The 113,876-nt window shown below is 32.4% G+C and overlaps 1 protein-coding gene and 1 non-coding gene across 2 annotated transcripts; one reads left to right on the top strand and one right to left on the bottom strand.

The window, feature by feature from the left end:
• Positions 1-7,168: 7,168 nt before the first annotated feature.
• On the bottom strand, positions 7,169-7,242 carry Trnan-guu (transfer RNA asparagine (anticodon GUU)). The gene has a single exon. It is a non-coding gene; the product is annotated as a tRNA-Asn (tRNA).
• A 2,807-nt stretch (positions 7,243-10,049) lies between these two features.
• LOC129222668 (serine/threonine-protein kinase NLK-like) lies at positions 10,050-59,654 on the top strand. Its single transcript, XM_054857203.1, is given in 11 exon segments — positions 10,050-10,482; positions 18,014-18,125; positions 18,127-18,144; positions 19,747-19,802; positions 24,242-24,348; positions 33,851-33,936; positions 37,945-38,154; positions 39,841-40,029; positions 46,814-47,012; positions 56,871-56,967; positions 59,595-59,654. Coding segments are annotated over 11 exon segments (1,302 nt in total). The 5' UTR covers positions 10,050-10,297; the 3' UTR covers positions 59,638-59,654.
• Positions 59,655-113,876: the final 54,222 nt, after the last annotated feature.

The following is a 113,876-nucleotide window of genomic DNA, read 5'->3' on the forward strand; positions in this document are numbered from 1 at the left end:
CCTGTTGGCCCGGTCCCGAGCTTAAATGGGGCCCAATATTTTTAAACCTAGGGTTGAAGATATGGGTAAACATATATGGAGGGGGGCCCAAAAAAAGCATTTGTGACAGCCCCAAAATTTTTGTGCACGCCCCTGGAGGAGGGAAGTGCACAGAAGTCAGTTCGGTAGACTTGAAAAGTCTACCGAACTGACAAAGAGCCTGCTTTAACCCTGGACTGCCCTGAATTAAAATTGGGAAAGAGAGCAGGAATTCCTAATTTTCAGGTCTAAATTTCAAGTGTGCCTTGCAGAGCTAATGAGAAACTAGAACTGCTTTTTCTGTATTTCTGCAAAATATTATAAATTTTGAATAGTAGCAAAATTAAGAATTAAAAAAAAACTTTGTTATTTTCCTGACATTAGGAATTTAAAAAAAAAAAAAAAAAAAACCTTCTGTTTTACGGTACAAAACATTTTCGGGTTTCGGAGGGGGCCCGGGCCCGTCAGCTCCCCCCCCCCTCTGGATACGGCCCTGGAGTTGACTAGCTAAATGGAAATCTGATTTACATGCATTATTAGTTTTAGTATTTCAAAGATGGGAGTGGATAAGGGGGGGGGGGGTCAGAAGATGTTTCTTATTTATTTATTTGTTTATATGCAATATTAGGATGGAGCTTAAAAGCTGTGCAAAAAAAAAATCCGCTGGGGACAGGTATAAACTTTTGGCATCTGACGATTGAGTTCAAATATATTGCTACAATAAAGAATCACAATAATTAAAACAGCTTCATAGCTGACTGAAAGCTCGATAACTGACTAACATTCCAAATTTCCTATATATTTTAATGCAAAAAAATCAGAATGATGCAGTAAAACATACAAAAAAGGGAAACCACAAAAGTAAAACCTTACTTGCTATTAGGTCTAGAGTAGACTCTACCCTCCCCCCTCCTCCCCACCAATAAGATTCTCAAACATTATGGACCATGAAGATATATTATAGCAAAATATACTTTTAGTTTGTTGATTATGATGTTTGAAATCAAGAGTGAAAGATATATAAATGTGAGACTTCAAACATCACCACTTTTATTTTGTTCACCACGAATAATTATTACCTGATAATCATTTGGTTATTGCATTCAGTTTATTCTTCAGGTTTCTTTCTCTGTGATTGAAGTTATTACTTTTATTTAAAAAAAAAAGTCTATAGTACACCGTTTCCCTCCCCCCCCCCCCTCTCTCTCTCACTCATTCAAATTGTGAAATACCATGTAATGGAAAGGGGGGGCACATGTGAACATGGCATGTTTTACTAGGATAACGGCAAGCAAAAACTCTTGCAAAATTCTCAAATAATGACAATACTGACCAAACTTTTAGAGCAAGGAGCAGTTTATATTCCTGTGGGGACAGGTTCTTTGTTTTAGCGGATGCTGATGTAATTTAATCATTCTCTTCTTCACATCAAAACGTATTTTAAGCTAACTATTAAGCTAAAATTAACTATTAGAAACCAATCTATGAACATTCACGTAAATTTATGATAATGCTTATTTTTTTAATTAAGTTAAAAAGACTTCATTTTTGAAAATTAGTTCTAAGGCAGATGACAGTGGCACTTGTGAACAAGACATTTAGGGGCACATGTGAACAGTTCCTAAATCCTCTCCGTAATATAATATTAGTATAGGGTTATTAGTAGTGTTAAAAAAAGGTTGTAAAGATTTGTAATTATTATTTTCGTACAATCAGCTTGTGAATTTATTGTTCATTTATTATCACATTGCTATTCCTAATTAATTATTTATTTCATTATTTTTTATTTTTTAAATCATTTTTGTTGCTAAATAATTGGCTAACAATTTAGTGTTATTTATATTTACTACGGAAAAAAAACATTTTCCTTAAACTAAAAACTAAAGTTTAAAATAATTTAAAAATTCGCCATCATGTTCTGTATGAAGCTTAAATGCACTACATAACAAGAATAAACTTTACATGATAAAATATTCTTAATATTTTTTAATCTTAAAAGTTTTTTTTTCTTGTCGATCCAGTGATTAGAACATGCTACCAAACTTGTTCTAATCACTGGATTTACTGGTCAGACTCTGCTAATTTAACAGTAAGCAGAGTTTTATAATTTGGAAAAAAGTATTTTCTTATTGACAGTTACTGCACAATTTAAACTGACACATTGTAGGTTACGAACCTTTCAATGTAATTGGTATACGTATATGTTTCAAATTAAAGTTTTTCGTTGAAATATGATACCCTGCATTTTTAAATCGTGCTCATATATGCCCCAGGCTTGTTCACATATGCCCTATAGAGGTGGGTACATGTGAACAATTGAAGACATACAAGAAATACACCGCCAACTCAATCATTTCCAGCCGAGGACTGCAGTTTCGTGCTAATTAGCACTCATCAGCCCAAGTATATATGACTGTTGATTCGTTCTAATATTTTTGTAAGATTGAGCTCATAAGATTTTGAGTAGCACGCATATAAACTCGTGAAAAAAACGATCTTTTATACTGAAACCATCATTTTTGAGACCGTTTTAATTAAGTAATATGATTACATCTCATGTTTTTCTGATATGAGTCTAAAACTACATCACGTAGAGCGTAATTACAGCTCTTGCTCAAAGTTATTGACTCAGGCGGTTATAAAAGTAATTGACCTAAAGCTTTGATTGTTGTTGTTTCAAATTATCAACTTTGATTACCGCGTAATTAAAAAAAAATTATTAGTTGCCGTGGATTTCTAACCTGGACCTTAAACTACACCACTCGGACTATAACTATAGCTGTGTCCCAAAGTTGTTGACCTGACGCGATCCAAGTTATTGACCTCTAAACTTGGCCGTTTTAAAAAAATCATCGACTTTGAGACCGTATAATTACTAAATCCAAGAGAAACGAAAGCTTATTTTATATTTTTCTTAGTATTATACTGTGGTGAGTAGTTAGTCATATACTTATTTCCGAGAGTTACTCTCGGCTTTAGCTGATATCCGGGCCCAAACAAAGCAAAAAATGTTTAAAAAATTGCATTTTCAATTGACTTTCTGCTCCCTCAAAGCCATGAGTGAGTCACCAAAATAATTATACTAAAATGTACCTAGTATCAAGTAGTATCCTTATTTTAAAAAATTGGCTCGGTTCACTCATTGCTTTTGAAGGCAAAGCAATCATATATTAAGCACTTTTTTTTCCTACGACCCTAAACTTCAGCCTCCACTCGAGAGCCAACAACTAAAAGTAGAGAGGAAAGAAGGCTTTACTTTTTCTTATCACAATACTAGTAAAGTATCCTGAAATTTTCAGGAAAATTGAAAGTGTCCAACTATCAGGCCTCTATTCACTTTGTCCAGCTTTAAAAAAATGACTCTTAAACAGCTCTTGGCTGGAAATGCCATTACATTTTATTGCATTTACAACCTAAAACCAACCACAAGTAGGTGGTTGCACAGTTGCACTTTGTGTTCCATCCTGCTTTTCCCAAGAGTAGTTTTGTGCAGGACTTATATATTTGCAAAGTAACTTACATTCACAATTAACTATGATTTTAAACAATTTTCTACATTTTGATCAAGATTTGAACTTGAACTTACGACTCAGTTTTGGCATTGACCTTTCCGAATAAAACTTTTAAAAATAAATCCCTCTCTTTCCGTCTGATACCTCAAACGAGTTTCTACAGATTCACTAACCACTTCCACGATCCTTTCACCTGCCCGAGTATGAAATGGAATACATACAAGCGAATGTACAATTTCTAGACTTGATAAAATACACATCATCACTGAAGTTTACTGTTATATTTCGAAGCTGCAAAAAACATAATATTGGTAGATGAAACTCTCTTACAGCTATAGAAGTGTTTCTTGATAGGTTAATCTTTTGCGTTGTATACCATACTGTAATCCAATTCCTTTATGTTTCGCCTCTTGTCCACTGCTATGATCAATAGCAATTTCTCAAAAATAGAAAAGTAAGAATTTCTTCGAATCACCAGATCCATGACGTTTAGAGTATCATCGAACACCTGACTAGTAGATTTTGTAACTTTGAATAAGTGTAAAGGTTCATGTTTCACGGACGTTTGTTCTTTTCTTTAAATTTTAATTTTATCGAAATATAGATGCATAATTTTCAAAGAAATAATTTACAAGTGTTCTCATTCCATTAGTAGTTGTTTAGTTTGCCCCAATACTCCGATAGCACTTACCAACGAATACTACTGACTGAAAGGTCTTGGTTTTGGGAGATCGAGATCAATATCACATTTTTATTAGTGAGTTGGTAGGTTGGGTATTTTGGGATGAGACGTTATATGTATAATGTATCAATGGTAAACACTTTATACTCGCAATCACCGATGCAAAAATTGAGTCACAATTGTTGAAATTGTTTAAAATCATAGTTATTGTGAATGTAAGTTACTTTACAAATATATAAGTCCTGCACAAAACTACTCTTGGGAAAAGCAGGATGGAACACAAAGTGCAACTGTGCAACCACCTACTTGTGGTTGGTTCTGGGTTGTAAATGCAATTAAATGCAATTGCATTTCCAGCCAAGAGCTGTTTAATGCACATTTAATGCAAAAAAAAAAAAAAAAAACACAACAGGGATTTAAAAGAAGAAATACTGCAATGTGCAAAATAAGCTAAAAACGTCAATTTTTGGTTAATTTCACTTAACTTTGTGGCTTATGCGCTAGCTAAAAACTGCAAAAGAACGTAAATATTTTCAAAGATATAGGAAGAAAGTATTTAAAAAAAGCATGTAAATATTATTAGAACAAAAATTTTGAACATTTGGAATTTTACTAAAATATTTGAAAATTGTCCATTTTTTACCTTTTTTCAAACTTTGCTGCCAATGCGCGATCGGAAGACATAAATATTATTTTTTTTTCATTATTTTTCCCATGTTTAGGATGGCAATACACAACTTTTTTTTTTGCTATTAGAAGTTGCTTCTCGAAAATTTCCCTTTTTCGACCCGCCCTAACACACACACACACGCACGCACACACACACAAATAGAAAATAAATTTGAGAGATTTTTTTCTAATTTGATGCTGTTCCATAGTTTATAACAAGAACGAAAACATAATTTCAAAACATAGAATTATAAATATTGCTACGAACTAAAATGATCACTAAAAAATAAATACAAAACAAATTCACCAAAAATAAACACTGATTATTCAGTATGAGCTTCAATCAACTCAGAAAATTTTTTGAAAATGGGATATTTGTGGGACAAAGGAAACTGAAAAAAAAACTTGGCTGAAATTTTCTGACACAAGGATACAGTTGAACTGATTAGAATGAAAGTGGTGTAAGTCACCATAACTACGTTTTTATAATTGAAATTTTTTTGTAACAACCAGTTAAAAAATCTAGGTGTTATATCTTGAAATGGTTTTATTGCATTTTTAATTATATAAACGCCTAATTTTTTACTGTAAATTTAACTTGGCATGAACCATTCATTCAGTCTGTATTATGTAGCTTTTGAGTGACTTACACCACTGAAATTCTGACCGTTATATAGAATTTGTGAAAGAAAGTGTCAAGTTATATTCTGTTTTTGTGTTTATTTTACAACTATTTTTGTAAAATAGCATAAAGTTTAGTTTCAAGTAGTATCTTAATGTTTTAAATATTGAAATATCAACAATATTAACTGAAAAAAGTGCATTTAAACTTTTAGCTCTCTGTTGCTATAGAAGCAAAAAAAAAAAAAAAAAGATAAGGCTGAATCATCTTTATTAATATTATATTCAGCCTCATAATAAACAGGGGGGGGGGGTCTTCATCATTATTAGTAGTCGTCAAATTACAGAAATTTCAGTGGTGGATTGGAAGGATAAAAGGTATAGCAAAGCCAGAGCCTGATTACCGCAGGGGCATGCGGGGCACAGGCACCTGCTCTTAGATTTCAGGGGACCCAAAATCTCCTAAATTTATCATGCTAATTAGAAATAAATAATGATTTCACTCAGAATCTAGAGTACAATGATGTCATTGATATTTTTGCAAAAGCAAAGAAAATCTCTTTATTTGTTGATAAAAATTCCCCTTAAAAATTGATCTCTTTTCAACTCTCTAAACCACTCCAAATTTAGTCTGTATTTACTATTAAAAGTTATGTCATAAATACGTTTGATATTTACGGTAAACTGGCAGAGTTTTAACCCCATCTTATATAATTATCGTATTCTATATCTCTTCTACTTTTTAAGCGTTTGTGATATGAGGTTACCACGAAATTTAGCATGGTTGTGTTAATACGCAAGTATCGACATATTTTATAGCTTCAGGAAATAAGCGGAAATATAGGGGGCGGAGGGGGGAGACGAAATGAATTCAGGGCCGTCGAGAGGGGGGGCAAGCCTATGCATTGCACACGGGCCCGTGAGAGATTGGGGACCCCGCGAAGCGTGCCTAAGAAAAAGATAAATCTCCCCCCCCCCCTTTTTTTTTGAAAACTTTTTAGTTTGTTGGAAGTTTTCAATTCGCGACTTCAGAGCTCGAATACGCTACCTTGCGATGATTAACAATACTAAAGAAAAAGGTAAAACATTCCGTTCCACGTGTTTTCTTTGGGGTAAATTACAGGCTACAGACAGTTTGTGGTGTAATGTAATTTCAGAAGAATAGAAGAGAAAGCTGCTCACAAACACGATGAAAAATTAAATGTTATTCAGTAAGCAGCAAGGCAAGTCACGCGTAAACAATACGATAAGCACATTTGCATATTATTTAGATGTGCATAATATTTATATATTGTAAACAATAATTTTGGTTAACTTTTTAGTTTCGAAAAGTAACGACTTGACCACAATTTCTCGATTCTCCTTCCCCCCCTCCCTTTCATTTCTTTCACTATTTGTGTGTTAAATTTATAGAACAAAAATCTTTGGAGAGTCTATGTATTTCTTTTTGGTATTAAGTTCAATGCCTTTTGTAACGGTACCGTATTTTAGAATTTTTGATTTTCCGAAAATGATTTCAGTTTCAGATTTCAAGGGAGAACATCCTTTACGTCAATTTAAAAAACGCATCAGCATATCAAAGGCTCGGTTTGTCAAACCGGGCCCAGCCGGGAAAAAACCGCCCGTGTTTTTGAACAAAAAAGCTTAAATATAAAAATGAAAAAAGCGCCCCCGGGTGGGCTCGAACCACCAACCTTTCGGTTAACAGCCGAACGCGCTAGCCGATTGCGCCACGGAGGCTACGAAGGAGAGGAAGTTATTCTTTTAGATATAACAACAGCTAAAATCTGTATTGCTCCACTGAATTTATTTTGAAGAGTGACATCTCTCTGTATGTATTGTATGTGCGTGCGTATGTATGTTCTCGGATCTCGTACACAAAAATAATTTTTGGAGGGAGCGCAGAGAGAAGTGATAAGTACCTTCTCACGCAATTTTTCAGAACAAAGTTTTCCTGAAATTCTGCTTAAGTGTTTTTTGGCTCCTTTATAATAATATGTTTATTACTGTTAAATATGCTTTGCGTTTTTTTAATAACAGTTGAAAGAATTTGATTTCTGCAGAATTTGACTTCTGAACTAACTTAAAGAATATTTAAAATGTGACAACTAAATCAATTTCATTTTCCTTTGGGAGAGCAGCGGTCCCCCTCTATCCTCACATTTTTTCATTCATTTCTCATTTTTTCAGTGAGATGGAGGGAGGAGGCGGTGTCAAAAGGCATATTTTCAATGCATATTCTACAGAAAAATAACAAATAAATAAATAAATAAATAAATAATAATAAAAACGCCCGTACGTGTCGAAATGCAGTTGACTCTCAAAAACTCGAAGATTCCTTTTATCTCGAAATTTTCATTCGGTCCCAAAATAATTAAGTGTTTTCAATAAAGTCGCCTCTTTATCTCATATGTGCTCTTTTTAAGTCGAAATTTTTACGTTAGTTTCGTTTTCATTTTATACATAAAAAAAACAACTGCCAAAATAATAAGAGAGAAAAAGAAATAAATAAAGAGTTTTTTCTCTTTTTGCTTCAGCTTGTATGGGGGATAATTTTTACAATAATATTGCTTAATGCGCACAGGCCCGCCGCGCTAACCTATCGGTTGCGCCCCACCTGTGCGCCCTCCAATGCCCTTTGTAAAACCTTCGTTTTTTTTTTTTTTTTCGTTCTCACACCCTGAGCATTTTTGGTTCTTTTGTGCCCTCGCCCCTGTGAGCCTGCTCTTTCTTTTTTTTTTTTTTCTTTGCGTCCTCGATTTTTTTTTTTTTTTTTTTTTTTTTTTTCTTATTTGTGTCCTAGGGCTGGGTCTTAGCGCCGCGAAAGTAGGAACGAGGGGAAAAGTGCCAGTGAGTGACGACACCGGTACACTCGATCTTAGACATTTGTATAGTGCTTGCTTGCGTAATTCTTCACTCTCTTTTCCGATTTTTATGTTTAAAAATTTCTTGAGGGTGTTAAGCTTCAAAAAAAAAAAAAAAAAAAAAAAAAAAAAATGAAATACAAGGGTAAATGTTTTGAGTCCCATCGACAAGTTAATAAGCGATGCTAAAAACAAAAACATAATTAAAATCTACAATAAACATAATTAAAATCTACAATACAAATTTTTAGTTTCTCTTGTGTAGTTTTGGATATTCTTTATCCAATATGCGTGTTTTAAAGGGGTAGAAAGCGGAAATTTCGCACAATAAAATTGAGCTTATAAAGAAATGAAAATAATTTACTGTGCTTGTCAAATTTCCTCTTGTGTGTACATAATTTTGTCAGTTTAGACTTTAAAAAATAATTATAATATTGTTTTTTCCAACTTGTCTCAAAGAAAATGAAAGAGATAAGATAGATATAAGGAATAACTAAAACATATTGGAATTTCGTGATACCCTATTTGAATCTAAATACTGCCGATGTTTTTTAGAGGAAGTTTTTTTTACGAAGTAACTATAACTCTGACCAAGAATCTTAACAAATGTTGTTTTTGAAAACTGAAGTAGAACCTCATTAACCTGGACTAATAGAGGATCCATGTCATCTAGATTGTTTAAAACGAATTAAGCAAAATAACCTATAAATTGAACCAATGTTCATAAGTAAAATACTTGAACACAGAAAAAATTGTATTTTGAATTCAAGAGAATGAAATATAAAGTTGCATTAGAAAAAGTTAAAAAAATAAAAATACAGCCTTACAAAAATACGTTGTTACGCTAACGCGTTCTTTATTTATAAAGCGAAGTTTAGATTACGTACTTATCTGCATGTGTGTGTGTGTGTGTAGAAGGAGGAGGGTGTCACCTGCCTTTCCTCGGCTACCCATTGGTATGAATATACGTGGAAGAATAACACAAAGATAACGCACTGGAGTAAAAGCATTTTCGTTCACATTAGATGCAAAAAACCCTTTATTTTATTTTTATTGAGCAATCACGATTGCTTATTGTTCTCACTTAACCGTCCTTGATGTTGTGGTTCCTTTTTCAGCTTGGACCAGGGGTCTCTGCAGCACCACCGCCCACCGTCCTCTGCAGGCGCGGCTCCTCTGGTCCTGAGCACTGTCCCACCGATTCCGCTTCTACTGATCGGTGGCGTCCATGTTCTACACACATGCACGCTCATATACACACGCCTTCACACACATACACACTTGGCTCTGTGCATACACACAGGTCTACGCGCACACACAATCCTACACATACACAACTATACACACGTAACTGCACAAGAGGAGGGACAGGCTTGGGGGGGGACTAGAGTCCCTATATGAAAACGTCGTTTTTAGAAACACTAACTCCAGTGAGTAGAGCCCTGTCACAACTCGTGAATGCGAAACACATAATTTGAATTCAAAATTTCAGAATCCAAATTAATTTCTTTCTTTTTTTAATTTTAATCTTCATTCTTCCCTTCACTGATGGTAAATAAACATTTAAAAAATATTAAACAAAAGGAATTTAAGGTTTACACGTGGCAGCACTATGTGGATATCTGTTAACATTACGCGTTGATCTGATTGGATGAATAGTGATCATGTGGACTGAGAATAAAATGTCGTCCTTTTGCGACATACTTGGATATGATGCTGTGTAATACATCGGTTAGAGTTCTGAACTTCAGAAAGAATGTTTGTTTACTAAGTCATTTATTTTAGAATTTTATCAGGCAACGCCTGCCGCAATACGTGCTGATGAATTTTCCTACAGAAACAATGTCCTGGCTTAGTATGGGACAGCCAGGAAAGGTTGATACATTCCACATAATTGATATGAAGTCTTAAAAAATTATTATTTCCACCCCATGGCTATGGCGGTAGTTGGAGCCAGAACAAATCGACACAACATTATGGCATTTCCAGGTATGACAGCTGCAACGTCGACACAAGCGATTATTGCAGCAACACAAACTTTCTACCATCCTCCTATTACAACGCAAGATATTCAACCCGACAGACCTATAGGATATGGAGCATTTGGAGTAGTTTGGTAAGGTTTTATCTCTTTTGAAGCCAAGAGGATTGCAATTGATCAATTTTTAAAGATTTGTATTTACAAATACTGATCGTTCAGTCTAATTGTTTCAGTTGTTTACTTTCATTGTCCTGTCACTTCCAGGAAGTACCTACATAATAGCTGTTGTAAACATGTCTTTTTACATTTCTTTTACATAGATGAAAATAATGAACATTAAAATTTGCATAAAGTTTTTTTATTTCATTTTTTTTAAAAGTGCTGTGACACTTATGGCTTTTACTCTTATTTCTTATTGGAAACTATTTTCAAGTTTTTGTTTTGTTGCATAAATTTATTCCGCTGCATCTGTTTGATTATGTATATATTTAAATCCCTTCAGTCTCAAAATGCTAATTTTCTGTTTAAACACTAACCAATTTGTAACCAACATCAAAATTGATATTATTTGTAAGGTAAAATATTCTTCATAATATTTCTATGAAGAAATCTTTGTTTCTTTTTTAACCCCAAATATAGGGATTTTTTAATTTGCTTTCATGGAGATTAAAAAAGAAAACACCTTATGAAACAAGCCAAATATATCTGGTACAAAGATGCCCATATACAAAATTTTAAAGGGGGGGGGGGGCTAAGATACTTTCCCCATGGTTTAGCAGGATATTTTTCCCATGGAACCAAATTCTGTACAGAATAGAGTTATTAAAAATTGACATCTTTAATAACTTATTCATTAATGGCTGGAAAAGAAATGTTTTAGATTTTTGCAACAGAAAAAAAACAATTCAAGGAACTTCTCCTTTCTCGGGGGGGGGGGGGGGGGGCTTGAGCCCCCACTTGCCCCCCTATATGGGCGTTTATGCTCTGGTATATGGTATTGCTAAGCAAAGACCTAAAATGAAACATTTTGGAGAAATTGAGAGTGATATATTGGTATATAGGTATATTGGTATATAGTGATATATTGGTATCAGGGTGCCCTCCCCCTATAAATAAACAGTGAAGACCCCCCTCCCCAAGAATGACATTTCCCTCCAGAAAAAGACAAAAGTATTTTAAAAAACACCACTTTGAAAAAGTTTTGTCCCCTATGGGGTCATGCCGCAATTTGTGTCATGACCCCCCACCCTCCTATACAATAGTACTATATATGTATATCAGTTTCGAAATGATTTCCTTTTCCTCAAAGTGATTTAATTTTTCACAAAAAAAAAGGACTTTGAAATTGTCCTGGACAGATCCCTAATTAGTAATATAATCTCCTTTCATAATTTCAAAAAATTCTTTATGATAAAAGGGCTAGCTACGAAAAAGGACGCTTTTAACATATTGTTTCTCTTAGTCTTTTTTAGAAGGGGTGCTGCACTCTGCCCCTTTAAAGTTGACTTTTGATGTGACCTCCTTGCCCCTCTTGAAGTTTCAAAACAACTTCATCACAAAAGCAAACTTTTTTTGAAAGGTAAAGATTCACACAAGCTTGACCTTGGAATTTAACTCAATTGTTTCACTTATTCCACTAGAATCTGATTTAAATATAAAACTGAATGTTTTTAGGATAATTTTTAAAAGTAAACATTGAAATTTTAAACATAAACAGTTCTTACTTTTCAAGAAATTAAAAATCTTTCAGTGACAATAAGCATTCATTACAAGTTGTAACTTAATTTACACTTACAGCACTTGTACTTTAAACTTTTTACCCTCCTTAATGTGAGTTTTGGATGGGGGGGGGGGGTAAATAAAAAAGGTAGCATTTTTTTACATGATGATGAAATATAAATTTTCCTATAGAGGATTTCACCAACAATTTGATCATTAAAAGAAAAGGTTTTAAAATCATATTACAGTAAAACCCCTGTAATGCGCACACTACCTAACGGGACAAATTTTTTTTGTTCTCAATAGAGGGGTGTCCGCAGGACAGGAGTTTAATAATGTCATTTGTCTTATAATCGGGGAATCAAAAACTGTCCGCACAAGAGGGGTGTCTGTGAGGAGGGGTTTTACTGTAAATTTTTGCCAACTTTTAGAAAAACAAAACAATAGTTCTTATGATTTTTATTCATTTACTTCAGTTCCACATAATAAATACATTACTGTAAAACATTTCATGCTTCAAAAGTATTTCTTTTTAATGTATAATTTTTTTTCAGGTAATTAATGTTCAAGAAATATAATCTTTAAGCTCATTCACACAATAAAATAAATGCAATTTATTTTTTTTTTGTCTAATCTAAATTTTTGAAACAAAAGGGGAAAAAAAAACAATCATGAATTTACCAATCTCATTAAACAAAAGACAAATTTACCAACCTAAATCTGTGTTCTCTTAAGTCAGTAGCAAAATACAAGTTTGCTTATGCAGGCGCAGTGCAGTTACAATAAGACTGTAATCTACGTTGGTATAAGACACATGTAGCAGAAATTAATTATTTTAATGTTAAATTAACATCAACTGACTACTTTGAAAACTTAGTGGAATTATCAATTTCTAATAAAACTTGCCCCACTCCCTTCCCCCTAATTTTAAAAAACGAATTTCTACATCTGAAACTCTGAAGTCCAACCATTATTCGCTGATATGCAAAATTATATGATGGTAAACTCTTAAGTATGTAAAAAAAGCAGTTTACAATTTTGTACTATGAAATGAGTAAAAATATGACAACGTATATAGTAGACTGTCCCAAAATTGTATTGGGGGTGGGGGGGGGGGGGTAATTTTTTTGGAAATTATCAACTCGCATACCATGTATTATTGTGACATTTGATGTAAATAACTGTCTTGCAAAATTTTAAACTATTTGAAGAGTATTAAGTGACAGTTCAATGTCCCATTAAAAGTTTCGAAAACCTAATTTAGTGAGTAATATTTTTGTTTTGCTAATTTTCATAAAATTTACGCAACAGAAAAGCATTTTTTCTAGTGCTTTTCTTTTAATAATGAGCAACAATTTTAATTTTAAAAATTATTTTTGCTTGAACTACTTAAATTTTTTTTTTTAACTGCAATTTCACCAATTTTCGGTTTGATGTTCTACAATTTGAAAAATGAGCCAACGCTGATTTCTTCTTCATTAGTAAATTGCAAATTAAAATTAATACTTGCTAATTTAAGTGCTCGATCAGCATAATTTTCATTTTCTATCTTCAATGCAGACACTACTTTGTTGGCTTGGGTTTAAGCATTTCTTTCAGCTCAGGTATGAACATCAGCTTGCAAAAAAATATAGTAATAAAATTTTATACTAAAACAGATTCCTAGTCTATTCTGTTACAATATCCATCAACGGTTCATTCTGCAAAGATTTAAAATCTTTGACTTCTAGCCTTTGAAAAACCTTTTCAGATTTTGGTCTGTGTAAAGCTTTAGCCATGATAGGCTTCCTTAGCTTGAGCTTAATCATTTTTTTCAGCCCGGGTATTAGCATCAGCTTATAAAACATAAGTATACCTAAAGTTTCATTACAGAAAGAGATTCAGAGTCTGTTCTGTAACAAAGTTTGACATTGGTTTATTTCGAAAAGATTTGATAGTTTTGACTTCTAATTAATCTTCCAAAAAGTGTTTTAGATTTTTGTCACTGTGAAGCTTCAACAATGGCAGCCCTTTCCTTCAAAGACAAAAGATCTGAAAAAAAAAAGCTAATCCAATTGAATCCTCACTTAGGTACCAAAGTTGTTTTTTAAGTGCTATAAGAGCCACTTCACTATCAGTTTCTTTATTTAGTTCTAGTATTTGTAAACAATGCTAGTCATTATATGGTGCATTGAGCCACATTTTTACATAGATTCTTGTCATGAGCAGACTTAATCTTTTTAGTGCTTGGACCTCATATGATGCTTGTAAAAAGCATAAAATCTCAAGTTTTGCCATCCATCTTGCACAGTGATAAGCACCAGGTGAACTAAACATACTATAAGGAACTTGATCAGCATTACAAAGAGCAATCAGTAACAGTTTTAAAAATTCTAAATATTCATGGCAAAGTTGGATTTCCTCATTTAGTAGTGTCAACATCATTTTCTTTATTCTATAACCACTGCTTATCATTTTCTTATAAAACATAACGAGGAGTGTGTTATCAATTGATTCATAGTTTCCCGGTTTATGAAAGGTCAAAAGTCTTTCAAGCAAAAATGGCAATTTGTGGTCTTGATAATGGAAAGAATAGTTTAAACTTTAAATGTACTAGTAGCCAGGATGTCTAGTATGTGATGCCTATGTCCCAAAAATAGGAGTTACTTTTGAAACTCATTCTGAATTAAAAAACTTAACTATAAAAAAATAAAAATAATTGAAGGTAAATCCTATTTTGAGGAGAATGTAAGCTTTAGTTTTTTTTCCCAAAATGCTAACATGCAATTTTGACTTTACAGCTACAAGTCAATTACAAAATGACAGTGTTCTGCTTCATGAGATGACGGTTAAAATTAAGAGGTTCAAAGTTTTGAAAACTTAAAAGTTATCCAGAACTGATTGCTTTTAACGTTAAAAAACATAGTGTTTTATGCTTTAGATGTACAAACTAATAAACAACAAAAATATTTTTCTGTTAAAAATTTTTTACATCACGTACTTTTTGTATTACAAAAAAAAAATAATTTGGATGTTCAATTGAGGTCTGTTAAGCTTAAAATATTTGATTAAAACTTTTACCACACCTTTAAAATGTCATTAACAACTTTAATTGTTATGCATATTGATTTTTGGAAAGAAAGAAAAAAAAAATTGTGACATTCATATAACATGTACAAATAAAAGCAATTGAAAGAAGTTTTAAAAACTGCAAATAGCTGTTTTGAGATTATATAAACTAGAGGCGTACCGAGTGCTCGGTAGCTACTCGGTACTCAGCCTACTCGGTTTGATTAGGTACTCGGCCAATACCGAGTAGTTGTAAAAAATTGAATATTGTTCAAAGCAGATTTTACAATTAATAAAAAAGTGCAAGCATATAATATACTGCAATCTTTTGCAATTCAAATTTACAAGTCAAATTTAAATTTTAAGAATAATGAAATTTGTTATGCTTCAATGGAGTAAATCTTTTATTTTAATGCCCCTAAGTTAATGAAACTTATTAAAAATGGGGCAAAAAAGGTAAGTACAGAAAATATGAAATTTTTAAATATTAAATGGGTTTTTGCCACAAACAAAATTATTTATAAGAAGCTTAAAAATACCTTTTCTTAAAAAATATAACAACCTTAAAAACACAAATGTGCAGGAACACTCTAGACACGTGTTTTGGCATTACAAGGAATGCTTTTTTTCAATGCACAAAATATGAGCTTATGGATTTAAAGACATACGACAAAAGTTGGATTTTTTTACATTCATTAGCTCACATTTTATGCACTGAAAAAGACATTCCTTGTAATGCAGAAACGTGTGTCTGCAGTGCTCCTGGGCATTTGTGCTTTTAACTTCGTTTCATTTGCTTTTAAAAATTATTTTCCTTTGGGGCACTAGAACTATATAGTGTGATATAATTTGTTTCAATTCCAACTTGATTAATCTTTCCTTTTATTTATTTGTTTATTTTTAATTTAAAAAGTAATTTATTTGTAAAATTATTGGCACAAACAAAATCTTTTAAATGATGCGCAATTAAATTTCAGCTGGAATTTTGTTTTAAAAACTATTATATGGACATGAAGATCTATACTACTATTCCAATGAGTTCCAAATTTGTCACGTATGTGTCTTTCGTTTCAGTAACTCGGTACTCGGCCAAGTAGTGAAAGGACAAGTACTCGGTACTCGCCCGAAGTGTGATTTGGTACGTCTCTAATATAAACGAACTCCTTCATCAGAAAAGAAAAGTGGTTCACAAAGTCTGAAAACGGAGAATTGAACGAGAAATACAAGATGAAAAGGGGTAAATAAGCTAAAAGTGGGCGGAACCGGAAATGTTACGTCTCTAGAAACAGCAGGGACAGCTGTACCTAGAAAAATTTAAAAGTTTTTTAAAGGAAAAATTTCCAAACAGTAAGGAAAGGTGGCGTGCTCGAAACTACTACACTAACGACAAATCAGTAACTATTACTTGTTAATACAGGGTCCATTATGAAAGTAATGAGCATTTACTGGCAAAATATATTTATTGATCGTAATTTGTACAAATGTTCAATATTCTTCAAAATATATTCCTCCTGCATCGATACACTTGCGGAGACGTGTTTGCTACGCCTGGAAAAGCACCCTGAAACTCTTCCAAGGGAATGCCTCTCAGGAATGTTGTAACATGGTGTTGGATGTTTCCCAAGGTTCCCCAGTGTTTTCCTTTCTTCTCTCTCTCTCTCTCGAGTCGCGGAAACAAAAAGAAGTCACATGAAGCTAAGTAGGGACTGTAAGGTGGTGAGGGATCTCCGGGGGGGGGGGGGGGGGACATCCATAACGAGGTTCGTCGGCGACCTCCTCCTGACTCTCTTTGAATGCCTTGTGCCACTTCCCAGACTGTGATCTTGAAATGCAATCGTCCTTGAAGGCTTCTTGCAGCATCTGGAATGTTTCAGTTGCATTTTTTCCAAACCTCACGCAAAACTTTATGGCGTATCATTGTTCAAGCGAACGCTCCATTGCGTTATGTTACAAAAGTTGAAAACATACTTCAAGCGGAGGCACTTATCTCCTCTCACACTGCTCGAAAGCAACTGACGATTGGATGCATTAAAAGGGCATATCCCGCACCACATTTCCCAGCCGGTTTTACCGTGCTGCCATCTATCGTCGCGTCACAATAACATTATGCTCATTACTTTCATAATGGACCCTGTATTAGTCGAGCATGCCCCCTTTCCCTATTGTTTTGAAATATTTCCTTTAAAAAACTTTTTTGTCCGTGGTTTTTCCTAGGTACAGCTGTCCTTGCTGTTTCTGGAGAAGTAACAATTCCGGTTCTGGTCACTTCTAGTTCATTTACTCCTTTTCGTCTTGTGTTTCTGGTTCAGTTTTCTGTTGTCGAACTTCATGAACCATTTTTCGTTTACGCACTGATGATGGGGTTTGTTTTTATAACCTCAAAACAGCTATTTGCAGTTTTTGACTCTTTTTTTTTTGTACTTGTATACTACACGCTGTGGTATTTTTACTCAATAGAAGTTGAAAACAAGTTGAAAGCTTTTTGGTAAAATTAATCACTGCCTGCTAGCAAATGACCAGGAGCTAATAGTATTTCTTGGGTTTTTACATGTAAAAACCTGGTTTTCCCCATGTTCTAGTAAAAAGCAGTTTCCCTGTAAAACTCAACCTTGTGTTTTGGTCGAGGTCAGTGGTGACCAACATGTTTGGGAAGAGTGCCCTTGGCCAGAGAAAAGAAAGAAGGAAAAAAAAAATATTTATATGCTAATTGTGTTTTTTTTTTAAACTCGAATATTATATTTTTAATACATACACTATGGCACGCAAGCCACAGGTTTTCCATCCCTAGTCTAGGGGAAACATTAATTGAAAAGCAGTGTTGGATTAAAATTCAAACTGCTTTTAAACTTTTACAGAGTTTTATTGTATTTATTATTATTATTATTTTTTAAATGTATAGGTCAGTAACAGACCCCAGAGATGGTCGAAGAGTTGCTCTTAAGAAAATGCCAAATGTCTTCCAAAACTTGGTTTCCAGTAAAAGAGTATTTAGGGAAATAAAAATGCTTTGTTTTTTTCAAGCATGAAAATGTAAGTATTTTATTTCTTCTTAACATTACTGAAAGTTAATCTGTAATTGCCTGGAATGTTGATGTTTTTATCCCTCATTCAACAAGAATATATATTCAAGTAATACATATAATATATAAGCTAATATTCAGGGAAGGATTCCCACTAAAATTTCTCAGGTCATCTCCTGAAAAATTCTCTGAGTGGGATAGTAATTTTAGTTTTATGATAATAAAACTGTTTTATGATAATAAAAATAATATAACAAAGTGACAAAAATAATTAGTGAAGTCTGTATTCATTAAATTTGTCATCTTAAGAAAATTCATTGTGTATTTTCCTCTTTCTCTTGTCTTGTTTTGGTGAAATAATAAAGTCTGGTGTAAAAAAAATTACAAAAACTAACAAACTGAGATAAAAAGCAAAAGTTTTACATGTGTATAAAACTATATTCATATTCATCAAGTGCATCCTCCATGGACTTTCTTTTTTATATCTTTCTCTTGTCTAGTCTTGTGTACCAAGTTCAATGTACATATTGGTATGACTATGCTCAGAATTTCACTGAAATCATCTTAGTATTTGTTATTTCTTCCCACACGTGTAAAATTTCCCTTTGTACTCAATATTGGCAAAGGTAGTTCAGCCGACAAGCATTAATTTGCATTATTCTCTTGAAAGCAGTCTATAAAATAGCTAGCCTGAAAACATTCCTTTGATGTTCTATCGAATATTTACACATCATGAATTTTGATAATAAAAAACATTTGTCGCCCAGTAGAATCTTTTTCCAAAATCTCAATTTGTAAGATAAATCCTCTTAAAAAATGAAGGGCACTGTTTTAGCAGTTACAGATTTCATTGTTTTCAACAGATTTGGCAGTGAATCTTGATGTAAATTCACTTATAAGAGATTGGATTTCATATGTTAATAATCTGTCATATTTGTTTAACACATTCGTTTAGCTGTCCTAAGATCCTGGTTGCAAAGGACAAATGGTAAATGTCCTCTTAGAGGAAAGTCATCAGCAATCTTGTTAAATTTCTTCAGTGTTATTTCTAGAAAAAGTCTCCTGCAGTGTTGTGCTTATTTTGACCAGTGTATATATCTCACTGAAAGCATCCAGTTTTTTTGCAGTTCCTACAGTGATGTTCATAAAACCCCTGAGAAAATGGCGAATTTCATTCTGGTTCCGTGATTTCGAATTCCCCCCTAACCCTCTGAACTGATGAACCTACCATTACCGAAATTATGCTAGATCAAAGGAGTTATTTATTTTTACTTCATTACGCCAAAAAATCTAGTTCCTCTATAATCTTGCCATTATGTTTTAATATTTCTTCCTTCGAGTTCAGTGCAGAAAGAACTAAACGAAAAATGTGACTCTTAAATAAAGTGCTTTGTTGTACAAGGATAGACTTCCCTGCTACACTAGTCGATGTCTCTACATACAAATATAGAAAACCACAGCTAACTCAATTTTGAAAAAAAAAAAAAATCACTTATACCCTTTCTGAAATAATCGGTTTTTAAATTGTGAAGATATTTTGATTAATATGCTTTCATATAAAATATTGTAAAGAAAATCTATTGTAAACAATAAATTCTGTGTTTTCTTCTAGGTTCTATCTGCATTAGATATTTTGCAGCCTCATAACATAGATTTTTTCCAAGAAATGTATCCTTTTTTTTGTTTGTCTTATTATGTTTGGCATTAAGTGGCATAACTTCTCTTGAAATTGTGTGTGTGTTTCCCATTTTTACTTTCTTTTATAAGAAAAAAGTATAGGTTTTGTGAAAATTTTTGAGTTTTGAATCCTGACGTATTTCTACGTTTTAGTTGCCATTTTTGGATAATGTCTATGTGACTGCAGGTATATGACCGTTTTTTTTTTTTTTTTTTTTGTGGTTGCTCTAGAGCAAAAACTACTGCCTACATGATATCCAGGGTTCGTACGGGTCATGGAAATCCTGGAAAGTCATGGGAAAAAAAAAAAAAAAAAAATTTCAGACCTGGAAAAGTCATGGAAAATTGAAATTTTCATACAAAGTCATGGAAATTTATTTTAGGTCATGGAAAAATGTCCTGAGAAAAGTTAAAGAAACAATAGCTAAAAGAGTATTTGAAATCTTGAGTGATTTAACAGTATTGCACATAAAAATTGTGAAAACTGAACTATCCTGAAAACAAATCTGAATTTTAAAATCTCATTGCATCCACTTCTGTTGTAGCCGCTCGTCTTTTATTTTATTATTATTATTTTTTTAAATTTTTTTTGCAATGTTATTTTAGTGCTTCGACATCACTCATTTTGAATTTACCATTATTTTCAATGCTTTTTATATTCTGTAGTAACGAACTTGCACGTTCTTGATTTCGCCCACCCAAAAAAACTCAATTCCATTGCATCAGAGTTCATTTCCATCACTCATAAAATCTTTATAATTAAATTTATCAAAGTTTATCTTTATTTGTTGAAGGTTTTAGAAAATGAAGATCTCTAGTCAGATGATAGAATACTGAAATAGGGGAATTCTAATATTCTGCCCAACATTCGGCACGTAAAACTAATCCATGCAATTCAAAGCTACTTTCAATAGTCAGGAATCAAATACTATTTTCTAGAATTTCTGAACCTATTAATTTAAACTAATGTATGTATCTGAAAATGTGCAAATAAGTAAACAAGTACATTTAAATCAGAAGATTTATTCACTACCTACTGATTTTTTTTTTTTTTTTTTTTTATTATCTGGTGTAGAAACTAGAAACATGAATTAACTAAAGAATGTGGCTTTGCTTTAAAGAATCAAAATACTGTCAAGTTATGAGGATGATAAATGCACTATTGACATTAAAGGGCAACTTTTGAAGCAAATTTATTGAAACTTTAATTACTCATTCAACCTTTGTCACAGTTATTATCATCTTGCCTCTTTATTAAAAAAAAATGCTTTTAAGCATCATTATATTCTATTCACTGCATTTTTATTTTATTTAAATTTGTATGAAGACGAATAAGAATAGTTTACATGCAATATATCAGACAGTCTGGTTATCACATCCAAAAATATTGCATGTAGCACCAACTTGGGTGGTTTTTTAGGTGTATGCTGATATTTTTTCAATCACAAGTAAGTGATTCGATGAGGTAGTGGCATTCAAGTAGAAGTTCTGCTAGTGCGCATTTCCAAAAATTTGCAAGTTTGATATTAAATAGTACTATTGTCTTCATGTAACAAGGTCATGAAAATTTTTATGAAGTCATGAAAAAGTCTTGGAAAAGTCATGGAATTTTTTCATCCAGATCGAGTATGAACTCTGCATATCGAACAAAATTTCGTTCACATACATATCCCATGTGAATTGGTGCTCATTAATTTTTGGCACTGATTCTTCATTGGGGGTAGAGCAATTGAACGTTTTCTCCATTATGCATGCCATTGTTTTTGGTAATGTTTAACTAGTTTAGCGAAAAGGTTTTAAAACTTGCCAAGTGTTTCACATTATATTAATTTTCTTTCAAAATTTTACTTTTGATGATGTTTTTAATTACCTCAAAACGTGTAAGCATATGAATATCATTTACATTTTCTATAAGTATTGCTTATTTGTTTTTGAGCATGCCAAAGTTTAAATTATCAAATGTTTTCATTATCAGGGCGATTCTCAAAAAAATTTCCCATGCGTAACGCTAAGTTTTTTATTTTATTCAAGTAACTATAGCTTGAATATGGGATTAACTTTATGCTTTGATAGTATATTAACACATGTGTTATTCCCAAGCAGCATTGTTTTTTGAAGGCTTTGGTTAGCTGGAAAAAATAAACTTAGCATTATGCATGGGACATTTTTTCAAGAACCGCCCATCAGAATTTTAAATTGATTTTCATTTGTACTCTTACAGGGGTCTGGCCAGAGGATATTTGGGTCCGTTAACGGACCTTTCACAAAATCCCGATCAAACAAAACGGACCTTTCACAAAATCCCGATCAAACAAAACGGACCCTTCACAAAATTCTGATAAACAAGATCGGATCTGTCACAAATTGTTTATTGAAAGAGCAAATCTGAAAGCAAAATATCGCATATTTCTGTGTATAAACCGATAATTTTTGGAACCTTTTTTTAAGTCAAATTAGAGGGATCAGCTTATACAAAATCGGCTAATTTTGAAAAAAAAAATAAAAAAATCGGCACTCTTGGGATGCTCCTGCAAGTGATAAATAATTGCTACTGCCAAATAAATATAATGGTTGTTTGTTTTATCACAGCTAATTAGCAGCAATGTTGTTGTAAACTTTTCTGAAAAGGCATTGGTAAGCACTTTTCTCCGCTCATGATTTAATAAACAATAATAATATATATCTGCGAAATGAACTTAGAACTGCAAAGGGATAGTAAGGGTGAGGAAAAAATATGATCGCTTCAGATAGGGTTACCAACTTCAAAATTATCACCACTTAGTGTCTGGCGTTGAACCTTTATAATGACTTGATTAGAAAATATTCTCATCATTTTGCCAGCTTGTCAATATTTTCGTTTTTATGGTGTGGGTAAGATGTTTAATTGTTATTTTGGGAGAAAATTATATGGGTTTTGATTTTTCGATGCTAACAAGGATGATTAACTTTAAATAAACTCTTTTAATTACCGTTTTTTTTTCTTTAGATGTCTACATTTTGAAAAATGCAATCTTTTAACATGCGATATGAGAATCATATTTTGTTCTTTTTCCAAGCTAACTTCGCTTTATTAGGATTCAAATAAATGAGAAGTCTCTTAATTTCTGTTAGAACTCTCATTTCAAGTTTTTAAAGCAAAATTCCATTTTCTGTTATGAGTCAAAAATTAAAATGCTGAATAGATGGTTTATTTTATTTTATTTTTTGGGTCAACTGTGTCCACAGATATTAATGATATGTTTATCATAGGACTCTAAAATGCAATTTTAAAATAATTTTATCAAAAATATTTCTTTTACAAACCCTTTTTATACTTTTGATGCCTTCACTTTGAGAATTGCGATCTCTTTGCATCCGCTATGGGAATTCGATTTTTCGAATTTTTGATGATTATTATGCTTTGTTACGAGGTAAACAATTGAAATATCTTTTTATTTTTGTTAAAATCACGGAATTTATAAGTTTTAAACGAAATTCTGTGCTTTTTAAGAGTGTCTTGGGTCAAAAAGTTGAATGCTGAACCCTATTCTGAATTTTATTTTATTTATTTATATTTTTGTTACAATTATTTTAAGTACTGTACAGAAATATATCTAGTATAATTTAACATAATGTAGAATGGTAGATAAATATTGAAACTTGAAAGAGCGATGCCCCCCCCCCCCCCCCGCGCCAAATATCAGAAAAAAATCCAGAATGATTTTCTCGACTTAGAAGAGGAAAACACTCAACTTTAAGTTTAATTGATGCATTTTGTGAAATCTCTAAAATCTAAAATTTCGTTTTAACAAATTTTTTTTTTGCAAAATTTTTTGATTTTTAACAAAATTAATTCATTTTTCACAAAATTATTTGATTTTTCACAAAATTATTTGATTTTTCACAAAAAACGGACCCTGTGAAAAATCCTGGACAGACCCCTGTCTTACTTTAACAGTTAAATAATCTGATTTTATTCTGAACTTCCAACCATTGTTTGACACTACCCATTGTTCCTGTCTATTTTCATGCTGTAACTTTTCACAGAATAAAGCAACCTGTGTACGTATGCAAAGGAAAAACGATCCTTGCACAAGAACTGAGTGGTACCAAAAATTGATACAGCAATGAATGAAGATCATCAATTTTCCAATTATCGAAACCTTCTCACTTTTGCGAGTAGCAGAATTTTGTATTTAGCGATTACATCTGCACCTCAACGCCAATTTAGCCCAATTATAAAAATTACAATTTTCCATTTATTAGTGCGTTGTATGTAGAATCCTATTCTGTATCGAGTCATATGCGTGTAATTAAAAAAAAATCCTTTGTAATAATTTACCAGTGTTAAAAGAGCGCCAGTTCAATTCTTTGTATGCATCAATGAGATGTTTTGTAATGGCCACATAATACTAGTTTTGAAAGTTATAGCAATCCTTAACTTGCATTAGTTATGTTATCACTGAATTAATGCAAACAGATCTTCATAAAATTATTGTCTCCCCCCAACCTTTGACAGCTGACCATGTTAAAGTGTTTCTGTACCAAATTTTAAGAGGTAATTTCTTTTTTCTCTTGTTGCAAAATATAAAACTAAAATAATAACATTAGATTCTAGTTTCTGTAATCTTAATTTTTTCTCTCTATTAATTGAATTTAACCTCTTAATCATTTCTAAATATGATGATCGTTATATTAACAATTTTTGCTTTGTACTTTAATAAATTATGTTTTTTTTTTACTTAGTTGAAATAGTAATTTATTTACCGAATAAAAAGGTATGTGTACGAATTTTTATAAACATACTCGATCATTTAAAACACTTGTAAACGCCATCTTAAACTCCTTTAAATCATTACTTAGCTATACAATACCGTTTTTTTACATAAAAAACTGCATTTTAAGTATGTTTAAAAAAAGTTGTTTTATTCAGCATAAAATACTGTTGCAATACACAAATCAATGATGAATGGGAGAGAGAGCCATGAAATTATGTAGCACGGTATATACAGTATGTACTAATAATAAATGCATTGTAATAAGTTCTCTACCGTAATAGTCAGTAATATTATTTTTAACTTTAAAAATGAAGATGATAATGATTTATGCAACTTGACATATTTCTAGATACAGTTGCTTCAATATTTCTTTTATAACGTTTCCATCTATGGTAGCACGCTTCTTCCTGGTCTCTTTAGTTCACAATACAAGAGTAGTTTCCATTTTCATTATGTTTGCATTTTGCTTAGACTCTGCAAACTTTTACGAAATTTCTTTTGTTGACTTTTAATTGCATATATAGAAGATTCACTCATACTTAATTGTTGAGCTACCTTGGACGCATTTTTTTTAGTTTTAAGCACATCAAGAGTAGAGGTGCGACATCGATAGAAAAACATCGATGTTTCAAAACATTGATGTTTGAAATTAAAACATCGATGGTATTGATACATCGACCAAAAAACATCGATGTTTGAAAACATCGACCTTTTTATCAATATATAGCATACATTTTTGAATATACTACATTACAAACTTACATGTATGATAATCTCCAACAAATGCTTCTTAATGGATCAGTGAATTCTTTTTGGCATAGCATCAATTCGTTAAATTATAGCTATTTTTTCAGAAATTTCTTAGTAAGTCTGTGTATATTCTCTAACCAATTACATACAACACCAAATTTTGAATGACAACAGAAAAAAAAATAAACAAGATCTGAGGAAATCTTCCTGTAGCCGTTTATGCTTATAATAGGTACATTGAAAAAAAAAAAACCTATGTTTATTTTGAATGTATTCATTTATTCCTCCGTTGATGTTATTTTCCTAGCAATGAGGATTCATTATGTGTCTGAGCCAAATCTTGAAGAAACAATTTGAGGAGCATCTGCAGTGATTTTAAAAATTATTTCAAAATTTTAAAGAACAACTCTGTATTTTGCATAAAATTCAATTAAAAATACAAGAACCACTTGTCTAAAATTGTTTTTGAACTGTTATAATCATTTTAAGCACTAGCAAAAAAATAAGAAACAGCTTTGAACACTGCCATGTTTAAAAACGCTCGGCCGGGAAATGCGGAGCAAAAAAACTTTTTGCGGAGTTGGCAACCCTTGAGGTCTAGATCGTAGCTTAAGTACGACACGTCCACCATCTTAGTGCTAAACGATGTTTTTTTCTATGTCTGCTATGGGGAAGTAACATGTTTTGGTTCTTAATTGTGGTGCTTCTTCACTGTGAATAATTATAGATACACATAAGAAACCACAATCAAGAAGCAAAATACGTTACTTCACCATAGCAGGTTTAAAAGAAAGCATCGTTTAGCCCCAAGATGGCGGTTGTGTCGCTACTTAAGTAACGATTCAGGGCTTTAAGCAACCCCAATGAGCTTATTTTGCATGGTAGCTAACAAATCTCAGCTCCTGCACTTTTCCTGTTTAGGTGATGTCGATGTTTCTGAGAGTTCATGTTTTTAAGTCAATTTATAGATACCATCATTTCTCCTTTTTTTTTTCATTTTGAAGGTCGATGTTTTGAAACATTGATGTTTTTCAATTGATGTTGCTTCTCTGTGAGAAATTTTATTATAATTTTCAGTTAAAATACAAAAGCATCAACATCCAACCCAAAACATCAATATTCCAAAACATCGACATTGATGTTGCACCCCTAATCAAGAGTCTATAGAACTTTTCCTTAACTGTCAAAAAAACTTTCTCTTTTTTTCCTCCCCATCTTCACAAACTTTAGATGAAACAGCTAGCTTAGGTGCCATTTCCCAGGGCTCCCAAATGGTCCGCTTTTCCCGCCAAAGTCCGTTTTTTAGGGTAAAGTCCGCTTTAGACTGCTTTTTAACATTTTGGTCCGTTTAGTCCGCTTTTGTATTGTTTTTACTAGAAAATCAGATTTTAAAAATTTTCATTACATTAAAAGATACTGTGTGCTGACTTATATTAAGCCTGAATACGCTGCCGCGGCGCCGCTTTTCTATTGAACTTGACTTTCTGGTATTATTTCGCTCACAGCCATCTTTTGCTTCAGATTGACGTCATTACTCCTCCTCCCACCGCTGTAACATGGAAATCTAGCAAATGGAGAAGTTTGGGGGAAGAGTTATGACGTGAAATCAAAGCATTTTGCTACGGATATGTTTCACGGGTTCGTACGCACTTGAAAAAAATCAAGAATGTTTCATCAGTGCAGTTTTCTGAACTTGTGTTCGATATGTAGCATCGCGAAAAATTACTTCCTGTGTTTGCGAGTTCAATCTTTTTGCATCTTGTTAATATTTTGATGTTTTTGACAATCAGAAGTTACTTTAACATTCATTAACTTATATTAGCTTATTTTATGTTAAATTACAATAGATAATAAACTTTTTTTTCGGAACCATGATAACATCAAACTTTCTTGGACTTCGCCGAAAATTGCTTGCTGGGTTTTGAGATTTCAATCTCTTTGCATCTTGTAAATATTTTGATATTTTTGGCAATCAGAAGTTATTTTGACACACTCCACCATAGATTAGCTTATTTTTTGTTTAATTTTAATAGATAAGATACTACTTTTTTTTCGAAACCATGGCAACATTGAACTTACTCGCACTTCGCGATCTTTTTGCATCTTGTTAATGTTATGATATTTTTGGCAATCGGAAGTTATTTTGACATAACACCTCCTTAGATTAGCTTATTTTTTGGTTAATTTTAATAGACAATTAATTTTTATATTTTTGGTGCCGTAGCAACATTGAACTTTCTCGCACTTCGCGAAAGTGCTTGTCGTGTTTGAGATTTCAATCTTTTTGCATCTTGTAAATAATTTGATATTTTTGTCAATCAGAAGTTATTTTGACACACTCCACCATAGATTAGCTTATTTTTTGTTTAATTTTAATAGATAAGAGACTACTTTTTTTTTCAAAACCATGGCAACATTGAACTTACTCGCACTTGGCGGAAAATTGCTTGTCGTGTTTGAGATTTCAATCTTTTTGCATCTTGTTAATATTTTGATATTTTTGGCAATCGGGAGTTATTTTGGCATACGCCACCTTATTTTTTGTTTAATTTTAATAGGTAATAAACCACTTTTTTTTCGAAACCATGGCAACATTGAACTTACTCGCACTTCGCGATCTTTTTGCTCTTGTTAATGTTATGATATTTTTGGCAATCGGAAGTTATTTTGACATACGCCATCATAGAATAGCTTATTTTTTGTTTAATTTTAATACATAATAAACTTTCTTATTTTTGGAACCATTGCACTTACTCGAACTTCGCGAGGAATTGCTTCTTGTCTTTGAGATTTCAATCGTTTTGCATCTTGTACATATTTTGATATTTTGCGCAATCGAATGTTATTATCACATATGCTATCCTAGACTAGCATATTTTATGTTCAATTTCAGTCATGTTTAGTTTTAGAGAATATTCTTTTTTTTTTTTTTTTTTGGAAATTATGCCAACAGTGAACATACTTCGCGAAAATTTGATTCTCTTGTGCAAGATTTCAATCCTTTTGCATCTTTTAATTATTTTAATATTTTTTAAAATTGGAACCTGTTTTGACATGTGCTACCTCAAATTTTTTTATTTAATTTTATTTTTAAAAACTAAAAAACTTTGTATCCTTATTTTTTTAAGTACTCATAATGAGTATTTTCAATTTGAAAATATATCTCCATGAATCTAAACTTACACATTTATTCATTACATTAAGTTATCCAGTAAAAGCAGGCTCAAATTTACATTCAGTGTATTTATCACTTAAGCAGCATTTGTATATTTTTGGGTATGGTGACTTTAATAAAAAAAATTTCTTTCTCACTTATTTTTATATGTACTTGAAGACAGTTACAATATTTTTTTGTTGCCCGAAAAAATAATACATACATATGAAGAAATGGTTTGGATACTTAGCATACTAATAAATGATTTGCAAACCTCTAATATTTTTGAGCTTAGTCAGTTAGTAGCGTAGCCAGAAATTACCTTCTGCTTTGGTGTTTAGTCATAATCTCTCATATGTATATAAACTTACCATATTTTGGTTGGAAATATGTGTAAAAACCAAGGGCTGTGGAGGGGGAGGGGGACCTCCTGGCCTCCAAACTATATCTTCTTGTCTTGTGGTACCTTATATCAAAATGAATTCTCTTTAAACTGGTTATGTGAAAAATTTTGTAAACTACTATGTACTAAGGTGTTTACTGTAATAACTGTATCTAAAAGGTCTTTATTAGGTATGCACTGATTGATCGGTCACTTGGGTATTTATTTTTAACTAGCCAGTTTTTACCTGTTAAGTAGTAGAAAATTTATTTTACAATTAAAGTTATTCTGTAAGATGGTCAGTCACATGCTTGCTTGTCACTCCCACCCCCCCATCCAAATGTTTGTGTGAATAATATATTTCAATGGATAAGAAGTTCAGATGTACAGAAGGTGATAAGGATTTATCATTAAAAATCATTATTTGGTTAATTAACGAATTATCTTCACATATTTATTGCCAGGCAGCTAATTTGCCGTTTGGTGCTACCCTGGGTTTAACTATGAATGGTCCTCCCAAGGTCCTCTTTTTAATCCTAACTGGTCCTCTTTGGTCCCCTTTTTGATTCAAAGTGGTCCTCTTTTACCCTTTTCTATGGCTAAAATGTGTTGGGAGCCCTGCATTTCCAAAACATCGACATCAATATCGCACCCCTAATCAAGAGTCTATAGAGCTTTTCCTTAACTGTCAAAAAAACTTTCTCTTTTTTTTCCTCCCCATCTTCACAAACTTTAGATGAAACAGCTCGCTTAGGTGCCATTATATTTCATCAACTTTCACTTAAAGGATGAAAAAAATAAATAAACGAAAAATGCATAAGTAGTAATTTGTATACACTTGGAAAGCAATATTTTCAGACTAGTATGGTGTAAGAACTTGTAGTACGGTGTAGATAAGGATGAGAGTCAATTCACCAAACCAATATTTTAGTAGCCAATAATAAAACTGATACTTACGCACTGCGATTCTTGTCCGTCTTTTCGTGTCCTCGGTGAGCAATTTGCGTTAACTCTAAAATTCGTTACTCGTGAAAACTTCGCGTTATAGCCATTTCACGTAAGTCAAATCGCCTTGTAGTGCGAGTCAACTCTATTCTAAATCATGCTGTACAGCAACGCCTACTAGGGCTACAAGCACTATTTCTTGCCCCAAAGCAGAGGAGAGGTTCATCTACCATTTGTACTGGTTATCTCCAAATTTTTAATTTTCTCACTTAGATCCCTTTGTTCTCACTGCCTCATATGAGGCAATGGTCGGTGAACTTTTCCTCTGTCTTGTGGTAAGAGATAGGTGCTGTTATACAGCATGAGTTAGAAAATGTTTTCAATGATAGTCTACCTAGGATCTTATCTTTAAACGCATTTTACTCAAGACTTGAAGATGTCCACTTACATCCCTTTGCTTCTCACTGGGTAATTCCATATGAAATCAACCAATGGTCAAAACGTCATGTCTTTAGATTTTGCTCATTTTTTGTTCCAATGGAGTATTACCACAACAGAGAAAATATACAAAGTTTTGACGAAGTTGAAAATTTTTCCTGACACGTTTTCTTTAAACGGCCGTAATTAAAAAACTATTTGACTCAAAGAGTTGGTATTGTTTTGTTCTGTATTTAATAAGGTTTTATAAAATATATGACATGACCTAGTTCTACCTTTTTCTTTTTTTTAATGTTTTTTTGAAGAAAAAAATTTTTTAATTTAAACTCAAAATCGAAATTTTAAATTTTTTTGAAAAAAATTTACATTATTAAGTCTTACTTTAGCAACATTTATGCAAAATTTCATGATGGCATTATTGTGGTTTCATAAGAAAAAAAAAATTTCCTCTTTCAACATCTTTATTCATTTAACAATTCATACTGCTTGATCAGCTGGATCATCCAAAGGGGGTGGAGGGATGGCAAAGACTGTGCAATTAAAATTTTTAAGGGGATGTTTAAGGGGCATTTTTTTCTGTAAAGAAGTTTCATCCCTGTGGGGGGGGGGATGGCTGTACAGTATTTGAGGAGGGTTTATTGGCACTCTTGTCTTGATTCCTTTATATATATATATATATATATATATATATATATATATATATATATATATATATATATATATATATATATATATAGATGTTTATTTATACAGAAATATATATATACAGGTTTTTTTAAATAGCCAAGAATTAAAATTTATTAACTGAAAATATATTAGTCTACTTATCGATGGCAAATGGTCCATAATCGAAAGTGTTGAAATAATTCAGTAAAGCAAAAGTCTCCAATCAAAATTTTTTCAATCCTATGTTCATGGGTTGATGCAGTAGAAGGGTTTGACCATCATGAGTCATGCTTCAGCACCTACATCCGTGCTACTCATCCCCTAAGTAGCCACTCCCACGCATCAACTGCCTGCTGTAACGAACCCTTAGGCTTTCTCCTGGTGTAATATGAAACCCGTCTGCTTTCTCCCACTACAGAGGCATTGAAATCTTCAGTACTTTGTATGTTCTTGGACAGGGCACATTCTAAATTTTACTGCTTGCTTTCTTTGAGAAATTTTTCCCCAAGTTTTATTGTTATTTTAATGTTAAATTTATGCATATTTTTGTTGCTAAGAGCCAACTTTCAGTTGAAAATGGATAAACAATGGAGCATATTTTGCTGCAATCCATTTAAAAACAAAGGACATTGGGTGAAAAAAGATCTAAGAACTGCAAGCTTGTGGATGACAACACTAACATATGGCATTGAAGAAGGAATGAAAATTTGTACTGCTTGTCGCATAGAATTAAGTGAGCAAAAACATTCTTCAGTTCCTGAAACTGATGATATTATGAGTGAGTTCAACAAAGATCCGAAACCAGGCTCTAGTACAGAGGATCCCGAGTTCATGAGCCCTCATAATGGTGATGTACAATTTGAAGAAATTGTGAGCTATATTGCTTGTGCCTATGACAGCAAATGGTGGATAGGATAGGTAATTTCAAAAGATCAGGTAGAAGAAGAAATCCAGGTTTCTTTCCTTCATCCTAGCGAACCATCATCATCACTCATTTATCCAAGGAAAGCAGACATTTTGACCATTCCTAAAAATTTTGTTCTGTGCTAATTACATCCTGTCACTGCTACAAGCAGAACATGCCAAGTCTCGAAAGAGGAGATGGCAAAAGCAACTGAAATCTTACATAAGAAGAAAGTATATCTATACTAGGACTTACAAATTGAGTTCTATAGTGTAGCAAAGTGAGTTACACATATCTCAAACTGCTTCTTAATGGGCTTAAAAAAATATTAAATTTTATATATTGTAGCAATTAAATTATATATATAAATAAAACTTAAATTTGCTTTTAAAATATGGCTGAAAAAGCTTCAGTAACTTTTAAATTGGAGTTTTCAAATTTAAATAAAATTTAGATTTTTTATTCAATAATAAATTTCACCGAATTATTTTTCACCGAAAAAATTGTTTGAACTTGTTAATATGCTTGCAATACTGCCAAGTACTTGTTTTTCTACGCAATAGTACCGGTTTAAACTTTAACTACTTTTCATTAGAACAAATGTTTTTTTAAATAAAATTAAAGCTACTGTTTGAAAGAGAAATTTTTTTTCTCCATGATACCAAAAAAATGCCATCATGAAATTTTGAATTTATGTTGCTTAAAGAAGACTAAGTACCCTGTTTTTTTTCCCAAGGAAATTAAAAATCTTGATTTTTTACAAAATATTTTTTTTAAAATTAATGAATTTTTTTGTAGCTAGGTTTTGTTATATATTTCTTAAAACCTCCTAAAATACTGAACAAAACAGCACAAGTTTTAACCTTTTAAGTCAATTAGTTCTTTGATAATAGCCTTTTAAAGATTACTAAACGATGCAAAATTTATGATGCTTCCAGGGTTTAAAAAATTTATAACTTTGGAGAGAATTGTTGAAAAAATTAGAAACTTCAGATTTCATCATGGAGGTGTGTATCATACACAGATAAAAAAATCATTGCATTCTAAAAAAATTATTTTTTATTGGTTGATTTGACATGGAATGACACATTAAAACACTGTTGAAAGAGGAAAAACTTTTTTTCTGCATGATACCAAAAGAATGCCATCTTGAAATTTTGAATAAATGTTGCTAACAAAAGGCTAAGTAACATATATTTTTTTAAGAAAATTAAAAATTTCAATTTTGAATTTTTACAAATTAAAAAAAACTTTTTTATTAAAAAAATTATAAATTTTTTTTTTTGTAAGTGAGCTTTGTTACATATTTTTGAAAACCTCATAAAAGACTGAACAAAACAGCACCAATTGTCGACTTCTAAGTTAAATAGTACTCTAATAATAGCCCTCTTAAGATTTTAATCAATGCAAAATTTCGGATTCCTCCAAAATTTAAAAAATGCATAACTTTGCAAAGAATTGTTGAAAAAATTTGTAACTTCAGTTTTTTCATCCTGGAGGTAAGTATAATAAACAGACAAAAAATCATAACAATCCAAAACATTGACCTTCAAAATTTATTTTTTATTGGTTGATTTGATATGGAATGACCCCACTGCCTTATACAGGGTTGACAACTGCTCTGCATTTTGCAGAGTTGCTCCACAAAAATCGAAACTCTGCAGCTCCTCAAAAAATTGTTTTGCTCCGCATTCCCCGGCCGTGCGTTTTCCAGCATGACAAAGTGTTTAAAGCTGTTTTTCTAATTTTTATGCTCATGCTTAAAATGATAATCAAAGCTCAAAAACAATTTTAGATAAGTGGTTTAAAATTTTTTTTATTGAACTTATGCAAAATACCGAGCTGCTCCGCAAAACTTCAAAATGCTTCTCAAAATCACCACAGATGCTCCTCAAACTATTTCTCCAAGGTTGGCTACCTTGATTATATGTAATTCCCATGCTCGTATGAAGTATTTTTATTTTCAAATAATATACAGTTTTTCATTTTCAGCTTCAATGTTTTAATAAGTGTTTAACTTTTTTTCATTGTTTACATTCATAGGTTTGAAATACTTGCATTCTGCAAACATTTTGCATCGAGATATAAAACCTGGAAATCTTCTTGTTAACAGCAATTGTGTCTTAAAGGCAAATATTTTTTTTAATTAATTCTTTTAATAACTATTGAATGTTTGATATTCTGTATTGAAAAAGTGTCAAAATCTACGTTTGCTAAAACTCTTTAGGAACTTGTACATTTTATCAGCAGAATTTGAGAAATAAAGCAATCAAAATGCAAGCGTGTTTAATTAAACAATCTACTCCCAATTTTTGGTACAATAGTAAGAAGTATTTTATAAGGATATCATTCACTCAGGATTCAAAAATATTATGATATTTTTGAAAATTTCAAAAATATCTGATATTTTGATATGCAGCGGGGTTTTAAAATAACTTGAGGTGTTTAGAGCCCTCTAGCAAGTGAAGTATTGGATGAAACATTGCCAAATTTCATGAGCGTACTTAGCAGACTATGGGATTTCGATTTCTACAACTAAAAAAATAGAACCAAGAGTCACCACCAGGGGAAATTATGGTGCTGCAAAAGTGTTTTGCTTGCATATACTGAAGAAATAAATGCCAAAAAATGCAGTACACATCAAATTTTTTCTTCAAATGTTTGTTGCTTACAAATAAGGTTCAATAAAAGCAACAAGAAATTATTCTTTAACCTTTGCCATTTTAGCATATTGCTCAAACATTGTTTTCAATTTTAGCTTTTTTGCGACAGCGCTTTTGAACTTAGCTTAAACCCTGTACTGAGTGTGTGGTTGCAAAAATTCTTTGATAGCAGTTTTATTAGTCATGCATTTACCTACGGTATGGCCACCGTGGTAGCCCAATCTTTAACCTTGTGTCGTTTCGCCATGGGGATTTCTTTATGGTGTTGTGTATTTACGACATGCTCCTGATATCTCAATTTTGAAAACTCGAATAATGTTACAGGTCAAAGAAAGTAATCCTTCACCCCCGATGTGTGGAAAATATTGTGCATCGAATGCAGTACCTGGAAAATGGATATTGGTCTTATTGAACCTCATTTATTAGTAAAAATTTTATTTTGTGAACAAAATTGATGCATATTTCGTCAGTTAGCGTTTAATCTTTCAATATTCACAGTAATATACATTTTCTACGTTAAAATATCCCCTAGTGGCGATTTTTGGTACTATTTTTCTTTATTTCATAAATCGAGATCCTACCTCAGAATCGGTCTACTGCGTATGCCCATGAAATTTGGCAGTGTTTCGTCCAATACTTCACTTGCTACAGGGATCTGAACACCTCACGTTATTTTATAACCACCCTGTACATCCCATTCTTTGATATACAGTAAACCCTCGTTTTAGGCATGTTTATTTTAGGTGGTTTCAATTATAGGCAGTTTACGATTTGACACCTTTATTTTACACGGATGAGTGTCGGTTTTATGCGCATGCAGCAATTCAAACAAATAAAATTTTCCCCTCTTTGAAAATCCAAACTCCTAAATATTGCAGATTACCAGGGTTTGAAAATATTCCATATTTTGATATATATCGGATATTTTGATATATATCCGATATTTTCAATTAGCATTAACCAAAGTCTCCGAAATAGTAAATGCATCCTCAAGTCACCTTTTTTCTCTTATATTATAATTACAATATGTAAACTTAAAAATAAGGTTTCTTTCATTGTTTAAATCTAATATTTCATTTTACATTTCTACTAATTTTAATTAGAGTTAACTTAGCAATAGTTGTTTTGCTCATTTTTCTTCTGTTAGCTACTTTTACAGTTATATGATTCATCAGAAATAAATATTATTCATTTGTCGGTGCACAGTCATAAGACATTTACTTTTTTTCTGCGCAATACTTAATATTTAATTAAGCACTTTTAACATGAATTCAAATTGTTTACATCACTAATAATTTTATGAATATAAAACACAAGTAAGAAAGGAATATTATATTACTTTGTTATATATTATTGATATATTAATACATCATTAAAATATAGTACATAACATTTTAGTTATTTTTAATAATAAATGAACAATATTACTATGATTAATGTATTTTTTATATTGAAAATACCGTAGTTGAAGAAATAAATATTGAAAATATCAAAATATCATGATATTTTAAAAATATATATCGTGATATATATCAGCAAACCCTGCGAGATTACACATAATAAACTGCATTTTGGCGCTCTAATAATTGAGCTTGGGTCACTGGAGACATTTTATGTTATTGGTTCCAGAGCTCTTTCCAGAAGTAAATTTATTAAACTCACACAGTTCAGAACTGGAAGAAGAGTATTTAGGAGTGACAAAGGAGAAGAAATCCAACGAGGATACCGAAATCGGTGACACGCAACCAAAAACGTTCACATTGAAAATTTGGATCCATTCCCAAACAATAGAAATGGTCTTTCTGATTTGGGAGTGAAGGAAGATTCTATCATGGAAATGACGTAAGTGATTATGGATGCTTTAATGCTCTGCAAAGAACCACAGAGAACAATTCTTAATGAATGAGGGAAAATTTTGGGGGGGAACGGGCACCCCTGCCCAGATATTATTTAACATATCTTTTGCAAACCATAATCTGCATTAATTCATCTTTAAAAAAAACACATCACGACAAAAAAATAAATAAATAAAGATTATTATTATTATTATTCAGCTTTTAAAACTTCTAGAAACATCACAGCTTTCAACCAAAAGACGAGTTCGTTCCTTGATAAAGAAAACAACAAAATACCAAAAAAAACTTGAACAGAATGTAAAACCTAAACCATTTGCTATTCTACAAAAATATATTTTTGCTTTTTCAAATGCATGCAAAATTTTATAAAAATCAAAGCCTGAGTGTCAAAAAATGAATAAATAAAAGAAAAGCAAACAATGTAAAACAAAATGAAAAAAAAAAATGAAATTAAAGATCCTTCAAAGGAAAGAAAGGATTTCAGCAGTATTCTTTCCACCTTCTCTAGACGCAAGGGTGCCATTTTTTTTTTATTTATGTGTTTTATAAATACGATTGTAAATCTCTTTATTTATTTTGGAACATACATTTTCCTCTTCTAACTGGTGAAAATGGACGATGTACAATGTGGCGCCATTTTGAAAATTTACTGGGAAACTTCAAAATAACAATTTTTTTAGGACAAATGAAGTAAATAAACGAATATGTCCTCTCCTCCAGTAGGTTTTATATTTTTAAAAGGAAAAACAAACAATATAACTCAAACAAAAAATCAAAAATCTTGCAAAAAAAAAAATTTTTTTTAGCGATATCGTTTTAACCTTGTCTGGATGCATTTTGACTCAAACGCACCATTTTTGTTTATTCATATGTAAAACCAAGTGCACAAGATTAATTCTTTTCATTTTTTATGCGACCCCATTTTGAAAACGCGTAGTTCAAAAATACCGCAAAACGAAGAAATAGCCATTTGTTAAGGAGAAATAAAGTTGAAAAATGAATTTAAGATCAAAAAAGCATAATTTGCTAAATTGGTGCATGAAATTTGTCTATTTTTAGGATTGCGTGTAAAGAAAGAAGAGTTTTGGAAGTAGCAAGTTTTGTAACGAATTTGCCGTCGTGATTGCGATTTTTGTTTCTATTCAGAACGAGAACACATAGCAAAATTGCATATAAGTATAATCATATTTAAAATACATTAAATGATTTGCATTTTGTGGTAAAATAATTCTTAATGCTGGACGTAAAGACATCAGAAAGAGGACGATACTCCCCCCCCCCCATCCCTGGCGATCCGTTAGCCGAAATTTTAGTGGACAAAAGAATTTAGGGAAAAGTCATGTTTCAAGATTATAGGTCAGGGAAGGTTGCATTGGCGAATGGTTGCCACATTGGCGACTGAAGTGAAAATAATGGTCGCCAAAATTTGAAAATTGGTCACATTTGGCGACTGGCGACCGCGAGTTTTGAGCTTTATGATTTGGAGTCTTTGTTACCTAATTATAAATTTCATTGACCCATGCAACAATCTGCATGAGTTGGATGTTTAATTTCAAAAACTTTGTACTAAAATTCTACGTGTTTCACATATTTCATTTGCTAAATTATTTTAATATAGATTTGTGACTTTGGGCTTGCTAGAGTGCAAGAACCTGATGAGAATAAACATATGACGCAGGAAGTTGTTACTCAATACTACAGGGCTCCTGAATTACTGATGGGTGCCTCACATTATTCTTCCTCGGTTGATATATGGTCTGTTGGATGTATCTTTGCTGAACTTCTTGGACGCCGTATTTTGTTTCAAGCCCAGACCCCTATACAGCAAGTATGTTATGTTTGAATTATTTCTGCTGAAATGAATTATGAGTATGAAACAGAAATAGTGTTATTAGTTAGTTCCTATTGTCTGTTCTTTCAGTTTGTCTCTTGTAACATTACTGTGCAATGTACTTACTTTTATTTGTGCCCTTTTTGTGACATATTTTTATACTAAATTGAACGAAAAAAAAAAACCTGCATGTAAGTGATTTGTTGGTCTTAATCTTGGGATTTTCATGACTTGAAAAGCTAGGAGAGGGAAGTGAATTGATGTGTGATGTGAGGGAAAAAATGCATTCACTTATCTAGCTTGAGTGTAATTTCTTTTTTTAGTATTTTCCTCTTCCAACTGACATTTTCCTTTCAAAGCATCTGCTGTTACTGGTTTAATTAAACTCCCTCAAGATTGTACAATCTACAATCCTAGTAATGATTTAAGATATACATACTCCTTACAGTAAAACATTCCAGGTTTTCTCCAAACTTTTTCCACCAACTGCTAGAAATGTAGTTGATTATGACGGAAAATAAAATTATGTTTCCTGTTATGGCATTTTTTATCAAAAAAATTTGGTGTTATTTTGATTTAAAAAAAAAAAAAAAAAGGCTCAAAAACTGCAGAATTTTGGAACGTTGTCTTTTGGGGTCTTTATCTGTAGCACTAACTTTTTGTTTCAACTTAAGTTTTGAAAAATCAATAAATGTTTTCTAAAACTATTTATTTTTCACGAGAGAAGCTCTTGCAAAAATGCCTGGAATATCCCCTGTCTATAATGCAAACAGTGCATTATATTGTAAGATAAAATTGAGTCTTAGTGTCAATTAGTTTTGAAGTTTGTTCTGAGATTGATGGTGCTTTGTTATAGCCTCTATCTTTAACTATTCATCCCTCTATCAAGAAGTATTTTGCACTTACATTAAACTTAAGCAATTGTCATAATATCCTGTCTTCTATGTTTATGTACCATGAGTTGTATTTTTCAAAACTTTAACACAAAAACAAAAGACCCTATATTTTGTGAATCAATTTTTCTCAATTTTGAATTTCAATTTATAAACATGGTGCTTGAATTCTTGTGCTCTAATCTTATACTCAGTTAGCATTCGAAATGTTCCTGGATTTGTTGCATATTATTGTTATTCGTTTCTGTTAAAACTTGTGAAAAATTCCAATAATAACCATTGATATTGGTTACACAAAAGCACTAGTAATTTCATTTGCATTTTTTTTTTTTTTTTTTTTGTAAAGCTTGTAATTCAGATTAGTACTCACAAATTAGCTTGGACTACTGTTTTTTCACATCATTTAGTGGCAATTTGCACTTGGAGTTTTATTTACCAAAAATGGTGGCTATGTTGAAAATTTTAAAAGCAGCACGTAGGCAACACTAGTATTACAGTGCAGACTTTATGATATTATCGATTACAATAAAGATAGCTTAAAAATTGTTCATAAATTTACTTATTATTATTATTATTATTATTTTGTAAAAATTACTGAAAATATCATATTGCTAATTTTTATAAATGTAATATAAGGAAAAAGATGTTTGCAGTATATATTTTTATTGATCTCTTGAATTTCATTGATATAATCTGATTCAACCTTATATATTAATTCATGAAATTGTTTTTCTTTATGCTGAATTAATTTACCTAAGGGATTTTTTTCCTGTATTCCCATGCATTATAGCTGGAGCTAATAACAGATTTACTCGGTACCCCATTACCAGAAGACACTAAGACTGCTTGTGATGGAGCAAGGTCTCACATATTGCGGCGACCTCATAAATTACCTTCCTTGGCTGCACTATACACTCTATCAACTCAAGCAACGCATGAAGCTGTGCATCTACTGTGTCAGATGCTTGTTTTTAATCCTGTATGTAGAGAACATTAGTGTAATTTTAAAATTCTTTAGTTACTTGTGTTTTAAACTATGAAGTTCATATCATTAATTTGAGCATAAAATTTCTCAATTTTTGATGTACTCTAAATTTTTCTATTCCTTTACTTTTATTTATCTCAGGTTTGCTGTTTACTTTTCCTTTGAGTAAAAGAAGTAATTCATGCTCTTACATTTTCTATCTCAACAAAGAAAACCTGAAATAATATTGATAAAGCAAATTCATTCTATAAACTTTTTAAATTCTAAAATTTTATGTTATTTGTGGAAAGATGGGTTTTTGGTTCCATTTCAGAGTAAATGCTAATATTTTTGATGATTGAAGGACTATTATTGTATACTAGCTGTGTCGCCCGGCTTTGCACGGTCTGCAGTTGACTCCCGCTACAACGCAATTCGACTTATGCGAAATGGCTAAAATGCGAATTTTTCATTAATAAAGAATTTTTGAGCCAACGCAAATTTTTTGTCCACAACACGAATTTTTTTGGTAAGAAGTATCGGCATTGGCTACTAAATACTGATTTTGTGAATGTTATAAAATCCCTTTAAGTATCACTGACAGCGAAAATTCCCACACCAAACTAGTCTACGCACCGCATTGTTAATGCATCAAATAACCCCTCAGCATCTTTCATTTATTTATTTCTTTCATTTTAAATATTAAAGTTGCTGAAATATAATGGCACTTTAGTGGGTACCTTCATTTAAAATTTGTGAAGATGGGAAGAAAAAGAAAGTTTCTGATTAAAAAAGAAAAAAGAAAACTAAGACTCTCAATACACTTGAACATTGAACAAATTTATTTCATGTTTTATTCATGTTGAGTAAAATGGTTTTTAGTTTTTAAATACTGTAAAAATTCAGTTCTTTATTTAAGAAACTTTCGTGTATTGTTGATGAATGCTTTGAAGCAGTTGGAGGGGTGTTTATAATTGTCTAAAAGAATTTGGTATGCTTCTAAAAAAAATTGTATACGTGGGTCTCTCGTATAACGCAGTACTTCTACAACACGGTTGCAATATTACACAGTTCCAAATTTAAGATTATTGTAACATGGTTTTGATATTACACGGCACGAAACTTGAATTTAGTACTTCAAGGTTTTGATATAATTCAAATGTTATATTTATAAAAGATGGAATTTCATTTTTGTTTAATACATTGTGTTAATGGTTGATAATTCTAATAAGTTTTTGCCTTGTTTTTATGAAACTTGGTTTTGATATAACACGGTACACATCCCTTAATTTATATTATTTCTAAGTCTCGTATAACACGGTTTTAATATAACACGATTTTTCTCATGCACATGTATAATTAGCATTAAAAATAAGTAAAAATGTTATTTTTAAAGTCTTGTATAACACGGCTTTGATACTACATGGAACAAATTAACCGTGTTATACAAGGGACACTCCTGTACATATATTTCTCCACAACGCGAAATTCCGAGTTACGCGAGGAGTCTTGGAACGCATCCCTCGCGTAAGCCAGGACTCAACTAGACCTTGAAAATAAGTTATGACAAGTGACGCGTGTTCAACACTCAGACTTGAACAAACGAAAAAATCAGTAAAATTTTGCAGCAGATTGCGGGAAAATAACCAAGAAGTGAACAATTTAAATCCTCAGATTACAGGAAAAGCCTTAAAATAAAAGCCAGCATTGATCTTTCGTCTCAATGATTTTTTTTGTGGTATAAATTTTAATAAAAGCATTGTTACAGAAAGTTGAGCTGAGGCATTGAATAATAATTTGAATGGAAGAAAGCCCTCGAAAAATATGGATTTTATGTCAAAATCTAAGTATCATAATTAATAGTTTTTAATTGATATCTCCACTAATTATTATCAGAGGATTATGTTAATTAGTTGCACATATAGACCGGAAAATTACAAATCCATCAATACCTGGTTCGATGGTCAGTTTAGTGGCGTTCGGGAGAAGTAACTCGGATCATGGCCCCACTGAATGCGCTGGCGCTTACCAGGCCTTGACAATTTTTGACTTTCTTGTGTTAAACCGGGGCAACTATTTCTGCACTTGAACATGGCCACACTAGATGGAAAAACTTCAAAACTTCATATTTGCCCATTCTGACCGCAAGGAGGCGCCACAAGCCACGGTTGCATCCACCAATCAACGACAAGTTTCAAAGCTTGTTTATTTTAATTAATAAATGGAACATGTAACAAACATCAATATTTCGCAAGATGCTCAGAAATATACCGTAAAAACCAATTCGAATCGAACGCTTTATGGAGAAACATAATTATTCAGAGGATTATTTTTTATTTTAATGGACTTTTAGATCTTGTTTCTAGGGCTTATCGCTTCGCTTACAAGTCTTTGAAAAAGACAAAATAGTTTATGGTATCGCCAAATAAATACTTCATATGTAACTTGAAATAGTCCCCGACAATAAATAAAATTGAAACTAATCGCCAGATTAAAAAATGCTCCGCTACGTACCTATCACGGAAAATTACCCCCCCCCCACTTCTTTTTATTTTAAGAAATTGCTCGATATTTAGAGCTGCTCCTAATGCTATACTATTAGAACAAGATTACAAAAATTTGTAAGCAGACCTTAGATTCCTGCGGATACTTGACGGTCTACTGTGTGTATTTTATTTTTCCAACAGAAAATTCATATCCTAATTTTCGCCAAACTTGGCGATCAAATTTCCTGCAAAGTTTCTAGTTCAAAGCTCCTTTCTCATTCATGCTTAAAGTGTAGAAAATAGTTTTTTATGACGAATTCAATGTTTACAGGATTTTACATCGCTAAATATTTTAATTTTCTTAAAAGTACAGTAAATTTGCGATACTTCGAAGTCCGATAAATCGAATATTACTATAACTCGAAATTTTTATCAAGTCTTGACAACTTAGTCTTTAATTCCATTCTAATTATTCTGAATAACTCGAAGTTAACTTCTTTCAACTCGAAGTTTTTTCCAAGATTACTCGAAATTATTTCGAAAGAACGAAAAAAGAGAAAAAGAAAAAAAAAGAAGTGACTATGGGAGAATAATTATTTCACCTTCACTTGCAATCCGAATTTGAAACGAATGAAGATGTGCACATTTCCTGAAGTAGAATCAGCTCTATTCAAGCGGTTCCAGCATGCTTTTGATTTTTTTCTATCAATACATTTGATTAAACTGTGCATATTGTGCTAAAAAACTTAAGTTCTGTAATTTTGTCTGTTATATGTACATATTAATTAAAGTATTCGATGGTTTTTAATATTAAAACATCAAAAACCAAAACTATCGTTAAGTAAAACTTTCGATAAGTCGAAGTTTTCCGTCGGTCTTTTTACATTCGAGCTATCGCAAATCGAATGTATGTTTAAAATTATCATAGAAATGGCAAGTAAAAAAAAATCATATCATTGTTTTGCTTTTGCAAAGACAAAATAAATTTTATATGGAACTCTCCCCTGCTAGGATTTTACAAAATATCAACAGTGTTGATATTTTGTAAAATAATCTGTTCCCCATTTTTTTTTTTTAAATTAGTTTCAAATATTCATGTGTAGATATTTGAGGAGTTTCTTCCCCTACTGCATGTATTTGTTAAATGTTAAAAATAAATTTTAAAAAATAATAATAATTTGAATTTTGGCTGCTTGAGTTCTAATTAAGTTATTCACGATCATGAATTGCGATAGGATCCTACTCGTTGGGTTTCTTGTTTCTACAAATGGAATGAAATGGAAATGACCAAGAAATTTGCACCCGTCATAATATGACTGTTGATTTTTTAGAATAGGTAATACGAGGCCGTAAGAAAGATAAATATTTTATGGCCGAATCTGACCTTTATCATAAAAATTATTTACTGCGTGAACACTTTATAACAATTGAAAAATACATTGAAGTAATAGCACCTGGAATGCTATAGGTAAGGTGGGAGCCTGGGGGTGGGGATAGCACCTGAGCTAAAGTGAACGCTCTCTGGTCTGTGCGCCTTCCGATGTGTGTGTGTACACCCAAACCTGTTTTTGTGCGGATTTTTTTTTGTGTAGTTTATAAAAATTATTTATAAAACGAGCGAAAATTATTTATCAAACGAGTGCTTGGTAGTATCATCAAGGGTCGACAGGGGCATCCGATGGGAAGTCACTGTGACTTTCCAAAAATTTCTTAATTCGTGAAATTTTTCGGGAGTCGGCAAAATTATCATCGCTTGGTTTATTTTGATTTCGTTTAAATATAATATTTTGGTTATTTTCTGCATGAGACTTTTTTTATGCACTCCCTATCCACCGCATAAAAAAATATTTTTTAACTCAGTTGCGAAAACTTTTTAAAGCTACTGGTGAAGTTTCAAGCATTTTTTTTTACACGATTTTTTTATGCGGTTCCTATTCACCGCATAAAAAGAGGATTGGGTGTATATATATACATTTTTTAATGCTCAAAACGTGTGAAGCAACAGGGTCGTTTCCGAAATTTTAAGGGTTTTTTTTTTTTTTTTTTGAAAGAACATTTTTAAAATCATAGGATCTGATCATTTTTTAAAATAACTTGACTAAGTTTAATATTTAAAAAAAAATGCATTAATCGGTGCGCTTTCATTGTTTACGCTTCTGCCGATGACATCACAAATGATAAACTGCCATTCACTGATGCCACTCACAGAGCACAATATTCAATTAATTTCTTTACTCACAAGTGTTGGCAACTATATGATTGATAGTAAGCGTAGAGTGCAATATGTAATTCGCTTCTTGATCATCATAACGTAGAAACGCGGTAGACAGATGCGCCAAAGTACATCATTTGTGACGTCATAAAGACCACGCCTTATTTTCAAAATCGGACATTTAAAAAAATTAATTAAAAACTAAGCTACGGGAAAATGAAAGTTTTTTCTAGCTCCATGTTATTTTTATTTATTTTTTGATTATGCTAAGAATTTCCTTTTGTAGGAAAAAAAATCTGCACTTTTTCGAAATAGCTCTTGTGCACTAAGTGTTTGTGCATCTCTATGCGTATTGTGCACTAATATACTACTAAAATCTACACTAAAGTTATTATAACATGAGATGTGCTAAAAATGGAAGGGGAAATAGATAAATGACATTATTTTGGTGTCCGTACAATATTGGTGCGAGAACCACAGACCCGTCGTAGAACCATGTATTAGTCACACTCTGATTTTAAATGTTTTTAAAATTATGTTAATGGTTCATTTTCTTAAATTGCCATCATATTTTTAACTTTTCTATTGTTCTTCTTCATTTGAAAAAGAATATTCCTAACCAGGCCTGTCAAGTGGGGATATCACGGTGGGGAGGAGGCAATTATGACACCCCTAAATTTACAAACATACTAAAATTAGGCATTTTGCTCGTATTTTGTTGTTTTTTCCCCTACACAAAACCTTTGCCCCCCCCCCTCGCGAATTTTTAAATGTTGGGCCTGTTCGTACGTTTTTAATTAGATTCTGTTCGTTGTAAAATATACACTACATTACGAGCGAAAAGAATGGCAAGTGTTAACGTAAATTCCTATACCTCCCCCCCCTCTAATCCCCATCAGGGTCAAAAGGGGCAATGAATGACCCTCTCAAGTTTTGAAAAATGAATGTATTTACAGATTGCGGAGCGTGTTTTTTTTCGATGTAATTTATTGAGCAGAAAAAATTCGCATGTAAATGAGCATGTAAAATTAGAAATGAGGGCTGCCTGTCATATATCATCAATCTTAGAACTGTTGTATCCAAAAAGGAAATCCCAGGGGATTTTCAATGAAAAATTTGAAAATTATTTGCAAAGCTTTCAAAAAAAAAAAAAAAAAGTTTGAAAATATATATTAAGAATTACGCATTAGTATTTAAAAAAATCATATGTTTTCTGTGTTTAGTTAAAATTTTTTATTACACGTAATTTTTGATATGATATTAAAATAACAATAAGAAATGCTCTTCACCTTTGTAATACAATGTTTATTCAGCACTTTTTCTCTTCATTCCTTCTTTTGAAATTAAAAATTTTCGTCAAATGACGTACGCCCGATAATAAGTCGAGAAATCACGTATTCACAGATGCCAAAGCGGCAACACTCACAATCACGCCAAGTGGAAACAAAAACAGGGGTAGCCAGTGGCGCCCTCTTTGTTGCCATGAGTTTCAGCGATTGCCACGGCCGTTAAGTATTCAGTGGGGCCATGCTCGGATACATAGATAGATAGATACATACATAGATACATTCGCTCAGTTTTCAAAGGACAGTACTCAAAAGTTATTATTATATATGCATTTGCAAAAATGATGCTTTTTTAAAAAAAGAGTTTTATATATTAAAATTTATAGTTTTTTTTGCTCTCTTTTCCCCCTTTTATGAGCTTCCTCTAAAACCAAGTCTCTCATCCTGTTCCATCATCAGAATTGATAATCTTTTTATGAAGGTTGAAAGTATATAAATTTGAAAAGAAAAGTAAAATGGAAACTAGTTTATTTTTAATGTTTTGATGCAATTTTTAGCTGTTTATCTCCATAAAAACTGCCTCAGTGATTATTTCCTTGCCAAAATTGCTGGTAATATTATGACAGCTTCTGTTACAGAAAAATATTCTAATTTATTGCTATATTTTAAAATAATTTTCCTGGTAATAGAATTTATGAGATTGCAAGAGATCAAACTTTTTTTGTCTAAAGTTTTAAAGTATGTCTTCTCCTCTTAATGACTGAAATTCTATATCGAGTGTGTTTTTCTAACCTTTTTTTATTTTTATTTTGTAGGATAAGCGAATTTCATGCTCTGATGCTTTAACACATCCTTATATGGATGAAGGGAGACTTCGATATCATTCCTGTATGTGCCGTTGCTGCCAGACCACACCTGCTGGTCGCCAGTATGTTGCAGATTTTGAACCTGTCTCCCCTCATGTGTTTGATGATTGTTTTGAAAAAGATTTGACTTCAGTGCATCAAGTAAAAGGTAATGTGTCTTGTTCCTTTTTAGTACATTCCAAAATAACATTGAAAAAAAAAAAAAAGATCATTCAGCTGAAAATATTTAAAACTTTTAAATTTGCTGAATATTTATTAATGTCTTTTGTTATCTAATTTATATGTTCATGCTTTAAATTTAAGAAGAATTGATGCTTCCGGTATTTATTGTTATTATTTTTTATTAGGAGTGTACATGAATCTTTTGTTATCAGTCAGAGATTACAAGGGTTGATTTGGGCACAAATTAGGTCCACTTTGTGGCCCCTTCACAAAATTCTATGTCAAAAAAGCTGCCACTTTACAAAATTTCATGCCTTACGATTAGATCTTTCACTGGTAAAACAGTTCTTTCCTCTCTTTTAACCTTGATCAGTTTGTTTAAAATCCAAGCATCAGTAAACTAGTATGTTGTGGCCATCACGAAACTTTCTTCTATATTTTTCTTTTTTTTTCTGATCCCTCTCCATGCTTGACGAGGAAGCAATATTCCCAATGAAAACAAAATTACACATGCAAAAACTTGACGACCATCCCAATGTCTGAATTATTGCAAAAGCAAAGCAAAGAGCGATAATTGAAAGTTATTTTAAAAGCCTTGCTTGAATTAATTACGAATATTTTATTTGTTAACTAACATAAGATGGCAACAGTTAAAAATTTTAAATCATTGAGATAATATTTCCGATCATTTCCATACAATTAAAATCACGGGAAATACGCAGACGACAATCTATTACGATTTATCTTTCTTATTGTTGCATTAATAAAGCTATTTTTATTCAAAAAAAAAAAAAAAATCAATACCTCTTGGAGCGATTGGCGTCAAAATTGAACCAAAGCCTGTTTACATATGGATTCACATATATTCCAAATTTCAACCAGAACGTAGCATTACTTCTTGAGATAGAGCACTCACAATGGAAAAAAAGAACGGGCGATTGCGCTACCCCCTTTTTAGCTGTTGACACCAAAATAAAATCAGCTCTTATACCCACTAAGGACTACTTGCCGATAAATTTTTCTTTCATCCGTTCATTATTTCTTGAGATACAGCAGTCACAATTGACGACGAAAAACGTTCTATAGCTCAACCCCCGTTTGAGTTATTGACACCAAAATTGAATCAGCACCTGTTCCTGTTACTGGCAGCATATGGACCAAATTTTGTTTGATTCCGCCAGTTACTTCCTGAGGAATAGCAATCATGCGTAACTCAAAAAACGTCCCATTGCTCCACCCCCCTTGGAGGAATTCGCGCCAAAAACCAATGGGCACAAGTTCACATAGGGGCACATATGTGTACCAAATTTCGTTCGATTTCATGCGGTAGTTTTTGCTGTAGAGCGGCCACAAAAAACTGGTCACACACAGACGTGACACACACACATACACACACACACATATACACACACACAGACAGACAGACATTTTCCAAAAATAGTCGAAATGGACTCAGCACACCTCAAAACGTTCGAATCCGTCAAAATTCGAAATTCGAAAATTTGCACGAATCCAATACTTTCTTCTATATATTAGATATAGAAGAAAGTAAAAATGAAAAAAAAAGAAAAAAACCCTCCAGCTTCCTTATAATTCCCAGTTAAGTCTTGTAAGCTAAAGGAATTTCTGATAAGATTTTTGATTGCTAAACATGCTCTGGTACGGTATTCTGGATCTTTTTTTTTTTTCAAAAAATAAATAAAAGAGAGACGGGCAAAAATACTTATTTTTCACAAAATGTTTATTTAAAAATAACTCCTGGATTATTGAAGTGCTTATTCTAAACTGATCATATTAGATGGAGCTTAGTGTAGTGTTTTATAAAATTGCTTTTTGATATTTTTTTTCATTAATATTCAACATTTTGCTTGAGAATGCTTGAATTGAGAGAATCATTATACATGTATCGAGACTTGACTATGATATCAATATCATTATTGGTTGATTCCATGCGTGACTCATACAGTAAAACCTGTAAAGTTGACCACCCTTGTAAGTTGACCACCTGTCTATGTTGACCACTTTTGTCAGGAACGGAATTTGTCCTATCTCATATAATGAAGGAAAACCTCTCTATCTGGACCACCTCTCTATCTTGACCACCTGTCTATCTTGACCACTAATGTACGCTGAATTTGGTTTGAAGTATTGTAAAAAACCCTTTGTAAGTTGACCACTTGGTTTATTTTTTAAAACTTTCATCAGCAAATTATTTTATTTTATTATTTATTAATTATTATTATTATTATTATTTGATAGCTTTCCAAGAATGTTTTTAATGCTTTGATGACGGACTAGCATTTTACTAACTAAACAGCAGCATAAAGCTTATGCTGCTCTTTATTCTCTAAACTTGTTTTTCATTTGTTGTTCTATTTGAGATAGCTTTTTGTTCTCTGTTCAATGAAAATAGGTGTCAGTAGAAAAGTTCAAAATCTTTTCTTTCAGTTGCAATATGTTATGGCAACACAGGAATTGTGCAAAAAGAGCTGGCCCGGATCTAGGCATTTTGGGCCTCCCTGCAACAAAATGTGTTGGGCCCCTCCCTAGTGGCCAGCAGTGTCTATTTGTAAAGTGCATAAGTCTTAGTGCTAGTTTTTTTCTATTTTATCTTCAATTTCTAGGGTCAGTAGCCACTTTAAGGACGCGGGCCCCTCGCACTGCGGGTACACAGATCTGGGCTGCTAATGAGTAAAGTTACATGTTTCTGGTGCAAGGGATTAAGAGATAGGATATTTTAATTTTGCCTTTATGAACTGGGAGAGTCGAGCTTGTTACTCTTTGTGCTATACATAAAAAGGCTTCAAAAAGAAAGTTAGTCGAACTTGAGATTAATAAAAAGTATCAAATATTAAAATTAATTGAAAATGGAGAAATCCAGAGGAAATTAGCTGGCATATATGGAATTTCTAAACCTACAGTGTCTAATATAGTTAAAAACAAGGAAAAAGTAACGAAATTATTTTTTGTTTATTATTAAAAATACTAATAGGTATTTTTAATTATTGTTTCACTTTCAATAATGTTAAACACTGAAAGTGAGTTTAACAGAAAGAGTAAGGGTGAACTCCTCAAAAAATGAGTACATGATGCAAGAAATGACAAAAAAAAAAAAAAAACATTACCGCCCTTTATAAGTTGACCGCCAAAGTGCTGAACCGCAAGTGGTCAACTTACACAGGTTTCACTGTACTACAAATTGAGAATTCTAAGATACAAATCTCTCTTTATCTCAAACTGTTTCAAGTATTATCTCCTTTTTTTTTTCTCAGCATTACTAATTCGCACTGAAACAAACTATTCAGTCTATTATTATTTACTAAAAGGTTTACGTGACAGTAGGAAGTGTCATAGCTGCCAAGTGCTCCGTTTTTCCCGGAGTTTCTCCGATTTTTATTGCGTACTCCGAAAATCCGATTTATTCCAAAAAACTCCGTTTTTTGACTTTGCTTGTAGTACACTTTTCGATTTCTGAGGAAAAAGAAGAAATTTCCCTATCCTGGAAGGTAGGAATTGTGCACAAACTCAACAAAAGAGGAGGCAATTTGATGCCCTGGAAGCATTAGTATCAAGATAAACACTGAGTGGGAGCGCCAATCGATCGGAGAACATCGTTTTTTCATTGAACATTTCAGCTACGTGCAAAACGTAGCCGCCATGTTTGGTCATTCAGAAGATGGAAGTAGACGATGCTTAAGTGCTTTCGTTTTCAAAGACAAAGCTGAATTGGGGGGTTTCTTTTAACTGCAAACTAATGAAAATCAGCAAAATGTGCTGCAAAATGTTTTTTTTTTTTTGGTTATTTTAAATAAATTTTATTAAGAAATGAAAACAAGTATACTATTTAAAATTTCATCTTATCCCTATTGTTTTGGACAGGAATGTGCTAAAGATTCTCAATTAAATTGTAGTTTCATGGGGATTTTTTATTTTCAAATTATTTTCATGCAACAAATTCAAAACTTTATATCTGAATTTTTGACTTAGTCGCCATATTTGGTCATTTGCGAGATTTAAGTACACAAAACTCTTAAAGTGACCAAGTTTTCAAAATCAGAATTAGATATTTATTGCAATGCAAACTATTGAAAATAATGCGAAATGGGCTTGTTTTTTTTTTTTTCAGAGAATTCTTAATTTTTTTCTTGAAAAATGAAAAAAAAATTTTCTTCAGAATATTATGTTATCCTCATTGTTTGGATGCTAATGTGCTAAAAACTGTCTATTTCATCTAAATTTTAGTTTTTATAAGGATTATTAATTATTTATAATTACTTTTAATGCAACAAATTCAAAAATCTATCATTTGAAATTTATTGCATTGTTGCCAGGTTTGGTCATTTGCAACATGGAAGTAGACAAGACTATTAATAGCCTAAGTTTCCGAAAACAGATTTGGTTGTTTGTCTCAATGCAAACTATTAAAAATAACAAAAGGCAAAAAGTTATGGTTTTTTTTTAAATTATTTTTTTGAAAGGGAAATTTTATCTGTATTTGATCTTTATTGCCTCGGAGGCTTTGTTATAAGCTGAAACCATTTCATCTAAAATGAAGGTTTCTGCTGACTTCTCATTTATTTATTTATTTTATTTTATTTTTTTTAAATAAATCAGAAACCTTTTTTAACTTGAATTTTCCATGTACAAAAAAAGTATTGAATGACTCTATTTTAAAATGTGTAAAGTCCTATTCATCTATATTTTTTTTCATAAAAGTTGTAAAAACTGCCCCATCTGCATTTTCAATACATGTAGGATATGTATAAAGGAATATTTTTAAAAAGGGTTGCAGTTTTATTAAATCAAACAGTAGTCATGTTTTTTTTTTTTTTTAATTTTCAATATGTACCTACGTAATGATGCTTTTTTAATGTAAAATATTTTTATTTTATACTTGGTTGTAGTTTTATTGAAAATCTAACATGGAAATTCAGAAACGCATTGTAATGGTGCTTAGAACTTATAGAAGCTTACGGTACAGAAGGAAGGTTTAGCACAGGCCACGATTTGGTGCTCCTATTTTAACCCTCATTGCTCCTATTTTTTCCCTTAAGTGCTCCTATTTTTTTTATCTTGAGGTTGGCAGCTATGAAGTGTTAAAATACAAATGTGACTCAAACTCAGTGGCGTAGCTACACTTTCTGCCGCCCGAGGTGGTTCCTCAACTTGCCTCCCTTTTGATGCGTAAGGTTCAGCGGCGCTATCAGGAAAGTTTTTCAACTAAACTGAAAAGCACGAAATGTAGGCTGTATATAGTGGTGTAAGGGCCTCCCCTAACTTTCCAACAAAGACTGAATTTTCTTTCCGAAATATTTTCAAACTTGAAATCAATTTTAGTCTATCTGTGATGACGTTAAAGAGAATAGTGAATGTACGCGAGCTTAAGAAATTTTCCCATGCCGAATTTTCAAAAACCCAATTGTAGGCTATCCTTGAAGGCATAAGTTCCTACAAAAATGTTGGGAAGTCAGATGGTTTTCCTGCAGGGACAAATGCAAGGGAGGGGCAGCGTGGGGGGCGATCGCCTCTCCCTTGAGGGACCTTGCACCGGCAATTTTTCCGAATTGAGGTCCTGAAACACTAGTGTAAGTTTTTTTCAATGATATTAAGGAAAGGGAGGAGGTTTGAATCTTCCTCCCGGAAACTTTTTGCCATTGAAGTTTCAAAAAGGCCATTTTAGACTATCTTTAGTGATAATAGGGGAGAGGGACTTCTCATGGCCACGTAGCAAAATTTAAGTCTTAAAAACGCGATTGTAGACAGCTCAGGTTGTTCTAGGGGAAAGAATGGGTTCAGTGACTTTCCTCTCGTAATTTTTCGAAACCGAAGTCTATAAAATTCAATTTTATACTACCTTCGATGATGCTAGGAGGAGAGGGTTTCAAAACATCCCAACAAAATTATACGAAATTGAAGTTCCAAAAACGCAGTTTTGGAATACCTCTTTCAAACGTAAAAGAAAGGAATATGTTCAGGGACCTCCTTCACTATTTTTTTTACTTTATTTTGCTTCAGATAAATGCTGTGGCAGTACGTAGCATAGATCAGATACCTAGTAAGGTGTGAGTCAAAAAAAAAAAAACCGCCCCCCACCTTGAAAAATTTCTGGATTCGTCGTTGTTTTCCCGTTTCCTTTGAAAAATTTTTGAAAATGACGTCCTAAAAACGCGACTTAGCTGTTGTTTGATGGACAACGTCATGAAAGAGAGTTCGGAGGCAAGTTTCCCACCCGAATTGTTTTTTTTTAACTGTGGCTCATTTTAAGTTCTTCATCACTGAAAAAAGAAAGCTTTGCGGTCTTCCCCTAGAAATTTCTAAAAACGAAATTTGGAGCCAACTGTGATGACATTTTCGTGCACATTTGGGGTCTCTACCTCAGAATTAAAACCCAACGTTAAGCTATTTTTGGAGATATTGGATGCGATGGGGATTTTAAAGGGTCAAGGCTTGACCACCTTCTGGAATTTGTTGGTATTGAAATTTTAAAAACTCAATATTGGGCTAAAACATGAGGTGTAAAGGGATAGGATGGGCCTGGGCGTTATCCTTTGGAAATGTTTTGAGATTCAAGGCCTAAAACTGCACTTTTCGGCTGTTTGGTGACGTTAAGGGATAGGAAGGCTCTTCCTGAAAAATGTGACACCGCCCTCAGTCTGTATCTTCAGACGGAGGAAGAGGAAAATGCTGAGATGTCCACAAGAACAACACATGTTTTGTATTTGAACAATTTTAGTATCACATTCGTACCACAACCTTAGCATTGAAAAACCTTTTTTTTTTGACTCCAAAAAAAGATCAAAAGCATGATTTACTTATTGGGAAAATGTGTTAAACTTCGCATCAAAAGTGTGAAATTGCCGCCGCCCGAAAAGTGCCGCCGGGGCAGACCGCCCCCTCCGCCCCTCCCTAGCTACGCCACTGCTCACACTACATGCAAAAGGAAGTGATATTTATATCTTTGGATATCTTCCTTTTTATCAAAATTAAAAATAAAATTTGTTCTATTTATGTATCCAGAAGGTTCAAAATTAAGAAAAATATGCAATATTTATTAATATAATCTATTTTAAAATATTAGGGGGCTTTTCCATATCTGTCTCTCACTACATATAGATTGTGACTCACACTATAGCTTCCAATTTTGAAACACAAAACATCCTGCACGCTTCTTTTTCAACATTGACGTATTTTAGACGATATAAATCTCAAAGAACATGATTTAAAGCAGAATTACAATATTAAAATTATTCCACGACATAATTATTAAAGCAAAAATTTTGAAATATGTAATGCATGTGCTGATTAAACGGCTCTGGAAGTTTCTTTGTAGCACTATCTGAAAAAGTTATATCTATGTCAGATATGTCATCAATTTTGGGCCAAGAGGAACATTTGGAGTCCTTAATCCAACCTTAAAAATTTTATGATCACGACACATAAGCTTGGTTTTCCAATAACTTAACCAACAGAATACTTTACTATTCTTTTGCTAGAAAAATGAACACGAATCCAGTCCCCAACATTAAAATTTGAAGATTCTTCATGTATGTTTTCTATTTCTTCTGGTTCTTCAAAGCACTCATTTGTGAAATTGAATATATTTTATTTATCTCCTCTGATAATAACAATAGCTTGTAGGGGGTACTTTCTCAAAACAATGCATCCTCCTTATTTCAGGAATCTGCATTTGGTGCTCGCAGCTTATCATAATAAGACATTTCGGATGTTATCAACTCCTGTGAAACATATATGGAGTGAATATTCGAGCAAATCGCTGCAGCCATTTGCGTGAACTCTTAAGAAGAATGGGGGTCAATTTTACTAGATAAGGTAGCCTCCCTCTCTCACTGCTTCAGAGTACCACCTAAGCCATCGATTGCACCCTTGCAATGGCTAGTGGCAGAAAATTACCATTGAAACTTTCCTTATATTAAGGTACCTAAATAAAGTTTATTCGTTGACGTTCTGTCTCAGCTTTGCGAAAAGTTAAACATTTCCCGTATTTCTTAAACCTTTTTCTTTGCTCTGCTTTACGCTGAGATGGAGTTTTTGCCGTAGTATCTATAGCAAATACATTTAAATTATTAGTTTGTATGAATTTTATGATTTAAATGACAAAGTTTGTCATCAAAGTGTAAAAACTCGCAAAACAATATCAAAACTGTGACTCACACTACACACACATTTATATTTCTATTCCTAACAGTATTCAAAATTATATCAAATGAATTGTGAAAAAGTATTGACATTAAGTTATAGAAAGGAAATAAAAAATATTAGAGCTGAAACTATAGGCATAATTTAATAAAATGTCTATGTTTGTGTGACTAACACTACATGCATTAGGCTTATTTGAAACTGCAATATATGAGTGTTTAAGTTATTATTGGAAAAAATTGGTATGTATTCTTAAAGTACTGCTAAAACACTTTTAAAAATACTAATATAATACACATCAACTTATCACGTGTGTAAAAGATCCTTATGAAAATGATCAACTTTGCATGCAGCAAAACATGTTTACAAATGTTTTTGATGCTAGTTTGTTACCAGATGCAAAACATAAAAAGCAATTTTTGCATAGATAATTGGAAATTCAATCTATTTGCTGTAAAAAAAAAAAAAAAAAATGAAGAAACATTTAAAAAAAAAAAAGCTTTTTTCTTTTTTAAATTAACCATTGGGTGTACTTTGGCATGGAAATATCCTATTGAAACAGACTTCTAAATAAAACCTTAATAGGTGACTAGTGAAAAAAAAATGCAAAACTAGTAGAGCTCTAAGATGAGTTTAAAAACATCTTGAGTGTTTTTATTAAAATAATTTAAGCAGAAGTTTTAGTTTCTTTCATCATCAAATTTATTAAGAAAATCTTGTTTGTCGACTCTCTATGATGAATTTTATATTTACAGTAGACCCTTGTTTTGTGCAGGGTTTATGTTCCACGAAAATGCTGTGTAAATCAAAACCATTTAAATTAAGGCTTAATAGTAGTGTTAAAATAGGAATTTTGATTCCATTCATTTAAAAAATGCTTCATTCTAGTGATGGATAGATGAAAAAAAACTTTAACGTGCTTACTTTCATTCATGTGTGTAACGTGCAAAAAGAAAAAGTGAATTAACTTTGTGTTTACAAAAAAGAGGAAATCCATAATCACTTGCGTTACATTCTTGTCAGAACCTCTTTCACTAACAAATTAGAAAGATCATTTGCCATTGCCAAAGAATGAATCAAAATTTTCAAAATAAAAGTTTTTGTGTCATCAATGTCTGTATTCTCAATAGTTTTTTCCTCCTCTGTCACTTCTAAAAAAATCTTCCAGTGAGCTCTTAATTGTGTGAGTTCAATAACTTCTGGAAAAAGCCCTAGAAACAATTGCAAAAGATGTCACCAGTGGTCCAAGCTCACCTATTAGCATGCCAAAATACAGTTTATGCATGTTATCTGCAATCTATAGTGTTTGGATTTTGATGAAGGGAAAAGTTTATCTGCTTGCAATGTCACATCCGCTTAAAATCAAAGTCCATCCATGTAAAACAAAATCAAGGTGTCAAATCTTAAAGCGCATATAATCAAATCAATGAACTCACAGAAAATGAGTCGATTGTGAATATATATATATATATATATATATATATATATATATATATATATATATATATATATATATATATAATATATATATATATATATATATGTATAAATATAGAGAGAGAATAACCTGTAAGAAAATACAATAACTACTTCTGAATTTGTTGTTGTTGGTAAATGCTAAACTTTTTGTAAAAATTTCAAATTTCCTAATTCTTCTGATTTGTCTTATCTGTGATTCCTTTTCTAGATCGCTTATATCAATTTATATATGAACGTTACAAAGGTCTCTATCGTATGCCACTTTGTATTAATCCTCATTCTGCAGCTTTTAAAAGTTTTACCAGGTAAGGTAATTTTTTTTTTTTTAATTCCATTGTATAGTCTGTAGCTACTTCAATGAAGGCTAATTTAGACTCAGAGTTGTTTTCTTTACTGTTAACTGAATTTTATATAATCAACCATTTGAACATGATTATGTCAATTTTTATAAGGACTACTTTACTCATAGATAACTATAAGAAAGAAACTATTAATAACTGACAAAATACATATACAGACTAGCAAAATCATGTAAAATTTCCGTTGTGTTTCAAATGTATAAAGCAAAATTATCAAAAAACAAGGGTTTTTTTTTTGGATCACTTTTTTTTTAAACGAGTTTAAAATTTAATGTTTGTGGATTTAAATAAATATGTGCATCTGTGGATAGTATGTTAATTTTTAGCAAATAAATTTAGAACACTGCTTTTAGTAATTTATTTATTTTTTTAAAATCACATATAAAATTTTATAGGGTTTATGAACTCTACTTATTTTTAGCCTGTTGACTATGAAAAATATTTGATGTATTTCATATCTCTAGAAATGAGTTAACTTTGTTCTCTGTGTGTACTTCATTTTATTCTCAGATACTTTTGCTTTCTCTCTTAAGTAATGTAAAAAAAGTAAACAATCCAACAAAAAGCAAAGAAAACAAGGATCACTGCTTTATCAGGCAGAGAGGAAAATTCGTGTTAGTTTATTGTTTTTGCTTTGTTCTTTTAATAAGATGAGTAAATGTTATCTCCAAACGTTTAAAAGAAACTATACAAGTGATTACCTTTGTATCATACGATCACATTCTGAGGCGAAATATGCTTTTTGCACCATTTGTAGCTGCAATTTTATGATTTGTCATGATTGGGAAAAAGGACATCATCGTACACTTAAAGTCAAAGAAGCATACATTAAACGGAATATGTGCCACTGAAAATACATCTATTGACAAGTTTTCCCAAAAACAAAATGTTGACAATGATATTATTAGCTTGTTATAGCAATAGAGATTTGGAACAGAGTGCTTGTTTGCAAGTTTCCTGTTGCTGATCACGTGGGATCTTTATTTTTTAAAAAAAAAATCCCCAGTCTGAAGTTGCAAAGAAATATTTATGGGGCCCAACAAAAACAGCTGCTATATTGAATGAACTATCTGGAAACTACAAAGAACAAACTGTTAGCTGCTTCAAGAGATCTCCCTTTCCTCTCGCTATTGATGGTAGCAATGATAATATGAATGTTCTGTTATACCCTATCATTGTTATTTAGAATAATGCTGAGTTACCTAAGCTTCAATGTTGTATTTTGTTTTTAGTTGAACTGAATATAGAATCTACAGGTAAAAATGTTCCAATTTATACTGGATGAACTGAATCGCTTGCAAATTCCATTTTCCAACTGCATTGTATTCAGTTCTGACAATGGTGGAGTTACGGTGGTTGCAAAAAAAATTAAAAGTGTAATTTTTTTTTTTTTTTTAATTTGAAAGAGCAGCAGATTTTAGTTGTGTCAGCCTGTCTCAGTTGATTGATTTGCTGCTGAAAAAGGAGCTGTAACATTGCCTATTGATATAGATCAGATTATAGTACACATTTTCTACTACTTAAATTTGATAAAAGTTCAAGAGTTGTGTTAGGCATTATGAACATTCTGCATAGTAATGCTGAATGTAAAAGGGTATTCAGTATTGTAAAAAAAAACTAAAACTGAATTCAGGGTTTCAGTGTCCAAAAAAAAAAAAAAAAAAATCTTATTGTCAAATGTCACAAAGAAACAAAATTGTTATGAAAATGTACCCTTGACTTTCTAAAAAAAGCCAAATAAGTTACAACAGCCTAGTTTGCTGTAATGTTAAATGTTACTTTTAAGAATTTTTACTTTCTTTTGTTAAAATATTCTTGACATGAAGTTTTAATAATTTAATCAAGTACAGCTTTTTATGTGAATGTAAGTTTATTTTATAAAATATTTTGAAATTTTGCTTCATTAACTTTATAATAAAAGTGTAAAAGTTTCTGTGCAAAAATTTAAATATGAATTCATTAAAAATTTTTCCAATGTGAATAATTCCATTTTAATTTGCACTAAGCATAAATAAGTTCAATTTATATAAAATTCATAACTAATTTTATATTGTTAAATGTTAAAAGGGTAAGTTAATGTTTTAAAAGTGTCTCATTACATTTTATTTTGCGTAGAAAATAAAATCTGGATGGAAAAACAAATCTTTGGGATTTTTTTTATCAGAGGTTGTCCGGTATGATATTTAACCGGCTTTTAAAAAATTCTCTTATTTAAGGAGTTTTTAATGCAAAACTTTTTTCTGTAAATTTGTTTCTTCTATGAGTTTGGATGATTAAAGATATCTTATGAGTGAAAGTAATAACCCCGTTATAATTTACTTTTTGTTCAATTTTTATTGATAGTAATAGAATTAAATGTCCAGCACTTCATCAAAAATTAGTCAGAACTTTTAATTTGGAGTGTAAAACTCGCGATTTCTAATCTCTTTATTGTTAAAATACAAATATAACTTAGTATATTTTTAGTTAATTGTGCCGGTTTCAAATTTGTTTTTGTTACTTGTGTTTAATAAACAAATTATTTTTAAAGCTATTTATGTCACATGCAATTATGTTCCTTTTTTTTTATATAGGGAATTTCCACAAAACAGTCATATAATTTCTCTGTATAAATGACTGATTCCTTGATGTCTGTGTTTTGTCTTTCTAGAAGTTCATGTCTAAGTAAGTTGCTGTCACTTAATTCAATTGTATAAAGCAATTAAATATTTACTCCTAATTGCCTCTGCAATATAACCTCCCTTTTTTTCTCTCTTTTTCTTTGGAACTGGCGTGAAAATACGTTATTTGCTAGAAGGTGTGAAATGTGGTTGTTAAAGCAATTGCTAACAACTATAAAGTACTTTTCTTGGAAATATGGTTAAACAATTAAAACTATGTACAGTACATTAATACAACTGCAAATGTGATGAACAGCAACAAAATCTGTCCCCAGCTAGTCTGATCCTAGCCAATTTATTAGTCCCCAATTATGATCAATGGCTCTTAAAGTTATCTTCCCCCTTGCTCATTACAGCCTCTTTTGGTAAGCTGTTCCTAGTACCCACAACCCTACTTAAGTAGTAAATTTTTCTCATTTCCAGTTCAGCCTGAGATTTGAATAGCTTAAAACAATGACCCCTTGTCTTATTTTTCGTGCAAAAATTTAACCTATTACTATTTTTCAGTTTGATAAATTAAAACAACTGAATCATGTCTCCTCTGACTCTACTTAGCTCCAGGCTATACATATATGCCTTTTAAGTCTGGTATTATAATCTAAATCTAAAAGTCCCCTTACTAGCTTAGTACCTTATTTTCCTGCATATTATTTACAGCGGCGTATAATTCGCTAGGCCTAAAATCGGCCGGAAGGGGAAAAAAATCTTTGTGTACTCCGTGGATTGTTAAAAAAAAATGTAGTTTTGATTTAACATACAATTTTAGCAACTAAATTAAAAACGTGAAGAAGTGGTAACTTTTGAGGTATAATCATCCCATAGAGATAGAGGATTTTTCCTTGTACAAATCCAATTTGCTTTGGATATTTGCCTATTTGGCTTATAGGTCCTTTGATGCTCAGGAACTCATGCAGGGGTTTTCACCACTCCCTACAGGGAAGGGGTGAAATACCCCACAGAGGGTTTTCCCTCTTACAAAAATCTAGGGTCCGGTTCTTTGCTAACTTTGCACGTCGGTTCCTTTAATGCTCAAGAATTTACGTAGGAGAGTTTTTGCCTCCCTATGGGGACAGAAACCCCTCAAACAGGTTTTTTCCTCTTCTAAAAATCTAGCTCCAGGTCTTTGCTAAATTTTTCGCATAGGTTCCTTTAATGCTCTCAAGAATTCACGTAGGGGAGTTTTCCTTCCCCCCACCAAACAGTTTTCCCTCATACGAAAATCCAGTTTATGTTAGATTATCACAGAGGTCCTTCAATGCTCAAGAATTCACATAGGAGAGTTTTCTCCCCTCCCCCCTCAGAGGACGAAAACCCCCACAGAAGTGTTTTGCTCCTAGAGGGGTTTTTCTCTCTTAGAAATCGAGTTTTTTGTCGAATCTTTGCTAAATTTGGCAGATAGGTCTTTAAATGCTCAAAAATTCACAAAATGGAGTTCTCGTCCCCCCCCCCCTTTTATACAGGGGTTTTCTTGAACAAATCCACTGTTTACGAGAGATCTTTTCCAAATTTGGCACAGAGGTGCTTTGATGCTCGAGAATTCACATAGGCAAGTCCCCCCCCCCCCCTGGGCATGGAGCGTAAAACCCTTAGTCTTATATAAAGATCCAGTTTATGTGGCATTTTTGCCAAGTTTGGTGCATTTAGAGTGGTTACAGCTCCTTCAGCTCCATTCTTAAATGTGCCCTTGAATCATAATGTTCAGATTTTGTGCATTTTTTTTTTCTGAATTTCAACCTATTGTTTACAATATCTGTAAAATGTAGTGTATTCATTTTTGCTTGCATTCAGCAGACATGAATGATAGATTTACAAGAATACCTATGAATTCATAGATTCTGATGAAATGAATATTTGTAAAGGCTTTACTGTCCTGCAATGAAGCTCCTTAGCGCACTGGATATCAGTGCTTCTTACAGCCCCAAGTGGCTTCTGTTTGGCTAGTGCATTATGAATTGCACACTATGTATTTTCAATATTATGTGTCTGCATTCAAAAATTTTAATGCTATGAAGTTATATGTTTTGTATTACATTTTTTTTTTTTTTTTTTACAGGCTTTGCCACTCATCCTAAAAATCTGCCTTAGTTTCAAAATGGATGACTTGCAAAGAATCAAGACATTTCTTAGGTTTTAGTTGAACTTAGAATTCCTCTCTGTTTTACTCTACATTAATATTTTCAATTACTTCTATTCTTATGTAGAATGTATTCTATTATCATGGGTACTGATTGGAGTGTGCTCACAATTAGTAAAAACATTTTCAGCATCATTTAACTTTTTTCTTTTTATGCCTTAGTAAATACAACATTCGCATTTTTATGTACACATTTTAAACTTTAGATTTTGTATGCTGATTGTTTTATCTTGTGTTCTACGCTATAATGTTTTCCAAAGAGGTGTTTAAAGTTAAAATATTTGGTATATGGATAGTGCAATTTGGAACTTGATGTTTTTCATGACTTATGCATTGTCACTTAATTTTTACATTGTGTAAAAATAAGTCTCTCTCTCTCCTTTCTTTTTTCTTTTTTTTTGCTTCAGCATTTTTTGATATTTAACATCTGTTATATGTAAGCATTCACAGATATACAACATTTTGCTCATTTTTATTGCTCATTTAATTTGTAAAACAAAACAAAACCTTTCTTGAAGTAACATATTGTTCAGGGATAGGAATTCCTTTCTAGAAAAATATTACATTATCTGGGTAAAATAATTTGAATCCCCCTCCCCCATCTCCATTTAAAAATGTCTATTCACTAGTTACGTATAATGATAGCCAATCGGACTGTAACAAAATATTATCAGTTTTTATTTGCTAATAACTGCAAAGCCAATAATGCGTTAATAACGATAGAGGTCACAATGGATTGGGCATGTCTGCATGTATTTGTCTTGTAGTATTTGTGTTATCTACAATGCTGCACTGTAGTTGGAAAAAAATATTTGTAGGATGCACTTTTTTATAGGGTAGATGTCATGGTTGACGAATTTTCTTTGTGCTAAAATAGGTCAGTGTAAATTACTCATACTACCTTTATTTCAAAGATAAAGGTTTGTTTTTTTTAAACGCTGAAACCAATTTATTATTTTTGCAATGACAAATAAAATAAAGAAATTCAAATAACTTGAAAATAGTAGAGTAAAAACGAAAATGTTGATGGAAGAGAGAGAGAGAGAGAAATCTTAGTAGTGACCTATATGGTCAAGTTTAATATTTTTCTTTTTTTAATCATAATTTTTTTCCCCCTTAAAACAGCTGCTTTAAGATTCCACTGTATTTTCCCTCAAAATGTTCCACCAAAAATATTATTTTTCTACTTCAAAGCTTTTTTCTTCTATATGACTTTGATTTTTAATTTAATATACTGGTGGTTCTTGCTACTTTGTTTTTACTTTATTTAAAATATACACCATTTACTTTTTTGTCTTACCAATTTCTGAAGTAATATAGGTAAAACATCAAAATTATTTGTAATATTCTTTGTTAATTTTATTGATAGGTGTGTAACATTACATATACATGTTGAATTCAAACTGATTTGTACAAGCAGCTGTTTAAATTTTGTAGTTGGTCTTGATTTATAACAATTGGATAACGTTTATCGACTGGTTGAAAAACAGAAAGGATTTTTCAAGGTTTTTTTTTTTTTTTTTGAACTACGTTGTTGTAGTGTTAAAAGCGTTAGTTTATCATTCCTTTTTTGTTAAATCATGTCTCTTAGCTGTCTAATAATACAATTTTTCATCCTATTCTTAGTTCATGCTTTTTAGTATACATTTATTGTTAAAACTTTGAGCACTTTATTAGTGAATCTTGTATGTTATTTTAGTTGTTAATGTACTATGTAGCTGTTGTTAAACTGTGATGTGCAGTATTTTGCCTTAGCACTGCAGATTATCTGCTAAAAATTGATGTAAATATTTCAAAATGTTCAATTACTGTGGCGTTATTGATAAATCAGTTTATTGCTGATTACCTCACGAATTTATCTGCTGTTCAAAATGCTTATGCGCTTCAGTACAACGTAAATTGCTTGTATTGCTGCAATATGAAAGTTTTGAAATATTATTGTGCTATTTTTTTCTTTGAGATAGCAACCGTAAAGATTTTATTTTTTACTATATTAATTTATAGTTTTTAATTCTAAGTAGACCATGGAAAACTAACTTTTCTGAATTTAAAATGATGAATTGTGTTGTAAATTGGAAAATCAAAAGTTGTTTAAACACATTAATGCCAGATATTGCTAAGCAAGTAAGGTTACATTGGTGCATTCATTTTAGAATAGGCGGATACATTTTAATGTGAGAAATTCCTTCATTTAATGATTTGTTGTAGTTGAAAGTAAAATCCTTTTATCTTTAATGGTCTCAGGTAATCGACTATTGTACTAGTAGCTGTTAATGCTGCTTTGTCCAGATTTTAGATGCAACATAGATAGTATCTGTTTTTCTTGGTGATTATATCTGCATGTATAACTATTCATTTTAGCCTCATTTCTTACAAAGCAATTTGTATAGCAAGCCTATAAGTGTATTAAAAGTCACCATGGCTTTATGTGTTAAATGTACGTTTTAGTATTGTCCCATATGTAAATAAGAGTGACTCAATTTTTAAAAAAGTGCTCTAAATATATTGATGTACTAATCTGCCAAAAATGTTATTTATTGCGGTTTTTAAATTTTCATAATGCTTGCAGATATACATTACATATTTCTTTTCTTTTGCATATAATTCTTTGAAGATGGCTATGGTTGTTTTTCTTCAATTTAATTGGTTCCAATTCTTGTGAAGCATTGCATTTCATAGTTTCTGAAAACTAAACACTGTTACCTTAACATTGAATGAACTATAATACTTAAAAAATGTTGTGAATGCAATGTAAGTTATGAAGCAACAATGTACAACTACTTCAATGCAAAGGAAAGGCTTTTAGCCACTTTAAAGAGCTGTATGCTGTTGTTGTAATTGCAAATTTTGATTAATGTACTTTGCTCTATCAACATTTATTCCTCTTTTTGTTTGCTGAAAAAATAATTTAATAATAACATTAGTTGTAATAATCAATTGATCTAAAAAATTGCATGATTTTAACCTATTATTAATTTTTTGTTCCCCTGCTTTAGCTGTGATTTTAAATATTTAACATTTTCCAAGTTTATGTTTAGAATATTTTTATGATTTTATTCATCTATTGATTGTTTGAATTTTTAACTGTGATACCTAAAGCAAAAAATACTACTAAATTAAAAAAATAAAAGCTTTGCTCAGTGGCGTCAGGAGAGGTGGTCCCCGGGTACGGACCCCTCCCTCAAAGGTCAAAGCTAAATTCTTAATTTTATGTGTGTGACTGTCTTCAAAGATTTTAAAAATAAATCCTCACTGGTTCTATTTACATTTCTATTCATCAGAGTTGTTTAATTTTAACTTTACCTCCCCCTAGGGGAGTTTCTTGCTACTTTTTTAGTCTTGCTAATACTTTCAGTATTTTCTTTTTTTTTTTTTTTTTTTTCTAATGTGACATTGATTTTATTTTAGGTATAAGTATTTATTAATTTGAAATTGTTGAAAAATTCACGTTTAGATTTAAAAGTATACTTTGTTCTTAACATTACTGATTCTATAAGCATTTAAATTTTAGTTGATATTTTTTAAATACATTTTCATTGCCCTTCTTAAGTTTATAAGTTTTTTTATTTTTCATATTGGCTATTTTGATTGGAGATTGCTTTCTGTCAAGATTTAAATGTTGATGACAGTTATTCAAGTATTAATTTAAATTACTGCTTTGAAATATTAAAAGCACTCGATCTATGTCATTAAAAAACTTTTTTTAAAGTTTTAACTATTTTGATAGAACTATGACTTGCAAGCTTTCAAGTTTATTAGTTTCAGAAAAAAAATTAAAAAAATTTTTTTTTTAAATTATTGTTTGATTATGCATTAAGTTTTTATGAACAAAGCTTATGTTATTAAACCAAAAACTTTGTAGCTTTTCCAACTTAAATAATCATTATATTGTTGTAGTTTTGGGATAGTTTGTTTCAAATGTCTTCAATAAAAATTTTACACAATTTTTATACAAGCACTAACTTTTCACATCGTTATGCATTAGTTTACAATCAATGTTGTAATTGCTGTCGAGAATATTTTTAAATATTTCCTTAGAAACAAATATCTATTATTTTTTAATTTTAATGTTTCTTGTAGAACCAATTTTGGGTTCTCTAATACAACGAAAATAAGTGAATTTTCTCTCTTGAAGACAGTATCTTGTTTTTTAAATTAATAAGCGTGTTAAAAATGCTTCCCCCTCCCCTTGTGTTTGTTTTAAATTATAAATTATGTTTACTTTAGATCAGACTGCATGATTACTAGTCAAATACAACTGTAGAAATAGTTCATAGGATTTTTACTTGATTTAGCTGAATTTTTGATTTTGGGCATTATTAATAGATTTTTGATTTTTAATCAATGATTATTTTATCTGCAATGTTAGAAAGCCTTGCTACTTCATTTAGATACATTCTAAGTTTTCTTTTTAAACTTATTATTTTATTTATTATTTACATTCTTATTGCAGCAAGATTTTCACAACTTGTTTGCTAATTTCTTGCTAGTTTTCTAAACTAGCAGTATTTTTAACTATTAAAATTAACTGTGCTTACTTTATTGTGTAACTATTAAACATAGTTAAACTTAAATGAAACAGTAAATTCAAGTCAGAAAACCACTGAAGTACTTGATATTCCTCATTGTTTAAAGTTATGAATTTTCCTGTTGTTGAAGTTATAATCTTGCTAATGTAGCAAGATTAAGATTGCTACCTTCCATACACATAGAACTGTAAACTTTGAATAAAACTTGTACATATATTTTCACTGTGCTGTTTTGACCTTATAGCTGCAAGATGTAAAAAAGTATGTGTGCAGTTACTCCTGTACTAATTAAAATGTGTGCCTTCTCCATATGATATATTAGCACTAACCTTCACTATTAAATGAAGAGTTGCTGCTAATTTTAGTCCTGTGAACTTTTGTGTGCTTTTCTGTGTAATTTCTTTGACTTGTTATTGTAAGAACTGCTTTTCTTCCATACATAGAGTGATGTTGAAGTGTCTGTTTTGCACTGTGTTAATGCATTTTCCAAGGATTTAACAACTTGTATTTTTCTTTTGACCACTATTTAGAAATATATTTGTATTAATTTCAGCTTTATGTGAACTCGATGCTAAATTAATGGGAAAACATGAACTGATTCCGTTGTTTAGAAAATTTTTAAAGGTGTTCCAGTAATGTATTTAAAATATCAATGATTGTTTGATTATTTTCCCAATCTTTTACCTACTATAAATACAATTATCAAGATAATAAAGGAGGTATTTTTAAATAATTTGGAATGCTATTAGATTTGAAATTCTTAAGTATGAACTTGAATGATAATTCTTCAAATTTTTGATAAATGTATAATAGTTTTAAATTGATAAAATTCCTAATGAGAAAATATTTTCTTGTCTGTCTGAATTTGCAGTGTTTTATTTAATTAATTTTAAATTTTTTTGAAGGCAACATTATCTGGGTGCTATTTTAGTGTTAAACAAAATCCCAAATGAAGCATTGTTTACTGTATTGTTTGACTGTTTCATTTCTTTGGATAAAATCAGGATGCTATTTTTACTTTTAAATATTACTATATATATATATATATATATATATATATATATATTCTATGTAATGTCATTATATAGCAATTAATTGTATATATAATACAGTATTATAATGGCTTTTCATTTTTCCAAACTAGACATTTGATTTCATTTTTGCTTTAAAAGAAAAAGAAAAGAAACTTTTTTTTGAAGTCTTGTTGTTATAAATTCAAAGTTAGAAATGCACAGAAAGTTTTTTTTTTTTTTTTTGACTTACCCGATTTATGGTTGATTTGCCACAATGTCAACATTTAAGCAATTGCTTTTAATGACGAAAATAAATCAATAGAAGTTATTTCTTTGAAAATTTTCCCTTACTCTTAAATTTTTTTGTTTAGTATTCACCATTTACTAATCAGAAATAATTGTTTGGTTATCCAATGTAAGTTATATTTGAATAATTTCTTCTACATTTTTCTTTTCATTTCTTTGATATTAATTAAGCACATAAAAATTTTCTTTCACTCTCTTACTTGATGTTTTAAAATAAATGGAAATGCCAGTGGAAGTTAAGGTATCAAAAATGAAATCATTTATTTTTCTTAATTGAATGACATTGAGAATTGGCTATATTTATGCTATGGATTATATTAAATTATGACCTTGGACCAAATGATTTGCATGGACACAGTGTACATATATACCTATTTGTTTTTTTTTTTTAGTGATGTTGATGCTTTATGCCTTCAAGAGTTTTAACTCGTAGCACTACATTCTAAATTCTAATGCCATTTCATTAGTATTTAAAGTTAGGTAAGGAAATGCAGATAAATGCATGCATATTTGTACCTCATAACCTCAATCACCTATGATATAATCTACCACATCTCCATTGCACTATTTCTCATAAATTTTTCATCATCATCATATTAGTCTGTATATAGCGTTTTTTACCGGTAATTTGTGATAGCTTATGTGGTCCATGTAGTTAACTAATGTGTTGTTTGTACCTAGCCTTCTTAAAGAGTCATTGTACTGTGTTATCCACTTTTTAAAAAATTAAAGAGCAGTGGTCTCCATAGTGGTTGGAACTTGTGATGCTTGATATATAAAATGTGTGACTGGCTTGTATGTGGTTTGAAGATTAAAAAATACTTCAGATATAACAATTTTATTTTGAGTAGTAATTAATTTTTGATTTTTCACTTTCTTTGATATAAAACTTCCAGGCAATAGTTTAATATACATATCTGCTTTGTAATGTAAGGTGTTTGGTTTTTCATCTGATCTGAAATGCTTCTTTACAACTTGACTGGGTTTACTAAATACATAACCTTCTGGGATTAAATCTTGGACTTACTAACTAAAAATTCAGAATTTGTTAAAATTTATTTTACTGGCGTTTTGGTTTGTGTATGCATTTTGAGAAAGCTAATTTTGTAAAAGCACTCCACACTAGAAAGATAAAATTGAAAAATAATTATGGGTTTAATTTAGATATTTATAGATCCCATGCTTTATTATTACCAATCCCTATCCAGTATGATTTCGACCTTCCATCATTTATTTTTACTATAAGTAGTGACAGTGACAAGTTCTCCAAATTTTTAACAAAATTTACGTAATCATAATTTTACTGTAGTAGAAATGTTTTTGTCGTTTGAAAATTTTCCCTTTTGTTGAAATGTCCTTTCTGTTGGGTAATTAGGTTTTCATCATTTTTAACTTTTCTCTACAATTAATGATTTATCTTTTTGTAATTTTAAATCATTTGATCTGTTTTGTTTGGAGTAGTTTAGTTTAATAATTTACATTTCTGCATCAATATATACATATGTTAATGTAAAACCTCTTGTGCAGCTCAATTTTTTTCACTTTTATTCATTGAAAATGTCCTGAACTCCTCTGTCCTATTAACCACATTACTCCTTTTCGTATGATTTATTTTCATGATTTTTTTTTTTTCCTCTCTCCAGAAAATTATTCTATTTTAAATTATTTGTGATATAATCTGTATTATCATTTAGAATATTATTGGAGCAAAAAATTGTTTCTTAGGTTCCAATATAGGCAAAAAGAATTTGATGGAGTATTTATTATTCTTGTTTGCTTTTTATGATTTGTAACTAAACTGATCTAAACTTGATTTACATAATCACAGTCAAATGAAGAAGAAAAAATTTATACCCAAAGTATTTTACTATATTGAATAACCAATACACAGTTCTGCATTTAAATGCATATGGCAATTTTGAATATCCTAAAGTTTTGTGTCTAGTGAAATCCCACCTTGAAATTTTTATTGATTGAGTAAAGTAAGAATTTTGTAATAATTGCAAAATCAGTTCTAATTATTATAACTCGTTTCCAGTTTTACAATAAAAAGTCAAAACATGGGCAATTTTAACTCTTAATTGTTGTTCTTTTATTTCTAGGCATTAAATGTTTGATTCAACTGAAGGTTTTTTTCTTATTTTGAAAAAGTGAAAAATGCCACAAAGTTTTAATCTATTATGAGATAGACAAAAGGAAATATTAAACTCTTTTAGATCAAAATTGGCACTGCCCTCCTACTAATGAAGCATGAATGCTTGAATATATATATATATATATATATATATATATATATATATATACATACATACATACACATGTATGTGTGTGTGCGTTTCTTTTTTCCTTTTTAATATCTAAGAAACAAAATCAAAGAAAGTGAAAAGTTATAATAAAATCTTTAGTGTTTTATTTGTTGTATGTTTTGTTTTGTTGGTATTTCGATTTTGACTTTTGCTCAGTACTGTTAGTTTGGTTAAATATTTTCTCAATGATAAAAAAATATTTGAACTTAATTTTCATTTCTGTGATGAAAATATTGTCAAAATATGACTTTATTTTTTAAGTTTTTTTCATTTAGAAAGATTACATAATTTTTTAACTTAAGACACATCCTTACTTGTCGAATGTATATGCATTATAGATCAAGATGACTTGGGGAAATTCTTGATTTTCCTGTATCAGTAAAAGTTTTATTATCACATAAGATATGTTTGGTCGTTTTAGTTAAGAGTGGAAGCTGCTTAAATAAGTTCTGGCATTTTAAGATAATTTGTTTATTTTTCACTCTTATTTTTACTGTTGATTTCTTATTTCCATGGGCTCTTATTTCCGTGATTTAAATTTTTTTTTTTTTTTTAAATTTTCTCAACATAAATCTCTTTTTCTGGCGCCCTGTTTTGTTTTTCCTCTAGTTTTTCAGCGCATTGCATTGTATATAAAATATAAATGTTGTGTATGCATATAATTTGCAGTAATTGTCAGTTGCAAGTTCTTCAAAATGTGTTAGTGTCCTTGTTGTGAAGCTATTACATAGTCCCATAAGATATAAGCTATTTTTATTGTTCATATGGTAGAATTCTTTCCTAGTATAATTTTTGTCCTCTAAGAGTTTTCATCAAGTATTATGTAAATAGATTCTTGGAGTTAAATTGATTTTAAACACTAAATGGTCAAATAATTGGTTTAAATTGAAACTTTTAAATTAGTTACATAAAATTTAACATTTATATCTGAAGGTTGCTATATTGTTGCCTCAGTGCAACAGTAAGATACCTTAGTGTTATTTCTGGGATTAGATGTCTTAGAGTTGCTCTGAAGCGACAATATGTTGACTTCATAGTTTTAATCATTTATAACTGAATAATCTTTTTTACATCTTTCACAAATGTTATTTTTAGAAATTTTTCCCCACTTGTCAAAAACATTTTAAGCAGGTTCCACTGTGCATAAAAAGAATTTTGATGTGAAGATTTTTTGTGTGTGTGTGTGTGTTTCTTTTGTTTTTTTTTATATTATGCATTTAGAAATAATTACATACACAATGCTGGAAGTGTTATATATTGAATCAAAAATTATAAGAAATGTTTTCTTCATTTCTCTAATTACCATTGGGATTTGTGCAAGTATATCTTATCAAAAGCAAAAAGTGCTAATAATCAGCTAAGTTTGATAGGTAGGCTTAATATTAAGTAGAACTTGCCTATGTGATTGCTACAAAATGATAAGCTTGGAATAGAAATCTGCATGTTTTTTTCTCCATGTATTTTTCAAAGTATAACATGCAATTAGATTTCCTCCATCCATAATAAAAATGTTGAATTAATCTATTACTACTATAGTTAATGTTTTTTGCACTAATATAATTAAGCTATTGTGTACGGTAGATAATAAAACTTTTACGTTAAATCTGCGAGGTAATGCAAAAGTTATAGTTACATGACTTTGCGTAGTCCAGATTCGCTTTGAGTTGATTCTTGTTTGACTACCAGACCACTTTCTGAATTCTGACATTTTTAATAAAAAGATACTTGCCGTGTAAAGTTTCTGAACTTCACCAATATGGGTCTTTACATATTATGATTATTACAAATTAATTCTACAGTCATATTGAAATATTCTCGTGGTTTATGCTTTGATAAATTTCAGATTACATGCAAATCCTTACATTAGTTGTATATGAAAGTGAGCATTTTCTTGAACTTCCCACTTCAAATTTTAACGTCATTGTTTTAATACAGGTTTATTTATGATGTTTATGACATGCTCTTTAAGCGGGCATATTAATTGTGGGCTACAGTATTACAATCCTAAATACTCTTATCCGCATTATGACGTTTTCTATTAAAGGCAAAGAGGAAATTTCTTATTAATAACCTTTTTGTCTCTTCCCATATTGATTTTTGGTGATCACAAAGGAATACTTTAGTCATTGACAAGATATTTCATTTATTATTAACTGTCTCAAATTGGAAAAATGACAATAGGGTAATTTTTCGCCACTGTGACTTTGTATGAAGTGTGAATAATTTAGTCTAAGTGTTTAAGATCATTGAAATGACGCTTTAAAGCCATTGGTTTGAACCCCAGTGAAAATGTATATTCCACTTTATTTATTTTAATTGTAAAAATAAGCAACAAATTCTTTTCTTTTGTTGTGATACATTTTGAATATTTTCTTTCAAGTCATAAACGGTATGAAGTATGATTTATTTTTTACTTTCACGTCTTAGCGTTCCCCCCCCCCCCCCCCCCCCCCCCCCCCCCCGTAGAATTCCGTGATAAATGTTTAGGTGCTTAGCATATACAACTGAATGTTTGATATTTGCTACATAATTTGACTTGTTTGTTTTGACTAGATTTTTCTTTATGTGTATACATATAGAGTAATTTTTTGTCCTGTAAAAATAATTTATGATATAAATAGTAATGTTAATATCCGTCCATCAAACTTAGAATTGTCCTTAATATTAGATATGATTAATTGAAGTAAGAGTCAACTTGAAAATTTTAAATGCTATGAAAGTTAAACTATCTGAATTTTCAATGTGCAAAAGCTTCAGGTCTTAAGATTGAAAAAAAGAAAAAAAAAGCAGCTTTTAAAATTGCTTTTGTGTTCTTATATTCTTGCTTGGATTTTTAATGTGTGTGGGTTACGTTTTAAGATGTGAATAATTTTGTCTTGTGATGTTCTGTGAAAAATCATCACTTTAACTTGCTTGTCATGTGGTTATATAACCTCGGAAATTTTCTAAGTATTTGGTATAGTGATAGAAATTGTGGGTGAAATTCCTTCCATTTTAAGAACACTGCCATCCATGTAGTCTTATATGTAGCCCCATTCCATGGGGCATGTTCTGCAACTGATTGTTAATGTCTGATACTGGTTTCTATTTAACCAAAATACTTTTTTCATTTGAAAGTTAACTCCATTCCAAAACAGTAAACCTGATCCATTCCATTTGAGTTTGCATTTTATACGTTTTAGCACAAAAAAAGGCATTTATCTATCTTCTTAACTCTGCGTTATTGTCAAGACTTTTCCCCCTATGTGTAATCCAATCCTTAAAATTTAAAAGTCATTTTAAAAATAAATCAAAAGATAAATATTAATAAGTGATGTATCAGTACGTTAGCAAGTAGCTGTCAGTTGCTTTGACTTATTCAATGCTGAAGTTTATTTCCTTCAAAAAAAATAATAATAGTAGTAATAATAATGAGTCATATAAAAATAAGTAGCTGTTATTCGCCGTAAGTTTCCACCCAAAAGACAAGGCTAAGGCAGAACCAAATGCATTATACCAAAAAACCAATTATGATATTCTGGTGTGGTTCAACTCGTAAATTGAAGGTAATAAGCTTTTACCTCCCATATTATAATTTTTTTTCATTTTATTCCAAAAAGTAATCATACAAAATTTTCTGCTTATTTTACTTAAAATTTCGGATTCACATCTGTAGACATTTGTTAGCTAAACTTGGATTCATTCACATCTGTAGACATTTGTTCTGGCGATTTGTTTGCTTGTTATTTTTTGTTTTTAATCACTAAAAGACAGCTAAACTTGGATTCATTTATTTATTTATTTTAAATGAATTTAAAAATTGAAGGACTTTATAGTATCCAAATATATTCATATCGAATGAGATAAATTGGCAATGTATACTTAGCAGCCATAAAATCGGTTCAAAAGAAAATACCAATCTTTTTGTTTTAAGTAGGATATTTATAAATAAATGACATTGCATAATTAAAAGCGCAATACTATCGATAAGAAGCCAAACTTGGCGCCCTTACCGGTGATTTTGTCGTTTATTCATATTGAATTGGTTACCTCGTAGAAAATGCGCTCGACGATCTCAATGTGAAAAAGTCATATATGTGTACACATGTTAAATAATCAAACATTTATTTAAATTTTTTCTTTGACAAAATAGAAACCAGTATATGTTGTGATTCTTTCATGCAGTGTTAGACCTGTATTGGTGGTTTTCGATGGTTGTGGTTTGAATTAGATTTTGCTTTGAATCCATCACTTAAATCTGAAGTGTGAAATTTTTTTGCACATATTAAATAAACTATTAGACTGGCCTTGACTCTGTTGCATTTTTTCTTCATTTTCAGGAGTGACTCATTTGCACCGAAAAAAAAACTTAAATAAACATATTAGTGCACTAATAGAAAGATTAATCGGTAAAACAAAAATACATTTAAAAATTAAGAATTATACAAGACGCGAAGCATTCCACATTTTTTTTTCTGGTGTGCTTTTATGAAAAAGCATGTTATTAACTTAATGAAACAACTTAAGTAATATTCTAAGTAAACGTCTAGTCACATTGTCTTTTTCCCTGTACTAAGGTGCAGGGCTGTGATCAGAAATGTTGGGGCTTATCACCCCCCCCCCCCAACTCTATAATTTACCCCTCTCTCATTCAATTAGTATTCCTTCCCCTTTGAATTGTTGCCAAAGGAAGATTTCAAAAACCTCTCCAAACCAACAACAGTTATTACAAATTTTGCTTTTGGAAAAATAATTGAAAGAATGTTACCCTGCAAATATAATTCAGTGGTGGGACAGCCGTGCCAATTTGAAATCTTTGCGCCATCCTGCTTCAAAAGTATAATTTTTGGGCCGCCAGCCTGTACCAGAAACCAGCGGGGAAAATACTACAACCATTCAGTTCATCCAGCGCCAATCGTCGTAAACCCACAATGGACAGTATTCACCTGACGTCACTGCGGGTAAAAACCCCTCACTGCAGTGCATTGTGGGAACTGTAGCAGACGAAAATCTGGCACTACAGCGTGTAATAACACTTGCTTTTGTGTGGCTTATAAACTCTTCTTTCTATTTAAAAATGGCAGGTTTTTTACGTTTTTAACTAAGAAACGTTGTAAAAGAATGATGAACGATTCATTTGATACGAAATACTCTCTTTATTATCGTATTTTCATGGGTTTAAGCCTCTTTGGTTCCTTATCAGAAACATGGTGAAAACTCGAATTCTATTTTTATTTTCCCCGTTTCTCGCCATTTTTCATGCATTCCTAAGTCTTTTTAAGCCCTAAACATGTTCATTATGCGCATGAAGTCCAGTAATCCTTAAATAAAACGAGTTTCTTTAGCACTACTGACACTACGTAATTGGTCAAAATACCCGCAGACGGACAGCTGATGGGAGCGTTGCCAAACCGTGAATAAGGTCCATTGGGGTCCACTTTAAATGGCAAAAACTCGAAAAGTTTCATCCAGTGCATAATCGGCGATCATTGAAAGTTCGGGATTGATAGTCGTTTTCATTTATTTTTGAACAATTATTTTTATGCTTTTTATTTTAGTTTTTCATGATCAAAAATAGGGTAGAAAAAATTTCATTTTAGCACAGTAAAACTAAGCCAAATAATTGCAAACATCCAAAAAAAAAAAAATTAGTTTGAACATATTGCAAATTACCTCTTACCCTTCCAATAAGAAAAAAGTCCCAACATTTTGTGCATCGGATTACAGGGGAAAGGGGGGACGAAAAAAAAATCGATTACATAAAAAATTACTCAAAAGTCGCAGAAACCATTCTATAAAAGTAAATTAATCAACTCTAATAAGTGCTAATTAACTGGTATTCCGGGGGGGGGGGGGTCACTTTGCTGCAGGAATGTTTTTTAAGGAAGTTATTTCAAGGGGGTATTTTCTCTTTTTTGAGGGCTTTTATTCTCGGAGGGTGCTTTGCAACTCTTGAAGGGGTGCACCATCGCTTTGGGTTTCCTGTAATTTGCTTTCTAAAATTAACGATGGCAGTGATGTTTAACGGAAAATATTTAGATTTTTAAACTTTTCTGAAATGGGTTAAAAGGATACCCAATACTATCGTAATGTCAGAAGACAAAATGATTAAAGTGAACTGAGGAACCATTTTAATTATGACTGGAGTCAGTTTATGGTTTAGAACACTGGAATGATATCAGACTAAATCTCTGAAGCCCAACCATTGAATTATATCCTTTTAGTTATCACAACAAAAATTCCAAATTGACTGAAGTTTCCTTCCGCAATCTCTTACCATCACCGCAATGTGGTGGGGGGGGGGGACAAGTCGAAATTACCAATAGTGACGCAGGAAATGTTGCAATTCTACACCCTCTACGTCGATAGGGATTCTTATGTGCATACATCAAGTTGCCTATCTTTCACACCGTTTGTTATTTTTCTAAATCTGCGCACAAGACTGTCTGAAACTTATGAGTACATTACGCGAAAAAAAAAACTTGATAAATGTGTTACATCAGGCTACTCAACAATCCGACGCAGTGACAAATTTTGGTCCTGAATCTGTAGTGGAGTGTATAGTACAAGTATTGACGAGAGCAGTGAGCAACACAAATGCTAAATATTAAAAGCTTTTTGTCTACCAGTTTCGGGATCACAAGCTGTTCCTAAGCCACCAGAACTTTTTTCCCACTATGGGTATTGATTCAACTTTGAACAGGGGTCTGACATCGTCAAATTATCATATTAAATCTATTAAAACCACCATTAAAAATTTAATGAATTATTTTAAATCATTGCGCTAAAATGCTTAGCGGTGATTCAGATGATTATATTATTGTTATTGAAGTTTTTGTGGCTAAGAAAACTCGCAGAAAAAGAATTAATAATATGTTATTCTTCATGCAAAAAAAAAAAAAAAAAAAAAAAAAAAAAACATCTTTCTAAAATTGGTTAAGATAGTAGATATCTTCCATAATTTAAAATACTTTTTTATTCAAGATATTTCAATTTCAAAAAAAAAAAAAAATAGATCACGTTCATTTCCTTGTTATAATAATATTTTATTTAAACAGAAGGGAAAAACATGGTGATCAAAACTTTCTGTCTAAAAAATTATTTTTACAAGAAAAAATTCAATTTGATATCTTTTTTTTGAATTTAAAAAACCTTTACAGAAACTTAAATAGCGTAATTATTTTAGTAAAATGAAAACATATTATCATATTAAATGATCACTACTTTTTAAAGTAATTTTTACATTTCTTGTATCTTTTATTGATAATATTAGAATGTCTAAACCCGGCTTAAAAATTTTAAAACTTATGAAAGCGAAACATTTGTATCCATGTTAGTGAAGGTAAAAATAGTCATACCTACATGTGCTACTCCTGCAAAACTCTTCAGAGCAAACTTATTCATCAAAGCGGGGGTCACTGCAGAATCATATTATTAATGCGCTTAGGAGACTCAAGCTGAATTTGTGCAATACGTATAGATTTAAGGTAGAAGGGTTCGGCTCTAGGCAAAGTAAGGCGGCTAATGAGGAGTTCGACTTTGGCCTCGATGGAGGTTAGCACCCCTTAAGCATAGTTCTGAAGGAGAGGAAAAGTCTTCAATAACTCTGAAACCATGATAATTGCTAACAACCGACCACTTTCAGAACTACAGATTCTAGGCGCGCGTACTCTGCTTTTTCTCGTCTGGTATTTAGTCCAGTCAAATTAGAGATTAAAATCACAAAGAAGTCAGAACTACATCACAAAGCGCGACGCAGTTCTGATTCTTTAATATGTTGTTTGGGTAAGTTAGGGTAGTGTAAATCTAAGTTTGCATTTTTCAAAAACCTGTGCTCGCTGCGTAATTCGCGAAAAACTGCAAAATTTTCGGTCTTTTTTCAGTTTTTCCTTTATAACTCCTAAACTATTCAACTACTAAATGTGAAGACCCGTTTTAAAGCACATTAAATTTTGAACACTTTAAGCTTAAGTGGCGTTCTGTACGACCAACAGTTTAAGATATATTGTGCTTCAAAAATTGGCCATTTTTTTGGCAAAAAATAAAAAACTCATGCTTCGATCATATTCCACGCCAAATATGGACATGAATTCCAACTCTAATTTTAAAAAGTTGAATATATTGTTACAGTACATTTAATTGGCTTTCATTTAAGCAAAAAACGAAGTCTGTAGCTTCCATAGTTCTTTTACAATCGCAAAACAAACAAATAATTGGAAAATACGATTTTTGTAGAAATGAGACAAAACACTTTTCAAGACAATGTGGAAGATCCTATTCTAAAAAAAGAGGGCAAAAAATGATATAATAAGACTCTGATACGTGTTTATATAAGTTATGTCCGCTGTCAAAATAAGGCGGTTATAAAAAAAATAAATAGACCAATAGGACACTCCTATGCAGGTAACGCAAACATTCCTACCCCTACTTATCTGTGACTTTCACATTGATGAATATTGGGCCGTATTTCATTTTTCTACTGGAAAGTTACCTACCCAGTTTTAGTTTGAATGGAGAATAATTTTGGTATCAGACGAATTTGTTATGAGATTTAATTATCCTAAGACGAACGAGCAGAGAAACAATGAATAAATGAAAATGAAAGTTCACTCATTCTTTTTGCAAAAGCAAATGAAACTGTCCATGTTCATCATATCAAACGTAAAGCTTCAGCGGGAAACCTAGAATAAAAAATGTACCCCCTGTACACTTTAATAAACGCAATATTGTCGAATGTTTATACTTATTGAAAAATCATTCAAGCAGAAAGTTTAGAAAATAGGGATGCACCTAGAAATATTAACCAAAATGCTTCCACTTTTTCACTTAGAAGGTCTCGATTTCTACGCAAAAAATGCTCACCTTTATTTACAAAAGATGTGAAAAATAGAATGAATTCAAAGTATTTTTATGTACACTAGAAGAAACTTCACGGTTTTGCGAATCAGTAAAGTTTCGCCTAGTTTGTGAGCATACTTGTGTAATGAATGAACTGGTTCTAATGAAACTAAAGGAGAGTCCCCGATATTCTGCAACAATATTCAGTTCCACCTGTTCCTCAAAGCACCATGTAATGCATCTGTGAACCGTCTTTGTTAATCTTCAACCAAAAGAGTAGCTTCATTCCATTCGTATCGCAGGTACCGACAAGTAAACAAATGGTTGGCAGAGGAGAAGGATGCCTCACAGCGGAGTAGGCCGAAGACCAACATAAATTTTGAGATTGATTCGCCACCAACTACCACATTAATCGATCCAGCCTCACCTGTCCTTTTCAGATTTTTCTCATTTTAGTGCAAGAAGGGATATATGGGAGTATGCTGTTGTTGTAGAACTGATCTTAGCTGCTCAGGTTTGGGCAATCTGCCATTTGAAAAGACGGCACACAACATCTTTGACAGCCCAATTAACACTGAAATGTTACGTCACCGTTACATCACGTTGCAATTAGTTGAAACATCGTTACCGTTTCCCACACAGCGTGATATCACGTTGCTTTATCGATTCGTTACAAAAAGCGTAATTTTGAAACGTTACATCACGTTGCAAATTTCTTAAATTTGTAACGTTGACAAACAGTTGCAAAAGAAACGTTACTTATCGTTACTTTTCGTTGCACCTTGCCTCGTCTTCGGCAACCTCCGAATCCTAGTGGCCATTTTCAGTAAACAACTTCTGGCTTGCTATGCCGCCATTGTTTGCAGCTACGCAATCGCGATCTCTCATCACTTTTAGCGGTAAGTACTTTGTATTATTGTTAGTGTATTATTGTTGATATACTTATTTAATTAAAAAAAAAGTTATTACATATTTTTATGATGTTAATGAACTGCCGTTGGTAGGAGTTTGAGTATTTTTCCCACCGTACTTTTATTTAAAATATTGTTTGAAAGAATTCGGAACTCCAGCGCTCGAATACGCTACCTTGCGGTGATTTATAAAACTGCGAATGCAACTAAAACATTGCCACGTTGCGCTCCACGTGTATCTGTTGACGTAAACGCGGTCAGTTTGTTCTGAGTAACGCATTCAACATGTCCAAGAACGCCTTCAACAACAGAAATTAATTCGTCCCTTAGTAGTATTCTCGAGCTTCTCAAAATAATGTTAGTTTTCCTTATTTCTTTCAAAAAAGTATTAAATGGTGGAAGCGTAAACAAGAAAACTCTGGATTAACAAAATTGGATAACGTTATACCAGGTAAAATTTTTTATTGTTTTGTATGAATTTGTAAGAATATGAGTTTTTTTTAATCTTAAATTAATTTAACTAATCATATTTTACAGCAGCATTTAGTTGGAATGGACAGTATGCAAAATATTTTCTTGAATTTATTATCGTAGAACAAAATGAAAAATGTTTAACCGAGAAAGAATTTACTTTATTCCTTTTATTCTCAGCTGAAAGGCTTCGCCAAATTAGTTTAGGGTTATAGTTTTGGAATTGTGCGAGCAAAGTAGCCTTGGCGAGATTTCGCGTTTTTAGTTAAAATATTTTTAATTTTTATCATGAGTGGAATAAAATGATAGTAAGATTACAGAATTCGATAAGTAAAATGAAATCATGGTCAATCAACTGAAAAGAAAACTACCACCATATATAAACTGTGAGTACACATTTTATTTATTTTGTTCTGAGTGAATTTGAATAAATATCAGTTTTTCAATTCGATGAAAAAAAAACGAACTTAACAACATTGACTGGACACTTTTCCTTAACCTAATTCCACATAAATGATTTAAATAACCTTTGTTACTACAGTATCCTACTGAAATAGACAGTATGCAAATAAATTTTCTTGAAAATATTTATCGCAGAACAGATTGAAAAATCCAGAAAGAACGTTAAGAATTTGAACAATAAAAAATAAAAGTTCGCCAAAAATCTGTTTATAGGGTTATGGTTTTAAAATTGTGTGAAAGAATAATGTATCTTGACAAGATTTCGCATATCAGGTAAATCATTTCCATGACGAATGAATTAAATGCATGATTTCTTTAGATATCCAATCATATAGTCATAGAAATAAATTATCTAGTGTTAAACGTTTCTCTTGACAGTCTGCCACGTATGTGCACTATGTGACAAAAATGTCAACAAATGCCGGAAATGTCACGAAACTGAACTTAATATGTACTAATGTATAGAAAAAACGGTACAAAATGAAAGTGCCGTTCGAAGCGAACCAAAAATTTATGAATTCCGAATTCAACATCGTGAAAATGGTTGCTTCAGAACAACTTACTGTGTGTTCTGCATTAATTGTTTACTTTCGTAATACTTTTTGGTTTCTAATCTCTTTCTAGATGGGTCAGAATAACCAAAAGACTTTGAAAAATCTTTTCAAATGAATAAAGCGAAAAAATCATATATAACAACAAAAATCACAACACTTTTAGCATTTTCTTCGTTACCACATGCGTTTGTTTTAGTTTTTAACTCCGCCATTAGACAGTGACTGCAGTGCCCCCTATAGTTCGTTGGAGTTGCGAATAATGTTAGATGTTTTTATTTGATTATTTATTCATTGATTTCTTAAAAAGATGCTGAAGCTTGGGGATATGTTCCATTAATAAGCTATAAAAGCGATAAATGATACCATTTTTTACTCATTTAATCGGCGTTTTGCAGAATGATTTTGACGAAATAATTGTAGCAATTTTTTGAAAACAATTTTGTCGTGTAACTGAAATTATCTTTAGTAATAATACTTCAAATTTTAGTAAAAGCACTGATGTAAGAGGATTTTTTCAAAACTTTCATGCCTTTCGAAAAATATTTCTGGAGTTCTTTAATAATAATAATAATTATTTTTTCAAGGATTTATTTATGAAAAAAGTTTTTATTTAATTTGTAGTAATATCGTTAATTTTGACTATTAATAGAACTCTAATTGATGTAAATTCGGCTATGCTATGTTATGCTCTGTTTATTTTTAAATATCAGGAGTGCTCTTACAAAATATTGTGAATGAAGCAACAGTGTGAGAATACTCGAACGCCTTTAAACAGAATGAGACATTTTATAAATTAAAAAAAAGAAAAAAAAATTTTTTATAAAAGTATATTAACACTAATTGCATTAACAAAAAATACAGAATACTTACTGTATCAACTAGTATGTTGTGGCCATCACGAAACTTTCTTCTATACTTTTCTTTTTTTTTCTGATCCCTCCCCATGGTTGACGAGGAAGCAACAAAAACAAAATTACACATGCAAAAACTTGACGACTATCCCAATGTCTGAATTATTGCAAAAGCAAAGCAAAGAGCGAAAATTGAAAGTTATTTTAAAAGCCTTGCTTGAATTAATTGCAAATATTTTATTTGTTAACAAACATAAGATGGCAACAGTTAAAAATTTTAAATCATTGAGATAATATTTCCTATCATTTCCATACAATTACTAGTATGTTCTGGCCATCACGAAACTTTCTTCTATATTTTTCCTTTTTCTGATCCCTCCCCATGCTTGACGAGGAAGCAATATTCCCAACAAAAACAAAATTACCCATGCAAAAACTTGACGACTATCCCAATGTCTGAATTATTGCAAAAGCAAAGCAAAGAGCGAAAATTGAAAGTTATTTTAAAAGCCTTGCTTGAATTAATTACAAATATTTTATTTGTTAACAAACATAAGATGGCAACAGTTAAAAATTTTAAATCATTGAGATAATATTTCCTATCATTTCCATACAATTAAAATCACGAGAAATACGCAGACGACAATTTATTACGATTTATCTTTCTTATTGTTGCATTAATAAAAATATTTTTATTCGCAAAAAAAAAAAAAAAAAAAAAAAAAAAAAAAATCAACACCTCTTGGAGCGATCGGCGTTAAAATAGAACCAAAGCCTGTTTACATATGGATTCACATATATTCCAAATTTCAACCAGAACGTAGCATTACTTCTTGAGATAGGGCACTCAAAATGGAAAAAAAGAACGGGTGATTGCGCTACCCCCCTTTTAGCTGTTGACACAAAACTAAAATCAGTTCTTATACCCACTAAAGGCTACTTGCCGATAAATTTTTCTTTCATTCCGTTCATTATTTCTTGAGATACAGCAGTCACAATTGACGACAAAAAACGTTCTACAGCTCAACCCCCGTTTGAGTTATTGACACCAAAATTGAATCAGCACCTGTTCCTGTTAATACCAACATATGGACCAAATTTTGTTTGATTCCGCCAGTAACTTCCTGAGGAATAGCAAGCACGCGTAACTCGAAAAACGTCCCATTGCTCCACCCCCCTTGGAGGAATTCGCGCCAAAAACTAATGGGCACAAGTTCACATAGGGGCACATATGTGTACTAAATTTCGTTCGATTTCATGCGGTAGTTTTTGTTGTAGAGCGGCCACAAAAAACTGGTCACACACAGACGTGACACACATACATACACACACACATACATACATACACACACACATACACACACACACACAGACAGACAGACATTTTCCAAAAATGGTCGAAATGGACTCAGCACACCTCAAAACGTTCGAATCCGTCAAAATTCGAAATTCGAAAATTTGCACGAATCCAATACTTTCTTCTATATATTAGATATAGAAGAAAGTAAAAATCACGAGAAATACGCAGACGACAATCTATTACGATTTATCTTTCTTATTGTTGCATTAATAAAAATATTTTTATTCGCAAAAAAAAAAAAAAAAAAAAAAAAAAAAATCAACACCTCTTGGAGCGATCGGCGTCAAAATTGAACCAAAGCCTGTTTACATATGGATTCACATATATTCCAAATTTCAACCAGAACGTAGCATTACTTCTTGAGATAGGGCACTCAAAATGGAAAAAAAGAACGGGTGATTGCGCTACCCCCTTTTTAGCTGTTGACACAAAAATAAAATCAGTTTTTATACCCACTAAGGGCTACTTGCCGATAAATTTTTCTTTCATTCCGTTCATTATTTCTTGAGATACAGCAGTCACAATTGACGACAAAAAACGTTCTATAGCTCAACCCCCATTTGAGTTATTGACACCAAAATTGAATCAGCACCTGTTCCTGTTAATACCAACATATGGACCAAATTTTGTTTGATTCCGCCAGTTACTTCCTGAGGAATAGCAAGCACGCGTAACTCGAAAAACGTCCCATTGCTCCACCCCCCTTGGAGGAATTCGCGCCAAAAACTAATGGGCACAAGTTCACATAGGGGCACATATGTGTACTAAATTTCGTTCGATTTCATGCGGTAGTTTTTGCTGTAAAGCGGCCACAAAAAACTGGTCACACACAGACGTGACACACATACACACACACACCACATACACACATACACACACACACACAGACAGACAGACATTTTCCAAAAATGGTCGAAATGGACTCAGCACACATCAAAACGTTCGAATTCGTCAAAATTCGAAATTCGAAAATTTGCACGAATCCAATACTTTCTTCTATATATGAGATATAGAAGAAAGTAAAAATTAAGGGTTCAATGAACCCACCTCCATTCTCACCAAGAAAAAAAAACTTTATTCAAGCTTTGGAAAAAAAAAATCTTAATACAAGTTTAAAAGCAACGTGATATAACGTGATAAATAAAGGTTGATGTAACGCTTCAAAAATCGTTGATGTAACGTTACTAAAACCGTTGCTTTTGCGTTTTGCAACGAGACATATTTTCGCTCTATCAACGTTACCAGTAACGTGATGTCAACGATTCAGAGCAACGTGATGTAACGTGATTTATGTTACTTGGGAGTCTAATCGACAAAAATGAAAAAAAGAAAAATAATAAATGAAGAAAAAAATCTACCTATCCTTCTTTTTTTCAGTTCAGGAGTGCGATTATACCCATCAAAGACACCATACAATCAATTCATTAAGTGTAGTTACTTTTTAATTTACGTTTTAATGATAAAACTAACATGTAAATACTTTCACCCTTTTCAAATCATTGTTTTTTTTTCTTTTGTCCATAGCTCTTTTATTCTAATGGAAAGTGTTTTGTACTGAAAATCTTTTGTTCAAAAATATTATCTTTTCAAAATCAAACTCGGTAGATAACTTTCTAGTTGAAAAACGAAATACGGCCGAAAATTCATCAATGCGAAAGACATAGATAAGGAAGGGAAGGAATGTTTGCGTTACCTGCATAGGACTGTCAACTAATGGCTTACTTAATTAGCTACAATTCGCATTGTTGCACTGGAAAATAAAAATTATGCTATTTTGTTTCTCACGTAATGTTTTAAAAACTGTATAATATCGTACATGTCTTAAAAAAAGGAGTAATATTGCGACCCCATAAGAAACGTTTCACGATTCTATTTGGGGTCAAATTATGCATCGTTTTTTTCCTTAGGAAGTTTTCTAAAGAGAAATACAGTAAGATCCTATTACAACGTATACTAATGCAACGAAATACTTGTTTCAACCAAATAAATTTCTAGTCCCGATTCTGAAATTCGATGAATTTTACTGTATATTACAAGGCTGTATCCAGAAATTTTTTTCGGGAGGGGCCCGGATTAGCACATTGCTCTAACACACACACACACACACACATATAGTATATATCGACACACCAAACGATAAAAATGTTAACATAGAAGATTTTTTGTCTCAATTTTTAATAATTCCAATGTTTGGTCTGTTGTTATTTTAATTTCTTATTCACCTTGTAGTCGTAAGGATAACAGAAGAGTGTCCCTTTAAGTCGATGTAGAACATCCATAATTTCAGGGTTCGGGGGTTTTCCTCCGAGAAATTTTCGAAAATAAAAATCTGTAAATTGAGACCTTATATGGGGTAATTGAGGCTACAAAAAAATTAAAAAAAAAAAAAAGGCAAACAAAGCCTTTTAAAAGTTATACATTCTTTTGCAAATCAAGATCAAACAAAGTAAAAATTGCTTGCTCGACAAATCATGGAACTTAATGGACAGAGAGGAAAAACGACAGAGGAGAAAAGAGAAGCACTTCGTCTTCTGCTCATATCGGCTTTTAGTGAAGTTTTTTTTTGATCACTCCCCCTACCTCCTTTTTTTTTTTTCATTAAATGCCCTACAGTATGAAAATTGTACAAAATAGTTTAAAAGAAATGGTGTAGACATTCAGAAAATAAGAACGGAAGAGTAATATTCTGGCCATTTGGACAATTCATACTTTATTTTCTTGATAAGATACAAAATTGAAGAACTTTTCAAGAAATTTCAAAAACTTGAATAATTTTCAAAGACTCTTGAACAGTTGAAATTATTTGAAGCTCTTTATTTACTTTTCAGAAGTTGATTTCACAGTCTTACAAAATGATTATAACTTTGTAAGACACACCCGTTTTAAGTTAAAAAATAAATGCAACGAAATATTTCTCGAAACAAATTTTTTTTTCAATCACAAGTAGTGCAGAAAATGAAAGAGAGTAGAGTAAGTGTTATTTTTTCTCTCATACTAAAGGTATTAACAATATATATGCAGTAGAAGTAAGAAAGAAAAAAAAAAAAAAAAAAAAAAAAAAACAAGCAATAACAAAAGAACTTCCATGATACTGAATTCGGCATTAAATAAATGCAAGACAAGAAACATATCAGTCACAAAAATGATGTTGAAAATTATGCTACAAAAACGCGAGAATCGTGATTTTTGCATTTTTTACTCAGGATGTATCAAGGAGCTATGAATTTGGCACATCTTGGTAACAAGATACTCGCCTAATCGGAAACTAGAGGCCCAGTCTTTGGGGAGTCCCCGGCTCGAAATCAGTACAGTGTAAGTTTTATAAGAGTTTTAGGGGGAGGAGGGCAGGGTCGTGCACAGAGGGGAGGAGGGACACCTGTTGGCCCGACCTTAAATGGGGCCCAATTTTTTTAAACCTAGGGGTGAAAATATGGGTAAATAATATGGAGGGGGCCCAAAAAAAGCATTTGTGACAGCCCCAAAATTTCTGTGCACGCCCCTGGAGGAGGATAGACTTGAAAAGTCTACCGAACTGACAAAGGGCCTGCCTTAACCCTGTACTGCCCTGAATTGAATTGGGAAAGAGAGCAGAAAGTACTAAATAAAGGTCTAAATTTCAAGTGTGCCTTGCAACTAATGAGAACTAGAACTGCTTTTTCTGTATTTCTTCAAAATATTATAAATTTTGAATAGTCGCAAAATTAAGAATTAAAAAAAACTTTGTCATTTTCATTTTCTGACATTAGGAATTTAAAAAAAAAAAAAAACTTCTGTTTTACGGTACAAAACATTTCGGGTTTCGGGGGGGGGGGGGTGGCGGGCCCATCAGGGCCCCCCTCTGGATACGGCCCTGGTATATTATGAATTACATGTTCAATGTGTATCTACCTTCTAAAGAAATTTGACGAGTCTGACTCTTAAAGACACAAATAATTTTCAAAAACGTTTGTGGAGCTGTGGAAAGCACTTTATGTGTGTACATTTGTAATAACATAAAACACATGTAAAACGATGCAAAATACCTAGTATCTGGAATCTGGAATACGATTTAATCCATATATAAAAATATTTTTCTACTGGAAGGGAAAAATGTCAACTTTTCGCATTCGACTCGACAGCATTGTAACAATGTTCATTCTATTGTTAATAAACAATTTGACTCAGAAATATCTCTTTCCAATCTATTTCTTTTCAAACCACAAATTTGAAAAAAAAAAAAAAAAAAGCAGATGTTGCTAATTTAACAGCTAATAGCACGCATCTACATGAAATCACTTTCAAAAGCACTTGATTCTTCAAGAAAGCCTTAGGAAAAAAGAGGAGAACGTCCAGCGAAGGTCATTGAGGGGAACTAATGAGAGGGTAATAAATCCTACACCCCATTAGCGCTGTCCCCTCAAAAAAGGGGCGTTTACTATGAGGGACGGGGCGAATGCAAAAAGTGAACGTATTTTGAATTTTTTTTCAATAGTTAGAACCCGATATTTGTTTAAAAAATGGTCGCATTATTTCAAACAAGATATCAAAGGAGAGCTGGAAATATTTTGCGTGTTAGGGCGTTCTTAAAATTTCGATAGCACGAGTTCCAGATGTTTTACAGAGCGAAATGTCCAACAGTACCTCGTTTTCGAAGAAATTCATTTTTTCTCGAATTTTAAAAAATCGGAGAATGGACATATCAAAAAAGTAAAAACTAAAATACACAGACATAGTCTTGAAAAATACCCAGAAAAAAAAATTGGTCCGAAAACTTCACAGGAATTTGTAAAACAAGCTCCAACTTTCCTGGTAGGTTAACATTAGATCCGAATCTTTCAGACTCTCAGTGAGGAGCACCCTTAAGCAGCGAGCACAGGTTTTTGAAAACTGCAAACTTAGGTTTACACTACTCTCACTGACCCAAACAACATATTAAAAAATCAGAACTAAATCGCATTTTGCGATTTTAATGTCTAATATGACTGAACTATACTTTCTCCATCGTGTTTTATAGTGACGATCTTCAAACTTCCAAGGAATATGCTATTGTCATTTTTGATGGGTATGAAATAGAAAGCACCAAAGAAATATCATCTGTGTCCTTTTACAACAGTCGAGCCTTCTGCTCCAGACGACTTTCTGTGCATCATATCTTGTGCTTACTCTGAGGGATACATTGGAATGTTCGAAAAGTCGGAAATTGAGCTGAAGTGCTCAACTATACGCACAAGCTGTGGTAGACATTGGTACAACAAGAACGATTTTCACGCAGATTTAGAAACCAAACCAGATTTTGAAAACGAAGACTTTTGGTTAAAAGCTTAAGAGAGATTATTTGAAAATTCCAGTTCTTTAATCTTAATCTGATGACGTATTTGAGATATGCATATATATAAAACATAAGCGAAAATTTTTGATTTTAAATGTTTGAAAAACAATAAAGTATTAACAAAAAAAAAACTTCAGTGTAATTTTTCTGACCATTTAATCAAATGTGCCTCAAGAGAGGGTGGGGTGTTAGTCTTGAAGAGTTTTATTTCGTTTTGGAGTTGAACCTGAGCCATCGTTCATGTGGAATAGACTGAACAGCCTTGATTTAATGAACTTTAATTTTGCATGAAATAATATTTCACACTTGAAATAAAAAGGTAATATTTCAGTTTTTTTTTTTTGGGGGGGGGGGGGGGGTCTGTCATTGCTCTAAGAGGATGGGCACACTTGATTTAATGCTTTTTAATTTTGCATGAAATAATATTTCCACTTGAAATGTTACACCTGTAAGCGGGGTGTTTTTAAAGGCATTGTTTCGTTTCACGGAGGGAGGGGGACTCTACTGTAGCTCTGAGGGTTGCGCCATCCCTCTTGGGGGCGATTAACACCCTTACTTTATCGCTTTTAAATTTTGCATGAAATAATATTCCCACTTGAAATGCATTCTGATAATTCCGAAAAAAATTAACCAAAATAGCGATTTTTAGATGCCCTCCATTTCGAAACCCGACGTGCAATGGAGTGAAACTTTTTACCTGTTCTTATGTGGAGGAAAATGAACAATTTGCAAAAAGTTTATTTATTTTATTTTATTTTGTTTTGATGTCAGGATCCTACCCCTATTTTTACTGTAGTACATTTTTTGCGCCTAATAGGCAATCGTCGGAAGTTCGCTGTGTTGTGCGCCGCCTTTTTATTTTCACTTTATTTTTTAAACCATTTAGTAATAGAATAATCTAAGGCCCTTAGGATTTTACACCCCGTTAACGTAGAACTGTTAGATTTCACACCCTGCACTGTTAGCGTAGAAATCAATCTTTAATAAATTAAACACATGCTTGGCTGAAAATTACTTTCTTAGAAACATCTCACTGATTTTCGTTCTGCGCATAATTTCGACTTGTTTTGTGAATTACAATTTTCAAAAACTTCAAAAAAAAAAAGAGAAAAAAAAGCCTCTCCCATTTTGGTTAGATTTCCATGATAGTTGTTCATAAGTAAATGCAAAATGGAGTCTTTTTGTTAGTTTTTTGAGTAATCACGAATTTCTTATTAGCCTTACTTGACCAAAAATAATATTGCTCTGATTTTTCAGATTGCCATGACGACGAGAATAAGCTACTTGGTTGTATTAATTAAAAAAATATGAAGATTAATTTTCGTCGCCTTGCTTACGAGTCGCTTGTGCTCATTTAATGCTAAACTTAAGCAGAATTTACTTTTTAAAAAAAAGAAAAAAAAAGAGGCGGCGGGGGTGTAAAATCTCGTTTTTTCATCGAAAACATCAGCATAGATGAACTTAAAAAGTCATAATATTTGTTTTACTATCACTATGACACATCAGGGCAGCGTTTCCCAAAGTGTGTTCCGCGGAACCCTTGGGTTCTGTCGAAGTATAAGAGGGGTTCCACCGCGACTTAGCCGTGAAGCATAAATTTATTTTCCACTAGTTTCAAGAAAAATGAAATAATCAATATCAAGGATCTAAAATGTCGCTCCAGATTAAAGTAGAAGTCGTCCAGTGGCGTAACTACGTACCGCAAGACTCCGCAACGCTGGGGGGCCCGGAGCCGGAAGGGGCCCGAAAATTTTTGAGCTTTGCTTTCATTCAATTTTATTAAATTATTCCGTAAAAAAACTTTGTTTAAAAAGATTATATTGGTTCGGGAGCCCCCTAGAACTGCAGAACTTATTGACCTAGGATCTTGATTAAGATATCAGGGCCCCTAGGCCAAACACTTTTTCGGAGCCCTCATGTAGCCAAAAAACATTGCAATTTTTGATATTTGCTAAAACAGTTTTAGCGATTCGGGGCCCCCTAACAGCAGGGGCTTTAGGCATACCCTAATTGGCCCATTCATTAAACAGGCCCCTCAGTAGGGAGGAGGGAGCCCACGGCCCAACTTCCCTGCACAGAAACCAAATCTGAGATCGGTGCAAAAAGTAACATACTGCTTTCCCTAAGCCACCTGCCACGGAAATAATAAAAATTCCTGAAAGAAAAGGAAAAGAAGGAAAAAGTCATGACCGTTCCGTAGACCGGAAAAAATAGCCAAAAGAAGTTTTTTGGTAGGATCTGGATTGGGGAGGGAGGAGGGGGGGGGGAATCGGAAGAGGCCCGAAAACTTTTGAGCATTGTTTTCATTTAATTTTTCTGTAAATCAAACTTACTTTTATATGCTTGTATTGGTTCTGGGCTCTCTAGGACCCCAGAACCTATTGGTCTAGGGCCTCCGATTAAGATATCAGAGGTCGCAAGCCAAACACTTTTTCGAAGCCCTCTTGCAGCCTATCATTACAATTTTTGCCATTTGTTGAAACGGGTTTCGCCATTTGGGGGCCTCCAAATAGTAGGGACTGTAGGTCACAGCTTTGTTGGTTCAGTAAACAGGCCCTGACATTAGGTGGCGAAAAAGCGCCCAACTTCTGACCTCCCAATTTAAAGAAAAGAAATGCAATAGCTACTTTGTTTAAAGAAAAACTTTTTTGGGGGGCAATTCCTAATCTATTACTAAGTTTTCTTACATTTTTTTTTCAAAATACACAAAAGATAGGGAATTAGTTAAGAAGGTGGGAAAGAAGGGATCCTAAAACTAAATAATTTCCTTTTACTTCACCTAAGAGAAGACAGCCTATTGTGTTTTTAAACTTCAATTTCGAAAACATTCTGGGAAGAGTCCGGAAACCCTCCTTCTTCCTAATATGTCCAAAAATTGCGTAAAATTGCTTTTTTGGAACTTTAATTTCGAAAAATTCCTTGGCAAAGTTTCGAACAGCATCACTTCCCAAATTTACGATTTTAAAAATTTGATTTCCAAAAAATTCCGGGAGAGCCCCGGAACCCCATCCCTTCGTTAGCAGGTTCAAAGGTGGCCTGCAATTGCGTTTCAGGAGTTCAATTTGAAAATTTTCCGGGGGAGAGCTTCCGAACCCTCGTTCCTGTTAAAATAAACCGAAGATCCTCCAAAATTACGTTTTAGGAACTTCAATATCAAAAAATTTTCCGGTAGTCTCAACTTTGTATACTTTCCCTTACAAACATCCTAAAAACGCATTTTTGGATTACTTTCGATGCAGTTAGGGGACGGGAAGAGAGGGTTTGAAACTTTGCCCCTTAATTTATCGAAATCGAAGTTCCAAAAAAGCTATTTAAGGATGGCTTACAAGTGCATTTTTAAAACTTCAATTTCGAAAAATTTACAAAGATGGCTCCCAAACTTGGCCTACTTCTAAATATCACCCGACTTCACCTAAAATTGCGTTTTTGGAATTTTAATTTCGAAAATTCGGAGGCAGAATCCCCCATTCACTCTCATTGCAAGGTCATCAAATATGTCATACAATTGCGTTTTTAGGAGTTCCATTTTAAAAAGTTTCCTCCGGGAGAGCCCATCCCCCCTCCCTTTTTATTAACATTAACGAAGATTCTTTAGGATTACGTTTTTGGAATTTTAATATCGAGAGATTTTCGGAGGCGTCCCTGACTCCTTCCCCCAAAGGTGACTCACAATCATGTGTATAAAAACTTTTGAAACTTTCTGAAATTTCGTTTTTTAAACTGGAATTTCAAAACAATTTTATAAACTCACCCCAACAACCTATTTCTCGACAAAATCGAAAAAATGTACTACAAATATTCATTAATACGATTTTTAGTAGGGGCCCAAAATTTGAAGTAACGCTACTGAAGTCGTCACAGTATTTTGCATCGCCATGCCAGCCTAATCAAGCAACTACCTTCTGACCAGAGTAAAGATTTTGATGAAGCTTCACAATTAGTTTAGTTTGTCAAATCCTGTTTTCTCCCGCCAAGACTGTGTAGCAGGATTTATGAAGACATGGGTAGGCAGTACAAATCACTACTTTTTCGTAAATGCTATCCAAAGCAAATGTTTTTTTCTGATGAAATGAGGGTTTTGCAACTGGAGCAAAAGATGCCAATATTTTTAGCTGTTTTCCAATGTTTTACATGAGAAACAACGGCTGATAAATATTTGGTTGTCATTTTTGGTGAACTGAACAAAGTGGATATTTTCACTCAAAGGGAAAGAGTGATCACATTTTTTGTAAGAGACAAAGTAACAGCGTTTTAAAAAGAAAGCTAAATTTTTGTGTACCCTGCCTAAAAAGAACAACATAGAATATTTTGCTCTTTGAAAGGGAATTTCTTCCAGAAATAATCTCTACGAAGAAAACGTAGTGTTTTCGTCACATTAAAAGTCATTAGTGTTCATTTGAGAAACTAATGACTGTCCATCAACATGAAGACGAATGGCATGAACCATAATTACACTTCAGAGCTCATCTGCTGGAAACCAATTTTCTGATTCAGTTTCAATCAATAAATTTTGATTTGATGAAAATTAATGCCCGTTATTGGGTGACAAAGTTTACCATAAAACTTCTCCCGCTTGTAACAATGTATCAATGCAAAACAAGCTTTCCAGCCTATCCGTACCCAAAAAACAATTTAGTTCTTGAATTCTGCTCCTTCTGTACGTACTCAACCTTTCGACACAAAGCAAAATTTCATAGCTATTATCAGTTTTAAAATGAATTAATTTCATTCTTCATGCAAATGCAATTTGCAGGTACATTTATAATTGTAACTGTTGCAACAATTTCATGTTTTTGTAAATAGGTCTTATTTCAAATTAAAGGTAGTATTTTTTATTCATACTGCCTCATATATTTTTTAAATGGTTGCTTTTGATACATAGTTAAATTGTATGTTGCGAACACGAGCCGAGGTAGCCCAATCAGTAAAGCTCTGAGTTCGTGGCTAAATGGTCACGGGTTCGATAATGACAACGGTCGAAGATTTTTTAATCTCAAAAAATTCTATGATACAAAGAACAGACTAGTCCTGGGGACAATTTCGCTCTGCCAAACTTCTAATATTTTTTTAAAACTAAAAAAATTATTTAAAAAATATCACATGTATTTCCCGCTACTCTCTAATATGTACAAAATTAAATTCATAAACAAAATATATTAGATATAGAAGAAAGTAAAAATAGATTTTCGAATGGATCACGCAAAACGGGTTTCGCGCCGAAACGGCCGCGCCGAACAGTTCCATTCCGTCCGTGGGTTCCAGGTTAAAGACCTATGATATAGACATAGAGTATTCAAAGAAATACTATTTTGAGACATGTGATGCTACTAATTTCTGTTCTGGGTGACATCCATGCTGAAACCGTGCCACATTTTTTTTCTTTTTGGATGAATTTGCTGGTGTGTAGCACTCGCTTCCCATATGGTGGGCGGGGTGCGGTAAGGTCACCTGCTGCCGAATGCGCCTTTGTTCTCCCTATAATTAAATGCATTATAAATAAAATTTCGAGATACTTTTACCGTTTTCGACGATTAGCTGTGCCTATGTGAGCTGTAATGTTTGTTATTAGGAAATGGGGGGAAATGTTTTTATCAGTTGCGAACCATATTCGACTAGTGTAAACATTCAATCTTTTAAGTTCGAACTGACTTCCAGGCACACAAAAGATTAACACATTAACCCATTAAAACCGTGAATTATACGGTAGAGTTTCGTGCATGTCAAGTTTTGTGAAAATTGATTCAGTAGATTTTGTGCAAATGGATGAGACATATATCAAGAAGGATCATTGGAGAAAGGGGGGGGGGGTAGGAGAAGACTGCACCGTTGAAATTTTCGGAGGGGAGTGATTTAAAAAAAAATTTTTATCTCATTTTGTGGGGAGGCGCTCGGTAACTTTTGAGAGGGTGCGCCAACTGTCTTGAGAAGAGACGATTTTCACTCAAACTACGGTGTTTGCTTTAAATCAATTCTTGTCATCTTCACTGCACAATTAAATAAATGAAAAGCAGTTTGATATGACTTAGCTCAATTTGACAATGTTGACTGCATTTAGCCCCCTACAATTGCGACTAATATCGCGTTCTATACAAAATGATGAAAATATTCTAACCTCATGTCAGTTGAAAATCCACTGTCTTAAAAAAAAGCACTAGTTTGATTGTTATACATCATTTTTGATTGAGCTCTACAGCAATCAGAACATTTTTTTCCCTTTTCATAGCTAAGACAATTTCATTTTCAGATCAGTTACGCTAGCATTTTAAAATGCCCCATAGAGCATATTTGTCATGATGCTAACTTACTTTTGAGACTTTTAATTGCAACTTGAGAACCTGTGCCATAATTTTGGACAAAGTTTACTTGTTGTATAATTCCAATGTCTCCGATATTACTTTTTATCTAATGAAAAAGAAATTAGCTGAGGCATTTTCACAAAGAATATAATGATAGTTATGGAAATGTGCAACTGATTATTTACTTCCTTTAAAGCTATTTTTATCCTCTGAAATTTTTCAAGAATAAAATAAGAGTAACTAGCTCACTTAATAACGAAAAAAGTTAGTGAAATACAAATAATTCAAATCTGTCATGCTATAAGATTTTTAGATTTTTTTAAAACTACAATGTTAGTTTGTTAGGAAATAAAATGGTTTGATCTTCTGTTTCATTTAGAAAGTTTTTAAAAGCTATTTTGAATGCTGTTGCACCGCTCCCAATGATTTTGTCAAACCCGTCACAAACGTTTGTCACATCCGTCACACCAAATTTTCCCAGAGAATAAAAATTTGATGAAATTTGAACACTACTCCTATTCAGACCTGCAAACATTAGAACTTTGGAAAGTTTGATGTTTTTCCATGGAAGAATGCATTTGCTATGGTAACTTAAGCATCTTTTTGGTGAGGGGTATGACAGCGAGACCTTATAACTTTATTTATACCAAAAATCCTGTTAAATATTTTGTTATGAAAAATTGAGTGTTCCAAAGGATAGACAAATGTCACAAATAGTGCACGTACACATACAAAAAAAAAAAAAAAATCCTCCTTTAATGCATCATATAATGAGGTCGTTCCTTCATTCAAAAGTAGCACTTTCAGTCACTGAAATTGATAGAATAAGCAAAAAAATAAATAAATAAAATAACATGGACCCTGAAAATTCCCTCATTTTCCTAACAGTTATTTTTTAATTAATTTTTTTAAATGTCCGATTTCGCAAACAAGGCGTGGTCTTGATGACGTCACAAATGATGTTCTTTGGCGCATTTTGTACAGCGTTTCCACGTTATGATAATCAAGAAGCGAATTAAAATTGCGCTCTACGCTTGCTACCAACCATATCGTTACAAATACACGTGAATAAAGATGCGAATCAAATATTTTGCTCTGTGAGTGGCAACACAGAATGGCATGTCATCATTTGTGATGTCATCGGCAAGAAATGTAAACAATGAAGGCGCACCGATTTAAGTAATTTTTTAAGGAGTATTAAATTTAAACAAATCATTTAAAAAATGGTTAGATCCTATATTTTTAAGCATGTCCTTTCAGAAAAAATACTTTTAAAATTTTGGAAACGACTTCATTGGAGATCGTGCTGATAAAATTTGATTAAATAGTTGAAATAATAATGATTAATCCCGAAAAAGGTTTTAAGAACCGTACTCGGAACGTAATGGGGTCGTTTCCAAAATTTTAAAAGTATTTTTTTCTGAAAAAGCATACTTAAAAACATATTATCTGACCATTTTTAAAATAATTTGTTAAAGTTTTATATTTAAAAAAAATTACTTAAATCTGTGCGCTTTCATTGTTTACGCTTCTGTCGTGTGACATCACAAATGATGAAATGCCATTCTGTGTTGCCAATCACAGAGCAAAATATTTAATTCACATCTTTACTCAAGTTTATTGGCAACGATATGGTTGATAGCAAGCGTAGAGCGCAATTTTAATTCGCTTGTTGATTATTATAACGTGGAACCGTGGTAGAAAGATGCTCCAAAATGCATCATTTGTGACGTCATAAAGACCACGCCTTGTTTTCAAAATCGGACATTTTAAAAAATTGATTAAAAATTAACTGTTGGAAAAATGAAAGTATTTTCTGGGTCCATGTTATTTTTTTTTACTCATTCTATCAATATCAGTGACTAAAAGTAGTACTTTTGAATGAAGCAAACCACCCTATTAAGTATTTTTTAATCGCAGAATCTTTTTCTTTTACTCTACTGTTTTACGACAACAAATCGTAGCGTTGCTTATCTGTTTTACGAAGAATATCCATGTTATCCATTTCTTGATAGCTCTGAAACGCATTATTATTTATTAAAGTTTTTTCCCCTAATAGTTATTTTCTCTATTGAAGTTGTTTTAGGAAACATTACTTTTTCCTCTGAGCACAATACCAAGATCGTCATCTAACTGTTATAAAATATTCAGTCTGATGTTGATACTTTAAGGTGGAGGTTTTTATTTCTCCTCGTTTTTTTGTTTACTTTCAATAGTTAATGCATGCATTTTGATATCGTTAATGGTTAAACATACTGCTTTAATCAAAAATTATATCCAATTTTTCAAAACCACAATTGCAGTACACAAAGTTTATCAAGACAAGTTCTTCTTCTTCTTCTTCTTATTATTATTATTTATTTCTCCTTTATGTGGCATTTTTCTGTCAAAGGTATTAGCCGTGCAGTATGCATTCAATACTTTCTAAATCAATCAAAATTGTTTATTGATCTCACTTCGCCCAAAGCCTAACGTGTTCCTCAACTCACCCAAATCTTTTGCCTTTGTGAATGGTAGATACCAGTCACATGATACTTTTTAACTGAATTGAATAACGTCGAGAAAACAATTTCAGATAACATTGATTTTTATGCTATAAATCATCAGAAATTCAACCCCATTTTTGGACATATAACAGTTAAAATTCTGTCAAGAACTTCACGAATTTTGAAAAATTACCCATCTTCCAAATTTTGACACACGTCAAATCACACACTCTATTAGAGCAGCGGTAAACTGTCGCCTATCATAATTTTTCATCATTAAACCATTCAAGAACGTATTACAGCTCAACAAATCAGTAAAGTTTTGACCACATACACGTTTTAAAGAAATATCTCAATTTATTCTGCAGTTATTTAAAGTACTTTGAATGTTTAACTAAAAGATCACCATGTAAACATGATAAAGTCTGTCCGTGAAGAGTTGACCCTTGGTTCTGCCTTCTTTCAGAATGGGGTGGTTTTCTTCAGTCAAAAGTACTACTTTTAGTCATTGAAATGGATAGAATAAGCAAAGAAATTACATGGACCTAGAAAATACTTTCATTTTCCCAACAGTTTTTTTAAAATTAATTTTTACTTTCTTCTGTATCTAATATATGGAAGAAAGTATTGGATTCGTGCAAATTTTCGAATTTCGAATTTTGACGGATTCGAACGTTTTGAGGTGTGCTGAGTCCATTTCGACTATTTTTGGAAAATGTCTGTCTGTTTGTGTGTGTGTATGTGTGTGTGTATGTGTGTATGTGTGTCACGTCTGTGTGTGACCAGTTTTTTGTGGCCACTCTACAGCAAAAACTACCGCATGAAATTGAAAAAAATTTGGTACAGATATGTGCCCCTATGTGAACTTGTGCCCATTGGTTTTTGCCGCGAATTCCTCCAAGGGGGATGGAGCAATGGGACATTTTTTGAGTTACGCGTGCTTGCTATTCCTCAGGAAGTAACTGGCGGAATCAAACAAAATTTGGTCCATATGTTGTCATTAACAGGAACAGGTGCTGATTCAATTTTGGTGTCAATAACTCAAACGGGGGTTGAGCTATAGAGCGTTTTTTGTCGTCCATTGTGACTGCTGTATCTTAAGAAAGAATGAACTGAATAAAAGAAAAATTTATCGGCAAGTAGCCCTTAGTGGGTATAAGAGCTGATTTTATTTTGGTGCCAACAGCTAACTAGTATGTTGTGGCCATCACGAAACTTTCTTCTATATTATTATTTTTTTTTTTTTTCTGATCCCTCCCCATGCTTGACGAGGAAGCAATATTCCCAACAAAAACAAAATTACACATGCAAAAACTTGACGACTATCCCAATGTCTGAATTATTGCAAAAGCAAAGCAAAGAGCGAAAATTGAAAGTTATTTTAAAAGCCTTGCTTGAATTAATTACAAATATTTTATTTGTTAACAAACATAAGATGGCAACAGTTAAAAATTTTAAATCATTGAGATAATATTTCCTATCATTTCCATACAATTAAAATCACGAGAAATACGCAGACGACAATGAATTACGATTTATCTTTCTTATTGTTGCATTAATAAAAATATTTTTATTCGCAAAAAAAAAAAAAAAAAAAAAAAAAAATCAACACCTCTTGGAGCGATCGGCGTCAAAATTGAACCAAAGCCTGTTTACATATGGATTCACATATATTCCAAATTTCAACCAGAACGTAGCATTACTTCTTGAGATAGGGCACTCAAAATGGAAAAAAAGAACGGGTGATTGCGCTACCCCCCTTTTTAGCTGTTGACACAAAAATAAAATCAGTTCTTATACCCACTAAGGGCTACTTGCCAATAAATTTTTCTTTCATTCCGTTCATTATTTCTTGAGATACAGCAGTCACAATTGACGACAAAAAACGTTCTATAGCTCAACCCCCGTTTGAGTTATTGACACCAAAATTGAATCAGCACCTGTTCCTGTTAATACCAACATATGGACCAAATTTTGTTTGATTCCGCCGGTTACTTCCTGAGGAATAGCAAGCACGCGTAACTCGAAAAACGTCCCATTGCTCCACCCCCTTGGAGGAATTCGCGCCAAAAACTAATGGGCACAAGTTCACATAGGGGCACATATGTGTACTAAATTTCGTTCGATTTCATGCGGTAGTTTTTGTTGTAGAGCGGCCACAAAAAAATGGTCACACACAGACGTGACACACATACACACACACACACACAGACAGACAGACATTTTCCAAAAATGATCGAAATGGACTCAGCACACCTCAAAACGTTCGAATCCATCAAAATTCGAAATTCGAAAATTTGCACGAATCCAATACTTTCTTCTATATATAAGATATAGAAGAAAGTAAAAAGGGGGTAGTGCAATCGCCCGTTCTTTTTTTCCATTGTGAGTGCCCTATCTCAAGAAGTAATGCTACGTTCTGGTTGAAATTTGGAATATATGTGAATCCATACGTAAACAGGCTTCGCTCCAAGACGTGTTGATTTTTTTTTTTCCGAATAAAAATAGCTTTATTAATGCAACAATAAGAAAGATAAATTGTAATAGATTGTCGTCTGCGTATTTCTCATGATTTTAATTGTATGGAAATGATCGGAAATATTATCTTAATGATTTAAAATTTTTAACTGTTGCCATCTTATGTTTGTTAATAAACAAAACATTTGTAATTAATTCAAGCACGGCTTTTAAAATAACTTTCAATTTTCGCTCTTTGCTTTGCTTTTGCAATAATTCAGACATTGGGATAGTCGTCAAGTTTTTACATGTGTAATTTTGTTTTTGTTAGGAATATTGCTTTCTCGTCAAGCATGGGGAGGGATCAGAAAAAGGAAAAATATAGAAGAAAGTTTCGTAATGGCCACAACATACTAGTTTAAAATGTCCGATTTTTCAAACAATGCGTGGTCTTTATGACGTCACAAATGATGCATTTTGGCGCATCTTTCTACCACGGTTCCACGTTATGATAATCAAGCAGCGAATTAAAATTGCGCTCTACGCTTGCTTTCAACCATATCGTTGCCAATACACGTGAGTAAAGATGCGAATTAAATATTTTGTTCTGTGAATGGCAACATTGAATGGCATTTCATCATTTGTGATGTCACACGACAGAAGTGTAAACAATGGAAGCGCAGAGATTTTAGTAATTTTTTAAAACTATTAAACTTAAATAAATTATTTAAAAAATGATCAGATCCTATATTTTTGGCATGCTCTTTCAGAGAAGAAAAATACTTTTAAAATTTTGGAAACGACCGCATTGTCCATTTTCGTGAATGGGCAACATTTAAGTTGGAACAGAATTGTCAAGTGTGTCCTTTTATTCTAGAGCTTGAATACGTCACTTTGGTATTAAAAAAAATGGTCAAAGAGATAAAACATTTTAATTTTGTGCGGTCAACCCAGATGTCTCATTAGACAGGTCACATTAAGGCCCCTATATATACGAGCCGACGCATCAGCTTAAGATCAGCCATTTTGGATCGGAGTGCGTGATTGAGTGGTTGTCTTTTCTGACGAGGTAATCGCATTTGGTGATTGTTCACTGCGAGCGATTATTAGCGGCACGTGAATTGTTTATTAAATAAAGTATTATTTTCAGCAAATTTGGCCGAAACTTTGCTGTGGTAACCCTAGCAGCGCAACAATGAAAAATCCGATCCAAAATGGCTAAACTTAAGCTGATGCGTCGGCCTGTCTATATAGCGGCTTTAGGTCACATCATACAAAGTGGGTGTGTTTTGGTTTTACGTCTTTCAGCAGCCATTGGTCAAAGATAACAACGCCTTCTATAATTAATTTCAGTTCAAAATTGGCGAGAGTAGGGTTGCAATAAAGAATGAAAAGCTTGTGATTTTTTACTTTTTCGCCAACTCAGTGCAGTTATTGCTGCAACTTAAAACCTTTCAGGTCTAAATAATCACATAACGAAAATATACTAGCAGTACTTTTTTTTTTCATATCGCCTAAATGTTACTAAACTCCAAAATATGGCACGCGTCCTTTCTTCCTTCTCTACCTATTTTGCCTATTTTAAAGAATGGACTCGTTTTCTCAAATGAATGACAAGAGTCATTTGTTCGCGGTCGGACTATATTCGTCTTTAGTAATTCCCCGGTTTCAACCCATAGCATAGATTAAAGAAAAACATCACTCCTTTCACCTTTCAGATTATGCTCAAATTATGTGAAACTAAAAGAACAGGGGGGGGGGGAGAAATAAATAAGCAAAATATGGGATTGATGTTAGTACTTTCATCGAGAGGTCTACGTTTTCCAATAATATATACGTAATTTAAAACCAATAATTATTTGGTTTTCGAAGAAAATGTTTCGTAAAAGTAGATCGTGATTGGAAGACATGAAAGAAACTAATTTTTTACGTCATACGCGCAGACTACGCCCTCAGTTTTTGCTTATTCTTTTTCCTAAAATTCGGTATAATTTGTCATAATAAGAAAGAGATGCGCCACGCCCTATGATGAAAGTTTCATTCCGAGGAGGTCTTTTTTCGTTTCATGAAATTGATTCTGAGTGTTTTGAAAACGATATATTATGTAGAATTAATAGACATTCACTCTTTAGTGCAGTTCTTTCATAAATATAAATGAATATGACATTGAAGTTATTGTTACTAAATAACAACTTTTGAGTGGTAAAAATTCTGTTTTGATGCTAACGCAGTCGAATTTCATGATATTTAATTTCGCCAAATATTGTGTTGACAAGTGAAGGTTTTTTTTAGTGATACGGATCTATTTGATTTTTTAAACTTTTTTTTTTTTAATAATAATAGAATTCAGCTCGAAACGGTGAAAATATTAATTCATTTAATGTCAACTTAGAAAATATTTTGGTACATACGGAGTAAACTTGCTAATTTTTATACCTTATTTTGTATTATTTCAAAAGCTTGATGATTTTCCTTTTTTCGTTTAAATTAGTTTCCCATAGGACTGAGTGATATCAGAATTTTAATACCGCGATATATCGTTCTCCAGATGTCGATATTTTAATGGAAGAATTCAAAACTTTCCGGGGGAGGGGGTAAAAGTAAAAGTTTAGTGAATATTATATTGAAAAACAACAAGTACTACCAAATATAATAAAAACAAGCGTTTCTCTAATTCAAAACTTTCCTGGAGGGGGCGGAGGAGGGGAGGGCGTGCATGTAGTATAGCTCAATGCGTGACAAAAGTGAAAGTTTTAAACAAAATATTGAACAGATTTTTTAAATCTTTTAATTTGAGCAGTCTCAATAATTTGAATATACTTAGAGCTATACTTCGTATTGATGTCTTAGTTTATTCTTAATAATTTAATGTTTTTTTAAAAATAATTTAATAGCTCTTGCATTAAGACTTTTTTCTTCTTCGTTGCCATAACATTGAAGTAAAATACTAATAATAAATCTTTAAAGAATGCAGCAATAAATTTTGGAAACAATCACACCATACACCCAAGCACAAGCACACAGAACTACGAAATATTCCGTTAGTGATTTATATGCCACTAGCTGCATTATCCAGCGTTGCTCGGTCTACCTCGAAAATAAAAGTTTCGTTTAGTTGAAACATGTTAAACAATCAGGTAAAAAAAAAAGAAAAAAAGCGTAAACATTTACCGTCAATGTGTAGAAAGGACAATTTCATGACTCAAAATTCAATTGGATTTTTTCGTAATAATTCCATTTCACGGTGTTTTTGGTGAATTCCCCGTAGGTGGTTCATCACCACACACTCCATTGGGAGGAAAAAAACTTATATGAATTCCTGAGCATCAAAGGACCGCTGTGCCATGTTTGGAAAAAATCCGACATAAACTGGATTTGCCAATAAACTGATTGGGAAACCCCCTTCCCGAGGAGTGTATTCGAACCTTCTACCTTCTCTCATACATAGGCGAAAAATCTTATGACTATTCCTGACCATCAAAGAACCGCTGTGCCAAATTTGGCAAAAATCCATCAAAAACTGGATTCGTAAAAGGAATAACCGCCGGTGGGAGGGAGGGGAGTCCCGATTGCGAGCGAAAACTTACCCTGTGTAAATTCTTAAGCATCAAAGGAAATCTCTGCCATATTTCGCAAAAATCTGATGCAAACTGAATTTGCATTAAAAAAATCGTCATTTGGTTAATTAAAATATATATTACATATGAAACTACTGGTTTTATAATTGTTTTCTAACGATACACGCAGTTTTTAATATTGATTTTTAAAATGCAATCAATTTTTCTTCAGCAGATCCAATTCAAAATACAGATTATTAAGTAAATCAATTATCTCATCAATGTCATTATTTCACAAGCAAATTAACAGAAAAACGCGAATACGAAAATTTCTTCACTTATTCAATTCCTGTATAGATGACGACTCTTAAACTAAAGTCAAAAAATACCAAACAAAAGAGCTGCAATGAACTACCGAAGCAACATAAAACCGAAAGTATGGTCGGATTTGCATTCAAAATACGCCACTTGTCTGGCTATAAGAGAAATTAGGAAGTTTCAGTTTCCCTCGGGGCTGCCAGCGACAGAGAAACTTTCGTTTCAAGAGGTGCCGTGTGTTATGAATGGAATTTATATTTTCCCTCTTAATTTCGGAGTTAAAGTTACATTCGTTCAGAAGATGCGGTCTGAAAGAGATGAGTTGCGCTCCCCCTAGTGAGATAAATATACGACAATAGTAATCTCATTGGGATTTTTTCGTTTTTCATTTTTTCAAAATGAAAATATTTCTGTTCAATATTTTTCTTAAACCTTTTATTTCGCGCAATATCAATGATCAATGGTTTATGTTTAATTTGAACTGTGAATCGTGTTGATACCTCAACTGGTTAATTTTAAATTGTTGCATTAAGATGCTTTCTTAACCAACACGCATTCACTTTTCTGCGCCTACGGGAGGCAATGTCAGCTTTGACATCGATATTATCTCTACACAGTATAAAATAAGGTCTTCAAAAAGCATGTGTTTGTTTGAATGCGCAAAACTCGAGAACTATCCAACCGATTTCGCTGAATTTTTCACAGTATCTTTCTTTTAGCACCGGAACGGTTTGCAGACCAGTTCAAAAAAGAAAAAAAAAAAATTGACGAATAGTTCTTTTTTTATTCCAACTTAGGTCCAATTTTCACATAAATTCCTGATTATGAGGATGAAAATTTACTTGCACTTATTAATATTACATATCATTGGAAAGGGTAGAATTTTCCGCGTTCTACGCAATTTGTTTCTATGCTCTAACTTATAACTGCGATGGGAGTTATTTGCGTTTTAAGCTCGAATTTTTTTAGGTTTAGCTGAACTTTAGGCACTACTTTCTTCATTAAATATATCAATAGAAAGTGAAGAAATTGTCCCACAGTTTTCTTTTTGACACCACTGGAGAAAGCAACATTTTTTACTCCGGATTTATTACTACTTATGGTCGAAAAACTAAGTTTCTACAGGTATAGGACAAAATAATAGGAGTACCAGTGAAAAAATAAAAATCTTTCATTAAAAAAAGGCGCTGAGTCACCTCTTGCCTAAATAACAGCTTGTATTCGACGTGGGAGTGACAAGTAAAGGTCTTGATTGCAGTTCATTAGAATGGACAGCATTCATCTGACGTCACTGCGGGTCAAAACCGGCACTGTAGTGCATTGTGGGAACTGTAGCAGACGAAATTCCGGTACTACAGCGTATAATAACACTTACATTTATGCGGCTTATATCTTCTCTCTATTGAAAAATGAGAGGTTTTTAAAGTTTTTTACTAAAACACTTTGTAAAAGAATAATGAACGATTCAATTAATACGAAATACCCTATTTATTTTCGTATTTTCATGGGTTTAAGCCTCTTTGGTTCTTCATCAGAAACATGGTGAAAACTCGAATTCTCGTTTTACTTTTCCCTTTTCTCGGCATTTTTCATGCAGTCATAGTCTGTATGAGCCCTATAAGCATGTTCATGATGCGAATGAAGTCCACTAATCCTTAAATAAAACAAGTTTTTTTTTAGCACTACTGACACTGCATAGTTGGTCAAAATACCCGCAGACCGACAGCTGATGGGACCGTTGCCAAACCGTGAATAAGGTCCATTCGCACCCATTCCTCGTGCAAGACCGCTTCGAGTTCAAATAGAGCACGTGGAGGAGGAAACGGCGCACGGACTTAATTCTCTAAAAATCCTACAAAAGCTCAACGATGTTCAGATCAGAGGACTGGGGACACCACTCTACTTCATCGTCATGCTCATGTAACCATGTTTGAACACAGCGGTTCTTTTGAATAGGGGTGCTTTCATCTTGGAACATCAAACGTTCTCCCGAAAAGAGAGTCTGAAGCATACAGGGAAGATGATTGGCGAGAATGATTCGATAATGTTTACCGCTCAGGGCAACAAGAGGCCCAAATCCACTAGTTGATATTGCTCCCCACACCATCACCAGAACCCCTCTTCCATTCTTCACGGTAGGAACCAATACGGTCTTTCAATATGATACGCTTCTGCCGTTGTTCACTGAACGAACACACGTCCTGCGGTCTCGAATAGTGTAAATGATGACTAGTCAGACCAAATGGCTTGTTCCCATTGCAGCTGTGTCCAGTTTAGGAGGTCTCCGTACCACTGTAGTCTCTTCATAGCACTTTGCGACGAAACTAACGTTTTTAGAATGGCTACTCTGCTATGAATGTGAGCAGCATGCAACTCCTGTTGATTAAATTTCATTGATACTGACCTCTGAAAGTTTGTACACTTTTCGTACGTTATCTGCGGCAGTGTAGTTTTGCGTTTTCGGGGGACAATCCTCTTCAACACGTCTATCACGATCCTTCAACTCCGACTTTTACCCACTGCTGAGCTTCGCAGAAGACCCCTTCCTCTGATTTGTATAGGTTGTCATATAACCCTCCGCAATGGTCATAACCCTTGATACAGTGTCCTTGAAACATCCGCACGACTGACAGTCCCGAACATTGACACTCCAGCGAGATGAGCTCCAATTATCATGCCTAATTTCACGTCAGAGAGGTCGGACATAATCACGGATTATTTTTTCCATACAACCCCTCAAACGGCCAAATGCTTGTTTGATACCTTCCCTACCACCGCCACTTGGTGACAAACCGTTGCGACATGTGGGCGTTTATTGGGCGGTAGAAAAAAGACTTAATTTTAACTGGGTGGTGTTCCTATTATTTTGTCCTTTACCTGTATCTCAAAGGGAAAAAAAAGTTACAAGCCTTTTTAAATCAAGTTCGGAAAACCTCATGTCCATTCATGTTGGTAGCCATTTTATTTTCGCGCTTCCATGGTTACGCTTTTTAAATCCATTGTTTCTTTCCATCTTTCTCATTTTAATTTCTAAAAGTATTTTAATATCTGTCATCATTGTTTGGAAGGGAAATTTTGAATGATGTTTTTTTTTTCTTTTATTTAAGCCTGATTGTTGAATAATACGTCACTTGCAACAATTTTTATTTTCAAGGTAGACCGGGAAAAGCCGGGCAATGCAGCTAGTTATAACTATAAATGTGTACTTTTCATTTGAAGTAAAACGTATATGATATATGTATAGAAAGCAATTTTATCCAATCACACTTAACTTGAAAAAACAAATAAACAAATAAAAATATCTTTTTTACGTTTTTTCCCTTTCTTTTTCCGAAACGAACTGAAAGGTATTTGAAAGGAAATAACTAAGATCACTGACGTACTTTTCAAAAACAGTTCTTTTTTTTTCAATGAGATAATAGCTTGTATTATTTTTTAAATTAAAATATGAGGGAAATTAAAACACGGGCACTTAAAAAAAATAGTAATTATTAAAAGTTCATAAACTTGGCGATGAATGACGAAGTCCTTTCGTAAGGTTCAACCGAGAAATGAGGAAGAAGCTCCTGATTTTTAATTTGTTTCTTTTTTTGACTTGTGATTCTTGGTCTGAACCCTTAACAATCGGTCCCGTATACGTTTTCAATTTCCGATATTCTCTGGCTTATAAGTATTATTTTGTTATCATTTTATCTTTTAAATACTTATCACCCTTTTGAGGATTCAAACCGCCCCCAGGTTGGGAACCACTGGTTTAGATAAAAGAAGAACAACTCTGAAGAAATGATACAAATTAACATTTGAAAAGGGTTAGGTATGGCTAACCCACCTTGGTTGATGGGAAATAATTTAATCTTGCTTTTTGATTTACTTCCCGTTTCGGAAATCTTGTCAATATTTATATTTCGTAAATAAGGTTCGTAGTAAGGTTTTAGTTTCTCACCCATGCGATCAGTGGTTCTTTTGATGTAGCATAGAAATTTTTAGTAGCATCTTCATCAAAATGTGGGTTAAGGCCCTGGAAAGCCCTCCCCCCCCCCGCCCTATAATGACGTTCAGTTTTTACAGATTCAGTTATGTTTAGATTAGGACACTGAGTATTTAAAATTCATTGCATTTTTATTTTCTTTGATATTGGATTCCTTGTTTAAATTTTCAGCTATTTTCTCAACGCTTCATTACCTGTTGCAAAAAAAGAAGATAAACGGGATGAGGGGGAGGGGGAGTCTTGTTTAAAATTGCTAAGATGCAAAAAATATTTGGCAAAAAATTTATTAATTTTAAAATGGTAATCAAATTAAAATTGGCGACACTCGCGATGGAACAAAATAAACGAAAACATAAATTGTTCACTAAATAAGTAATTGAAACGTTTACGTATTTAATGAAACACTCACAAAATTATCATCCTTATAATTATAGGATTTCGCTGCTTTTCAAAATTCACGACTGGAAAAAAAAAAAGATAGTTTTATCAGATATTTTTTATCAAATATTTCACCAATCGAATATATTGAAGGAATTATATAAAACATATAATTTTGAGGAAAATATGTTGCTTGAACAATACATGTATAATTGTATAATCATAATTTTCGTTCTTTGAAAATGCAGGGCCTTTAAACATCTATTTTCATATATAAAGTGATCAAAAGATAACTGCCGCCCAGGAACGTGCCACTGGGGTGGTCCACCTTTTCGCTCCACCCAAGCTTTCAGTTGAAATCACACCTAAAAGAAAATGATACCTATTTTGCTCTTGAGAGTAGTTTAAATACGTTTTTATAGAACGAAATAAAGTGAATTAATTATCTAACATGCTTTCAAACAGGTGGAGTTGAGTTGCCATCGCAACCTAACAAACATTGCATTCGGTCAATACTCTCATAGCGCATGCATATACTAGATATTTTCTTTCGAAGTTGAAATAAAATTCGAACACGTGCGGATGTCATTTGATAATTATGTATTCTAAGAAAAGCGATCTTGTAAGTTGTTCTGGTCAATATAAATGTATCGATCCCATTCGCTTGATAAAAAAAAAAAAACCATTCTGTGCAGGGCGGATGAGAGGAAGCGTGTCAGCCTAGAAAACTAGGGGGTCCGGCTCAGAATCGGAGTTGTATAAATTTTATAAGTTTTATACGGGGAGGGGGTCGGACTACCAAACGGATTAGGGGCCTTGGCTTTCGGCGGCCCTAATTGTATGTTCTAAGGAATTCTAAATAAAAACACGAGGAATTAAAATCGGGAGATGGAGAAAAGGAAACGGATTTAAATTCATAAAGCCAACTTTTCCCTTAAAAATAAAATATTGAAAATGTTTCGGTACTGATGAAAAATGAACATTGTTATTTTTTAACAGTAAGTTACCGTCCCTAAGCCAGTGCTGAGGCAGAACTGCATGCAATTACTTTATCTATCAGTTTGTGGGCGCTCTCAGCTTCAATGAGATGACATCTACCTCCAGCTCGGTTATTCACTGTTTCAGACTGAAGAGTTCTAAGGAGAACGAAACTGCAGTCTCTGGATATGATAACCTGTTTTTCTGCTATATTGCATTGTTTTTTTTTTTTTTTTTTTTCACTTTTTATTTGAGAAATCCGACCACAAAGGGATCAATGAAAACAATTACATAACCTGTTTTTAGGCTTATCATTTCGAGGATCAAGGAGGGAGGCACCTGTCCCCATAACTTTAAGAAACAATGTGTATATGTGGGGCTGCCCCCCCCCCCCCCCACTCACATTTATTCCGTACGCATAACCTTTGCCCTTCCAGAAAAATTTTAAATGGGACTGCCAAGATTATTTTACTTTTATTTAAAACTATTTTTGTATTTAAATATGAAGAACAGCAGAATATTATTTTGCTGCAGAAGAGAAACTTTAAGGAGAGAAAAAAAAACATTGGTATTTACACGACATTAAGAAGGGAGAAAGTCTGGCCAGTGCAAGTGGTAATTAAAAATAATACACCAAATACGGTTCTATATAGTATGTTTCTAGAAATGTTTTTACCACTATTTTCCCCAAAAATAGATTTGCTCAAAGTTTTGAAACATTCTATATAGTTGTGAGTCGAAAATGTTTGTTTATTAAAATACACAAATTTTAAACTCTTAAAGTCTCTTGTAACCAAGAAAGGTTTCAACAAAATATTCTAGAATTATCCTTTTATTTATCAAATTTTGTTTTAATTTCTTATTTTATCGTTTCTCAATACCCAAACCCATGTATATTTTTCGTTCTTTTTTATCAGGAAAGTACTTTTCTTCAGCAGACCATCGTAAAAAGATTTTATGTTTAGTCTAAAAATATCGTTCTCAGAAAAAGCATCTGTGTGTACTGGTTATACAAAGTAGAAGTTAAACTTGATAAAGTTTTAGGAGAAAAAGTTCAAAATAGAATATTGATTTTTGGTTTAAATAGCAACAAGAAATCTGCATTTATTTGCTTCATAGCTAAATAAAGGCGAAAAAAAATTTCTCTTGGAATTCTTTGAAGATTTTCTACCGTTTTTGAATTTTGATTTTAAGTGTTAAGTCATTTAATTGATGAGATAAAATATATTTTTTTCCTTATTTATAAAGCAACCATCAGGAAGATTTTACAGTAATTCGTTTTAAGGCGATAAATTTTCTTTCTGCCACTTTATTAACCCCATTGAAAAAAATAAACAAAGAAAGCTAAGAAAAAGAAGAAAAAACCTTTTTTTTTAAATCCAGTAATATTTTACCTTTCAATTATATTTCATTTACACATGATGCTAAGACCAAATCATATCGTTTAATTTGAGAGAATGTAATCATATAAGAAGATTTAAAGAAGTGACAATCAAAAATCATTTCTCGAAATTTGTAACATGCTGTACAGTTGAGATACTCCTCGAATTTTGCAGTAAACTATTAGAGTATGGGTTTCTTTACCTGGTTTGTCATTTAATAAGAATTTTTTGAAAATAATCTAAGCAAAAATTGTATATATCTATGTAGTGAAAATATGTATGGTACTGATTAAACCAGTTAATAATATAAAAGGACAAATGAGACAGCGAGAAGCAAAGGGATGTTCGTAATGAGATTTAAAATTTGGAGATAAGCATTACAAGTGGTAGGTGAACTAGTCCTCTGTTTTGGGGGAAAGAAATTGTACAAGCCCTGATAGGTGCTGATACACAGCATAATTAAGAAAAGAATTTCAATGAAAGATTACCAAGGATCTGAACTTTTAACGCGTTTGACTCGAAACTTCATAAAGTCCCCTTACATTCCTTTGCTTCTCACTGCCTCAAATAAGAAACGATCATCAGGTAAATAAATGTGTCTTGAAACCCTCGCATAAGCCAGGAGTTAACAAACTGGGTGCCGCGGCAGCCTGGAATGCCTCATTTAAGACTTGGGCTCTGTATTTCTACTCTGTCTATCGATAATATCTTTGTAAAGGGAATTTTCTACAAAATTGCCTATATTCAAATAATTATCAGTAACAGACACCTTAAGCAAATTTTAGCAAACGACATGAAGGTTTTAGCAGCATGTTACCGGCCCTAAGCCAGGGCTAAGGCAGAACCATATGCTATGTACCAGACAGCCCAGTAATCACATCCAGAGACTGCAGTTTCGTCCTTATATAGAATTCGTCAGTCTTGAATAGTCTCTGGTATAATGCATGTGGTTTTGCCTTAGCCTTGGCTTAGGGGCGATAACTTACTGTTAATACACAGCTTTCCCTTCCATTTTCGCTTTGCATCGCACACGCGCCCATGGACTTATAAAGTTGGCCCTCTGTTTAACACGACTTTCAAGGGACCACAAAAAATCGTCCTCAAGTAGAAAGCGTCCTTAAATAGAATGCTTTTAACACTACAGTGGACCATCTGGGCCGTGAAAGGCCGTCGTTAAGTAGAGAAAGTCGTTAAATAGAGCATCGTTAAACAGAGAGCCAACTGTACTAGCGATACTAGCTCCATGACCGGCACCATGCTGCGGTCACTCGCTTGAGAGATAAATTCTATTATCTACCAGTTCGTTTGCGCTCTCAGTTTCTATGAGATGATATCTGCCTCCAGTTAGGTTATTCACTATTCCAGAGTAACAAGTTCTATTAAGAATGAAACTGCAGTCTTTGGATGTGATAACCGGGCTTTCTGGTACATTACATGTGACTTAAAGGTTGTCTTGTTCTTTACTCCTACATGTGTTTTGAGTTCAAAGTTTTGAGGCAGCATTTTTTTTTATCTTTAACTTGTTTCTTTTTTCCGTATCACGCACTCTTTCCTTCTCGAAATGTCGCCTGTATTTGATTGACGCTGCTTTAATTTGTCACGAAATTTAGCAACTTTTTCTTTGGATGTCAACAACATTGTAATCTGCAATGGTTTTCATTTAACACTAGCAGCGTTGCATGGTCTTCCTGGAAAATGTGCAAATGGAACCTGGTAAATATGCTAAGTTTTCTGATGGTTCTTTGTGTAGTAAAACGTAAAAGCGTAACAAACAAACATTCAAACAAACTCACTTTCGCATTTACAAGGTGGTGTCACATGACGTATGTTCAACAATCAGGGTTGAAAAGAAAAATAAAATAGCGTAAAATTTTCCGTCAACGTGCAGAAAAGAGCAATTTTATGACTCACAATTTTAGTTTAGACCTCTTTGGATTTTTTTGAAATTCCAAAAATTTCGTCATTGTTATTCATCGGCCTAAACATTCCGCTTTATAGATTTTCTAGTTAAAACCACCACTGCTTAGCATCAAAAGACCTCTGTGCTAAATTTGGTGAAGATCCGAGGAAACTGTTTCTTTGTATAAGGGTAGTCTCTTATGGGAGGGGGGAGGTTGCCTCCCCCATCAGGGGGCGAAAAGCCCCTATGTGAATTTCTCAGTATCAAAGAACTTCTGTGCCAAACCTGGCAGAGGTCCGACGAAAAGTGAACTTGGACCAAAAATATGTCACATCCGTAACCAACATAGCTCATTAAATTTTTTTTTTCTTAATAGAATTAGTAGTATTAGTTGTTAGAATGATTGAGCTCACTAAAACCAAAATGTCAAACGTCTACAACAAATATATATATTGCTAAATTATAACAAATAGCTGTTTTTGTTATTATGTAGCAATATGTTTTGTTATTTACGGGTGTGACAAAGATTTTGAATAATTCTGTTTAAATAAAATTAAAAAAAAAAATGAAATCTACAAAAAAGTTGACTACTGGAAAATGAAAAAGTGAGTGTTGACTATAACACTATAAAACGATATCTTCCAAATTAGATCTGGTGTTGCCAGATCCCAGGCTGAAAACTCGATAGTTTTTAATCAAAAAAATGAATTTGAAAAAGATAATCTTTGCTTGTTGAAACTGTTTTTACTGTCAGCAATAGGATAATTGACACATTGAATCAGGAAACTATATTTTCTTGTAAATGAAATGACATACAACATGATGGTATGTGTTTTATATTTTGATGCTGACGTCTTATTATGCTGATGTCATTAATTGACCCATATGCAAAGTTTTATGATGGTCCTTTGAGCAGTTAGGCGTGCAAGCGTAACAAACAAACTCACTTTCCCGTTAATAATAACAGTAAAATTTTTCAGTTCTGTTTCCTAAAAAAAGATCACTTGTAGAACCCTTTCATACTTAATGTGACTTAAATAAAGTATAAGAAGATACCAGTATTAGACATTAGTTTAGACAGTATTAGTTTTTGCTGAAGATTTCATTCACTGAAAAAAAGAAGACAAGCAAAAGTTTTTCAATCAATTCTTTTCAGTTTACTTCTACATTTAATACAATGTCATCATTTTTTTTTTCATTTGCGCAATAAATCATTGCTTCCTTGGTCTTTTCTTCCTTTGAAGCGAACAAATGTTTTATCACTAATATTTAACCACATAAATATACAAATAACAGCAAATACATTGACATTCATTTCAAAATAATGTATACGGTGGGTGTTGTCTTGTAAAACTATTACTAACAATGTTTGAAATAGGAAATCCCGTAAACATTCCTAAAATACTGGAAAGTTCATAAAGTAAAGGAAACTT

This window comes from Uloborus diversus, chromosome 1, assembly GCF_026930045.1.
Source record: "Uloborus diversus isolate 005 chromosome 1, Udiv.v.3.1, whole genome shotgun sequence".
Classification (NCBI taxonomy): Eukaryota; Metazoa; Arthropoda; class Arachnida; order Araneae; family Uloboridae; genus Uloborus; species Uloborus diversus.